This window comes from Apostichopus japonicus, chromosome 7 (genome assembly GCF_037975245.1).
Source record: "Apostichopus japonicus isolate 1M-3 chromosome 7, ASM3797524v1, whole genome shotgun sequence".
NCBI lineage: Eukaryota > Metazoa > Echinodermata > Holothuroidea > Aspidochirotida > Stichopodidae > Apostichopus > Apostichopus japonicus.
Window position 1 is genome coordinate 13,238,213 of NC_092567.1, and position 144,179 is coordinate 13,382,391.

General features: G+C 39.4%; 1 protein-coding gene and 1 long non-coding RNA gene across 19 annotated transcripts; one reads left to right on the top strand and one right to left on the bottom strand.

Moving 5' to 3' along the window:
* Positions 1-9,490: 9,490 nt before the first annotated feature.
* On the top strand, positions 9,491-109,114 carry LOC139969384 (uncharacterized). 18 transcript variants are annotated; one of them, XM_071974280.1, is made up of 18 exons: positions 9,492-10,048; positions 20,020-20,190; positions 27,759-27,863; positions 28,691-28,731; positions 40,573-40,801; positions 68,052-68,302; positions 69,483-69,716; positions 86,417-86,522; positions 95,023-97,862; positions 98,233-98,307; positions 99,622-99,694; positions 100,058-100,697; positions 101,141-101,205; positions 101,359-101,430; positions 101,693-101,776; positions 102,238-102,297; positions 103,050-103,293; positions 103,468-109,114. In XM_071974280.1, exons 15-18 carry the CDS (start codon positions 101,711-101,713, stop codon positions 103,581-103,583), a joined length of 486 nt encoding a protein of 161 aa, XP_071830381.1. In that variant the 5' UTR covers positions 9,492-10,048; positions 20,020-20,190; positions 27,759-27,863; positions 28,691-28,731; positions 40,573-40,801; positions 68,052-68,302; positions 69,483-69,716; positions 86,417-86,522; positions 95,023-97,862; positions 98,233-98,307; positions 99,622-99,694; positions 100,058-100,697; positions 101,141-101,205; positions 101,359-101,430; positions 101,693-101,710; the 3' UTR covers positions 103,584-109,114. The 18 variants fall into 18 exon arrangements, with proteins under 18 accessions (XP_071830396.1, XP_071830381.1, XP_071830384.1 ...); XM_071974283.1 differs by lacking the exon at positions 40,573-40,801 and adding an exon at positions 93,991-94,081; XM_071974286.1 differs by lacking the exon at positions 40,573-40,801 and having other exon boundaries at positions 98,216-98,307.
* A 576-nt stretch (positions 109,115-109,690) lies between these two features.
* LOC139969386 (uncharacterized) lies at positions 109,691-117,775 on the bottom strand. Its single transcript, XR_011793711.1, has 5 exons — positions 117,568-117,775; positions 115,322-115,620; positions 114,556-114,683; positions 112,901-112,951; positions 109,691-112,085 (listed from the first exon to the last, which is right to left on the bottom strand). It is a non-coding gene; the product is annotated as an uncharacterized lncRNA (long non-coding RNA).
* Between the last annotated feature and the right edge of the window lie 26,404 nt (positions 117,776-144,179).

Genomic DNA, 144,179 nt, shown 5'->3' on the forward strand with positions numbered 1-144,179 from the left:
TGACCAAAAAAATACCAGAAAATTGACGCTCTCGCGAGATAACAAATCTCGCCCAATGCATCAATGTTCTGCAAGTTGACGAGTTGCACATTTTGAGGAGATCTCGACAAAATGACCAAAATTCCAGAAATTAACAAGATAACGTATTGCGTTTAATGCATCGATTTTCTGCAAATTGATGAGTTGCACCCTTTGAAGAGATTTCACCATTTCCATGCTGTTTCTACAAATTAACGAGTTGCACTCTTTGACGAAATCTCGACAAGTACATTTAATTTCTGCAAATTGACGAGTTGCACACTTTGGTACCATCTCGAGAAAATGACTTAAATGCTTAGAGAATCGATATTTTCATAAAGAAACGGACATCGTCCAATGCAATAATTTTTGGCAAATTGACGAGTTGCACAATTTGCTGCCATCTCGACAAAATGTTAAAAATGTCAGAATATTGACGTTTTCACGAGATAACAAATCTCGCCCAAATGCATCAATTTCTGCATATTTACGAGTTGCACGCCCTGGCGAGATCTCGTCCAATGCATCTTTTTTCTGCAAATTGACGAGTTGCACACTTTGCTGCCATCTCGAGAAAATGACCAAAATTCCAGAAAATTGACGATTACACCAGATAACGGATCTCGCCCAATGCATCAATTTTCTGCATATTTACGAGTTGCACGCTCTGGCGAAATCTCGCCCAAATGCATCAATTTTCTGCATATTGACGAGTTGCACACTTTGGTACCATCTCGAGAAAATGACTTAAATGCTTAGAGAATCGATATTTTCATAAAGAAACGGACATCGTCCAATGCAATAATTTTTTTCAAATTGACGAGTTGCACAATTTGCTGCCATCTCGACAAAATGTTAAAAATGTCAGAATATTGACGTTTTCACGAGATTACAAATCTCGCCCAAATGCATCAATTTTCTGCATATTTACGAGTTGCACGCCCTGACGAGATCTCGTCCAATGCATCTTTTTTCTGCAAATTGACGAGTTGCACACTTTGCTGCCATCTCGAGAAAATGACCAACATTCCAGAAAATTGACGATTACACCAGATAACGGATCTCGTCCAATGCATCAATTTTCTGCATATTTACGAGTTGCACGCTCTGGCGAAATCTCGCCCAAATGCATCAATTTTCTGCATATTTACGAGTTGCACCCTTTGGCGAGATCTCGGCGAATGCATTTATTTTCTGCAAATTGACGAGTTGCACACTTTGCTGCCATCTCGAGAAAATAACCGAAATACCAGAAAATTGACGTTCTCGCGAGATAACGAATCTCGCCCAATGCATCAATGTTCTGCAAGTTGACGAGTTGCACAATTTGCTGCCATCTCGACAAAATGTTAAAAATTTCAGAAAATTGACGTTTTCACGACATAACAGATCTCGCCCAATGCATCAGTTTTCTGCATATTTACGAGTTGCAACCCTTTGACGAGATCTCGGCGAATGCATTTATTTTCTGCAATTGACGTTCTCGCGAGATAACGGATCTCGCCCAATGCATCAATGTTCTGCAAGTTGACGAGTTGCACAATTTGCTGCCATCTCGACAAAATGTTAAAAATTTCAGAAAATTGACGTTTACACGAGATAAGAGATCTCGCCCAATGCATCAATTTTCTGCATATTTACGAGTTGCAACCCTTTGACGAGATCTCGGCGAATGCATTTATTTTCTGCAAATTGACGAGTTGCACACTTTGCTGCCATCTCGCGGAAATGACCAAAAAAATACCAGAAAATTGACGCTCTCGCGAGATAACAAATCTCGCCCAATGCATCAATGTTCTGCAAGTTGACGAGTTGCACATTTTGAGGAGATCTCGACAAAATGACCAAAATTCCAGAAATTAACAAGATAACGTATTGCGTTTAATGCATCGATTTTCTGCAAATTGATGAGTTGCACCCTTTGAAGAGATTTCACCAATTCCATGCTGTTTCTACAAATTAACGAGTTGCACTCTTTGACGAAATCTCGACAAGTACATTTAATTTCTGCAAATTGACGAGTTGCACACTTTGGTACCATCTCGAGGAAATGACCTAAATGCTTAGAGAATCGATATTTTCATAAAGAAACGGACATCGTCCAATGCAATAATTTTTTGCAAATTGACGAGTTGCACAATTTGCTGCCATCTCGACAAAATGTTAAAAATTTCAGAATATTGACGTTTTCACGAGATAACTCATTAATGTGCATAAATTTGATGCATTGAACGAGATTTGTTATCTCGTGAAGACCTCACGAAATTAGGTCATTTGTAGAGATGGCAGCAAAATGTGCAACTCGCCATGTTGCAGAATATTGATGCATTTGTCGAGATCTCGTCAAAGGGTGCAACTCGTGAATGTGCATAAAATTGATGCATTGGACGAGATTTGTTATCTCGTGAAGACCTCAATTTTCTGGAAATTTGGTCATTTGTAGAGATGGCAGCAAAATGTGCAACTCGCCATGTTGGAGAATATTGATGCATTGGTCGAGATCTCGTCAAAGGGTGCAACTCGTGAATGTGCAGACAGTTGATGCAATCGACGAGATATCGTCAAAGCGTGCAACTCATTAATGTGCATAAAATTGATGCATTGGAGGAGATTTGTTATCTCGCGAAGACCTCAATTTTCTGGAAATTTGGTCATTTGTAGAGATGGCAGCAAAATGTGCAACTCGCCATGTTGCAGAATATTGATGCATTTGTCGAGATCTCGTCAAAGGGTGCAACTTGTGAATGTGCAGACAGTTGATGCACTGGACGAGATATCGTCAGAGCGTGCAACTCATTAATGTGCATAAAATTGATGCATTGAAGGTGATTTGTTATCTCGTGAAAACCTCAATTTTCTGGAAATTTGGTCATTTGTAGAGATGGCAGTAAAATGTGCAACTCGTCAATTTGCAGAATAGTAATGCATTTGTCGAGATCTCGTCAAAGGGTGCAACTCGTGAATGTGCATAAAATTGATGCATTGGACGAGATCTCTTCAGAGCGTGCAACTCATAAATGTTCGAAAATTTGATGCATTGAACGATATCTCGTCAGAGCGTGCAAGTCGATAATGTGCAGAAAATTGATGCATTGGACGAGATTTGTTATCTCGTGAAGACCTCAATTTTCTGGAAATTAGGTCATTTGTAGAGATGGCAGCAAAATGTGCAACTCGCCATGTTGCAGAATATTGATGCATTTGTCGAGATCTCGTCAAAGGGTGCAACTCGTGAATGTGCAGACAGTTGATGCATTGGACGAGATCTCTTCAGAGCGTGCAACTCATTAATGTGCATAAAATTGATGCATTGAAGGAGATTTCTTATCTCGTGAAAACCTCAATTTTCTGGAATTTTGGTCATTTGTAGAGATGGCAGCAAAGTGTGCATCTCGTAAATTTGCAGAATTTTGATGCATTTGTCGAGATCTCGTCAAAGGGTGCAAATCGTGAATTTGCAGAAACTTTATGCATTGGACGAGATATCGTCAGAGCGTGCAACTCATTAATGTGCATAAAATTGATGCATTGAAGGAGATTTGTTATCTCGTAAAAACCTCAATTTTCTGGAAATTTGGTCATTTGTAGAGATGGCAGTAAATGTGCAACTCGTCAATTTGCAGAATATTAATGCATTTGTCGAGATCTCGTCAAAGAGTGCAACTCGTGAATGTGCATAAAATTGATGCATTGGACGAGATTTGTTATCTCGTATAGACCTCAATTTTCTGGAAATTAGGTCATTTGTAGAGATGGCAGCAAAATGTGCAACTCGCCATGTTGCAGAATATTGATGCATTTGTCGAGATCTCGTCAAAGGGTGCAACTCGTGAATGTGCAGACAGTTGATGCATTGGACGAGATCTCTTCAGAGCGTGCAACTCATTAATGTGCATAAAATTGATGCATTAGACGAGATTTCTTATCTCGTGTAAACCTCAATTTTCTGGGAATTTGGTCATTTGTCGATATGGCAGCAAAATGTGCATCTCGTAAATTTGCAGAATATTGATGCATTTGTCGAGATGGCAGCAAAATGTGCGGTTGCACATTTTGCAGAATATTGATGCATTCGCCATGTTGCAGAATATTGATGCATTGATGCAACTCGTGAATGTGCACATAGTTGATGCATTGGACAAGATCTCTTCAGAGCGTGCAACTCATTAATGTGCATAAAATTGATGCATTAGACGAGATTTGTTATCTCGTGAAAACCTCAATTTTCTGGAATTTTTTCATTTGTCGATATGGCGGCAAAATGTGCAACTCGTCAATTTGCAGAATTTTGATGCATTTGTCGAGATCTCGTCAAAGGGTGCAAATCGTGAATTTGCAGAAACTTTATGCATTGGACGAGATTTGTTATCTCGTGAAAACCTCAATTTTCTGGAAATGTTGCAGAATATTGATGCATTCGCCATGTTGCAAAATATTGATGCATTTGTCGAGATCTCGTTAGAGCGTGCAACTCATTAATGTGCATAAATTGATGCATTGAAGGAGATTTGTTATCTCGTGAAAACCTCAATTTTCTGGAAATTTGGTCATTAAACTCGTGAATATGCAGAAAGTTGATGCATTGGACGAGATCTCGTCATAGCGTGCAAGTCGTAAATGTGCGAAGTGTGCAGATAATTGATGCTTTGGACGATATCCGCTACGACGGATTTTGACGGGATAGCAGCAGTGTGCAATTCGTTTATTTGCGGAAAATGAAAACATTGCCCGAGATTCATTATCTCGTACAGACGTCAAATTTCTGCGGTTTATGTGATTTTTTCGAGATAGCAGCAGAGTGTTCAACTCGTCAATTTGCAGAAAATGAATGCATTACACGAAAGTTTGGTCACACTGTCGAGATGGCAGCAAAGTGCAAACTCGTCAAGGTGGAAGAAATTGATGCATTGCACGAGATACACTGTCTCGTACAAACGTCAATTTTCTGGATTTTTTGACATTTTGTCGAGATAGCAGCAAACTGTGCAACTAGTCACTATGCAGAGATTTATGCATTGGGCGAGATCACAACAAAGTGTGCAACTAGCAATTTGCAGAAAATTGATGCATTGGACGATATCCGCTTTCTCGCCAAATTTTTTTTTCTGCGAAGCAAAGTGTGCAAAATCTTCAAAAAAATCGCCAGAAAATTTATGCTTTGGAGTGCCGTTATCTCGTGGAAACGTCAAATTTCTTAGATTTTTTGTCACCTTTTCGAGATGGCAGCAAAGTGTGCAACTCGTCAATTTGTAGAAAATGAAAACGTTGCACGAGATCCATTATCTCGTGAAAACGTCAGTGTTCTGGAGTTCTGTCATTTTGTCGAGTGTTCTGTCATTTTGTCGAGACAAGCGTGCAAGCCGTAAATTTTGCAGAAATTTGATGCATTGGACGAGATCTCGTGAAAACGTAAATTTTCTGGAATTTTGGTCATTCTGACGAGATGGCACCAAAGAGTGCAACTCGTCAATATCATATATATTACCAAGGAAAGAGCATACATACTTACTTCTATCAAGGAAATCGTTGAGCATATTTCCATATGGACAATCCTATAGAAAGAGTCGCCTTCAAAATGTTGATGAAAATGTGTTACCTTCAACATAACTTGCATTTGTTTATGAATCTATCTTTTACGAGTATCAATAAGTCTCATGTTTTGGGCGTATAAAAGATGGAGTGAGCGACCTTCAGGAGGCATACTTCTAGTCTATGTGAGTCCGCCCAAGTTCTCCTTCAGAGAAAGTGACAACGACGTAATGAACATGTTAAAAAGGGTTTCACTCACATTATTACTTGAGATATGATGGTTACGAGATTTTCACAATTTCACCACAAATACACACCAACTATAAAATTAGTCCGACCTTCCCTTCCTGAGATATCGTGGTTACAAGGTTTTCGCAATTTCACCCCTGGTGACCCCAAATGACATTTGACCTCCACCAAAAACAATAGAATTCTTGGACTTGAAAGGATACCGATTCGCACTAATTTTGAAGTTGGACCGATTTTTCCTTCCTGTGATATCGTGGTTACAAGGCTTTCGCAATTTCACCCCTGGTGACCCTATGTGACCTTTGACCTCCTCAAAAAACGATAGGTTTCTAGGACTTCAAAGGATACTCCTGCACACAAATTATAAAGTTGGTCCGACCTTTCCTTCCTGAGATATCGTGGTTACAAGGTTTTTGTAATTTCACCACTGGTGACCCCAAATGAACTTTGACGTCCACCAAAAACAATAGGGTTATTGGATATAAAAGGATACCCATTGCCCACTCATTATGAAATTGGTCCGATTTTTCCTTCCTGAGTTATCGTGGTTATAAGGTTTTCGCAATTTCACTCCTGGTGACCCTATGTGACCTTTGACCTCCTCAAAAAACAATAGGGTTCTTGGACTTGAAAGGATACCCATGCGCAATAATTATGAAGTTGGTCCGATCTTTCCTTCCTGAGATATCGTGGTTACAAGGTTTTCGCAAATTCAACCCTGGTGACCCCAAATGACCTTTGACCTCTACCAAAAACAATAGGGTATTTGGACTTGAAAGGATACCCATGCGCACTAATTATGAAGTTGGTCCGACCTTTCCTTCCTGAGATATCGTGGTTACAAGGTTTTCGCAATTTGACCCCAAATGACCTTTGACCTCCACCAAAACCAATAGGGTTCTTGGACTTCGAAGGATACAAATGCCCACTAAATATGAAGTTGGTCCGATCTTTCCTTCCTGAGATATCGTGGTTACAAGGTTTTCGCAATTTGACCCCAAATGACCTTTGACCTCCACCAAAACCAATAGGGTTCTTGGACTTCAAAGGATACCAATGCCCACTAATTATGAAGTTGGTCCGACCTTTCCTTCCTGAGATATGATGGTTACAAGGTTTTCGCAAGTCAACCCTGGTGACACCAAATGACCTTTGACCTCCACCAAATGTAATAGGGTTCTTGGACTTGAAAGGATACCCATGCGCAATAATTATGAAGTTGGTCCGATCTTTCCTTCCTGAGATATCGTGGTTACAAGGTTTTCGCAAATTTAACCTGGTGACCCCAAATGACCTTTGACCTCTACCAAAAACAATAGTGTATTTGGACTTGAAAGGATACCCATGCGCACTAATTATGAAGTTGGTCCGACCTTTCCTTCCTGAGATATCTTGGTTACAAGGTTTTCGCAATTTGACCCCAAATGACCTTTGACCTCTACCAAAAACAATAGGGTTCTTGGACTTGAAAGGATACCCATGCGCAATAATTATGAAGTTGTTCCGATCTTTCCTTCCTGAGATATCGTGGTTACAAGGTTTTCGCAAATTCAACCCTGGTGACCCCAAATGACCTTTGACCTCTACCAAAAACAATAGGGTTCTTGGACTTCAAAGGATACCCATACCCACTAATTATGAAGTTGGTCCGACCTTTCTTTCCTGAGATATGATGGTTACAAGGTTTTCGCAATTTCAACCCAAATGACCTTTGACCTCCACCAAATGCAATAGGGTTCTTGGAATTGAAAGGATACCCATGCACCCTAATTATGAAGTTTGTCCGACCTTTCCTTCCTGAGATATCGTGGTTACAAGGTTTTCGCAATTTGACCCCAAATGACCTTTGACCTACCCCAAAAACAATAGGGTTCTTGGACTTGAAAGGATACCCATGCGCACTAATTATGAAGTTGGTCCGACCTTTCCTTCCTGAGATATCGTGGTTACAAGGTTTTCGCAATTTCAACCCTGGTGACCCCAAATGACCTTTGACCTCTACCAAAAACAATAGGGTTCTTGGACTTCAAAGGATACTCATGCCCACTAATTATGAAGTTGGTCCGACCTTTCTTTCCTGAGATATGATGGTTACAAGGTTTTCGCAAGTCAACCCTGGTGACACCAAATGACCTTTGACCTCCACCAAATGCAATAGGGTTCTTGGACTTGAAAGGATACCCATGCGCAATGATTATGAAGTTGGTCCGATCTTTCCTTCCTGAGATATCGTGGTTACAAGGTTTTCGCAAATTCAACCCTGGTGACCCCAAATGACCTTTGACCTCTACCAAAAACAATAGGGTATTTGGACTTGAAAGGATACCCATGCGCACTAATTATGAAGTTGGTCCGACCTTTCCTTCCTGAGATATCGTGGTTACAAGGTTTTCGCAATTTCAACCCTGGTGACCCCAAATGACCTTTGACCTCTACCAAAAACAATAGGGTTCTTGGACTTCAAAGGATACCCATGCACCCTAATTATGAAGTTTGTCCGACCTTTCCTTCCTGAGATATCGTGGTTACAAGGTTTTCGCAATTTGACCCCTGGTGACCCCATGTGACCTTTCACCCCCTCATAAAACAATAGGGTTCTTGGACTTATTAAGGTTACCCCTGCACACAAATTATGAAGTTTGTCCGACCTTTCCTTCCTTAGATATCGTGGTTACAAGGTTTTCGCAATTTCACCCCTGGTGACCCCATGTGACCTTTGACCCCCTCATAAAACAATAGGGTTCTTGGACTTAATAAGGTTACCCCTGCACACAAATTATGAAGTTGGTCCGACCTTTCCTTCCTGAGATATCGTGGTTACAAGGTTTTCGCAATTTCACCCCTGCTGACCCCAAGTGACCTCTGACCTCCACCAAAAACAATAGGGTTCTTGGACTTAAAGGGATACCCATGCACCCTAATTATGAAGTTTGTCCGACCTTTCCTTCCTGAGATATCGTGATTACAAGGTTTTCGCAATTTGACCCCAAATGACCTTTGACCTCCACCAAAAACAATAGGGTTCTTGGACTTCAAAGGATACCCATGCCCACTTATTATGAAGTTGGTCCGACCTTTCCTTCCTGAGATATCGTGGTTACAGGGTTTTCGCAATTTCACCCCTGCTGACCCTAAGTGACCTCTGACCTCCACCAAAAACAAGAGGGTTCTTGGACTTAAAGGGATACCCATGCACCCTAAATATGAAGTTTGTCCGACCTTTCCTTCCTGAGATATTGTAGTTACAAGGTTTTTCGCAATTTCAGCCCTAGTGACACCAAATGACCTTTGACCTCCACCGAAAACAATAGGCTTCTTGTACTCAACGGGGTACTCCTTACACACATACGATCATTGGATTTACTCACCCTTGAGCTCAGACATGAAACGTACACACTTCAATATTTAGTATCTAGCGCCACCGTTTGCAAGATATTTTTCACAGTTCCCGCGAACTTTTGTACGGCAATTAGAATGGCGCTATTTACCTTTCCTTTTTTGAGGATATCTGCTAGTATAGCGGCACGCCTACTTTATGTTAATTACCCACAACCATCCTGGGGAAAAAAATCACGCCGACGGGCCGCTATGTGAGTAATCGTCATAGGCCATGGTTCATCCCTTGATTTCGTTTTATTCCGTGCAACACAAAGACGAAGGGAATTGTATGTGAGTGATAAATATGAAAATATTATTCTGAATAGATATTCAGTTGTCCCCACTTCCGATGCTGTTATATATGCTTAAAAATCGGTAGAAATCGGGACCTTTTGCGATATTGTACGAGACTATTTTCTACCAATCAGAAATAGCGTATGAACGACATTCTTGAAGCATACACGAAATTTCGGCAAATCAACCAATCACAGCGTTTGTTAATATAAACAGAGCAATTGTTCCGGAGACCAAAATGGCCGCGTCTAGGAGTGGAGGTGTTTGAAGAAAGTCGCTTCAAGAAAACTGTATTATGCACGTTAAAGATTGCTCTAAATGAAAATTTATTGAACTTGCAAGTAATTCATCAGAGAGATTTAAGAAATTTGCTTGGAGAGGACAAAATTTGATTGCAAGGAGGCAGAAATAGCCAGAAATTCCGCGACGGCGATCGGCCTAACGTTAACAAAAACAGATTCAGAATGTGTTAAGGAAAGTTATACTACATCCAGACATATGGATACCACTATGATTGTTACAAACGGTTTTGCGACATAAGTCAAAATGCGGGCAAAACTCGCTGAAAAACGCGCTGCAGGTATGTACCAGTTAGATTAATCCAAAAGTCTTTTCCAACCAGCCCCTTAATTTTAGTTAGGCCTAGGCCCTACCGCTGTTTAATGCAAATTGCCGAGTCTGGAAAAAATGTATGTTCGGTGTAGAGCTCAGCCAATTTGACTAAACTTGGCTAAACCTGGTGCAAGGCAAAATATCTACTAGGCCTATGTAAACTTTACTCTAATTCAAACCTGGCTTTTCATATTCAATCCAGAAAAAGATATGCTCACAGTATTAGATCTAGTAGTAAACAGTTTGACTGTGTTGTAAACAACACCATTAAACAGCATACTTTTCAAATGTCTCAACTTGTGGGTTGAACCAGGCTGACAAAGCAAATTATAGGTTTGATAAAAAACACTGCATATAGCCTTCTGCATATAGCCTACATGGACCATATTTTATCCGCAAAATTTAATTTTTTTGTAATTTTCTTGTCATCATTCAAACATGAGCAAAATAGCCTGTACACTGATGGTATGCATGTAATACTTCATTATGAGAAGGGGCCCTTAATAGGAAGAAGACGTACTGTATAGATTTTTTAAATGATTTGTTATTATGGTAAACAAAATAAAAACTGTGATGCTAAACAAGGGGATATGCCTTTTGAATTTGGAAATGTAACCATTTCTGTCAACTTGTGTTAAGATTGTGAGGTAACTTATAGTGCAATAAAGGAAATTCAAGGAAATTCAAAGATTTTGCTATATAGGGTCATTCCGTTGCTGCACCCTCTCCAAAGATTTCCAATTTTTTTTTATGATTGGACCACCATGAAATAAGCATATTCTGAAAATTTCAGTTGCATTGCTTTACAATTGGCCGATTTATCACACTTTGAAATTCCACAATTTGTCGCCACCATGGCATTTTGGCATTTTCTTGACTTTTGAGGTCTCATTTCTCAGCAATTTAACATTCTACTACCTTTCTATTACAGATGCTTATAGAGTCTATCCCATAGAATAGGAAATTAAAAATTAGGCTACAAAAATATTGTCTTGTGGAGTAAGGTTAACTTAAAAGTGTCAAAATATTTGATTTTTGAACTTTTCACTAAAAAATGTGCTATTTTTAGTGATGAATTGCTCCTAAACCATTGCTTCAGGGTACTTGATTCTTTTAGAGGTCCTTATGTCTAGTACAAACATTACATAATAATGATTACAATGCTTTCCTATTATATATTTGCAAGTTGTGCAACTCTAAAGTTGCTATATCATGCTGCGATTCAGGGGATTTGATGGCAATTTTTGGTTCCTTGCTGAAAGCAAAGGAACCCATGTATTTAGGTTAGGGTGTGTGCGTGTATGTGTGTGGGTGTTTGCCACTGTTTGGTTGTGTGTGTGTGATGCTTGTATGCACAATAACTCAACAAGGGAATTACCGATCACTACCATACTTGGTGTGTGGGTGGCCCATAGTACTATGACTAGATGAACCCTATTGATTTTGGTGCCGGCAAAGGTCACCAAAGGTCAGTTAGATGCCAAAAACCAATATATTAAAAACAGCAATAACTCCCATTGACAGTGTCCGACATGGTTGATATTTTAGGAGTAGTTGTGAATGGGGTAAGGGATCGTTTCCAATATAACAGTAATGTGATTGAAGGTCAACAAAGGTCAATTAATGATAAAAAACTAGTATTTTTGTGATAACTTGAGAACGAAATGTCCGTTAGGGTTGGGAGTTGCTTCAATGTAATCCAATTGTCAACCCACATCTGGGTGACCCTTGACCTCAATTTGACCTCTGGTGACCTTTACGTGTTTTGGGGGATTTTTACAGTTTTTATGCTATTTTCAGATGTCAAAGGTACCTTCTGATCATAAATGTCAATAGGTTGACCCTGTGTGACCTTTTTGTGCGAAGTTATATGGGGTAAAAAAAATTTGGTCGGAGTTAGAATGGCTGTACAGACTTGTCGTTTTGTTTTTTTTGGAATCAGGAGATAAAACTACATCTGAAACCAAGGTCTAAGGGCACATTAGAAAAAATGTGCCTATTTTGGGAGGAAACAAGCAAAAAAGGAAATATTTGGTTTTGATGCTAGATTTGGATATCAATGGTACCTTCCGATCAAAAATGTCAATAAGTTGACACCCGTGTGACCTTCGTGTGCGAAGTTATACAATCTTGATCAAAGTTAATTTTCAGACATTTAATGCAATAACTCCCAGTTCCAAGGTGTGACACGGTTTATATTTTTGGACTAGTTGCAAATGGTATAGTGGAATATTTTCTAACGTAACGGTCATTTGATCCGAGGTCACCAAAGGTCAATTAATGTTAAAAAACTAGTATTTTGGGGGGAGAAAATGGGCAAAGAAGAAATGTTTGAATTTTTATAGTTTGATGCAATATTCACGTCTCACCAATCAAAAATGTCAATAAGTTGACCCAAGGTGACCTTTGTGTGTTAAGTTATATGAGGTCAAAGTTAATCTTCAGACATTTAGTGCAATAACTCCCAGTGCCAAGGTATGACACGGTTGAATTTTTGGGACAAGTTGCAAATGGTATAGAGGAATATTTTCAAACTTAATGGTCATGTGATCCGAGGTCACCAAAGGTCAATTAATGATAAAAAACTAGTATTTTTGCGATAACTTGAGAACAACTTGTCTGTTAGGGTTGGGAGTTGCTTCAATGTAATCCAATTGTCGACTTGCATCTGGGTGACCCTTGACCTCAATTTGACCTCTGGCGACCTTTACGTGTTTTTGGGGATTTTTACAGTTTCAATGCTATTTTCAGATGTAACAGGTACCTTCTGATCATAAATGTCAATAGGTTGACCCCCGTGTGACCTTCGTGTGCGAAGTTATACCAGGTCAAAGTTAAAAAATATTAATGAGGTCACGGGTCAAAAGTGAAAAACTCCAAATTGCAATAACTTGGCTACTATTTATTGTAATTTTGTCAAACTTGGTATGATGATATTGGTAGAAAGTCTTCACAACTGATGTGTGTTGCAATTGATATCATGCATATTTTTGGAGGGGGGTAGCATAGCAATATTTCGTTATGAAAAGTTTGTATGCACGATAACTCAACATGGGAATGACCAATCATTACCATACTTAGTGGGTGGGTGGGAGTGTTTCCTCTAAGAAATTTCTCATTGAGTTAAAATGGCTAATATCTGAATATTTGACTCAACCTGTCCTGGGGGAGGGGTCTATGGGGAGGGGTAAAGTTCTGGGGAAATTATTTTATTGAACTAAAAATACAATCGGTCAATGCTTTTGTGACTTTTCACGATGTTACATTTTGCCGACAGTATTAGTACCAGGGGCGTAGACAGGGTTTTTAAAGTTGTAGGCACGACTATCTGCGCGGAGTGCCACCATCGGTTGGCGCGGAGCATACAAGAAAATTTTTGGTTTTACAAACCCCACAGATGGCCGGAAACAGACCTTTCTGAGTGTTCATTTTGGTTCCCTGGCCTCTTGGTAACTTGAGACACATCATTCGATATCACTTTAAACCCAAAAAACAAACCAGTTACAAAAGTACTTAATTCAATACTACATAATGTATTTAAAATTAGCAAGGTAATTAGCAAGGTTAGCAAGGTTAGCAAAATTAGCAAGGTAACATGTGCAGAGTAAGTGCTGCAGCTCTATAAAGTCTGTTAATCAACGATAGGCTTATTTTTAGGCATATTTTCTGCGTAAACTACATACTGGCTGCGCCCCTGTGTACTAAACACTAAACACTAAAGTACTTAATTCAATACTACATAATGTATTTAAAATTAGCAAGGTAATTAGCAAGGTTAGCAAGGTTAGCAAAATTAGCAAGGTAACATGTGCAGAGTAAGTGCTGCAGCTCTATAAAGTCTGTTAATCAACGATAGGCTTATTTTTAGGCATATTTTCTGCGTAAACTACATACTGGCTGCGCCCCTGTGTACTAAACATCGGCCAATCTAATGTCTGATTTTAAGTTGAGGCATGAAACCCTGAGCTTTATTTAAAAGATGATTGCTAAATAATAATAAATTAGTTCATTGCATATTACGCTTTATTTTTACAAGCTAAATTTGGCTGAAATATAGTGCACCACTTGCAATGCAGGGTAGAAATTTAGATTTGGCTCTGGGGGACTATTTTGGAAAATGAAAAGTTAAAAACACCCCCCCTTAATGTATTTACGAAGGCTTTTTTAAGGCTTAAGGGGGCGCTTTTCCAAAGTTCAATATGCCATTTACGAAAAAGGTAAGTATTTATCAGGATCAAGTAAGCACAATTACCCACTTCCTATTTAGCTGCAACCATCTAGCAAATTTATTGAAAGTTTAATTGCCAAAATTTGCGATCGTTTAGCAAATAACGTCAATCCACCGAATATGTGACGAAAAACCAATAACCCATCACCTGAAATAGAAAACACATGTTTACTTCTGAAGGTGCCCTTTCCTTTAATCATGTATTTTTCGTGTGTGGTTAAATTAACCCACCACCAAATACGAAACCATTATACCGCTGAAAAGTAATCAAAGTTAAAACCTTCAATCCATCGCCACAGCAAAGGTGTAAGTAAAATACAACATTCCCTCTCTAAGACATAGCACATACCTTCCAAACAACTGCCAAATTCCACCTTTTTTTTGGTTCCTTGCTTTAGCAAAAGGAACCTATGCAGTCAGGTTGGCGTATGTGTGTGTGTGTGTGTGTGTGTGTGCGTCTGTGACACTTGCTTGGGTACGCTCTATCTCAATAAGGGAATGTTGGATTGAGGCCAAACTTGGACTATAGATCCGCCATATGGAGAAGGTGTGCCCTATTGTTTTTGGTGCCCACAAAGGTCACCAAAGGTCAGTAATGGTCCAAAAACCGAAAATATTAAAACTGCAATAACTCCCAGTGCCAATGTGCGACAAGATTGATATTTTGGGACAAGTTGTGAACTGGTTAGGGGAGCATTTTCAAACTTAACGGTCATGTGATCCGAGGTCACCAAAGGTCAATTAATGATAAAAAACTAGTATTTTTGCAATAACTTGAGAACGAATGTCTGTTAGGGTTGGGAGTTGCCTCAATGTAATCCAATTGTCGACCCGCATCTGGGTGACCCTTGACCTCAATTTGACCTCTGGTGACCTTTTCATGTTTTGGGGATTTTTACAGTTTCGATGCTATTTTCAGATGTCAAAGGTACCTTCTGATCATAAATGTCAATAGGTTGACCCCTTGTGACCTTTATGTGCGAAGTTATATGGGGTCAAAGTTTTTTGGTCGGAGTTAGGATGGTTGTACAGACTTTTCGTTTTGTTTTTTGGAATCAGGAGATTAAACTACATCTGAAACCAAGGTCAAAAGGTCAAAGGTCACATTAGAAAAAATGTGCTTATTTTGGGAGGAAACGAGCAAAAAAGTGAATGTTTGGTTTTGATGCTAGATTTGGATATCAAAGGTACCTTCCAATCAAAAATGTCAATTGGTTGACACCCGTGTGACCTTCGTGTGCAAAGTTACACGAGGTCAAAGTTTATTTTCAGACATTTAATGCAACAACTCCCAGTTCCAAGGTGTGACATGGTTGATATTTTTGGACAAGTTGCAAATGGTATAGGGGAATATTTTCAAACTTAACGGTCATGTGATCCGAGGTCACCAAAGGTCAATTAATGTCAAAAAACTAGTATTTTGGGGGTAGAAAATGGGCAAAGAAAAAAATGTTTGAATTTTTATAGTTTGATGCTCTAATTTAGGTCTCATCAATCAAAAATGTCAATAAGTTGACCCAAGGTGACCTTTGTATGTTAAGTTATATGAGGTCAAAGTTAATTTTCAGACATTTAGTGTAATAACTCCCAGTGCCAAGGTGTTACACAGTTGATATTTTGAGACAAGTTGCAAATGGTATAGGGGAATATTTTCAAACTTAACGGTCATGTGATCCGAGGTCACCAAAGGTCAATTAATGATAAAAAACTAGTATTTTTGCGATAACTTGAGAACAAATTGTCCGTTAGGCTTGGGAATTGCTTCAATGTAATCCAATTGTAGACCCGCATCTGGGTGACCCTTGACCTCAATTTGACCTCTGGTGACCTTTTTAGTATTTTGTGGATTTTTACAGTTTCAATGCTATTTTCAGATGTTAAAGGTAACTTCTGATCATAAATGTCAATGGGTTGACCCCCATTTGACCTTCGTGTGCGAAGTTATATGAGGTCAAAGTTAATTTTCAGACATTTAATGCAATAACTCCCAGTTCCAAGGTGTGACAAGGTTGATATTTTGGAGTAGTTGCAAATGGTATAGGGGAATATTTTCAAACTTAACGGTTATGTGATACAAGGTCACCAAAGGTCAATTAATGATAAAAAACTAGTATTTGTGCGATAACTTGAGAACAAGGTGTCCGTTAGAGTTGGGAGTTGCTTCAATGTAATCCAATTGTCGACCCGCATCTGGGTGACCCTTGACCTCAATTTGACCTCTGGTGACCTTTTCGTGTGTTGTGGATTTTTACAGTTTCGATGCTATTTTCAGATGTTAAAGGTACCTTCTGATCATAAATGTCAACGGGTTGACCCCCATTTGACCTTCGTGTGCGAAGTTATTTGAGGTCAAAGTTAATTTTCACACATTTAATGCAATAACTCCCAGTGACAAGGTTGATTTTTTTGGACAAGTTGCAAATGGTATAGGGGAATATTTTCAAACTTAACGGTCATGTGATCCAAGGTCACCAAAGGTCAGCTAATGTTAAAAAAGTAGTATTATGGGGGGAGAAAATGGGCAAAGAAAAAATGTTTGAATTTTTAAAGTCATGCTCTATTTAGGTCTCACCGATCAAAAATGTCAATTGGTTGACCTCCTGGTGACCTTTGTGTGAAGTTACATACAAGTTCAAAGTTAATTTTTTGACATTAAATGCAATTAAATCTCAATGCCAATGTGTGACATGGTTGATATTTTGGGACAAGTTGTGAATGGGGTGGTGGAACATTTTGAAACTTTTAAAGGTCATGTCATCTGAGGTCACCATTGTTATCATATCTGTTGACATGCTTGTAGGTCTCTTATATTTCTTACAATTTCGACGCCATATTTAGATCTCAAAAGTGCCTTTTGATAAAAAATCTGATCACATTTTGTGATCACAAAAGTGTTGGCTATAGTGTTGGTTACTTTATGGCAACATGTAGGACCACAATTACTTGGACTATTTCAGCCCAATCTTGCTTGATAATATTATGTGTATTGTCATATACCCCAAGCAAGGTACCACAGTGCCCTTGGGCTCTTGTTTTTTTTGGCAAACAGATGGTTAGGCTACATTTCCCATTGACTTTAATGTGGTTGTTAGGCTAACATGTGGTCGAAGGTTGCAGTATTTCATGGATATTTTAGTTCTAGCTAACTGCGTCACAATTTCAGGGAATAAAGAGATGCTTAGGCTAGATTTTCCAGTTGACTACGTGTTGTGTTTGACTACCTTGCGCGCAAGGAAAGTATGTAAACAAAGCTACGCAAAGTATTGTTATTATTATTTTTTGCAAACCGATGGTTAGGCTACATTTCCCATTGACTTAGTGTGGTTGTCAGGCTAACATGCTGTCAAAGATTGCAGTTTTTCTTGGATATTTTTATTTTTTATTTGCGACACAACTTGAGCGAATAAACAGATGGCTAGGTTAGAGTTCCATGTTGAACTGTTTGTGCAATTCGCGCTGCTACTGCAAACCCTAGCTAAAGCAAAAAGCTTGTCACATTTAAATTTACACTGACACCTGATATTACGAGGGCGATTTTCTTATATTTCTTTTTTGTCCTCGCAGTTGTGCTTTCGGAGGGCTTTTTTAGCACTTAATTGCTAGGACCAATCGCCCGTCGCCCCCGCTTATTTCTGACCCTGTTCAATGTAATGTAAGGTAGGCTATACAGATATTATATTTAGTACACTGGTAGTGGTATTGCGAACCATCGTAATGTAGGCAATGCATCAGTGCACGTGCACGTTACCTTTTATGATTTAGCTTTACAACAGTCGAGCTAAATAGAAAAACAGCGCTACGGTAAAGTTAACGATCCTTAATTAAACATTTCTGACGATAAATTGGAAACAATTTACAGTAATAATTTCTTCACTTCAAGTTGAAGTTGAAGTTGTGAATATTGATGAGGTCATGGGGTCAAACGTGAAATACTCCAAATTGCAATTACTTGGCTACTATTACTAGTCTGAATTTCGTCAAGCTTGGTATGATGTTAATGGTAGATAGTCTTCACACACTGATGTGTGTTGCACTTGATATCAGGGCTTAGCATTACTTTGGCAACAAAATATTGTCTTGTGGAGTTAGGTCAACATATATATGTGCCAGAAGACTATGTTTAAACCTAACACTCATATACACATTGTACATATACACCCAGTACAGTGTATGCACTGCACACACTGTACATACACGTATGTACTGGTTGAAATTCATTTTATAGTTAAGTCTTCTAATTCAACCAATTGTATATGTACAATGTGTATATTACTGAGGTGTTAGGTTTAAACAGTCTTCTGGCACTCATGGCACTCGAGCTGTACATCCAGTACAGTGTATGTACTGTACACACTGTACATACATACGTATGTACTGGTTGAAATTCATTTTATAAGTCTGCTAATTAAATGAATTCAACCAGGAGCAGACAATTACATTGCAAATAGTATTTGTTTATATGAAATAAAAAACTGCACATTATTGAATTGAATGACCTTGAAGTACAATACACAGGCACAAAACACATGGAACATTAAAACAGGCAAAAACGTTTTTTGTAAAAATCCCAAACTTTGAGGTTTTTCATTTCAAAATAAGGCAAAACGCCCTCCTGAATTTTTTTGACAAACAGGGTGGTACTACATCTCTTCCAGAAAAAATTATCAGATTTTTTCAATATGACGCGTTTTGAGTTATTGGCCGTCAAAGACGACCTCTTTTGTACATCGGAGCAACTTAACAACTTCATAAATTAATACTGAGAACAGCTAGAACCCTGAAATTTATTAAGGTGTAAGAATTTTATACTTATAATTAAAGTATAAACCCCCTGACAGCTCTAACATGGTTACTTTGGTAAAAAATTGCCTTCAAAACCCCTACCTCATGCTGAATTGCAGCATGAAATAGCAACTTTAATGTTGCACAACTTGCAAACATATTGTAGGAAAGCATTGTAAACATTATTTTGTATTGTTTGTACTAGACATATTAACCTCTGAAAGAATCAAGTACCCTGAAGCAATGGTTTAGGAGCAATTCATCACTAAAAATAGCACATTTTTTTAGTGAAAAGTACAAAACTCAAATATTTTGACACTTTTAAGTTGACCTAACTCCACAAGACAATATTTTTGTAGCCTTATTTTTTAATTTCCTATTCTGTGGGATAGACTCTATAAGCGTCTGTAATAGAAGGATAGTAGAATGTTAAATTGCTGAGAAATGAGACCTCAAAAGTCAAGAAAATGCCAAAATGCCATGGTGGCGACAAATTGCGGAATTTCAAAGTGTGATAAATCGGCCAATTGTAAAGCAATGCAACTGAAATTTTCAGAATATGCTTATTTCATGGTGGTCCAATCATACAATAAATTTGGAAATTTTACAAAGATGTCGAACTACAACTCTATACTCCAAAATTTGGTGATTTGATATGGAATGACCCAGCATGTTGCTGAACTTTGGAAATTTATTCTTCGTTCAATTTATTAAACACAAAACTAATATTTTCTTTTTTCATAATTAAATGATCCTAATGATAAGGGAGTGAAAATTTTGGGGTGAAATGATTTGAATCTTAAGTAACAAAAACTGTAGAGGCAAATAAGCAAATTATCATAATAAAACTTGCTAAAAATGTTAAAACTTACCATATTTTGCAAAACATTGTTTAACAGCTACCTTTTCTTTTCTTTTTACTCATATAGAAAAGGATGTAAACAAGCTGAATGATGACACAGATGAAGATGAACCGCCAAGGAAACGCGCCCTCGACAATACAAGTGGTTCAAGAGAGTGGAGGGAACCTCACATGTTTCCGAATGAATGCATCATCTGTCATTCTGTCAAAACAAAGCATGAAACAAAATAGTTCACAGGTAAAAAAGACTGGAAGTGAGCCTTATGAGGTGTGAGATTGTTAATGTTGGCAAACTTTTAAAAGCAGCAAGACAAAAGAAACATGTAAAACTCTTGCAACAGATAGAACGGGAGGATCTGGTGGCCCGTGAACTAAAATATCATTGGGAGTGTTTCGGGACTTCACAAGGTTCATAAGTGTAAAAGTAAGGTTGATTCAACTGCCGTCATTGAGGAATTCAGTGACAAAACAATCCATAAGTGACTTCTTGAGGGACAGGAAATATTGGCTCTTGCAAGGCTCAATCTCATATTTATTCGTACCACTAAGGAAGTTGAAGACGTTGATGCTCCGTACAAGATGTGGAACTTGAAGAAACGTCTTCAAAAAGCATTTCCTAACTAGTTTTCGTTAATCCTTCACATCGCAATATATGAGCACTATTGTGTTCAGTGAGCGTTTGTGTGCGGAAGAGTTAGCTAAAGATTTGGCAGATGATTATTACACATCAACTGATAGCTCAACCAATGTTTAATTTTGCAGGGCAGAAGTTGATTTGCATCTGAAAATTCAAAAAGCTCACGATAAAATTATTGGGGAGTGGTGCACAGCCCCACCGCATCCCACACCTCTGCACACCACGATCTGAAGAAGAGAGTGTATTAGGGAACTAAAATTATGTGACTGCCTCTTGCAAAGTTTTGCATCTTCTTAAATGATTAAACAAACCTTCAAATAACATTAATGAAACATGAGAGTAACCAAATCTTAATAAATTCATGTGTTCATAATTTATTTGTGAAAGCACCAAATAAATTACATTAAAGCATTTTGAAAATTTGTATTTGTGCTCAGTTCAACTATTCTATACAAAGAAAGATGTTGAAGAAGTTTTGAAGACTATTTGAAATTTCCTTCCTTTATTTTCCACCATATATACCCAATCCTTTCAACTGATTAAAATGGCCTTAATTAATTAACTGGCTAATTAATTAATAGGATTTTTTTAATTCATGGTTTTTAGATAATTAACTAGTTAACAATGTTTTTTAACTAATTAAGCTAATTAACCAATTGGTTAATTAGCTAACATATTTTAGCAGTCACAATTCATTTATGATTTCATTCAAGGCCTGAAATAAAAAATTTTGAGTGAACTCCCATGAACCTTGCAGTGTTAGTGTACTGTCTTACTTCAGTAAAACAGTAGAAGTGGAACTGGTATATGTGTTTTAAGTTTGGCAATTTAACTCCCTTTTCCATGAATTTCCTTCTTGGTTAACCACAACCTTCCTGGGGCTAAAGCAATTTGTGATAAGGAACTCCTATTTTGTCATTCTGTGATAAATTTAGCCCCTCCCTCCCTCCCTCCCTCAGTTGCACAGAAATTGAAAACAGCACATAAATGCCCTATGTACCATGGCCTATAAGTTATGTAGTTACTTTCTACTCGTAAGCATGGGCGGCGATCCTGGGGGGGGGAAGGGGGAGGGATATATCCCCCATGAAAATGGGTGGAGGGGATGTAATACACCATATCCCCCCACCAAATGCCAGGGATACATTTATGCATCATCGTGAATGTACGGCTCTTTTTTAGCTTCATTTCTCGCCTACCATAAATGCAGTGCGATCTTTTCAAATAAAGCGTCTTTATAAAGCAATAATAGTTGACTGTAGGCTTCATTGGCCCTATAACAACAAAATGTTTTATTGCGCCCAGGTATTGATATAGTACATATATGCACCCTCATACTGTAGTATTCATATAGGCCCTATAGTAGGCCTACACACGTACATGTTCCCTCGAACAGCTGAAAATCTCATGTTACCAGGGTAATGCTTAATACACGTTTCACCTGGATGCCCTAGCAATCGGTGCCTAGGAATGTAACTATGTGTAATTGTGTATTGCATGTGTATAGGCCTATAACAGCCTGCATGAGGCCATTTTCTTCATCGAATAATATAAAAGAGCTCTCGAACATTCTAACGTAGCGCCTGAAACAAGATTGACAGGGGCAATTTTCCCAAAATAACACCCGAATTTAAAAAAAAAGAAGTATTTTGGATCCTGATTATGAGATATTCGGATGTCCTATGTACCATGGCCGATAAGTTATGTAGTTACTTTCTACTCGTAAGCATGGGCGGCGATCCTGGGGGGAAGGGGGAGGGATATATCCCCCATGAAAATGGGTGGAGGGGATGTAATACACCATATCCCCCCACCAAATGCCAGGGATACATTTATGCATCATCGTGAATGTACGGCTCTTTTTTAGCTTCATTTCTCGCCTACCATAAACGCAGTGCGATCTTTTCAAATAAAGCATCTTTATAAAGCAATAATAGTTGACTGTAGGCTTCTTTGGCCCTATAACAACAAAATGTTTTATTGCGCCCAGGTATTGATATAGTACATATATGCACCCTCATACTGTAGTATTCATATAGGCCCTATAGTAGGCCTACACACGTACATGTTCCCTCGAACAGCTGAAAATCTCATGTTACCAGGGTAATGCTTAATACACGTTTCACCTGGATGCCCTAGCAATCGGTGCCTAGGAATGTAACTATGTGTAATTGTGTATTGCATGTGTATAGGCCTATAAAAGCCTGCATGAGGCCATTTTCTTCATCGAATAATATAAAAGAGCTCTCGAACATTCTAACGTAGCGCCTGAAACAAGATTGACGGGCAATTTTCCCAAAATAACACCCGAACTTAAAAAAAAAAGAAGTATTTTGGATCCTGATTATGAGATATTCGGACATGATATCCCTATTTTAAAGTTGGGTATATGCCGCTTGGAAACCTCGGGAAGTGCCCTTTCCGGCCATCTAGAGGGTTTGTAAATCCCAAATTTTCTTGTACGCTTCGCGCCAACCCATGATGGCGCTATGCTTAGATAGTCATCAAGGTCATATTCCCCCACTCAGAAGTAAGGATCGCTGCTCATGCTCGTAAGTAATAGGAAAACAATGAGAAAAGTTATTTCAAAGGAACTTAAGTTCAAAGTTGGCACATTCAAAAGACATGTTTCGTTGTTGAGGTGCTCAGTCAACTCATACTTTGTGATATGTTATGTGTTAACTGTTATAGGCTAGCCTAGGTGTATTTTACTTAGTAAAATAGTATAGTACGAGTAGTTTAAATGGTTTATACCCTGGCTGTAGTAAATGCATGCCAATGGTAGGTAAGGCTAGGATAAACATTGCCCTAGTTAGCAGTGGTAGCAATAAGTAGCCATCTTGAAGTATTGTGTCTTACTAATACTGCATAGCTTCGTTATTCAGAAGGGAAAGTGCAGGGTAAAATCGGTCAAAGAGGTTAATAACAGTATATTGAAATTGCAACTTTAACCAACAATCTGTCAAATGTAGACATTAGGCGGGTACAAGAAGAGATCTGTCGCAATATGATTGGGAGTAGGAAAATGATGGTGTTGTCTGGTCTCCTTGAAACCCCTCTCCTATCTGTCTTTGATTCTTGTAGAAGGTTAATACATTTTACTAAAACACCTTACTATTTGTTACTTAGTGAAATCTGTACTTGTGTATCACACCAAAAAAATCAAAATGAGGGGAAGGATGAAGGGGAGGGTGGTATTACCCCCAGGTATCACTATCAGGGTTAGTTGATTACATGTACATCAATCAGGCTTCAAATTTCGATGGTGCCCCTCCAACTGGCCTTGGTGCCTTTAGGAAATGTGACGTTTTTACGGCCAAAAATGCTGTGTCCTTTTTTCTCCGATGGCCGTCGTGCCCTTTTTTAGAAACAAACCCCAATATACACCCTTTACAACGAAAAACATAACAAAACACAGTTTTGAATGAACATCTTTCATTATTGCTTTCAAAACACCACAACTTCTTCTGACAAGAACCAAAATTTCTCCCAATCCTACAGATAATTGAATTCGTTTGAAAAGAAGTATATCATAACAATCAATCGCAAGTTACAGGGTTTACAACACTCCATTACAGAGATTTTCATGCTATAAATAGACAATGATGCTTTTCCAAAATTCCCGAGATTTGATTGGCTAATAGTCCCTATCCACTGTCTGGGAAACATTCTTGCATATGTAGTGCTTCAGTTAACACGAAGTTGTATTTACAACGATACTTGCAACGTTACTTGTAGAGATAACAAAGTTTGTTGTATATGCTATCATATGTGTGCACTCAAATATCATAACGTTAGGCCTTGCCGCATACCGTTCTACGTAACTGTTGACAATCACTCCTGGTAGGAAGATGCACTTGAATTGTTCCTGAGACTGTCACGTAATATTTGAATCATTGTTTCGATCAGAAAATGTTTTGAGTTGAACAATCTACGAATTTCGTGGGAAGCTAATATCTCTGATCCTGCAAAGAATATAACATCTCACGGTATGTTTCTTCTCTCTGCATTGATAGTTGCTAATGTAAAATGTGTATTCACACCACGGTAGTTTCTGTTGCAAAGTCCAATTGACCAAGTGCTTTAGTAATTTTTTTTGGTGCAACGTTCATGCGTAAACTACTGTGAATCGTCAAAAGTAGACATTGAGGTTTGATTTTATTTTAATCCACATTGCGTAAAAAGCTATTCACATAGAAACTGTAATTTCGTAGAAATGATTGTTTGCAAAGAGCCTAGCCCAGGATAAATACTGGATCAGGTTTTGAGGATTTGCGCATGAAGTTCGAACAGGCCTATGTACATGTAATGGAACAGTGAACTGTGGAATTTAGCGAGAGATATGGTAAGTACAGGGAATTTTGAAGAGTTGGTTGTTAGAATCATTGCAAGGTCAAAGCATGGAGCTAGTACTACGGAGTTGGCGAGTAGAGAAGTAAAGAACGGACGAAGGGGAGGGAGTGGGGGTAAAAATTGGTTAAACCGGTAGGGTGGGCAAAAGATGGGGTGGGCGAAAGAAGGAGTGGGCCAGGCCGCCCCTGTCAAACAGCGAAACTAAGGCACTGAGCCATCTGCCCTATATATTGTGTATACCACTCACTAAGTTACCTAGGGGTTAAATAATTATTGACAAAAAGGAAAGCAAAGTGAGAGAGACCACCTTCTACTGTTCTGCTTCATTAAAACAGTCGCCAGGACCAGAACAGAAATTGTTTCATGATGTTTATTCTTCATGGCCTTGCTGCCCTTCTTAAGATGCAAGTTGGCCTTACATGGTGCCTTACCTCATGACCTTGGTGCCCTTTATAATTTTGCCCCATTCAAGGCCAAAGTGGCCTTGCCCTAAAAATTGCCCAAAAATATTGGTATTGGCTTCTTCTTGAATGCATGCTGCATATGTTAAGCTACAATACTTACTGAAAAGTTATATGCTAGTTCGTAAATGTGTGCTGCATATATGGAAGGCTACAATACTTACAAATCAGTTCCAAGCATTGGCTGAACAGTTCCTGATACAGACTACTCCAAGGGTGTAGGAACTGGGGGGGCTGGGGGCGCCAGCCCCCCAGTGAAAAATATGGAGGGGCGGAAGTATCATTTGCAAGTCAGAAAACCCCTTTTTCATATCCAAATGAGAAGAAAGTCTCATATGGAGCACCAAATTGCATCTAAGGCCAGGTGGAAATGCAAAAATTATTTACAAAATGGAGTGGGTGTTGAAGTGTGCTAAATTGCACCAAATTGCCTCTGAGTACACCTGGAAATGCAAAAAATTGCCGAAGGGGGAGGGGGAACCCTCCCCCAGGCCGGCCATCAGTCTTCAGCCCCCCACTCAAAAGTACCTTCCTATGCCTCTGGACTACTCCTTGTGTATGTGCTAGATGAATGTTAGGCTGCATTACTTACCAGTTAAAAAGATCCAGGTGTAGGCTCTTCCTTTGAATGTGTAATGCATATGTTAGGCTGCATTTCTTTCTGAACAGTTTCTGATAAAGGCTACTCCATGAGTGTGTGCTGCATATGTTAGGGAACAATACTTACTGTAATAAACAGTTGTGCCAAGTTTAATGTTTGTAAAGCTATGTGTGTTGTGGGCATTTTTAGTAGAAAACATGAAAAGGAATACCAGTTAGAAAGATTTTATAGTACATGTTTTGTGGCCAATAGTTTTGTTGAAAGAACTTATTCCTAAGTAATTAATGATCAGTTGTTTGATTGGCAAGGGGACAGGAAAGTGTCTCTCATACAAATGCAAATTTATTGATAGATGCAAACAAGAAGTAATAAAAACCAAGGCAATCCACACCACAGTTTACGCAGATTTCATCAAGAAGAAAAAAGACCCTTCTGGGTTTAAAGTGAAATATATTTCTGAAGAAGTTGGAAGTGCACATTTTCAAGCCCCTGCCGGGTTTCTGTGCACTTCTTTTCACCTCATGTACAGTATATTATGTTATGTTGTACGTGAAGTGATAAACCAAATAAATGAAACGAAACAAATTGGCAACATATATCTGTAGCCTAGTTCAGATAAGTTTATGCAACTTATTGTCATTTAAAATAGCTGCACAGTTTGTTGCAGTATTACATTGTACAGCGAACTTCAATTATCGTTATGAGTTGGGTTAGTCCATTAAAAACACAAAATGGATCAAGGAAGTGTAATATTGCACTGACTTAACTGTCAGCAACTACATCATATAAGATGCATCATATATATACAACTTGGGTTAATAGTGAGTTGTTGGTGATCATTTCCATTCATTTGTTATTATTAAAGGGTATGGATTATTTGCTACGAAAGAATATAAGAAGAAGAAGAACTCCTCTTAGAATATACTGGTGTGTTTAGACATGCTTACCAAGAAAACAAATGATTGGACTACTTAGTCTAATACACAGAACATTGGGGAGCTCATCACATCTACACAGAACAAATTAAGAAAAGAAAAAGCCTCTTGAGGAATAGGGTATTACATGTTTGTCAAGGATATGCTATTAGAGTGTGTCATCCAAGGATGCTCTGTGTGTTGTGTCTAAGTGTGATTGAAATAACATATTTTGAGTTGTTTAGACCCTATACAACACTAAATTAACATGTTTTTTAGAGAGGGTGTGGGGGAGGGGCATAGTTTGCAGATTGGTGAAGGAGAATTGAAGTTATTCTTCTTATTTCAATTGCTAGCGTTGACATACTAGTTTGTTAGATTGGTAAGGCACAGTATTGCAGAGATATTTATTGTCAATTGCAAAGATCAATATTAGTTTGAGTTTTAATGTAGGATTTTAGCTCTTACACAATATTAACCAGTCTATGTATGCTATTGTTCTCTAAAAAATAGCTAAGCTTTCTTGTGTATTGACAAGGCTTCATTCATGAATTGTTTATGTAGGGTTGTGTTCTCTTTGGAGATATTATCAAACTCTTAGTTCGGTGAAGAGAACCTGGCTGTTTGCATTGAGGGCATTCAAGTAGTGTAAACCATGTCTGAAGTAAGGCTTTCATGTTGATATTACAGTGTGGAATGTACTCACAAGTATAGATGATAACAACTACTGACTTTTACTATGTAACAATGAAATATTTGTGATTTAATTCTGAGAACCTAAAATCACTTCAAATGCTTCACTGTTTTCACTGAAATGTTCCAATTAATTAATTTTTTTAGAAACAAACAAATCAATACAAGCCACCTGAAGTTTTGAGAGAACGAAACACTGATAATGAGCCGGAGAGATCACCTGGGGAATCAGAACGCACAAAGATTGCAAAGGTAAGAAATGTGCCCTGTTATTTATAGATACCTCAATCCTAGATAAATTTCATCTGGTTTATGTTGAGCAAACCAGAAGATAAAATACTGGAGGAATATCTTTAACCAGTAAGTATAACCAAACTATTAGCATTATAGGTTGGATGTCATCATCACCTGTACCACTGTTGCAGTAGTTTGTACAATGATGTCCTCCAAGGAATAGCCAACTCTATTGCATACATGTCTAGACACACCTCAAGAGGTTGAAAACAAAAATTGGCCCAATGGTTAGATTTTTCATCCCTTTGATGGCTATTCAGTGATTTCCATTGAAGTATATGTCCTGACTATGTATCCTGATTTAAACTATATGCTGAAGGTAAAACATAGTGAGGATGTTTTTTGTAAAGTAATTGTTAGAACATGTTTGTCAAGGTTACAGATTAGCCTATGTAATAATGTAAGTGATTTTTATTGTTAAACACTGCCTTACTCATAAATTTGTCATATTTTATAAGTGTTCTCAGTACATGCAAGTACAGGATTTATTTAAAACAATTGTCAGGTGCTCATGTTTTCAGGGAAGTAAAAGAGACTAAATACTAAGTATTAAGAATTTCCTGAGTATCATTCATCTGAATACATAATATATCCATGAAGTCTTTCCAATCTTAGGTAAACAAGTAGTGTTGTATATTGTGATGATTGCTCTTCACCATGGATATCAGTATAGCAGGTTGCAACTGCTTCATCTGTGGTATTATTTACAAGTGAATTATGTACAAGAAATTTGGAATATTTCTTTCTTTTGTCACATTATGTCAAACAACTTCCACATCATGAAGGGGATAGGAAAGATTTGTTCACTTTAGCTAGCAAGAAGCAGGTGAGTTCAAGTTAGGCATGCATCAAATTTTTTATTTTTTTATTTATTATATCCCAGAGAGATAGTGGCTTACTACTTTGAGTATAACATGTTATATTCACCAATTCAAAGCTTTGATGTTACTCCAAATTGGTACACTGTTTTATTTCAAATATATACACCAGATTAAAAAACTTTCACAGGCTACACTCAAATTGAAATCATTGGATGTGTCAGAAGGGGGGGCGAGGGGTAGAGGGGGCAATAAGGTATGTAGGTTAGATATTATATTAGCTAGCAATGAACTAATTGAAAGCATATGATTTATGGGTTCATCCTTTCTGAATGGGATGGAGTGGGGGGGGGGGGGCTTTAGCACCTGCTGCATAAAGTGTAATATGTTCCGAAAAATACAGTTTGTATACTATCACTGAGTTCATTTCCCCATTATGCTTATTATGCTAATATGCAGTGTAAAATTAATTGTTGAAGATTGCATATAGCCACCATTTTAGAGTTTGATGTTATTCCAAACTGTAAAACCTCAAATACAATGAGCATTTAGAAAATTACCCTGTCCACCCTTTACAGGGTCCACCCATTTTAAAACCTTTACATTGGCAGAAGTTGGGTTGTACACTGTTATCTTTTCTCCTATCCTTTGACTAAGATATATTTACCATTCCCGGCAGAAAGTTAGATGTGATTTATTTTAAATGCTAGGTAATTTTTATTTATCTCAACCTCAACGGTTTAATGTGTGCGAATATATTGAACAATCTAATGGAAATTGTTGAATATATTATACATCCTTTGTTTCAAAGATTTGATGTTATTTCTAAATTGGTGAATTGTTAAAACTGAAAAAGGCAATGTGTAGAAAAAGACCTTGACCTTATGCCAGATAAAAGCATTTTTTGTATTACAACTTTGTTAATGAACAGTGCAACATTCCAATGTTGAACATATGATATTTATCCTTTCAAATGTTATTCCAATATGGTTAACTGTTTAAATTGTCTAAAAGAAGAGGCTTCTCTATATTTTAAAACATTGCTGGGAGGGGGGCAGAAGTGGGAGGAAACTGGGGGAGAAGGTATGCACAATAATGCCCTAATATTTTGATATTATGTGTATATATATATATTAATATTTTATATTTTTATGTAATCCCACCGGATATGGGAGAACTATTGAGTTTACATGCTGTTGCATACGCTACATTTATGTAGTTTCATATCAGGGTAGGAATGAAGATTTGGTTTTTTTTTTTGGGGGGGGGGCTATTTTGGAAAAGAAAAGTTAAATACGCCCCCCTAAATGTATTTACGAGGGCTTTTCTAAGGTTTAGGGAGGCTTTTTTTTTCAAAGTTCAATATGCTGTTTAGGGAAATGGTTTTAAACATTCAACAGGATAAAGTAAACACAATTACCCTCTTCCTAGTGCTGCGACCGTATAGCTAATTCATTAAAAGTTTAATGGCAAAAATTTCCAATCGTTTAGCAAATAACATCAAGCCACCAACTATATGACGAAAAACCAATAACCCATCAACTGATATAGAAAACACAGCTTTACTTCCGCTGAAGGTGCCCTTTCCTTAAATCATGTATTTTTCGTGTGGATAAAATCACTCACCACCAAATACTAAACCATTATACCGCTGTAAAGTAATCAAAGTGTTAAAACCCTCAATCCATCGCCACAGCAACGGTGTACGTAAAATACAACATTCCCTCTTTAAGACATAGCACAAACCTTCCAAACAAATGCCGATTTCCAGCAAATTGAAAGTTGTAAACAAAGCTACAGTTTATTTTTTTTGGCAAACCAATGGTTAGGCTACATTTCCCATTGACTAAGTGTGGTTGTTAGGCAAACATGAGGTCATAGGTTGCAGTATTTCTTGGATAGTTTAGTTCTAGCTAACTGCCTCACAATTTCAGCGAATCAAGAGATGCTATAGGCTACCATGATCTTGACGATAGCAGCAAGGAAAGTAAGTAAACAAAGCTATGCAAAGTATTTTTGTTTTTGTTTATGCAAACCGATGGTTAGGCTACATTTCCCATTGACATAGTGTGGTTGCTAGGCTAACATGTGGTCAGAGATTGCAGTTTTGCATGGATATTTTTATATTTGATTTGCGACACAACTTGAGCGAATAAACAGATGGCTAGGTTGGATTTCAATGTTGACTTAGTGTGAAGTTAGGCTACCATGTGGCCGGTGATTTGTGGTGATTTTAGGTTGTCGCTGGTTCTGAAATTGCTTAATGGGGGCCTTAATTTGCCAGTGACTATGCGTTCCTGGTGATTGTGCGCGACCCTCTCGCACTGCTTCAAATTTTATGCTGGATTGCGAGAACTGTTTGTGCCATTCACACGGCTACTGGAAACCCTGGGTTCAGCCCGATATTCATAAGAACCATTAGTCATAAGGGTCATTGTTCATAAGGTTCGTTATTCATAACGTGCATTATTTCGAAAAAAAGGTTCGTTATCCATAATCAATTTTTTTTTTCTTTATTCATAATAAAAGGGGTCATTGTTCATAAGGTCCGTTATTCATAATGGAAAAAAGGTTCGATATTCATGATAGCAAAAAAGGTCCGGTTTTTTATAATCGGAAAAAAGGTGCGATATTCATAATAGCAAAAAAGGTCTGTTACTCATAATCGGAAAAAAGGTTCGATATTCATAATAGCAAAAAGGTCCATCTTTTAATAATTGGAATTAGTGTTCAACCGATCATGCATAACAGAAAATACCGATTACCGATTATTTTTTTCATAATCGTACCGATTCCGATTCCGATTATTTGAAAATGAGAAAATATCCCGTCTATACGAAATCAGCAATAAAGTTTGACAGAAACAATTATTGTTGTGATTTTCCCCCGTTTCCTTTTGCTTCGTTGTTATACAATGCTCTAAGGTATCATTTTGTATGAACCAAATTACCTCTGGAGTTTCTCGGAAAGAAAAAAAAAAGGTTTTTTTGAAAAATTTCCAAAATACGGAAATATGACATCTTACCTAGTCAGCACTGTGCTAAGGTAATGGCCTAACCACCTCGACGGGAATGTCACCTGTTAATGGCTTGAAATGGGTTAAGAATAGTTACTCAAAATATCCATCTCAAAAAGTATCTCAGACAAACCATCCATCTTCAATCTTTACCAAAGTGTAAATTTAATGACATATTGCCTTCATTCCGACATTATTTTGTACTTATTTTCAGTATTATACCGTTTAAGGACAAATAGAAATGTTACGAATTTGAAGTTAAACATACCTATTCGTTACCTATTTAACTCCATTCAGGTTCAATTAGAAAATGTAAGCTTAGGCCAATCAAACTGAAAAGCAAATTTTATCATCGTATCTTGTTTAAAATTACTCTAAAATGTAATACCAGATTGATGTAAAGAAATAATAACAACTAGAAACTACTCCAATATAAAATATAACATTCCCTCTTTAAGACATATCACTTACAGTACCTTCCAAACAAATGCCGATTTCCAGCAAATTGAAAGTTGTAAACTAAGCTACGCATTTTTTTGTTTTTTTTTTGTTTTGCAAACCGATGGTTAGGCTACATTTCCCATTGACTTAGTGTGGTTGTTAGGCTAACATGTGGTCGAAGATTGCAGTTTCCTTGGATATTTTTATTTTTTATTTGCGACACAACTGGAGCGAATAAACAGATGGCAAGGTAAGATTTCCATGCAGTTAACTTAGTGTGAAGTAAGGCTACCATGTGGTCGGAGATTTGTGAGGATTTTAGGTTATTTTCGTTGGTACTGAAATTGCTTCGTGCAGGCCGTAATTTGCCACGGGAAATTCCCGGTGATTGTGCGCGACCCTCTCGCACTGCTTCAAATTTGATGCGGGATGTGAAAACTGTTTGCGCAATTCGCGCTGCAACTGCAATTCCTAGCTAAAGCAAATGCATGTCACAATTAATTTTACACAGACACCTGATAAAAAGAGGGCGATTTTCTTATATTTCTTTTTTCTTTTTCGCACTCGTAATTGTGCTTTAGGAGGTCTTTTTAGCACTTGCGAGGGCGAATCGCCCATCGCCCCCGCTTATTTCCGACCCTGTCCAGCACATTCTTTAATTCGCGAAATTGGTATTGCTGCTATGTTTACTGTGCCAAGAAATATGAAGTCACTAACCACGAGGGAAGCAAAATCGGCGACCCTGGCAGCCTAATTTGATAAAAGTATACACTGTGAAAGACGTATGGATGTCTTACTTTAATATTTCGTAGTAAAAGAACAAACCTAATACATCAGTTGATATTTTCAACTCCCATATGCTTTTGAATAATGATATTTTCACCTTCCATATGTTTTTGAATAATCGGTATCACATAACTGGTATTCCACGTAATTTTTACCGATTCCGATTATGTTCCGATTATGCAATATTCGTACCGATTCCGATTCCGATTAGGTTAATCGGTTGAACACTAATCGGAATGTCCTATTAAGACTATATGCTGTTGTTTATGCCACATTTATGCAGTTTGATATACCTTATAACTGAGATTGTAATACCCTGGTATCTTTTTTTGTTTGACAAAGATTTTTCACCATTCCAAGCAGCATAAGTATGTACTTGTGTGAAGAAATGTCTCATGCCGGTAATCTAACCTAGGATCCAATGAGGTGTAACAGAAGTGTTAGACACCACCATTGATCCCAGAAAATACACACACTACTGTCACTTTAGACACTCAATTAGACACTAGTGTACAGTCAATACATGGTTTTGATAAAAGGTATCACGTTTCATTACTGTCTGCATTTTGTAGCAACAAGAAGAAAACCACTTGCAAGCAATGGAAAGTTAACTTTTTCAGAGCGTGGCATGCGGTTTGGGGCGGGTCTTCGATGCCTGGAGGGGGGGGCCTCCAATCCCTCATAGACTATTTGCTTTGGCAACTGCTACATCAATATATCTCGAATATCACCATTTTTACACTACCTATATGAATTGCAAGGTTATATTAAGATTATATGCTGTCGGGCGCGTAGCCAGGAATTGGCCAAAGGTGGGGCGAACCTGTATGCAAACTATCAGAACCGTATATATGGCTCTGCAAACTATCTAAGTGTAGCGCCACCAGGGGTTGACGCGAAGTTTACAAGAAAATTTTGGCTGAAAATGCCTCCAAGATCGCTGGAAATGGCACTTCCCATGCCTTGTAAGTGTTACAATTTGTACTCACTAATTGCTAAATGAATGCAAACACAGCGATTTCCAGTTTTAGTATCTATTCAAGCTTCTTAATACATATAAGCATGGTGGGTGCACTGAATTAGAAATTCTTCCAGTGTCTTAACTTAGTGTTAACTCAAGGTACATATATAATAAACAGGCACACGTTACAGTAAGTTGCATCTTAGCATTTTCTATTTTGACATTACTAGCGATATCATAAAAACATACAAACATACAAACAAAATATGCTCAAGGTTGTCGGTGGCATGCAGGTTATATGCTTTTATTTCCATCAAGTATTTGAAAGCAAATGATTTTATGAGGATTCATCATTATTGAAGGGAACAGAGGGGCGGGGGGGGGGGTTCAGGTGACTTGACAGCCCTCTTAGACTATTTTCGTAAAGTTTGATACATGTCTTGAAAATCTCATTGTACACTTTTACCTAGTTCATTGCATGGGGCAGGTGGAGTGGACCTTCGGGAATAAGGTATACAGAGCTACACCTTTCATAATGCCCTATTATTGTGATATTATGCCTGTATTATGTTTTGATTCCACTAGTTGAGTGGTAATGAGGGGGAGGGGGTGAGATGATTAGAAAGCCAGATTGCATTTATATGTGTTGCATATGTTACAATTATACAGTTTGAAATATCTTTAAAAAAAAACCTTGTACACTGAACTTTTGCTCCTATCCTTTGACAACAATTTTTGGTTTCGATGATAATCGTAACCTATGCATTCATGCATGCAGAGTGCGTGTGTATTCGTGGGTGTGTGTGTATGACTCTTTGCTTGTAAACACAATATCTCAAGGAGTAAAAGTTTTTGGAATTTCAAACTTAGTGAGTAGATGGTCTCTATCTTATTCATGGAGGTCAAGGGTCATTTAGAGGTCACCAGAGGTCATAGGCAGAAAAAGTTGTAAACACTGTATCTCAAGAAGTACAAGATGCTTCAACTTGAAAATTAGACTGTGGATTGACCTAGGATAGTAGATGATCCCAACTCTTTTTCATGGAGGTCAAAGGTCATTTAGGGTCACCAGAGGTCAAAGGCAGAAAGCCATGTAAACATGATATCTCAAGAAGTAAAAGATGCATGAACTTTAAACTTAGTGTGTAGATAGCCCTTGGTGAGCAAGTGATATCTATTGTTTTTCATGGAGGTCAAAGGTCATTTGGGTCACCAGAGGTCAATAGTTAAAAAAAACTTGTAAACACGATAACTCAAGAAGTAAAAGCTGCTTGAACTTTTAACTTAGTGTGTTGATAGCCCTTTAAGAGCAGGTAATCCTTATGGTTTTTCATGGGAGCCAAAGGTCATTTGAGGTCACCAGAGGTCAAAAGCTGAAAACCATGTAAACACGATATCTCAAATAGTTAAGTTGACTTGAGCTTGAAACATAGTATGTTGGTAACTCCTAGTGCTTAGATGATCCCTGTTATTTTTCATGGAGGTCAAAGGTCATTTGGGGTCACCAGAGGTCAAAGGCTGAAAACAATAACTCTCATTGACAGGGTCCGACATGTTTTTTTTTTTTATAAATATGCTCATTTTAGGAGAAACAGGGCAAAGAAAAAAAATTTGTGTCAATATTTTCATATATGATAGAGCTCTGTGTGCTCTATAGACGAAACTAACTCCCACTTGGATCAGACACCTGGTTCTTAAGTTATGAGGTGCCAATGGTTGGATTTGATACCTTTTTAGCAATAATATTGTGTATGTACTTTGGAGTGCATAACAATTTTAGGATGGAGTGCACATCATCAAGGAGAACATTTTGCTTAAAAACGTAACGCCATCCAAGGTCATTCAAGGTCGCTTATGGGCAAAAATATGTCCACTAACTTAATTTTTGCAACAGCTTCCAGTGACGAAGTCTGACATGGCTGATATATTGGGACATATTGTGAATAAAGTAGGTGCACGTTTTACTAAATAACCGTTATGTAATCCAAGGTCACCAAAGGCCTCTTATGGCTCAAAATGTGTTTCTTGGGGGCAATAACTTGTGACACTCCTACTGATGGGGTCCAACATGGTTTTTCATGTTTTTCATGAAGGTCAAAGGTCATCACAGGTCAAAGTCTGAAAAATGTGTAAACACGATATCTCAAGAAGTAAAAGTTGCTTAAACTTTGTACGTTGGTAGCCTTTGGTGTGCTGATGATCCCTAGTGTTTTTCATGGAGGTTAATGGTTATTTGAGGTCACCAGAGGTCAAAGGCTGTAAACCTTGTAAACACAATAATCCAATATCTCAAGAAGAAATGTTCTTGAATTTTAAACTTGATATGTTGGTAGCCTTTAATGAGCAGATAATCCCTATTGTTTTTCATGGAGGTCAAAGGTCTCAAGGTCAATTGTTGGTTATAGTCAGAATAAGTAGAATTATACAGAAGTGTAGTTTGTTTGACCTTTGACCCTCTTCGCATAGATATGCATTAGTCAATTCTGCAAGACTTGCCATTTCTGGTCAGCACTTCAGATCGTTACAAAATCTTCTACCTAAAGTTCATTATCATATGGGCAAGGAATCACTAAGTCTTTTGACCTTCTGGTTGATAGAAACATCAGTTCATCCAAGGTCATTTAAATTTGCTAATGTGCAAAAAACTGCCAAATTATGCTACGTTTTGCAAAAACTTCTAGTCACCAAGTCTGACATGGCTGATATATTGGGACAAGTTGTGAAATAAAGCAGGGGCACGTTTTCCAAAATAATCGTGATGTGATCCAAGGTCACCAAAGGTCAATTATGGGTAAAAATGTGTTTTTTTTGGCAATAACTTGTGAAACTACAGTACCATTGACAGGGTCCGACATGGTTGATATTTGTGGACTAGTTGTGAATGGGGTAAAGGATCGTTTCCAAATAGGTACGTCATATGATCCAAGGTCAACAAAGGTCAATTAGGGGTAAAAAACTAGTACTTTTGCAATAACTTGAGAACCACGTGTCCATCAAGGTGGGGAGTTACACTAATGTAATCCAATAGTCGACCTGCATTCGGGTGACCTTTGACCTCAGGTTGACCTCCAGTGACCTGTATTAGTTTCTCTCAAGTTGATTATTTGAAGTTTTGTGGCCATATTCCAATCTAAATTGTCCATAAGTTGACGCCTCTGCAACCTTAATGTGTGAAGTTATTAGATATCAATACAAGGTTTGGTTTTGTTTTGTTAAAATTCTTAATAAGTACAGTTAGGATGATTCTGTGAGCTCCGTAAAAAATGCAGACTCTTGCTCATATCAGACACCTGTTCCTCAACAGGTTCTCAAAAGGACCAACGGTTGATTTATGATATTTATGGCAATAATATTGTGTGTGTCCATGGGTCCACATGACAATTTGAAGACAGTGCTGCACCCTTGTAAATATTCCTTACAAGCCCTTGGGCTCTTGTTTGTGGAGGTCAAAGGTCAAACGGTCCCAGTTTGGCAGTGAGTTCACGAGCTTTTGTCTGGATCGGCTGTTGATCTCAATTTGTGTAGTCTCTTCCACCAGTTTCAGCATAGCTAGGCCTTAAAAGTAACATTCGATCGTCATGTTATTGATTATGGGACAACAAACCTGGGAAGGCCTGTGAGCAATTTCATGTTGACTAGGCCAGCAATGGTTCATTAATCCAATAATGTGAAGAATATGAGGCAGAATACCAATACACTTAAGAGGGCAAAACATCTCCTTCATTATTTCTTAAGTCAATTCTCCTACTGGCTATCAGTCATAATTCGCAAAGTATAGAACAATTTAAGGACTTTTGAGACAAGTTTGCTGTTGTTACTGCTAGGATTTTTGGAAGAGAGATGCCCTTTACAACCTCAGATTATCATTGCGTAAAAGATAGCTTTGATTTAGGCAGAGTAATAGCAATATTTTTGGCACATCAATTCGCAGCTAATAGACAGATAATTAATTGGAAAATTGTACGTAGTCGCCGCTCTAATTAAGCAGCGGTTCAAAGTAGCAGTGAGGTACTGTACAGTATATTCTTAGGACTCCCGCACACCTAGTTTCTCTATAGTATATGCCTAGTAAAGTAGAGGAGCCCTAATGTAACAGAAGCCATGCTATCTTTGTAAGTATTTTTACAGATGTTGTAGTTTTAACTGCAGTAGGCCTAGGTGCTTATTTATGATTCTAAGTCATGTTTTACTTTGTTCAACACTTACTTTTGGTGGAAAAAGTTTTAATTTTGTACTGCAAAGAAACATGACTTTATAATGCGCAATTACGTAGCACCATGCATCTGCCTAACTGCCTAACCTTTTGTTCATAGAAAGTATTGATGTTGCAGATCTGTACTTTGGAGACTTGACCAACAATCATAGGCCTAGTGGTGAGTGGAATTTAGCCGGTAGAATTTTAGTCAAGGTCGCCAAATAGCGAGTACTTTCAAAATATTTGTTGAGGTCTGAAAACTTTCACAACATGATTTCTCATGGTAGAAATCATGGATACTTTTCATACATGGTATATGGTTTTGCCATATTGAGTACAAGAATCCTATTGCTTGTGAGGTCAAATCTCCTATAGGTCACCAGAGGTCAAACTCTGAAAAACCTTTTACATGATATGTAACGATGGAAATCGTGGATACCTCTAATACTTGGTGTGTGGATTCATAACATTGAGTACAAGACCCTTATTGTTTTTGATGGAGGTGTGTATAGCCACGTACAGTAGACTGACCTGTGTTATCATGACATAGTGTTATTGTAACAGCTACTTCTGGTTATACTAACAAGCAGAAGTCTAGTGCATTGAAGTCATCGAAACCTCAATGCATTTTGCATTCTGGTTTTAACATTCCCAGCAGCATAGATTAAGGCGATATATTTTTAAATGCTAGGTAAAAGTAATTTTGTGTTCTACTTTTAAGGTCCCCATTATGTGTGTGATAATTAAATGAACAGTCTAATATTAAAAGGCATAGCTCGTGGTTTTTCCACATCCTCTAATCCGTTCAAATTTATGTTACATTGAATATTTACACTTGTACCTTTCCATTGATGTATGGCACTTCCGCACTTTGTATTATTTCCTTTTTGGGACTCTGTGAAAATTTAACAAGCCTAGCACTTCTGGACAAGAAATTTGCTTTTTTCGCAAATGTCACGTGAGTCACGTCACGCGAGTCACGTCACGCGAGTCACGTCTATTCAAAATAGTGTTTCTACCTATTTACTGTGTGAAAATTACAGGGATGTTATAGTTTGATGAATGAATCACTGATTAAAGATATCATATGCATTCCCCTTTTAATAAGGCAACTTGAAATATGGGCACACATAATTAAACTAATTATAATAATTTCATTTGAAATATCAGAATTTAAATTCATGAATATTTATTTGCAATATAATGCCTATTTTATCACCACATTTGGAAAGTTAGCACGTGTCATTGATTTTTTAGTAATATACAAAAACATAATCTATATATATTGGTATCTGGCAATGCATGACTTGATAGCCTTAAGGTTTTAACTGCTCAATCATTCCCAAAATCCTATGAGCGAATGTATCTTCTCAAATATTACACTTTTGGTTTATTCAAATATGACAAATGAGAATGGTAATTTGAATCACATTTTGATAGATGTTTCTTCTATAACTTTCATATGAGTGAACAACTGTACTACCCGCACAGTTTATTACCTTCTGTCTGCAGTAATGGGGATAACTCGGGACATTAATATCATCTGGACATTCCCAAGGAAAGTTCCTTTTGGACACTTTCTAGACCAATGAATGTTATATTTCACTATGCAAGATCTATACCTTCAGTTCACTACTGCATTTAGTTTTCTTGTCAAGAGAGTCACAATACATCTTCATCATTACTTTCATGCGTTACAACATTTTTTCAAAGTTGCATAGCAATTGAGGTAGGTGTTTTTCATGTTCAGTATGATTATAAAAAGTATGATTATAAAAAGTTATTGGAAACATTTTATTATGGAAACATTTTATTAAGACATATGAAATCGAACATTTGTGTGTGCATTCTGATTTTTGCTACTAGTAACTGTCATGCGACTCACGTTTAGTTTTTCACCAATTTCACCCCCAATACTTGAGGTATAAATTATATTTTTGCTCTACTGTTGTAAGCATTAAGACATACCTTCACTGACTACATGAATGCTTTTCTCCCAAGTAATTTCTTTATTTGTTTAATGATATCAAATAGAGAGGAATTTTAGTCAAAATGTCACGCGAGTCACCACAGAATTGACCATATGTGTTGAGTCGGTTGAGGAATAAATTTCGATCAAGCTATTCACTTCAGCACAAACACTTCGCCTATATGACACTTGTCATACTGTTAATATCAAAATACCAACAAATTGTGTAGTAAGAGGTCATCAAACTGATGATAAACCACCCAGGCTTTGGATAAGATAAGTTGCACCCGCAAAGATTTTCTACAGGCAAATATCTGTTCAGTGCACATACTTCACAGAAACATGTATTATTGTCTATGTAGAGGCCCTTCATAAGGTAAAGTCTCCCTAATTTTGATATATGCCTAAACTCATTAGCCACATATTATTCTAATATATGCATACTCAAATTGTTTAACTTCAGCTGTCACTTTCCCCATAGGTGCAGGAAAAAAAGATCATACTACAAAACACTACACTGTACAAAAGGCCCTGTGTGACTTAGTTCTCTTTAGCAGAACCAACGGCACTACACACAGAGCTAACTTACTGATGCACACTAACACCTACAGACGATATTTATGGCAGCCACTAACTGGAAACTAACTGCAAACACGATTAATTGCAACAACAAATCAATAAGTACCCGAGATGTCAACATATTTCACAAGGTAGGCATTTCAATTGCAGCAAGGCGTTGATACTGTATGGTGCGGTATGTATACTGGCCTAAAATAGTAGCGAATCTTATGAAATATATGACCAGAAGTTTAGGCAGTTTTTTCAACCATAATTTACTTTTAATTGAAGAATCGTTTTTTCAACCATAATTTACTTTTAATTGAAAAATTGCTACCCAAAATGAGTTAACAAATGTGTGAACAATTCTAACAACCATTTCTTTCTGTAGTAGCTTTTATATTGGAAGGTCGGTGAAGTTATAAATGGTTCACTTTCTTAGGTGAAGTAGGTGGAAAGTCCATTGTTGTGGATTCACGTTCGCGGTACACTCTGCTATGGGTACTATGTGGTAGGCCTAGGATTAACATGAGCTCTAAATTTTTAAGTTTTTGCAACATTTTATTCGTATGTTTGTGAAATTTAGTAATTTTTACCAGAAATTATTCAAGTAAAGTCTCAATCGAGAGAACAGGTTACTGCTTGGCCCCTCAAGACTGAGGTTTACACTAAGATAAAAATTAGCTAAATAAATAGCCTACTGTATTCTGAATACTTTAGCGTAGGCCTTCAGACAGTTGCAATAATATTTTGGTCCATAAGTCGTGCAATGAGCCATGAATTTGATCATATCTCATGATTATTTGCCTAATGCTTCTGAATAACATAATATATTTCTCAGGCTAATGACTTGTCACAATTTTGCTGATTTATTTTCACTACAGTATGTCCACACAAAAATTATTTTAGTCATCACATCGTTATTGATGCAAATGGCACCTTTTTTTTGTATGTAGCAGCATTTCATACTTCAACAATCCAAACAAATGTAGAAATGAAAAATTTTTGGGAAAAAAATGTGTAAAAATTATGGAAAAAGTAGTATTCATGATGCTATCCTCATTGCTTTTCTTGCATTCTGTGTTAAATTTGTATTGCACACATCATACAATGATACCAATGCATGCTTCATGGTGGCTTTGAACAAGAGGATTAAGTGGTTAAATGAAAAGAAAGTGCACAAAACAAGAATGTGATTTTGCAATTACTGTTGTCAAGTCTTCATTGTTAACATAAAACTTGAACATGAAATTATCAAAATGGACAAAAGAAGAAATTAAAGGAAAAAATAAACATGATATGGAATGAGATAAACATATCTGCTAGTTATCACTGTCCCTTGGTTTGTTAACCGGGGATCCTGCCTCCCCCCTTTCCCTTTCATCAGACCTTGATATTAAAATCCACCTACTCAAAATTTTAAAGAGGGGTAAACCTTTCGAAATTGAGTGTTAAATTATCAGTAGTGTAAGTTTCAGCATGACAAATGATCTGTCACAAGTGGAATACAACTTGATGTAAAATGTTAAACCTTTTGCCCCCCCCCCCTCCCCAATCATGCTTTAGGACTATGCAATTCAATTAAAACAATGGTTGTTCTACTTGCCCAAACTTTTTCTAAGTCCTTTGTCAGATTTTTTTAAGATTTTGTCTTTTGGTTGCTTATTAAATAGTGTTTGCACAGGGTATCCGGGTACCCACCTGACGCAATACTACCCGGTTCCTAATTTATTACCTGAATCCTACGCAAAGTGTGATTTTTGTTTTTGTAAACCGATGGTTAGGCAGATTTCCCAATGACTTGTGTGGTGTTAGGATTACCATGTGGTCGAACATAACAGCAATTACGAAGGTACCCGCGATTTTTGGACCTGTGTGAACACTATTATTAATCTTTACATATACTTTCATAAAAGATTCGCATCTCACTTTGAGGAAACATTTCAGGACCTCAGAACGAAGTTTAAAGCTAGCTTCTTGAGGAAGAACTTCGCAATCAGTATTCCACATAGACACCAATTGCTGATTACCTTCCATTGTTTCATAAATAAATGTTGCAGGTTTACATCTTGTAAGCACTCAATATTTTTAGTTTTAACGGTTGTCCTTACAATTTCTTCCATGAGTTGAAAACATCAAAGGTCTGGTGAATGTGGGTTTGAAGGTCTAGACTACAGTTTCTTTGATAGATCATTCCAAATTTGTATTGCTCTATTACGAAGACCGAATTTCCCTGATGTCATTCCACTTGTTGAGTGGAAATGGGGAAATAAAGGTGACTTGACCACCCTAGTAAGTAAAATGTTGTACCTGAAATGCATCAGTTTAGATAATGACCTTGTCCAACTTTCCTAGCCTTCCCTCTTATTTGAAACCTTTACATGATGAAGACAGTAAGGGGTGAGGGGGAGTGGGCTGGGGCAGCTATGGAAGTAGTAGTGTTCTAACATTTATATGGCACAAATATTTGAAAGCGTAGGTTTTTATGTGGGTTCATCTTTGTGATATAGCATGGGTGAGGGGGGGGGGGGGGGGGAAGTGATGATATATCATGATAAAGACCATTTGATATAGCACTGCAACATTTCTGCAGTTTAATATGTCTTTGGAATTACAGTTGGTACACTTATTTGGAAGTTCATTGAATGGGGCAGGTGGAACAGGTGTTGGGAACTCAGGTACTTTATACAGGGTTTGACATTTCATAATGGCCTTATATTTTGATATTATGCCTATATATTGCTTTGATATCTTTCCACTTGTTGAGTGGAAATGGGGTATATCAAAGCTGACTTGACCATCCTATTAAGCTACATACTGTTGCACTTGCTAGATCTAATACAGTTTGATATCTTAAAGAACAAGTAGGTTCAACACATTAACATTTCTCTTTAGATGCTAGGTAAATGGGTTCTTTTTTCTCAACTTTTACTTTGATATAGAGTTGTTATCATTCAAAGCGGTTTAGATAAGACTATTTTATTCATGCTGAGTAATGTAATATTTTTTCCCAACTTTTAAGGGTCCCCATTATGTGTGTGACTACACACTGACTAGTTTTATATTAATTGATGAACATCTTACAGGTATATCAGTGGCAGGCGCGTATCCAGGATTTTCAAACCCGGGGGTGGGGGGGGGGGCAAATTACTATCCAAGCGGAGCGCCACCATTGGTTGGCGCGCAATGTACAGAACATTTCTGATTTTGATACCCCCCTGATCACCGGAAATTGCACTTCTCAGGCTTAAAAATGACCAACCAGATGTACACTTTTGCCTGTAACCCAAGTGTTTCCCAATAGTTTTTTCATCCATAACCTTTTTGAAGATTGTCACCAGTCACACATCATGTTCGACCTCATCGCATCTCCTGTGGATCATTGCTTTAGTAGGCGGCCCACAATACCTGTCAGCCCCACTTTTCAAGGTTTTAAGCCCATTATTTGTTCAGAATTTGAATAATAATTCACTTCAAAACATACCCATAATGTTGTACAAATTCATCTAGGGAGAACCAATATAGGAAAACCCCCTTCAACCCCTCACAGACCAGTCAAAATTGCACGAGTTGAGAGAGGTATGATGAAGAATGTTGGTCATGGAATTTTCGAAAAATTCAGACAGTTAATTTATATGTGTACAAATATTAAAACCTCTTATAACGGCTACTATAAAACTTCAGTATCATCAAAAAATATGCTCGAGGGGGGAGGGGGCGGTCTCCACCCTTCGCCTCCCCCTTGGCTACGTGCCTGTTGGTAGAAATCTTTTAGGAAACAGGCCAAATGGAAACCCAGTGAACCCATATCGATGTGGATCATACATATATCATTGTACGTACTTACACTCATACACAAGGAATGTAAAGACATGTTATAATCATGAGTGACAACATGCTATGCGGTCACAGGTCACAGAAACGACCATGAAGAGTCATTTACCTCATGCAGCATGTGTTGGATGAAGTTTAAGCCACCGCCAAATACGATTTGGATAAATAATCTCACACATTATTTCCTATTTATAGCCACAAAAAAAAATTATGCCACCAATTATTGTGGGAGGGGGTATTAGATACTACCATATATCCCCAGCTAAAATATTGGGAGGACATGTCCCCCACCCGGCCCCCCATGTATATATGTATATATATATATATATATATATATATGTATATATGTATATATATATATATATATATATATATATATATATATATATATATATATATATATATATATATCAATATTTATAATATATGGTTGCTACAGCTCTTTTTTCCTTTTTATTGGCAAACCAAATTTCTTTACAGATGCAGTCCATCTAAGCTATTCATTTCTAAAGAAAAAGTAAAAATTACTTTCAGTTTTCAATTACTTTTCAATTTGCCAAGTGAGGGGCAAAGCTTTAAGGCAAACTATGTAAGCGTAGCGCCACAATTAGTTAGCGCGAAGCGCAAAAGAAACTTTTGGCCGAAAATGCCTCCCAGATGGCTGGAAATGGCACTTCCCAGTCCTTGTAAGTTGCATCTAAGCATTTTCTATTTTGAAATTACTAGCGATAACATTAAAAAAAAAAAAAAAAGCTAAAAAAAAACTATGCCACCAAATATTGGGGGGATATTAGATACTATATCTCCCACCTAAAGTATTGGGGGGGACATGTTCCCCTTCCTCTATGATCGCCGCCCATGCCCATAATGATAGCCGCAAGTTCAATGTCCCATAAACCACCTAAATGCTTGTATGCGTGCATGTGTATTTGTGTGTTGCCATTTGGTATTGTCAATTTGAGGACGTCATCATTGTCACTTCATGAAACTGTATGCATTGTCTTTTAATTAGCTGTTGTATTTATCCTTATTATATTATCAAAGCATCAGTACTTTCAAACTAGTAGCCTACATGTATTCTTACATTTCACATGCATCTTGATTATTATTTTCAAGAACAATTGCATGGACTTCTGTTTCATTTTCTGTATTGGAAGAAAAGTGATATGCCTACTGCAAAACAAGTTCAAACCAGTTACCATGTTTTTCTCCCTACAACCAACTAACGGCGAACAAACAAATGATTTGATCAATATATATTCGAACAGTCTTTCACGATATGGCGTTTGTTTTCAGGCTGCAGTTCAAAGTCATTGGTTTCTGATTGAGATTACAAGAATTCCTTTTATCGTAATTATTTGTCAAATATGAGTGAATATTCTTATATTGTTTTTGGTACTGTAATTGGTCTCTGTGAGACAAACCATTATTATTTTTGCAATACAGTATTAGCTGCAGATAAGTACTAGACAATTAACCAAGGGTAGTGTGCTTCATTAATATTCAATAACGGGAACTTTCCCTTTCTTTTACCTTTTGCCCCATTAAAATCATATGGGCCATCTGATTAGCTGGGCCACTTGAATCTTAGTCTGGGTAGTGCAAACGTTGGAAATGTTCATTTCCTTTCAACTTTCTACCGATTAATTGTTATCGTCCATAGAGAAATTCAACATGACTAGTGATATTTGTTTCAACCAAATTTGGCAAATTATTAAGCCATATCTCCAGATCAAGATATAATTATTGTAGTTGTTTGGCTAAAAAGATCTACAGATAATATATGCGTTTGAGGAGGGGAGGGGTCAAAGGGTAAACATGCAAATGGGACTGCACACATGATTTAAAAAAAGAAACGTCTAATGCCGGTAATCTGACCTAGTTTCGAATGAGGTGTAACAGAAGTGTTACACACCACCATTGATGCCAGAAAATACACACACTACTGTCGGTAATTAGACACAAGTGTACCACCCATGGGCGGCTATCATGGGGGGGACGGGGGGATGTTTAATGTCCCCCCCCATGTCCCCCCCCAATGTCCCCCCCATGTCCCCCCCAATATTTTAGGTGGGGGGATATAGTATCTAATATCCCCCCAATATTTGGTGGCATAGTTTTTTTTTAGCATATTTTTTATGATATCGCTATTTATGATATCGCTAGTAATTTCAAAATAGAAAATGCTTAGATGCAACTTACAAGGCCTGGGAAGTGCCATTTCCAGCGATCTGGGAGGCATTTTCGGCCAAAATTTTCTTTTGCGCTTCGCGCCAACCTATGGTGGCGCTACGCTTAGATAGTTTGCCTACAAGCTTCGCCCCTCCCTGGCAAATCCCTCGCATGGCGCCTGTCTAACCGTGTCACAATTTGTTACTATATATAACCGAAAGTATAGTTTTTACTTTTTTTTCGAAATGAATACCTAGACGAACCGCATCTGTAATGAAATTTGGTTTGCCGATGAAAAAGGAAAATAGGGCTTTATATATATATATATATTTTAGGTGGGGGATATACGGTATATCTAATAGTAACTAGTGTCCCCCCCCCCCAATATTTGGTGGCATGATTTCTTTGTGTGGCTATAAATAATGCGTGAGAATATTTATCCAAATCATATTTTGCGGTGGCTAAAACTTCATCCAACACATACTGCATGAGGTAAATGACTCTTCGTGGTCGTTTCTGTGACCACTGACCGTATAGCATGTTGTCACTCATGATTATTATCATAATGTCTGTACATCTCTTGTGTATGAGTGTAAGTACGTACAATCATATATATGATCCACATCGATATGGGTTCACTGGGTTTCCATTTGGCCTGTTTCCTACAAGATTTCTAACCGCAGGCGCGTAGCCAGGGGTGGGGTTATAATTTTATAGTAGCTGTTATAAGAGGTTTTATGTACACCAAGAAATTAACTGTGTCTGAATTTTTGAAAATTCCTTGACCAACATTCTACATCATACTTCCCTCTACTCGTGCAATTTTGACCGGTCTGTTAGGGGTTGAAGGTGGTTTTTCAATATTGGTTGTCCATAGATGAAATTGTGTGCAACATTATGGGTATGTTTTGAAGTGAATTTATTATTCAAATTCTGAACAAATAATGGGCTTAAAACCTTGAAAAGTGGGGCTGACGGGTATTGTGGGGCGTTTGAATAACCTACAAAAGCAATGATCCACAGGAGATGCGATGAGGTCGAACATGAAGTGTGACTGGTGACAATCTTGAGAAAGGTTATGAATAAAAAAAAACTATTGGGAAAAACTTGGTTCTCAGGCAAAAGTGTACATCTGGTTGGTCATTTTCAAGCCCGAGAAGTGCCATTTCCGGTGATCAGGGGGCTATCAAAACCAGAAATGTTCTTGTACGCTGCGCGCCAACCAATGGTGGCGCTCCGCTTGGATAGTAATTCGCCTGCACCCAAGCAAATGTTCCCCCCAATATTTGAAACAAATCGCCGCCCCTGGTACCACCATTACATACAGCTGCGGTCAATACCCACAGCACAGTGTACAAACAATATAGCGATGGAAATCTCAGGTCCAGCTTAAGATAACAAGGTATCACGTTTCATCACTGTCTGCATTTTGTAGCAACACGAACAAAACGTCACTTGCAAGCAACAGAAAGTTAACTTTTTCAGATGGCCGCACACGGTTTGGGGCAAGTCTTCAATGCCTTTTAAAGGGTTCGTAATCAAGCATGTGATATTTCCCAAAACCATGGGAATCCTCATATAAGTCCTTAAATTGTGAAGCAATTTCAACTAGCTTTGTGACCATGTCTTGGTGTAAAATGGCTGGTGTAAAAGAAATGGCAAATTGGGGAACCTATTTCGTCATTCAAAGAAGATGGCACGTGTTAAGTAGAACTATAGTTGTTAATGTTATAAAACTGTTATAAAAATGTAATTTTTATAAAACTAAATGGCTTATTCGGAGAAACTGATAAGTACAATAATCCAAGGAACCATCACAAGCACCAAAACGCCGAATTAATTGTGTCAAACCACAGTATTGCAACAACTCCTGAAGTGAGACAACTCCAGACAATACGGATCCACAGTACCAAGTGCCAGCATTTCAATGCTTTCTCACACAAAGCAGAGAATGAAATAAACCCTGACACTATTCAAGAGGTGTGTGTGCTAACTGGCACTAAAGTTTGTCTTGTCAAGTTTTAAAAGCAACCCATGGCAGGATTGGATTGATGAATCACACTTTTTATAAACTGTGTGAATTTTACAACATATTTTTTCTGAGATTAAATTAATGTGGTAGAGAATTGAGGGGTGGGGTAATGAATAAAGAACATTTTGATTTTCTCTAATAGTCTAGACTATTTCCCGCCAATATTTATGTTACAATATTTGCCACAGTTTCAACATGATAAAGAAATCGATAGGTTTACTGTTGTGCTTAAATCCTTTCCATCAAGTACAAGGTGCAATGAGGTGATTTAATTGTGAGAAGTAGGCCTATATGTGGTTAAAGCAGCAAAATCTTGTTACATAAATTTTCTTAAACTGTATTAAAAAAGTGGCCAGGTATATGATAGTCACAAAAGGGAACATCTTTCACAATAAGTGCAAAAAAATGCTTATCATGAAGGATGCTTTTGAACTTTGAAAAGATGGGGGGGGGGGTGGAATTTGTTACCCCACAAAATTATCCACATTTTAGGCGGGGTAAAAATGTAATATAATGAACATACTTCCAAAGTTTCACTGGCAGAAAAATGTTTCTTTGCAGATCTTTTGCAGTTCATTTTGGTCGAGTATTTCTTGAACAGCATCTTAGGATACACAGCACACAGGCCTTGATTAGTGCCCGGTAATGAACATTTATATGCATCATATAGAAAGTATAAAAGGGGAAATTTCGAATTGCCAGGTTTTGACATCGTTACTTTGATGTTCTGCTGTTAGGCAGTCACCGTATTAGCTTATGAGGTTATAATAAACTAGAGATGTGTTGTTACGCTATGAACTATTAGGCCTTGACTCGGAATTTGAATAGTATCCAAACATTACTGTGCACTCTATCTGGATAGTGCTGGCTTGTGTTTTTTTCATCATGTGCTCCCAGACCTCCTGTCAATGCCACTGGCTCATTCAAGGGGGGGGGGGAGGGGTGGAGTAATCTAGGAGTCTAACTAGAAGGCTGTAAGGTTGCAACTGGCGGCAGCATATAAAAGCGCAATCAGACACATTTAAGTTGAACGTGTCATTGTTGAAACGAGAGTATTTCTCAAAGGCAAGGGTTGACATTAATAAACCACTTGACTCTTTGCATAGCTGTTACACACCTACTTGTCCCAAATGAAACCAATACTGGATTTCCTAAATAGATCAATGTACAAATTGCACTATGCATGGTAAACACAGGTCAGTCTACTGTACGTGGCAATACACACCTCCACCAAAGACAATAGGGTCTTGTACTTAATGTGATGCATCTACACACCAAGCATGAGAAGTATCCACGATTCTCATCGTTAGGAATCATGTAAAAGGCATTTCTGAAATTGACCGCTGGTGACCTCAAATTAGATTCAACAAAAGGTTGCGGCACTTAGGCAGATACATGGTGCTACGTTATTGCTCATTGGAAACCATGTTTCTGTAAGGTATGGAATATAATTTTTTTAGTTTTTCACCAAAAGTAAGTGATAAACAAAGTAAAACATATCACAGAATTATAAATAAGCAGCTTGGCCTACTGTAGTATATCAAAAAATAAAAATAAAACATCTGCTAAAATACCTATGGAGATAGCTTGGCTTCTGTGACATTAGGGCTCCAATATTATACACTCGGCATGTACTATACAGTAGCCATAGGTATGCGCTAGTCCTAAGCCTATACACAGTACCTCACTGCTTCTTTGAATCGCTGCTCGATTAGCACAATTCGTACACTTTCCCAATTGTTTATCTTGTCTTCTGGCTGCAGATTGGTGTGCAAAAATTATCACCATCACTCCATTACACTGCCTTAATCAAAGTGAGTTTTACACAACGAAAATCATAGGTTGAAAGAGCATCTATCTTCCACTCACAACCAGTGTTAATTAAAATCTTTGCAAAAAATTATAGCGGCAATAACAGCAAACTTGTCACAAAACTTATTAAATTTGTTGAATATTTTGCTAATTATGACTGATAGCATGTTGGTAAATCCTTAAGAAATAATTTAGGTATTCTGACAGGATTGAAGCATATATACTCTACTGTGCAGGGTTTGCCTGGGCATAACCGAGTTGTTGTGATATTGACGTTTAATATTATTTGAATTGGTTGACAAATTAATATATGAACACAACATATTTATGAATGCCTTTAAAACATGTAATTGACTTCGTAAGCTCAAACCGTTCCCTCTAATAAAAAGTTATTTTAGATTTTCCGCTGTTTCTTTGTAAATGCTCCATGAAGGTTGTGAACAATTTCCACACATGAAAACTTCCCGTACATAATGCATGTGCAGAGAGCGTAGACGACAGTAAGTTTTCGTGAACAGCGCCTAGCCATTTGCCCAACATAACTATACATTCAAATCTGAAGTTTTTATTTGTCATCGAATTGCGAGAAACGACTGAAATCAACAACAAAAGTAATTATATAATACTTATGATTCAGTGATATCGTTCGTTCCAACAGCAACACTATGTATAATGGTACACCTTTTGCACACATTTTGACCATGCACTAGTGACCCCAAATGACCTTTGACCTCCACAAAGAACAAAAGACTTCTAAAACTTAACATGTCACAACTACATACAAAATATGATTTTGTTCACAGCTTCCCTTCTTGAGATCTTGTGTTGACAAAGTCTTCACAATTTGGCCTCTGGTGACTCCACATGACCTTTGACCTCCACATTAAACAAATCGCTCTTTGAACTTTAAGTGTCACAACTACCTATTTAGATATGAGAATGTTCCAAGCTTTCCTTCTTGAGCCATCATGTTTACAAGGTTTTCGCAATTTCTACCCTGGTGACCCCAAATGACCTTTGACCTCCACCAAAAACAATAGGCTTCTTTTATTCAATGTGGTACTTCTACACACTAACTTTTAAGTTGGTCTGACCTCCCTCCTTGAGATATCGTGTTAACAAAGTGTTCACAAATTGACCACTAGTGACCTCAAATGACCATTGACATCCACAAAAAACAATAGGTTTATTCCACTCAATGCTATAATCATACACACCAAATATGAGATTGCTCCAAGCTTAAAGGGTGTGAAGGCTCGTGCACAAGGAAACATCTCATGCCGGTAAACTGACCTAGTTTCGATTGAGGTGTAACAGAAGTGTTAGACACCACCACCTGGAAAATCCTGGAAAATACACAAACAGCTTGCTACCGTCGATAATTAGACACTAGCGTACAGTCAATACATACAGCTATGGTCTATACCCACAACACTGTACAGAACATAGCAGCGATGGACATCTCAGTTCTAGATAAAAGATAACAAGGTATCACGTTTCATTACTGTCTGCATTTTGTAGCGACAAGAAGAAAACTTGCAAGCAACGGAAAGTTAATTTTTCAGAGTGCGGCACGCTGTTTGGGGCGAGTTTTGATGCCTTTAAAGCCTTCATTGAAATGACTTGTTTAACAAGTTCTCAATTTGACCCCTGGTGACCCCAAATGACCTTTGATGTCACCAGAAAACAATATACTTCTTCTGAATGTGTTTCTCCTACCCACCAAATTTGAGCATGGTTCTAGCTTCCCTTTTTTAGATATCGTGTTTACAAGCAAGGCGTCACACACAAGCACCCACATACACTCTCTTCCACCTGCATGACTACAAAGGTTATGATTTCATCGAAACCAATAAGTCCTCTATCTTTAGTTCTCCTCTCATGTCAATGCTGTTGTAAATGTCAATACTATCATAACTCCCCTAGTAGCTCCAAAAATTGATTACCGAAACTTTGACCTGCCAATTGCCATGAATTTTCCCAGCTCTTATCACCAAACCTGCTACTCTAAGATCTGCCATGAGCATCCACTTCGCCACGCTGTTCCTATCAGTGCATATTCATCACGTTACGTAACTCTACCTATGATTAACCCATAGAAATTGATCAAGGTAGAACGCTGACACAGTGTGTAACCGTGTGTGAAGCCTTGAAAGTGAGGAAACTTTGCATTGTATGGCAAAAAGCCAGATCATTTGTACGTCTTCAAACATACATTGTGCATATGACTTTGAAATTTGATTCAACCCGTTTTTTCCAAAGAGTAGGTGTTCTCTTCACAAGAGATATGTTATGGCGACCAGCGTGGTAAGTACTATACTCCTGACTTAAGAACCAATTTTGAAAACATTTTCCCTGCCTCTTATGACTTGAGCAAGTAAAGTGTTCAATGCAACTTCTAATGTGTTCTTCTGTGTTCCTGGTATCTGACAGGCACATGGCAAACATTTATCCTGCTTGTATTATTTTAGTGCTCCACTCAGATAGTGTCATAGTTGTCCCTGTAAAATGCTTGAAAAAGAAAGCCTTCCCCCGCCCTACCCCCCCCTTTTCTGAAACCCACCTTGTGTAATACTTCCATATTCTTCTGTGCATGCAATTCTCAGTTAAATAGTAATGTTGCAAAGTGGGTAGTAGTTTATGCAGGGTAACAGATCCCATCTTATGAAGTGAGAAGGCAAACATTTTGAAGAATGTCTACATTAAGTCAGTTATCAAAGGATAAGTGTTAGCACGAATACTGTAGGGCCTGCGTGCCAGTGTCGTTTAGCCTGCAAAGCTTTGTCCGAACATGGTTAGTGAATGTCATTAGACTTAAAATCATAGTTAAGTAAATCTAGGAAAATAGCCTATAAAGTTGTTGTCCAGAACATACCTGGCTATAGGCTGAGTAGGCTTACCTCAAAGCTCAGATTACTGGCTAGGCCGATGTTTTGCTTATGCCCTTTTGCCACCTTTAAAGTGTTGGGAATATGTTGCAAATGGAGGATGTGTTAACAGATTGAAATATTCTAGGTTATGACCAATAGGCTAACCTAAGTTATACCAAAGGTTACGTACAAAGGCCTAAGTGAGGCTTAGCCCATTTTTCTGGTATTCAATTGTTAGAGATAAGCCAAGGACAACATAACCATCTCATATTATTCGGTTATGTGGATATCGTTAGGGACTACACTTAAAGGGTGTGAAGACTCGCGCACAAAGAAACGTCTCATGCCGGTAATCTGACCTAGTTTAAAATGAGGTGTAAGTTCTAGTGTTTACACAGGTCCAAAAATCGGGAACCGGGTACCCGAGAGCCGTTATCCGTCGGGTATACGGGTACCCGGAAAATTTTTTTACCCTCGTGTATCACGATTTTCAAGAAATAACATAGGATGCTATAATAAATGAATTATATTCTTTACTGACAATGTTTTCATGTTCAAATACGTAAGATAAATTCTAAAACCTGCCTCAATAATTCCTATTGCTTTTGTTTCTTTCATTAACTTGCTAATAACTTTTTATTATTAACATCACTACTAACATCGCACTCCCGCAGCTGATATATATGCTAGCTCTCCACGTCTATTGGATAACACCATAAAAATATCAAAGTTAGCTCCTAAACAGTTGTTACCACCACTATCTGTTATGCAGGCCCATGGTTCGCAATAACGCGAGATTCGCGCAATTTGATCGCATTTGGAATAAACGATTAAGTAAAAAGCCACTTGCGATTATTATTTTTTAGTTATCCCGTTTATTATCCATAAAGATCTCGTAAAATTCTTTGTCAGCTTTTCCTCCTATGAAATAAACGAAGGAATAAATAATTTCTTCCACATGGTAGCCTAACACCACACCAAGTCAATGAGAAATCTAGCTAAGCCTAACAATCGGTCTATTTGCGGAAATTGTGACGCAGTTATAAGATATCCAAGGAATACTTTCATTATCGCTGTTATGTTCGACCACCTGGTTGCCTAACATCACACTAAGTCAATGGGGGTAATCTAGCCTAGCCATCTGTTTATTAGCTGAAATTGTGACGCAGTTATAAGATATCCTTGGAATAATTTCGTTATTGCTGTTATTTCGACCACATGGTAGCCTAACACCACCTAAGTCAATAGGAAATGTGCCTAACCGTCGGTTTGCCCCCCCCCCCAAATAAAACACTGCGTAGGATTCGGGTAATAAATTAGGAACCGGGAAGTACCGTATTGCGTCGGGCGGGTGCGCGGATACCCCGTGCAAGCACTTCGCGTAACAGAAGTGTTAGACACCACCATTGATCCCAGAAAATACAGCTTGCTACCATCGGTAATTAGACATTAGTGTACAGTCAATACATACAGCTACGGTCAATACCCACGACAGTGTATATTGCAGCAATGGATATCTCAGGTCTAGATAAAAGATAAAAAGGTATCACGTTTCATTACTGTCTGCATTTTGTAGCGACAAGAAGAAAACTTCACTTGCAGGCAACGGAAAGTTAACTTTTTTTTCAAAGCGCGGTTTGGGGAGAGTCTTCAATAAGGTTGTGAATGTACCAATACAGCAACTGAGCAGACGACACTAGTAAAGTAATAAGATTCCTAATGTAATATGGCTTCTTAAGAATTACCTTTGAAACTTCAGTCCACTTCCACATTTATTACGATTTTGGCATCCAAATGTGTCACACGATACCACCATGTCGAGTGATTTATGTCAACTTTATCACTTAAGTTATGTAAAAGACGTAGTGTTTGTATTACTCGCCGGTACTTTCTTGTCGTTCCTTTATACTATAAATAAACTGTACAAGCAAAGCGCCACCAGTTGGTTGATTGGCTTCAGTATGTGTTGCAGGACGGCATTTTCCTACTTCAATTGATTTTTACAAGGCCCAGCCCGCTTAGGTTCCAAAAGGCAGGAAACCCAAAGACACGCTTCGAGCAAAGGAAAATTACAATAGCAACAAAATTTAATAGACTTTACTTACTTAAGAAAAAGGCACATCCTCACGCCCAGGCAGATAGGACAGCTCTGATTAACAGCTACTAGTTCAGTCCTGACAACAAAGGAGTAAACAATGGAGCAGCAGCCTGGTGGAATGTCGATGGTGAAGGTGAATTGTTAGTAAAATGAGGTAAGGCATTGCATAAGGTTACTGGCATGCCTTAGAATGAAAGGCTGGAATGAGATGAAATGGCTCAAGGAACGTCTGAATGGGTTAATAACAGGATTAACCCCATCAGCCGTGACCTCATACTTGGACTGACCGGGTGTACCCAAGATAAAAAACTGCTGCAACAAGTGGCGTACACAATATTGCAAAGATGGGGAAGGGGAAGGGTGGGAGAAACCCCGACTGATTCGATGCAAAAACTACTACACGAAACAAGCAAGTAGCATTTCGTGACAATCGTGTTAATCCTTCGAGGATATTTGATCCCACCGATAATACAAAATGTAATTATATGAAAAGAATAATGTCTCTTAAAATCGTTTATGATGGTCATTTTATGGCACAACATTTCCTCGGGGTTAAATTAAGAATGAGTGGGAGTTTTCCTGTAGTATTTTTGCATTGAGTTTATGAGGGCGCTGCCGCGGCACCCCAGCCAGAGCCTTATATAGAGAGGCTCTGACCCCTATGGCGCGAGAAAGCGGAATATATTATGTACAACAATATATATGCTTTACTTGCAAAATACGTACATGGTTTACTTCAAAAATACATTTTAGGCATATTTATATATATTCTGCAAAAATATATTCTCTGACACAAAAGCATTTATAATATAAAAATATATTCTCTAAGAGAAAAATATATATTTTCTTTCAATATATATATTTATATATATATATATATATATATATATATATATATATATCTTGTTAAAAAACATATATATTTTTCTCTGACAGAAAAATATTTTTCTCTAACAAAATATATGAATTCTGAGACAGAAAAAAATATATATTTTACAGGAAAAATTATATTCTGTGCAAAAATATATTTTTATTGTGTGTACGAAAAATATATATATTCTCTAACAACAAAATTCTATTCTGTGCGAAAAAAATATATTCTGGTCGAAAAATATATATATGCTGTACAAAGTACCAAAACATATATATTCTCTGACAGAAAAGTATTTTTCTCTAACAAAATATATAAATTCTCAGACAGAAAAAATATATATTCTACAGGAAAAATTATATTCTGTGCAAAAATATATTTTTATTGTGTGTACAGAAAATGTATATATTCTCTAACATTCAAGACCTATTCTGTGCGAAAAATATATTCTGTACGAAAAATATATTCTGTGCGAAAAAATATATATGCTGTACAAAGTACGGAGCTCTGTAAGTGCTGACCAAGATGTTTGTTAAGTTGTTCAGTAACTTCAGCAGTGACCAGCCTGTTCATTACACTGGCCATTCATTAAAACGCACATGTTTGCTCAGAATCTTAATGCAGTTCATAGTTAGTGGGTTTGCGATATCACATTGCACATGATAGTACCAGGGATTATTCCATAACAACTCCCTGATTGTACGACGGTACGTTCGACAGCGAAGCCTTCTGTACCGTAACTAGCCGGCTTAACAGTAACTGCTCACTTCTTCACATTTCAAGGTTATTAGTTTGGAACGTTAGCCGGTGTGTTACGTAAGCAGTTTGCCAAACCTTGCAAAGGAAACGAACGTGGGAAAGTCATTTGCACAGCTCAAATTTCCTGCGATCTACCGCAAGTGCCTATTGAAATCTGTAAGGCAGGTAAACTGTTACGTCAGTGGTGCAGGGCGCATTTCACTCAATTGTATATTTTTTGTAGAGAATATATATATTTTTTCTTTTAGAGAATATATATATTTTTTCTCTTAGAGAATATATATATTTTTTCTTTTAGAGAATATATATATTTTTTCTCTTAGAGAATATATATATTTTTCTCTTAGAGAATATATATATTTTTCTCTTAGAGAATATATATATTTTTTCTCTTAGAGAATATATATATTTTTCTCTTAGAATATATATATTTTTTCTCTTAGAGAATATATATATTTTTTCTCTTAGAGAATATATATATTTTTTCTCTTAGATAATATATATATATTTTTCTCTTAGAGAATATATATTTATTTTTTCTCTTAGAGAATATATATATATCTTTGGCATAGAAACATATAATTTTTGTGTAAGTATATATATCTTTACAGAATACTTATTGTTAGATAATATATGATTATAAACATATATACAAATATGTCTAAAATGTATTTTTGAAGTTAACCATGTATATATTTCGCAAGTACAGCATATATATATTTGTACGTAATATATTCCGCTTTCTCGCGCCATAGACCCCAGCCAGAGCCGTATATAGAGAGAGTTTGGCCAACCATGTAACCGATTTGGATTGGTCGAGAGGGACAACGCCCACACAGGGTGGTAAAATAGGTCCACTTGAAAACTTGATAGCAGGCGACAGGCATACTCACAATGTATAGACGTTCGTTTGTGTACACGAAAAAGTACGAAATTATGAAAGAAATGGTGCTGGGGATGCTGCAATCGGTAAGGACATGGATTTTGTTGTTTGCTTTTCCGACTGACCATGAAAGAAGAAGAATTTTGGGAAGTAGAAAGAACAAGATGGAGATCTAATGAAAAAAAATCTGTGTAGCCTAGGCCGCCATAGCCCTAGTAGTAATAGTACTATAATACGAGTAATGTACAAGCAATGCGAGAATTTTACGTTCAGACTGGTTTTTAAATTTGTAATAACATTATGGCTATTCTCTCTCGTTTTACGATCCACAAATTCTATTTTATTATGCCAGCTCTCCTAATCATACTGTGTGCATGGCAGTTTCAGTCGCACATATAGCTATCCTAATTACTAGTTATTGTATGCCTGGGTTATGCCTAGCCTAAAATGTATAACTTTTAGTTTAATGTAAAAGGGTGGGCCAGGATTAACGTAAAGCCCAAATCCTAAGTTAAGCCCGAAGCATAAGTTAGGTCTGGGCTTAGTTAGGCCTGGACTATTCTTGCTATTACTACAACTGTTATAGCACATTACATAATATGGCACAGTATAAGGCCCAATTAAACTAGGCCTAAGGAAAACAAAGTAGCCTAGGCCTAACCTAGTAAGGCTAGGTCTATATTCATTGGCTACTTTGTTAATATTGGTTAAATGGTCTTGGTTTGAAATGTTCATCGTCAGCATTGGCCTAGCCTATTTAGGCTAACATGAATTCAGCCTAATTTTTTCTTCTTCAAAAGTATAGCCTAGGCCTTGGTTTAATTTGGATGCAGTCAACTATCATTTATAAAAGTAGCATGGGCCTAGGCTACATTTCAAAGATCACTAGGCCAAGGCTAATTATGGTACTGGTAGCCTAGCCTTAGTTATGCCAAGTTAGCAGACCGTGTTAAAGACGAACCTAGTGAGTGACTATTAGACTGAAATCCAGTTCCTGCAACCACAGCAAAAAAGTCTTTGTTTTAATCAATGTACTTGTGTGTTTGAAACTTCCAAATGGACACTCAGTGGCAGTTGGTTAAGATATAAGGTTTTACCTTCATCATGGAGAGTTGAAAGGAATCTGCCTCATCATCTGAATAATGGACTCAAGGATAGCATCAAATCATGATTGGATAATAATTTTGAGCAAGTAAATATCTGGCAATTTGAATGTTTGTACTATTTTTTACATATTATTTAGGCTGTTTTGCTCACACAAAAGCAAATGATCAAGTGACAACAACTGACGCAGTATATTTAAAGGCATTGAAGACTCGCCCCAAACCGCGTGCCGCGCTCTGAAAAAGTTTACTTTCCGTTGCAAGTGAAGTTTTCTTCTTGTCGCTACAAAATGCAGACAGTAATGAAACCTGATACCTTATTAATTGTTATCTTTTATCTAGAACTGAGATGTCCACACTGCTATGTGCACTGTGTTGTGGGTATTTACCGGCGGTAGCAAGCTGTGTGTGTATTTTCTGGGATCAATGGTGGTGTCTAACACTTCTGTTACACCTCATTCGAACTAGGTCAGATTACCGGCATTGGACGTTTCTTTGTGCGGGAGTCTTCACACCCTTTAAGGAGAAGTATTTATATCCCATTAATAGAGAAAGAATTATGTTTCAATTGGTAACATGCAACTATAAATTTGCAAACATTAGATACAATCAAACAAATGACAAGGTTCATTTACAAGGTAATCTACTGCCCTATATTTCACATTAATCTGTCACATCAGAAGGTCACAGCTTTCAATAATTTTACAAACAAACTCCCTTGATGGGTGCTTGGTTAGATTCCTGCAATTTTCAAGTTTTCAATGTAATAAGTTCTGAATGTGGCAATGTGGAGAAGCTTTGGGATAATCTGTGGATAAGACTGACAGACTATCAACAAGATTCCACATCCATGCAACTCCAACCGCTTCCTGCACCTCCTTGCAGATGTACCACATGTCCAAAAAAAATTCAGCATTGGTTAATGCAATTAAAATATGGCTTCCTTCTGAGCTGGCAAACCACTGAAAGATCTTCTCAGCTTTCAAGAAAACAGACTTGAAGCTATCTCCCAAATTGACAGAGGCCACACGTACACCATCCCGCTCTCATAAGATGAAGGTATCACACACTTCATTTTGCTTCTGCCATGTGGTGCCTGGTAGACTGTGAGGGGTCACCCAATGGATGTTTTAACAACTGCCTGGTTTATAGAGCTCTGCAACAGATGGTTCAACCTGATGCTGAGTCATCATCCTGTCATGGCCTTGAGCAAAGTGAACCCATTTCAACACAAAGCAGCTTTTAAAGTGCTTGTCAGACAAACTTTGTCTAGGTACTGTCAAATCCACATCACCATCATTGCTGGTTCTAGATAAGCCGACCATAATAAAAGACTACAATGAGGGTTGTTTAATTCACCCAACAGAGCTGCTATCCAGTACCTTTAGGCAGCTGAAAAGATATTCAGAAATTGTTATATGGGTGTGTTTGTGTGCATGCATATGTGTGATTTTCTTGCTTTACAGAACAGCTACTTTTTGATAAGCTATGTAACATGGAAACCTGCCAATCATATGTTTGAAAGAGGACAGGCTGAAACGGTTCTTAAATGAAAAGCTTAAAGACTTCTTGCATTTTAATACATCACTGTTCAGGTTAGGCCAGTAATGGCAGTATGAAGAATAAGTAACAATTTAATAATTATCATTATGGCCATTGCTGTCTGCATAATAACAAACTGAATGATTTCATCAGCCTTGTGCTCAGTTGACAGAACTGACAAGCAGGCATAATATGTCAGTGTGATCCATGTAACCTTATTAAGGACATGACCGTATGGTATATGTTTTTGGAAAATACATAAGCTACAACATTCACCAGTGTCCAGTTGTTGCGGGGTATTTTTCTCGACAGACCCATTTAATCTATTACACATACCATAGCCTAGTACTACATTCCTGAGAAATTAACACCACAATATCAGTCTTAGGTTTTCCCACAGACTCTCAACTATTGCTCACTCTTACACTCAAGTATACAGTTTAGTTAAGTAGAAGAAAGTATCAGAAGGGACACTCAAGTCCCCATCAAGAACCCTATATGAGAGAAATAAAACCGAAGACACAAAAAGGCATACCCGATTATATTGCATAATGTACTCATCCAAAGCATTCTTAAACCCATTCACACTAATTCCAACTCACATTAATTGTCATTTTAAGTAAATGCCTACACTATTTAATTGAAGGATCTATTACTGTAGGCCTGAAGCATAGTCGTGCGTCTGTGATGTAGCCTAGCCGGGACTGTGTGATGTGTGCTTTTCGTTTGTACTATGACTATGAGGCGTAAAATCAACAAGTGTAATGACAGGTTTTCAGCTAGTTTTCTATGCATTTCAGGTGTAAAGATAAACGTAAATGTCATTTACTAACGCATACTCTAATTCATTACCTGATATCCATTTTGTTCCTCGTATGCCTGTCAAAATCTGACATTCTGAGTCGCTTCGTTTGTTCGCAACGAGCACAGTGTGCAAAGCTGGTATACTATTTGTGTGTGGTGTTTTTCGTGTTTCGCGCAACTGGTAACGACAACTGGACCTATTTTGAGTTGTGTGTGACGTCACAAATCGCCAGTTGGCCAAACTCTCTCTATATACGGCTCTGACCCCAGCCTGAGCCGTATACGGCTCTGAGCCCTGCCAGAGCCATATATAATATATACGGCTCTGAGCTCCTTTGTATAGCGTGTTGCGGCATGAGCGTTCCGAAAATTTCAGCTCACGTGATCACAGCAATTTTGTTTCCGAATGCGTAGCCTCCATTCAGTATTGCGAAGTTCGGAACACTGCGAAGTTCGGACACCCCTAAGAAATATACGATTTCACCATGACAACCTATAGCAACAGCCAAGTTCACGAAAAGCTACAAAGCTACAGTTATTTTCTCTCCAAAATGACCCGTTTGCAAGTAAGTACTTAAATATTTGTCAATAAAATGACAGAGATCTATGAAGTCTGTTATAATTACTGAAAGAGCAACTGCGCCACCAATTTTATCATCAGCGCCACATTGTGGGTTGCGTGTCCGAACTTCGCAATACTCTTAATCTAGCAAAGAAATACCAGTTCCACAATCACGAAGAATCTCCTTGGAATACAGCATGTAAACAGTTTGCAAGAAAGAAAGTTTGGCCGTGTATCGTTATATAACACAATTCTCCCACCAAATCAAGTATATTTTCCGGTGATTTAGACCAGGAGATATAGTTTTGGGGTGTTTTAAGGCTTAGGTGTCCGAACTTCGATTGCCAGTTGCACACTTAATAAATCTTTACCGGTTAGAAATGACAGGATTTTGCGCCTTTGAGTGCTCTAAAAAGTCGGAGAAGGGATTTAGAATTTACAGATTCCCTGCCAATGTCCAACGAAAGAAAATCTGGGAGGATAAAGTCAATTGCGTCAGATGGAAACCAACGTCCTCGTATTTTTGTCACGTACGTATAGCCTAGTGTATATCCTATACACTAGGCCATAGCGCACAGTTGATTCCAGTGTTAGACTAGGCATATGCTCGTGTATTTAGCCTAGGTTAGGCCCAGTCCTTCAGACTGAAATGGAAGCATAGGTAAACATTTCAGAAGTGCTCAAACGATTAACTGAATCGGAATCAGCCCGTTTATTGCATAATTGGGACATAATCGGAATCGGTAAAAATTAAGTGGAATACCAGTCCTTCTTCTTTCAGTATAGTGCTAACTTCAACTTTGAAGATTCATGCACTTGATTGACAGGTTGGCTATGTGGAAATTAGTCTAACTGGATTAGGTTTTTAAAAGCTTCAGCAGATTGTGCCCTAATCAGTGGCGTAGGAAGGTACTTTTGAGTGGGGGGAAGACTGATGGCCGGCCTGGGGGAGGGGTCTCTGGAATTTTTTTGGCATTTCCAGGTGGCCTCAGATGCAATTTGGTTCAATATAGCACACTTCAACCCACCCACTCCATTTTGTATATAATTTTGCATTTTCACCTGGCCTTAGATGCAATTTGGTGCTCCAAATGAGATTTTTTTCTCATTTGGAAATGAAAAAGGGGTTTTCTGACTTGCGAAGCGGGGGGGGAGGGGAGTGGGGGGGCGGAATGATACTTCCGCCCCTTCATATTTTTCACTGGGGGGCTGGTGCCCCCCAGCCCCCCAGTTCCTACCCCCTTGGCCCTAATAGACTCCTCAGATAGATAGTTCCAATCACGTACAGTCAGGTTACTCAACCTGGGGTCCGCGGACCCCTAGGGGGTCCGTGAAATTTATTTGGGGTTCCGTGAGGGCAAAGGGGTCAGCAGGGGGTCCGTGAAAAAATAATGGTGGATGTTCCTGATGCGGAGGAACTCATCAAAATTCAATCCTCGATCAATAAAAGAAGATATTTTGAAAGGCATGGCAATGCTAAATTCTGGATTGCTGAAGGAGCATTGATTGCCCCAATTTTAACAAAGATCGCTTTGGAGGAAGCAATGAATCCCTTTCGCAACTACATACTTGGCAGAATCTACTTTCAGTGCCGTTGTGCACATGAAAACTAAGTTCCGGAACAAACACAATTCATAATGACTTACAGATGGCCGTAACAATGGTGAAGCCAAACGTACAAAAGCTGGTCTCTGATGTACAGGCTCAAGGGAGCCACTGACTCTTGAGCAGAATAAGGACTGGAATCCAAGAGCTAGGTTTCTTTCATTTGTTGGCTATATTATTTTTTCCAATGTTTTCTTAGAGTTCCGTTTGCTATATTCATGATGCGTTTTAAGTCTCAAGAATAAAGACTTTGCTTACAGAATCATGAGGAAGCTATTGAGTAATGCACTGAACGAGGACAGGAGTTCAATAGTAGCCCACTTTGGTAATTTCCAAGACTATATATACACTTAGAATTTTTCATTTCGATGTAACAAAGATGAAAGGCAGTAGCACAGATCAAATCAGATTTTTGCCTATGCCCACCTAGTCCCGCAGGACTACATGGGCAGGTTGGTTCCAGGGGGAAGACTAGTATGGTAAAAAAGACTGGTGGTACATAATTGATGACTGAGTTGAAATTTGGTGGAGGAAAAGTTATAACTAACTTGGATTTGACACAAAAAAAACGGTGCCACTTGCAGGTCTCTGACAAAGCAAACCCATAATTCTCCTGACCTCATGCAGAATCAACCAGTTTGTATCTGACAACTCGTCGCTTCCAAATTAAAATTTAATTGGGAAATATATAATTTGAAAGTAAGAATTTCCAAGTAGGCCTATGCCTAGCAATACTTGCAGGTCTAGGAAAACTGCATTCCAGGCCCAGCAAAAATGCATTTCTAAACATAAATTCTTGAACATAAATTTACTTCAAAAGTCACAAAATAATGCACCATTTTGCATCTTACCCTCAAATATTGAAAAAAAATTCAAAAGGGGAGGTGGACACCCCCTCCCCTTATACCCCTCCCCCAGGCCGGCGGTAACTGTCCGGGGGTCCTCCAAACATTTCAGTTTATCTCAAGGGGTCCATGGATAGAAAAAGGTTGAGAACCTAGGACGTATAGTATGGGGGAAAAATGACATCCTATAATAGTCTCTAGAACAATGTGGATTATGATAGGCTTGGGTGTTTTCACATCTAGTTGGAACTTGGTGGTTCTTTGAGGTATGATTTTGTGCTGGATCAATGGCAAACAACTGGTTCTGCATTTTGTAGAACATTGTCAACCTTGATATTCCACGTCTTTTGGCAAGAGGTTTCCAACCTAGATCTTCAAGCATCACCCCAACACTTGATGTGGGGTGGTTACGATGGAGGGGCAAACTTGCAAGCACGTCTTTGAACCATTTCATTTTATTTATCAGTTTATATGCAGGGGCGTATCCTGGATTTTCTAACCCGGGGGGCGCGAATCACTATCTAAGCGGAGCGCCACAATCGGTTGGTGCGCAGCGTACAAGAAAATTTCTGGTTTTGACACCCCAGATCACCGGAAATGGCACATCTCGGGCTTGAAAATGACCAACTAGATGTTCACTATTGCCTGAGTAACCAAGTTGTTTCCCAATTTTTTTTCTCTCCATCCGTAACCTTTTTGAAGATTGTCACCAGTCACACATCATGCTCGACCTCATCGCATCTCCTGTGGATCATTGCTTTTGTAGGTGATTCTACGCCGCAGCCCACAATATGCACCAGCCCCACTTGGCACTTTTCAAGGTTTTAAGCCCATTATTCGTTCAGAATTTGAAAATTCACACTTCTCGTGAAATCAATTCACTTAAAAAGATACCCATAATGTTGCACAAAATTTCATCTATGGAGAGCCAATGCAGAAAAACCTCCATGTTTAGGAATGTTTGTCATAGAATTTTGAAAATTCAGATACGGTTAACATATTGGTACATGGGTGCAGATCAGTCTTGGATAATGGTGGGGACGCGTGTCTGTTCTCTGATACTAACTTAGCGGAGAGCGCCCATGGGTTCGCGCATAGGGTACAAGAAGTTTTTGGCAAATACTCCTCCCAGATCGCCGGAAACAACATTTCCCAGACCCAATGATGCCCCCATACCTCCTTAAGTTTTAGATCTCGTGGCTTAGAAATTTAGTTTGGGGAAATGCATGGGCGTCTGCAGAAAAAATCCAAGTAGACTTTTGTATACGATGGGTCTGGTTTTGTAACTCATCGGGAAGCGATTAGAGGGGTAGGAGTAGGGTTGTGGGAAGCGCGTTTTCATGCAGATGGGAACAATCTCAAGAAGTGATGGGTGCGTCCGCCTCCCCCCCCTCCCGCCGGCAATGATATGCCTTTGGATCCACTACATGATATTCACAGGAAATGTGCTCAATTCTCAAATAGCATGCGGAATTTATTTTTAGATTCATTGTATGAGTTACGGTACTAGGGGTAGGTAACAATTAGCATTCAGTTCGCGTTGTATAACATTTTAACTCTGCATGACAGTGTTGCATCGAAAGACATGTCTAGTGCAGTTCGCATATAGATCCTGGGCTAATACCGAAGGCATGTTCCCCGACGACTCGGTCGAGTTCAAGACCAGCCACAGTTGGTTTCATAGCACAATTTTACAATTGTTTAAGGCGTCCATACACACACTCGCGTCATGATATACTATATATAGTATGTATATTTATATATACATTAGTGAGAGAGGAAAAATGGAAACGTCAAAAATGGAGTTGTCAGTGTATGGGGTAAGCTGAGGCGCACGCCCCTTCCGAAATCCTTGATCTGTCACTGGCTACCCTGTGTATATAATAGGGATCAGAGCTGTAATTATGACTGTTCCTCTTTCTCTTCCCGGTGTCTTGGCGTTTAACTTCTACCCCCTCCTTTTCTCCCTTTTCTCTCCTTTTTCTTTTGCCTTCCTTCCTCTCCTTCCTCCTCTTTTTTCCCCCTCTTTTTTCCCTTTTTTCTTCTCTCTCTTTTTGTCTCCTCTTTTTCTTACACGGGTGGGGGGGCAGGCGCGCCCCCAACACCCCCCCTGGATACGCGTCTGATATGGTATAAGAGTCCCAAACAGTGTTGCTGTACTCCAGAATTGGCCTCACTGGTGCCTTGTAAGCTTGTTGTTTGACACTGGTATTTCTGATGTTAATATTGCGACCAAGGAAATTGAGAACGTTTGTTGCTTTAGAGATAAGATAATCTACAGTACCTGCTTATCCCAACGTAAATTGTGAGTGATGTGAACTCCCAGATATTTGGTATACCAGACATGCTTAAGTTCCAAGCCATGGAGGGTGTAGGCGAAAATCTTTGGTTTGCGTTTGCGAGTGATACTAATAACTTCACATTTTTCGGGGTGGAATTCCATCATCCATTGATTTTCCCAGTTTTGTAGGGTATCTAGGTCTTTCTGCATAAGCTTGGCATCCATTTCATTCTTCATTGCCATATAGATCATAGCCACATCAGCAAATAATCGAGTGGTGGAGTGTAGATTTTGGGCGATACCATTTATATAAAACAGGAAGAGGCAGGGTCCAAGGACTGAGCCCTGCAGTACACCCGATGTGACATGAATGCTTGATGATGCAACGCCATCTAAAACTACAGAATGAGTTCTATTAGTCAGGAGGCTTTTGATCCAGTCGTTGGTGCTTCCATACCACTTCAACTTTTCAATCAGTCTTATATGATCAACTTTGTCAAATGCTTTTGAAAAGTCAAGCACGCAGACATCTGTTTGATGTCCATTTTGCATGTTATGTGAGACGTCTTCGATAAATTCAAGGAGTTGGCTTTCACAAGACCTTTTGTTCCGAAAACTGTGTTGTAGAGCGTAGAATATATCATTATGAGATGCAAAGGACATAATACTACTACAGATGATATGTTCCATTTATTTTGATGCAATACACGTTAAGCTAATATGTCAGTAATTTGCTAGATCATACTTTTGTCCCTTCTTGTAAATAGGTGTGACATTTGCTTTTCTCCAGTCTGCCAGTGATATCCTGAATATTATTCTCAATGGTTCGGCAATCTCGTCAGCTAGTTCTTTGAGGATTCTTGGGCCTATGTTGTCACGGCCAGCAGCTTTTCCAGGCTTAAGATTTTTTAGGAGCTTTAGCACACAGGGGACAGTTACATTTAGGTGAGGGAGCCCGAGAAAGTGATGAGCAGGTGCTGTTAAGTTAAGAGTAGTCTCAATGGTGAAAACAGACTGGAACTGGCGATTTAGAGCCTCACCTTTTAGTTTAGGGTCAGATATCAGCTTTTCATTCACTCTCAGAGGGGCAACACCATTAGAATCAGTTCTCTTATGCTTTATGAATGTCCAGAATCTTTTCATACTGTCAAAGGGGTTTGGATCAGTAGTATTAGGAGCAACGATGTCAGAGATATTATCCCAGTATGCCCTTCGCAGGTCTCTTTGTACCTCTTTCTTTAAATTTAAGAAGCGCTCTTCATCACAAAGTCTCCCAGACTTTCTTGAGGTTTTAAAGGCTTTATTTCGTCTTCTAATTTTCCTTTTTAGGTCAAGGCTGCCTGTGTGGAATGTATTTCTTAATACCATTGGTCATACCGTTTTTGAACAGGTTCCACAGAGACTTTGTATTTAATGTTAATTGAGCTTTGTTGAGTTCATCTGCAAGCTTCTCAGCACGTTGGCGGAAGCCAGACCAATCAGCCTTTTATACAGAGGTACTACTTGTTAGGGTAGCTGTTTCCTACAAGCGAGTTTTATGTCAAACTCAGTATAAATAACTTCATGATCGCTGATACCAGGTAAGATTTGTGTCCTAGTTATGTCATACCGATTATTCAAAAACATATGGAAGGAGAAAATATCATTCAAAACATGGACGTTGAAAATATCAACTGATGTATTCAGTTTGTTCCTTTACTACTATGAAACATTAAACCTGTGTTTTCTATTTCAGTTGATAGGTTACTGGTTTTTCGTTATATTCGGTGACTTTATTTGCTAAGCTATCGCAAATATTGCAATTTAACTTTTAATGAATTTGCTATACGATCGCAGCACAAGGAAGAGGGTAATTGTGCTTACTTTATCCTGTTGAATGCTTACAACCATTTCGGTAAACAGCATATTGGAAAGAGCCCCCTAAACCTAAAGAAATCCCTCGTAAATACATTAAGTTGGGCGTTTTTAACTTTTCATTTTCCAGAATAACCCCCCAAATCTTAATTCCTACCCTGGTGCTGGATATTTACAGGGCCTATGTTGACTAGCTTATATAGGTTATGTTTAGGCATCAAATACTCTGTAATGCAGTATTCGATTCACTTATTTGCAGTTCGATGTTTTTTTTTCTCACAATTTCCAAAGGGTCATACTTCCCTGCCCATCACCTACTTTTTCTCGTCGACCCTCTTAACTCCATTTTTTTTAATCTTTCGATGTTTGCCGCAATGCCCTCAAAAATAATTTAATTTCGCCAGAAATGCTGATATGCCTCTAATCCATAGCCGTTGCATCAAGCCTAACACACACTTGTTACATTGTAAACAGGTCTCGGAATATGGTCTAAAATTTTGCCCAAATCCATGATCAAGTAAATGCAAATGTTTCATGTGGCAAAACAATATTTGAGTAGTTTATAGTTGTTAATATTTCTTTACATCAATCTGGTAACATTCTACAGTAATTTTAAACAAGTTACGACGTCCAGGGTAGTCAATGCCGGCTTGATGTGAAGCAGATAGAATAAACTAGTATTGGTACAAATAAATTGGGGGTTCTTTCAGTAGCGGCAGTACTTTTTGAAGGGTCAAGATATTCTATAACAGTGGAACCAAATTTTGCGTTGCACAGTTCTTAATAGTATAGTGCTTTAAGTAAATTATGATCCATATTATAATCCAAACTATGATGAATGTATGTAAATAAGCTTAACTCAGTTCATTAAATTATTTGAACTTTAACCCTGTTTTGTATTTACAGACATATTTTGCTAATCATCAATTTGAAAGTGGACGTGCTGCAGAAAAATGCAAGTGAAATGTTCTGCTATACCTACAATCTTTTGTCACCACAAAGTGACAAAACCAAGGATGTCACCTCAAAAGAGGTATTCATCGTCTACAGACCCAAGCACACTCACAAAGGTTGCAAAGTCAGACCACTCCTATAGTCGGGATTGGGCTGAATCACCACAAGGAAACACTTCAAGTGCCGGTAAGTTTTATGTGCCTATTTGTACAACTGTATGAAATCTTTAAAATAGTGTCATCTGAAGGTAAGATTTAAGTTTTCAGAAACCCCTTACTGTATGACAAACAAAATAGGTGAATGTAAAAAATTGCTTATATGATGGTTGCAAAAATACCTAAAAGCACAGTCCAGGATACAACAATCTGATGGCTTCTAGGTGGTTTACAGCATCCTCATGGACCCCACTTGCCATTATCCAACCCCCCCCCTTGCAAGAATTACTCTGGAAAAATTGATATTAATTCACATCTATGAAAATGATAAAAGTTATGAAGATCACAAAGAATAACACTGTCTTCTTTACTAGCTTCCTCACAAGTTGTCAATGATTTTGATTAATGATTTTGTCAACTTAGTACAGGGTTTTTCATGCATTTTCAATTTATTATTTGTGGATGAAATGTCTAGCCCACAGATGCTTACATTAAAGGTCAGGGTGATGTCACATATAACATTGCCCTATCCTAAATTTCAATTTCCAGCCTTTGATACAGTACTCTCTTTGGGGATACAGTACTGAGCTCCAACTTATTTTTTTATCACAAATAATTAAACCATGATAAAATAAATTGAAATATGAATTATAACCTAAATATAACTGTTTACTCAGGGTTGTTCACTTGACTTGGAAAATATTGATAATTTTGTATAACGTCATATATATATATATATATATATATATGGAATATTCATCATAGGATTGGAATCGGTTATCGCATAATCGGAACATAATCGGAATTGGTAAAAGTTACGTGGAATACCAGTTATGTCATACCGATTATTCAAAAACATATGGAAGGTGAAAATATCATTATTCAAAAACATGGAAGTTGAAAATATCAACTGATGTATTAGGTTGTTCTTCTACTACGAAATATTAAAATAATGACACCCTCTATATGTCTTTCACAATGTAATTTCATCAAATTAGGCTGCCAGGGTCGCCGATTTTGCTTCCCTCGTGGTTAGTGACTTCATATTTCTCGGCATAGTAAGCATGGTAACAATACCAATTTCGTGAATTAACGAATGTGCTGGACAGGGTCGGAAATAAGCGGGGGCGACGGCGATTCGCCCTTGCAAGTGCTAAAAATGCCCTCCTAAAGCACAATTACGAATGCGAAAAAGAATAGAGATTTATAAGAAATCGCCCTCGTTACTGTATATCTGGTGATCTGCTGATTTTAAGTAATATAAGTGAAAAAATGGGCCCCAACCTTTAGCTCCTTTTTTTCTGAACTCTCTTGTGTTCTTCTCATTGTCATTAGACTGTGAGTCCTGTTCGGTCCCCTCTGGTTGTCCCCGAAACCAGAAGTGAAATAACTTTTTTTTCTTTTTTCTCTGGCCTCTTGTTATTTCGGGGTTTCTGTTTGTTACTACCTTCAGCCATTTTAGACGACGAATGTGGCAGTAGACAGACTAGGCCTACAGTAATGATTTAGCCAGCGTTAACATTATATTTTTGGTGTTTTCAATCAATGTGTAATTCCCATTCCTTGTTACAAACTGTGACCTGCTCCTGTTTACTGGCCTATATATATTGTTACTATTGCCTCATTCCAATAAGTTTAAACATACCTCAAATACTAATAACTCTGCTGGGGATCCTAAACACTGTCACTCTTTACTTTCTACAAAGTACTAATCCATCACTTTTACAAGTTTATACACGGTCACGGTCTATGTGACTACTGATACTGTTTATGAATCTACCGTGTAGCGGTATTGCAAGTCCCTCACGCGAGCTTGTACTAATGCTGTTCGATATACAATCCAGTTTTGGCAGTTAACATCATACAGTATACCCGCGATAAGCTTAGGGGGATGATGTTATTTTTTTTTTTAATTAGCTTAGCAAAACCTCCTGTATCATGTTAAACGATTGATAAGAAAAATTAATTGTCTCGACTAAATATAAAAACCAAATCAATATACTTTTGAACCAAACTGGCCGTTTCACCGTACATAGGTGAAAACTGGAAAGTAGATTATCACGAAATGTAATTAAAATAATATCAACAATATGTAGCTCAACCTGGGATGTTTTGTTTTGCAATCTTCTAACAAACAATGAAGAATATATATAAAAGTGGTACAAACTGATTTGAGTTTACTCTTAAATTAAAAATTATACAGACTAAATACTGATTCTCTTGTTTACACTGACTATATCGACGTCATAAAAGTGAACAGCGCCGCCGGCACCATAGGTTACAACATAATATATGAAACAACAGCATCAAAGTAGACAACAATTGTTGAAGGAGACAAAACATCAAATGAGACAACAACAATAAAGGAGACAACAACACTGAATGAGACAACAAAATTAAAGGAGACAACAGCATGATAACAGACAGCATAGAAGTAAACAACATCATACTTTACCATATCATATAGCCTAGGAACTTTCGAGGTAAATGGTGTTTTAGTATTCAGCATTCTGTTTGCAAGCTTAAAAACTGCCTAGTTACACTACGTTTAATTAAAAGTATTGTAGATATCAAGGACTTCTAAATTGCACTATTGTATCCTACTGTTAGTAACACGCAAATATTCTAGATAGAACATTTGATGCACACAAAACAGGTGAGGGAGCAGCTCGTGGAGAGGAATTTTCGTAAGCTGTAGGGTGAGGAATACTATTTACAGCTCTATGGATAGGCGTAGGAGCCTCATTTGATTGGGGGGGGGGTGTAACTTACCTGAAAAATATAACCAAAATTTTTCGCCCGCTCTGCGCGCACTCCACATGTGAATGTGCATTTATATAGGTATTCTTCCATTATTACATCACATGCCAATAACGTACAATCATTAGTGTTATTACCCTTCCATATTGGTTATAAATATTGGGTAAGTCGTTACAACAATAACGATAATAATAAAATAAGTTTAACCATTGAAATATACATTGCAAATTCTTCTTCTTTCAGTAGGTGCCAGTGGCGGAGCTAGGGGTATTGGTCTGTCTGGGTCTGGGGGAGAATGGTCTGTAGGGGCGCTTTCGACACTAAGTGGAGCGCCACCACATTTTGTAATAAGTTTAACCATTGAAATATACATTGCAAATTCTTCTTCTTTCAGTAGGTGCCAGTGGCGGAGCTAGGGGTATTGGTCTGTCTGGGTCTGGGGGAGAATGGTCTGTAGGGGCGCTTTCGACACTATCTAAGTGGAGCGCCACCACATTTTGGCGCGGAGCGTACAGAAGTTTTTGAGTAAAGATACTCCCTAGATCGCCGGAAATGTCCCTTTCCAGGCCTTGCTAATTTGCAGATAAACGAAGAATAAATAGGTGCCATCGCAATTTGTCAGAAAATTGCACCAACAAAATGTGACAAATGTCAATAGGTATTGAGAGCGCAATAAAAAAAGTCAGTAATCGCGAATAAGTAAAAAAGTGGTAAAAGTTGAGAAGGGCGCCAGCAGTCCATTTGAGTCCGTCAGGGGGCATCCGCCCCCTCTGACTGTATGGATGCATCGCCACTGGTAGGTGCCCGAAAAATTCTCAGCATATTGCCCAAATTTTCACCAAAAAACTTGAAAAACACACTGCAAATTATTATTCTTTTAGTAGGTGCCCGAAAAAATTCTCAGCATTTTTCCCGAATTTCCACCATAAAACTTGAAAACTCACTGCAAATTATTATTCTTTCAGTAGATGCTGAAAAAATTCTCAGCATATTGCAGAAGTTTCACCAAAAAATATGTTTGTAGGGCTGCAGCCCCCCCAGCCCCCCCGCCTCCTATGCCTATGGCTCTATGTAGAGTAACTTAGTTATATTGTATGCTATGCTTGCCTTTGTATAGATGTTAAAAGCAATATTATTACATGTAGGCTAATTGCAATTGCACTGCAGTGGAGAAACAGTAGAGCACAGACTATCAAACTATGTACTTACTGTATCTTGCTTACCCCTATCTCTCACTTCCGTATCATTGACGTAGTTGGCAGGGTGTGAACCTATGCGGTATAATCCCCTAAGATTCCCATTCTAGACATGGCTAGGCCTTCCTAATTCTAGTACTTCTTCTAAGTTCTAGTCTACTTTCCTATTCCAATCCAAGGGCATAGACTAGTGTTAACTGTTAGGTGTTAAATAGGCCTAGGCCCATTTGAAAGTACTTAAAGTTTAACCTAGGTCTTTGTACACATTATTGATCAGAGTGTTGTTATGCAAGTTGTTGAGACAGGAATAGCTTCATAAGGAGAATAACGTGATGGTGACTGGTGAAGTTTCAGTGGCATTTCAGTGACATTTTAAAATGATTTTCAAATTGCTTGGGAGTGAATTCCAGAGGATGACACCACGATTACAAATCTGCAATTGGTTGAGTTTTGTCCTTGAATAAACTACATGCATAGAGATCCAAAAACCAACTCTTCAAAAATCCCAGTACCTACATTGTGCATACCTCTCGCTAAATTCCAGTTCACTGTACTACTGCATGTACATGTCTGTTCGAGCTTCATTTTCAACTACACATGTGCAAATCCTTAAAAATCTGATCCAACATTTATCCTGAGCTCTTTGCAAGCAATCAACTATACGAAAATTACAGTACTGTAGGTCTTCGTGAATAGCTTTTTACACAATGAGATTTAAAAAATCAGTTCAAAGTTCTCAAGTACAGTAGTTTATACACTAATGTTGCGCCAAAATAACATTTACTAAAGCATGTGGTTAATTTGACCGAAAACAATTTTTGCAACAGAAACTACAGTACTGATGGTAAGAATGCACATATTACATGAGCAACTCTTAATGCAGAGAGAAGAAACGTATACTGTGAGCTGAAATATCCTGTTCAGGATCAGAGATGTTAGCTTCCCACAAAATTCATAGATTGTCTCCACTCATTAACATTTTCTGATCAAAACAATGATTCAAATATTACGTGATAGTCTCAGAAACAATCAAGTGCATCTTCATGTTGATTTTGGTGCTCATCTCATAAACAATAACAAGGTCCCAGGGGCAAACGTAAAAAGCCAATAGCTCCGCAACCAAAAGTCAAAATTTATTTATACTGATATGTTGGTAGAAAGCGGGTACATGGTGATATATATGTTCAAGTTGATATTATGCATATTTATTATGGGGGCGGGGCTTAAGTTTATTTTTACTAAAATAGCTTGTAAACACAGTAACTGAACAACCAACAAGTTGTACTGTATTGAAGTCATACTTGGTACATGTATGGGCCATAGTGAGTAGAAGAACCCCCATTGATTTCGTGCTCAGGTCACAGGGTCAAATATAAACATTTTCAGAATTGAATCATATTTGTGTGAAGGTGTCGGTAGATAGCGGGTTCATGATACTCTATGTTCAATGTGATATTATGCACATTTATTAGGGGGCAGGGCTTGAGTTGATTTTTGCTAAAAATAGTTTGTAAACATGGTAAGTTAACTACAGTCAGGGACGTAGCTAAGGCCTGATGATTGGGGGGGGTGTAGTGGCTGAAATTCCAACTGGATGGATTTTGGAGCTAGAAAATTCCAACTGCTGCCTTGTACCCCCCCTCCTCACCCCCCCTCCGCACTAATCGTCAACGATACGGTCAGTGTCAGTCAGACACTTCATCTTTCGCGACTGCACTTTTGTACCTTATGGGGCAAAGTTTTTGCTTATGTTGATATGGCACTTTCAAACTTCCGTAGATTAGCATTGAGTGTTTTAATTGTATACCATAGAGACAATGTATCCCAACGGCGTAGCCAGGAATTTGAAAGGGGGAGCACTTTTTTGCGATTGATATGGGGGAGGGGTCTAAGGGGAGGGGGTGTCCCCCTCCCCTTTGAGATATTTTTGAACAATTGAAGGTCCTTAGATGCGATCTGGTGCAATTTGTTGCCAGTTTCATCATTATCATATGATATCATATTATCAGCAGATTTTGTTTCCTGTTTGAATTCTTTTACATGTTCTTTAACATAATATATCAGAAGGACAAACATAGTGCTCTTTTACAATATTTTCAGAAGGATGATTCTTGTTTATTGTCCAATGTCTGGACTTTAATACATTTGACAAACTTAACTGATGGACAATATAAACTTTCATATTATGTAAGACAGCCAGATTTGCAGTGGCCTATAAAAAATCGTTATCGCCGTGTATTAGCAGTGTAATAATTATTTATAGGAAGTGCGTATCACGTACGATTGCTAGCTTAGCTTCATAACATGCTGTTCGTGCAACAAAGTAGGAAGAATCATAGAAAGGATGAGAACGCACGTTGTCGTCGTCGTTGTACATACAGTTCGTGACATTCCATCGAGTGAGGTTAGGTAGATATGTATTTTATTACGCAGTTGCCAATTGTAGGTTTGAAATAGGCTATAGGCTTAATTAAGCTAATTGCATCTGCCAAACCAAGTAATTAGTTGAATCAGTAGGCCTGAATGTTATTACGACTATAATCGAGTTAACGGAGCTAACGAGTATTCAAGATCAAAAGAGCACTGACAAAATACCATGCTAAAAAACAACAGTTTTTAAACATTTCTTCGACACTCAAAGGGGGGGGAGCAGTCGCTCCCCTGCTCCCCCTGGCTACGTCCCTGGTATGTCTTGAAATTACTTGAAGCTAGCGAACAGGTTCGACCCACCCAATAGCAAAATTAATACATAAATTATCCGAATTGAAGCTGGCGAACGTTGTATTTTTTTTTTAGAGTATTCAAAGTCATACGAATTTTTTTATGGTGGAGTATAAGGAACGCGAGATACAATTTCTCAATGTGACGAGGAAAACGTGGTAAATTTGACTGATTATAGGTCAATTTTGATCGGAAATTTTATGTCACTCACAAATTACAAGAACATGAAAATTAGAGTGCGACAGTCAGAAAACTTAGAGTGCGACAGCCGGAAATTCCGAATTGAAGCTGGCGACAGTCGGAAATTCCGACAGTCGGAAATTCTGACTGTCGCACTCAAATTTTCCAACTATCGTCATTTTATCCAAGATTGGGGGGGTGAGACACCCCCCCACACCCCCCTCTAGCGACGTCCCTGACTACAGTACAGTAGGCCTAGCTGCTTATTTATGATTCTGCGTCATGTTTTACTTTGTTCATCACTTACTTTTTGGTGGAAAAAGGTTAAATTTCATATTGCACAGAAACATAATTTTCCAATGTGCAATTACGTAGCACCATGCATCTGCCTAAGTGCCTAATATTTTTTTTCACAGAAAGTATAATGTTGTAGATCTGTACTATGGAGACTTGAACAGCACTCATAGGTCTAGTGGCGAGTGAAATTTGGCGAGTAGATTGTTAGTCACTGTCACCAAATAGCGAGTACTTTTAAAAATATTTGTCGGGGCCTGAAAACCTTGGAAACATGATTTCTCATGGTAGAAATCATGGATACTGATGGATTTGCCATATTGAGTACAAGAATCCCTTTGATGTGAGGTCAAATCTCCATTGAGGTCACCAGAAGTCAAATTCTGAAAACCTTTTTCATGAAATCTGATGATGGAAGTCGTGGATACCTCTAATACTTGGTGTGTGGATTCACACCCTGTGTACAGTCTTCGATTGTTTTAATGCGTGTGATGCTGTGTTTCACGTTGCCCGTCACTTTATTTTAAGAAAGGTAACTTGGTTAGCCAAGTTTATAATTTCAGTTGGTTATTTGTGTGGGCCTAACATTTATTTGTTTTATTTATTTATTGATTTAAACTTTATTTTAAGAGAGGTTTACTTGGTAATCCAAGTTCATAATTTTAGTTGGTCATTTGTGTGGGCCTAACATATGTTTTATTGATTTATTCATTTAAACTTGGCTGTATGGTAAAGCTTATAGGCCTACAGTAAGTAACAGTGCTACACCACACCCAAAACTATGTACAGAAATTGCTATTGGAATAACTCACACGGTATTATGGATCCAAAGGGGTTCCCACACAGAATTTCATCAAAATGTAGAGCAAAAAGTTGAAAACATGGAGAAAAACACCAAGTGTCTCTTATGAGTATTGTGTAGGGGGTGTTCAATGCATTTGATATCAGTGGTTGAACTACCTGAAACTAGGGATATTTAAAATTTTGTAAATCCACCCAAAGACTGGTGAACGTAAAAAAGTGGACAAGTCCTAGGAAATGGGACATTCCATGATAAATTTCCACCACGGACGGGACATTCTCTCACAAAATTTTACTAGATCATTTTTCATTGACTATTGGAACAACTCTGTTAATAAAATGAAGTATGTACCTCTACTTAACACCTAGGATATTGTGATGTTTAATTATTTTTCTCTCTTACAGTAATTAGCAATTTGTCTATGAGCATCATGGATGGGACAGCAAATGGACATGGAAAATTTTCCTGTTTACATTTCTTCACAACTCTGTGAATTTAGAAAAGATAGACAAAGTTTGATACACCAGTATCCATTATGGACTAGAAGACTCTGCATAACAACAATTTAATCAACCACAAAACATACAGAACTACTGTAGTAATGACTATATCACATCACATACAGGACATAATGTCACAGATGGAACAAGTTATTGATTTTAGTTTTCAATAATATAAGTTTTGAAACCTCTTTCTACTAGTACACAATTGTTCAAGAAGTGAACTTCTCAGCAATAATCCAAATTGATGGAGCATGAAAATTATCCATATAGAGCACATGGACAGTATAAAATGTTACCACATTGTTAAATGATTTAAAACGGTATAATGCAGTGTGCTGTCTGTTTTTTTCACATGTCCCCTCTTGAAACAGGAGGTTTAATTGACAAAAATATGTACAGTCGGATACTACAGTATGACCTCAATTGCTGCATTAGTCAGAGAGAACGTAGGCTCTTATTCTATGCATGCACGTTTGTAAAACTTCAAAACATGGCTGGAACACAGTTACAAGTTCTTTAAACGAGGCAGTGACAGATTCAGTCATTTAGTGAAGGAGAAAGTTCAGTATCCATGTAAATTGGCAGGCATAAATCCAATGGAAACAAATATGATATTTGAGGCTTACGTCATGTAGCCTGGCCTGTAAAAAAATTGTTTACCAATAATGATGTTTGTTTTGGAACATTGTTGTTGTGTAATTCTAATTGCACAACAGTCTCTATTTGCAAGCTGGTTATGAATTCAGAGGGTGTAATTGGTCAATTAGGATAAACACAAGACATTTAAATCTTGCTTCAGTTTGTAGAAAATATGAATGAACCCTTAATTGACACTAAGATATTGCATATACAGTAGACATCTGTGGGCTTATTATGCCCAAAGTGGGTACTCTAGGCCTGCAAAAACGAGACAAGTAACTGACAGAATAGAGACACTTACTTCACAGTAATACAATAGTTACAGCCTACTGTACATCAGGTACAGTTGAATACTCATTGTCTAGATAGTGGAAGATGGTATCAAATACACTGATGGAAACAGGTCAGTTGCTTCCTCGCTTACCTGTCTCCCCACAACATTACTTCTACCGTGAGTAGAATGAACTGGTAACCTTTTAACACTGTGTGCCCTCAATGCCCTGTAAGGCATTGTTTTTTAAGGCCAAAACACTTCGGTATGGAAACCCTAGCTCTGATTATACCCTTACACAGAAGGCCCATTTGGGCTGCTAGCCTAGACCTAAAGGATGCCTACCTTTAGATAGCTTTACATGAGGACCACCAACCCTGACTAACCTTCCACTAAGACGGACGTTCGTTCTGTAGATGTCACATCGACTATTTACATTAGTAGAGGGAGCTTAGCAGTAATCTCCTTCCTCGGGAAGAGAGGGGTGACGCTCTATGTGTACCTCGACAATTGGCTTGTAGTGGGAGAGTCAAAGACAGATGCAAGAAACTATGTTACAAAATAGCATAGAAACAAGATTGGAACTGGGTTGGATAGTCAATGAGGAGATATCGCATCTGACCCCAATGCAGACAGTTCAGTTTTTGGGGGCTGTGCTAGACTTCCATAAGTGGATAGCCTATCCCACAGTGAGTGAAGGATCATGGCGATCAAGACAGTTGAAGCTCAAATACTGTTGCAACAAGAGTCTTTGACCTTGACGTGGCTCTGAGCTGTGGGACTAATGGCCAGCATGGTCGACGTGGTCCAGTTGTGCATGCAGGCTACACATGCGCCCGCTACAACAAGCTCAAGCAACTCCAGTGGTCGGTCGACACAGAGAACTGGAGCTAAGGGGTTCCCTTTATTGTATAGCTCCTGTTGACGTTGATCACAACAGACGCTTTGCTGACGGGATGGGGGGGCCCGGCCCACTGGCAGAACCGCTTGGCATGGGGGATGTGGTCCCTGAGAGAAAAAGACATGGCATGTAAACTAGAGATTTTGGCTGTCAGGCAGGCCCTGGAGGTGTTCCACACACAAGTGCTGAGCAAATGAATGACAGTCTTCACTGACAGCACAGCATTGGTGGTGTTCATAATTCGACAGGGGCACTTACTCCGAGGAACTGTGTTGGTTGGCCTGGGAGGTGCTGATGGCTGCCTAGGAGGCCAACATAACATTACGAGCGTCCCACTTTGCGGCAAAAGAAAAAGTGATGGCGGATGCTCTGTCCAGAAGGCACGAGGTCCCCAACGAGGGACTCTGTCACAGGGGACGAGAGTAGCCCCCCCTAAAGGGTTGGAGAGAACTATCCCTCCCGTGAGGGATGTTAGAGATTCCATATTTTGTGGTCTACGAGGGTAGTCCCCCTGGTTTGCAGGTGAGGACTATCCTGTGGTTCCAGTGTATGAATCTTTGGAAGGGGAAGTGGTCTCAAGAGAAGGGAGGGCATTGACTGGAGGGGCCAGCCGTAGAGGGCACACAGTGTTGAAAGGTTGCCAGTTCATTCTAAGCACGTCAGAACGATAGCACTATGGTTGTGGGGAGACAGGTAAGAAGAGGAGCTAAGCAAATACATAAAGTCAGTTGCAAAAGTATAATTAGTGATTTTATGTAAATTTTTGATGAATGAAATATATTCTAAAAAATGTTTTGACATTTTGGTTATACTTATTTTCTCTCCCAATGACCTTTTCTAGGCCTGGATGTCAACCTTATTTTAGTTTTAAAATAACTGTGCCCAACCAATGACCATGAATAATTATACCAGCTTAAATGCAGTGTAAATATCAAAGAAATCTTTCAATACACTTAAAATATGCTGACACACATGTAGGTAGGGTTACTATCAGGGAGTAATCTTTTGTGCAAAGTGCACTGTTAACATACAGCTCTAGAAGCAAATGCAATAATGATAAATTTTGTACTTAATTATCTAAGTAATTAACAGACAGGACATTTTGTCGTGGACCGGACATTAAAGGCCAACTATGGAGACTTTTCGATACACAGAAAATCCCACCATTTTGTATGTATGTAATCCTTAACTCACTCCCAATTACATTGCTGTAATTAACTTTACCAATTTCGGACATTAAATATGTGAAAAATGGGGAGAAAAGTCATTCCAAAGACATTCCAAAGACCATGTGACGTCATCTTTGGTATACCGCAATCACAACAATAATTTTAGTGTGTAATGTTGTATACTTGAGCTACCAATAACATCAATGATATTACTCCTTTTTCCCTGAAATACCACAATTCTGTGTTTTTGGAGGTTGCAGTTATACCTCATCCAACAAAAGCATCAGCTTTTTTAGCTTTCCGAGTAGAAGAAGCGACGTAGCAAGCTGTAGTCTTTGGAGATCCACACGGAAAGGTTTTTTTAGCACCCGGAATATCTCGTGCCCATGAGTCCACATGCATGACCCTGCCTCAGTGTCTCATTCTGGGGGCGTAGCTAATGTGAAATTGACCCTTTCAAGTTTCCCCATAAACACGCCCTGGACGTCCTTACATGTAACATTATATCACGCAATTTTTTTAATTTTTATTTTTTTATAAAAGCTAGAGTGAACAATAGCCCATGAAGATTGACATAAGTCAAGAGCTAATATAGGTTTTGAGGCACTATAAAATAAATCAACATGGGCCAATCAGTGGTTCACAGCAGCTTACAGTAGGAACTACTGACGAGGATTGGGTGATCAGTGCCTATAAAATACACCATCCACTCCCCTTACATAATTGACAGTATAAACTATTGACTGGTTGAGATGACCGTGTATATAATGTGCCTATAAGGTAGCATTGTTAGTACATGTAGTGAGTTACAACTCCCGCCAGGGTTGGCTCACAGCATGTGTAAATAGTCATGGATTTCAGATTTTAATGCATTTATCCATTTCATTTGTAGTATTCCAGTATTGTGAGTTTGTGATACATTGTGTTATATTGTCCGTTATGTTTATTCAGGCATCTGCATGGTCCAAGAAGTTGGATAAAAACGGTTCTATATAGGGATCGGGCGTTTTATTTCATTAGTGACTATCTTGTGATTGTGGGATGTTACTGGTCAAGGCCTGTTTCAACTAGACTTAACTCTATGGAATTACATAGAGTCACGGTAGTATTTTGCCCAGGATTGAACGAGAAACGTGGATTTGGATATTCACTGCTAAATTTGGTTTATTGACAGGATTCTTCTTCTGTGTTTGTACTTTTGGATATAAAACGAGTAAGTACTATGTTCAGCTGAAGCTTAGTCATGTATATGTGCTACCCTGGTCGATTCGGGGCAGCGTCTTCTCGTAGTTGTTCGATTATGTTTAGTGTTTTTTTGTAATTCGTTGACAGTAATGTAAACCATTTTCCTGTGACATATCACGCATGAGGCATCTTTTAGGTCTATTCATCTGTTCAGTTGGCGGCATCTTGCGAGACTTGCGATCAAATTGTATTATGGAATCGGCAAGCTACTTGCATGTTCTACAGTTAATTGTACCGTATGCTATGTAAACGATGCCTCCATTTGAGTGGAAATTTTGCAAATGAAATAACCCATTTTACTAAATTTTCTGCTTAAAATTGTCTTAAAACTAGTTGTTAACCTTCATGTGTTCTTGTTTTAAGCTAACAGCTTTTCAAACGCTCCAAATTGGAAGTCAAATAAAGTACAATTGTTCGCTATCTGTGTATTCACAGTACCTATTTCAGCATATGATTTTCGCGGTATACCAAAGATGACGTCACACTGTTACCAGAGGCTCCTTTGGGTCAATCTCTGTTTTCAGACATTCCAGAGGTACATGTCACATGACTACCCAAAATGTCCATTTTCATGGTCGATTTTGATGGGGGTTATAGTAGGTTTTCGAAGATGTTTTTGTACACATGTTGGTTATGGGTATGTAAACTCCCAAATTAATGGATTTCCCCCCCCCCCCCAAAAAAATTTTTCTCCATAGTTGGGCTTTGAAAACATTGTAAATCTCCTCTGTGTTACATTACCTACAACCATGTACAAAATGATTGTTAAGCTTACAGTTTGCAGTATAAACAAGAACATTTACGCCCACTACACTTATAAAGCAGTGGCTTAATTAAATAAACAGTATGTCATAAGTTAGTGTGAAACAAAGTTGCTTTTAACCAGTTTGTCAGAACTAATTGTCTGTTCCCAGACTGCACTATAAAGGTAAATGCTACTGGGTCTGCATTATGATATATTTATTCAAGTCCTATATAATCCCTCATTTGCATGCAAATTCTAAATCTCCTTCACAGAAGAACAATTTAATTTGTTGATGAAGAGGTTCAGTTGAAATTTAATCACTGTTGGACAAATACTATAAACAAGGTTCTGATCTCAGAAAGCTCTATAAGATTCGGAATTGACTTCCTTCTAATTTAGTACAAAATCTTTGAAGAAGTTCATGGACTTATTTTTCAACATTCGCATAATATTTGAATGGTGAGGAACCTTGAGAGGCAAAGGGACCTAAATCCTTCAGCCCCCCCCCCCCACTGGTCCATTACAAATGGTAGAGGCTAAAAAGCAGAAAGGGGATGCAAATGTTAACTTGGAGAAGTAAATCCCCAGGACAGATACCAAATTTAATGAGGGATGTGATTTAAAACCTCACTTTGAAAGCTTCAACAAATTGTGATTCCCACACAGATGTTGCTGAACTTGATCTTACTAGACTTAGACTATGTACAAAATTGTTCAATCACTCAAACTAGTTTCCTGATGCATGATTTGCAGTTAATGCAGGACAATGATATCATTTCTAATAGTCAATTTTCAGGTTGTAAATGTGGTTGAAAAATCCACTTTCGTAATGTCAGGGTTATAGTCTATCTGCCAATGGATGCTTTGATTAAATGATTCCAGTTCCATGTTTTCTGTTTATATACACATGCATATTAAATTAACCCCCCCCCCCCTCCCTTGACCCTGATGACCACATCCCAAAACTTACTGGTTTGGATATTAACGAGTGACAAGATTACCTGTCTCCCCACAACCGTAGTGCTCTTGTTCTATTGAGCTTAGAATGAACTGGTAACCTTTTAACACTGCACCCTCTATGACCAGCCTTCTCATGTTACCACCCAAAGTGTTAACATCATTCGTTTCTTGTGTGGATTTATATTCTACTTAATTCAATTGGAAAGGTTTCCTAGGATCCTGGCACAAATTCATACTATTAATATGTTTAGGCAATGAAACCAATATTTCCTTTCTCTGGAAAATGAAACTGGCATGAAAAAACTAAAGTGTTCATCAGGACCAAATGTCATATATTTTGTTTTAGAGGGATACCTCAAGTTTTCTGTTTCATATTTTTTTCATTAAAATTACAACCATAATATACTAATTTGCATAAATTTGCATTATTGTAAGTTTTAGCCAAAATTTGTAGTTTTTTAACTGTAAATTTGTTTCTTCTACAAGAGTATCTAGAAATAATATTCAGTTACCAATTATCACATGGAGGCAGTTGTAGATGGATTAATTTATTTTATTCCTAAAGCAGAAGTTCCTGATCTTCAATTCTTCATAGTAATGGGTGCTAATTAGCATTATTTTGATGTCACACCAAAATAACGCAAATGTTTTCATAAAAAGTAACTGATGTGCCCTATGATGTCCTACGATTAATTAATAGCCTCTAATTAGTCGTCACACATGTGACCGATGGTCAAGTGTGTGGCATTTATGGTCACCTGTGTGACAATGAAGCCCCAAGTTGAGTATTCAACAAAACTAAATGGACTTAATATTGTTAGCAGACTGGTTTGTTATATGTGTGTGGCCTGACAACAGTGTAATTTGCAAATGAGAAAAGCTCCATCCAATGAACTTGCAGCAGCACTGTGGACTTGGACTGTTGTTATGTCATGAGTATGTGGCATAACAACAGAGTCATAAGCTAATGAGAAAAGCTTCATCCAATGAAATTGCAGCAGCACTGTGGACTTGGACTGTTGTTATGTCATGAGTATGTGGCATTACAACAGAGTCATAAGCTAATGAGAAAAGCTTGATTCAATGAAATTGCAGCTGCACTGTGGACTTGGACTGTTGTTATGTCATGAGTATGTGGCATAACAACAGAGTCATAAGCTAATGAGAAAAGCTTCATCCAATGAAATTGCAGCAGCACTGTGGACTTGGACTGTTGTTATGTCATGAGTATGTGGCATAACAACAGAGTCATAAGCTAATGAGAAAAGCTTCATTCATTGAAATTGCAGCAGCACTGTGGACTTGGACTGTTGTTATGTCATGAGTATGTGGCATTACAACAGAGTCATAAGCTAATGAGAAAAGCTTCATCCAATGAAATTGCAGCAGCACTGTGGACTTGGACTGTTGTTATGTCATGAGTGTGTGGCATGACAACAGTGTTATATGCAAATGAGGAAAGCTTCATCCAATGAAATGCAGCATCCATGAAAATGCAGAATGTCACACACGTGATCCAACAATGTCACACATGTGACCCTCCAAATAGAAAATCATGGCAGTTAAACCGTTTTAAAGTAATTCCTATGGAATATCAATATCAGTGCTGTTCTGTGGTCATTACTTTAGAGTCAACATGAAAATGCAGAATATCACACACGTGACACAACATTGTCACACACGTGACCGGATTCTTTTAGCTTATGTAGTATTATGCTAATCTTTAAAAGGGAAATATTGGGTGACATGTCTTGTTGGAATGGAACTACATTAAGCTAGTAACATGAGAAATTAGGGTTATCCAGCCCTGTTAGAAACTGAAGAATTTGCCAATGTTTTTTTGTGCAAAAAAAGCCAGTTTCATTTCACGTCACACACATGACCAACCTTTATATGACCTCTGCCAGCACATGAATGTTCTTAATTGGCTAAGCTATATGGTTTTGTAAAAGAGTCCCCTAGTGCATACTTAAGTACTACAATCAACCCAACTTTCTTTACCTAAAAGTAGTTACTTAGTTGTAAAGTGCAGATCTCCCCATTTTTCCGTCACACACGTGACCGAGAATGGCCCCAAACATTTTAATTTTTTGGTTTGTAAAAGGTAAATTGTTTGTTTTTGTCACTTTTTTGTGTTCTTCATAATTGATAATATTGGAATTAGGTTTTGATGAATGGGAAATGTTGAGTTATAGTTAATGCCTTGGTGGTTAAAAGAAACAGTTGTTCCAGTGTAGCTCATTTGGTGGCTTTAGTAGTATCACTGCATGCAGTTGATTTTTGGTTGAGTAGTACCAGTCCACTCTATTAACCTTTCTATTTCTTTTTGATCATTTAATGGTCAGATTGCAGCTCAAAAAGCTGCAGTTTACGATGAAATTGTATTTGCAACTGAACCACCAACTGTACAAACTTTATGGCCAGCCCAATGTTTGCAAAACTCAAAAGGGGGTAAGATTTATTATTATTATTAATTAGGTTTACAGTCTTGTACAGGGCCAAGGCCCTTTCACAGGACTTTTACAACTTAACCCTGGTCATTGATAACTTGTCACACCTACACACCAAAGTGTGCACAATTCAGACAATCTCTCCTGGGGCACCACAGTGCACCACAACCACATGTTCCCCGGGGGACTTCCCATAGGGTGCAGCCACAAACCGGCGCACGCAACTATATTTACAAGTTACCTCGCAAGTCCCCATTTATACACCTGGGTGAAGAGAGGCAATGGAGATAAAGCGCCTTGCCCAAGGACACAACACAATGATCTGGCCAGGGTTCGAACCTGTAATCCTTAGATCACAAGTCCACTGCCTTAACTACTTAACCACAACGCCCTCTATTTATCCAAATTTAAAGGTTTGTCTGGTTTTCTTCATGATAATCCTTTTTGCAAATCATGTTGATTCTTGCGAAAACGTAGAAACAAAACACAAGAGATTTGCTAAAAGAAATCAGAAGTAGATAGTTCTTCTCAAATCAAATGTCTTAGTAGATGGATGGTATATTTGTAGATGGATGGTATATTTTTGTCAGATCATGTCGACATGAATAATTTCAGTAAAGCAACAAATACTTAGACACAGCAAGAATAACTGCAGTCTCAGAAGCTGAAATTTGATTTTCCTGGTTCCAGCTAATTTCCTTTTTTTATCTCTCAAGAATGAGAAATTAGTGTTCTGTCAATTCTGGAAAGACTGCACGCTAAGTCACATTTACTTAGTATAAAGATACCATGTTTACTAAAATTTAAGTGGCTAGTGTGACAAATTTTTTTTTCATTCTTTGATTCCTTGCCATGGGCAGATGGAATCTATGCAATGGTGATGGCATGTTTGTGTGTGTATGTGACCCTTGCTACAACCTACATTCATAAGGATAACTATGGTACATTTCATATTTGGTATGTTGGTTCCCCCTTGGGTAGAGCTATTTTGGGATTGTTGCTGGTATTGGTCAAAGGCCATTTGAGGTCAGCACGGGTCTGAAAACATTGTTCACACAATATCTTAAGAAGTGGAAGTTTCAGGAAGTTCAAACTTGGTGTGTACAGTAGCTTGCTGGTGAGTGGATAATCTGTAGTATGTTTTATGAATTTCAAAGGTCACCAGAGGTCAAACTGTGGAAACTTTGTAAAAACAATAACTCCATATTACAAAGTTGGTTGGCCTTCAAACTTGGCATGTATGTGCAACATAGTGATTTATTGGATCAAAGGTCATACTAGGTTACCACAGGTAACATTGTGGAAACATTGTAAACAGGATATCCCCAGAAGAGAAGCTGTGATGAATCTCATGCTTGACAAGTTTGTGTCCCATATTAAGTAGAGAAACCCTATTGAAATTGGTGGAGGTCAAAGGTCATTTGCGTTCAACATTTAAACCAAAGTCTGAAACTGTTGTCAACTTGATGACTCAAAAAGTACATCTTTCTTGAATTTCATACTTACTATGTAAATCCAGCTTGGTGAGTGCAAGAACCCTGTGGAAATTTTATAGGTCAAAGGTCGAATGAGGTCGACAGGTGTCAAAGTGTGAAACCTTTAAGACATTACTCCAAAATTAAAGCTACAATTAACCTGTGAATTCTCCAGTGCTATGAATTTCTTTTGGTGAACACAATTTGGTCAAATTCAGTTCAGTTTAGTTTTCTGATGGGCCTCTATAAGTCTTCAACTAAAAAATGCAGTCATCCAGGAAATGAAATCTGCTTCAATCTGTTGATAAATTTAAAAAAAGTTACTTTAAGACACTCAGCAGGTCCTGATCAGTTTTCACCCTCTGAGCTTCAAGAGGTCAATAGGTTATCTCAAATGGTGCAAAAATAAAATGAATGAGTCAACAGGTTACCTCAAATGGTCTCAAACCAATGTAACCAATGTCATGTAAAGCTCTCATTCATTAATGCCAAAGATAAAAGGGATGGTCATAAGGTGGCAGAGCTGATTGTATTATAAATAGGAAAGACTATACTTTCTGGATAATGAAATGTTTGGAATAAAATTTCTCTATTGTAAATCCTTACCAGTGACTGATATTTTGATGTGCCCAATACTGTTATTTAACTCCCACCACTGCACTGAAATAGGTACACATGCCCATTACTCAATTGTTTGAAAAGTTGTCAAAATATGACAACATTTCTAATTCTAAGTGTAAATCAAGCCCATGCCACAATGTCCATGACAAGTAATTGTTGGTAAAAGCATCTCCCTTACCAGAATCTGTTAACATTGATAAGTCCCCTTACAGCTTCAGGTATGTATGGTATAACGTACATGGGATATATAGCTGGCCATTCTGATATAACGACCATTTAGACCATATTTCTTGCTGATCTCACAACCTTTGTTGGAAAATGAAATACTGTAAACATGGGAAATCGCCCAGTGTTTTTCTCAAAAGTCAGTCACAAAACATTAATAGCCCCAACCCCTTCACAGCTATAGAACTAGCCGCAAAGGTAGGCTACTAACAATAAACATGTCAGTATCCCCATCTGATATTAAAATATGAGAGCATTAATTACTGTACTAAGTAAAACTTTTACAAGTTGTAACCACTTTATTCCGAGATATTAAAGTTCATAAGTTAATGACCCCGACCCCTTTTGAATTGATATGCAGAAAATTAAAACCACAGTACACGATTATCTGTCATTTTGGTGAAACATTTTCAACAATAAAACATGGGGCCGAGTTGGTTAGGCTTCACTGTGTCATACACTAACAACGGTAGGATAATATTAGGTGTGTTAACACAAAAACATGAAGAAAAAATTGCTTCGTGTCAGAATACCAATGCACTTAAGAATAAAGATGGCCAAACACATCCTTAAGTATTTCTTGTGGCATGTTCATAATTCCAAAATTTAGAACAATTAAAGAGTTTTGAGACAAGGTTGCCGTTATCGCTACATTGAATTGCTGCAAACAGTTTTCTAACTTTCACCCAACTGGTATAGATGCTTTAAAGCATTGTCAACCTTAGATAGATAGATAAACAGACAGACAGATAGACTGACAGATAGACAGACAGACAGACAGTTATTGGAGAGGCTTGTAGAAGGATTTCCAATGAAGGTTTCAAGACTACCAGAGAAGAACTACATCAACAAGAGTGCCTCATAACCTCCAGTGAACAGATATCAATGTAGTATTAAATTAAGGAGATAACAGTAATCAAGGTATCAGTATCATATAAAGGATATCCTAGAAGTACTGTACATTACATTTACATCTATCAAGCCTAATGTTATCAACTTGCTCGTTACACAATATCCTTTACAATAAAATTGTTATGTCAAAGAGGAGAGGATGCTGCTACTGTACCTCATGGTACTTGAGCTGTAAATAGAGCTTCCCTGCTCACCAAGAAGAATAGGAGGGGAGGGGTAGTTGGAATTAACCTCCAATGAATGAGTAGTCATAACAATGATCTCAGGTATATATAGTTATGTTTGTTAAGTCTGCATTGTATCTCCATCTTAATGTCTCTGTTTTGGAGGTGTTAACTGCAAATTGACCGGGGAAAAGTAATTTTGCAAAGTTTTGTGCTGTTTACTAAATGGGACTGTTTTCTCTGTGTAGTTAACAGTTTGCATGGAAAAAAAAAGAAGGATTTGTAGTATTAGAGTTTACCCAACAGACAATTACATTGAGCACTTAATTTAAGCACAAAGTTAGTAACTACCCAACTCAAGAAGGATCAGCATGTGTATTGTCTGCTTGCTTAAAGTTAAAAGCATGCAATGGAACTACCCTTTTGATTACTACTTGCAAAATGTATCAAAATATGAATCATTGTTATGGTAATGGCTTGTGTACATGTAATTGATGCCTTGACTTCTAAGCATGATCACTCAAAAAGTACAAGGTAGCTGAATGCCATACCTGGTAAGCAGATCTACCTTGATGAGAATAAGACAAGTCAAAGTCTTAAAAGCTGTCAGAAATATCCAAGCCAAGGCTTGGTTGATATTCATATGTAGTACTTTGAGTCTTTGCAAACAAACATATGCATTAAGTTGACATTGGTTTCAAGTGGTACCTTGTTCGTTTGATCAAATGCATTTTAGGGGCCCTTTTGGGGCGTCTGGCGGGCCCTTTGTAGCAGAAAATTTGTCTGGCATGATGATTTCCATAGTCTGTAAGATTAACCCGAACATTCCAAACCGGTTTTAAGTGGTACCTTGCATATTTAATCTGGGTCAATGCTACGATAATGGGCATTTGGGCCATATTTGGGGGCGTCTGGCGGGCCCTTTGTAGCAGAAAATTTGTCTGGCATGATGATTTCCATAGTCTGTAAGATTAACCCGAACATTCCAAACCGGTTTTAAGTGGTACCTTGCATATTTAATCTGGGTCAATGCTACGATAATGGGCATTTGGGCCATATTTGGGGGCGTCTGGCGGGCCCTTAGCAGCAGAAAATTTGTCTGGCATGGGCCATTCAGTACTTTGTGGCATTCATGCATTAAGTTGACATTGGTTTCAAGTGGTACCTCGTTCGTTTGATCAGATGCATTTTTTTAGGGGCCCTTTTTGGGCGTCTGGCGGGCCCTTTGCAGCAGAAAATTTGTCTGGCATGGGCCATTCAGTACTATGTGGCATTCATGCATTAAGTTGACATTGGTTTCAAGTGGTACCTCGTTCGTTTGATCAGATGCATTTTTGGGCCCCCTTTAACCGGCCCCAGGGGCCACATGCAGCAGAGGGACCATGGCAGACATCCACTTTTGGATATACTGGGTTTTTCCACAAATGTTCCAATACTCAGATATTGGTACCTCGTTCGTTTGATCAAAGTGCACTGGGCTGCCGGGCTACTATGGCCTGCATCTCTCAGGGTAACATGGCCTATTTTGACAGTTTCAAAGGTGATGGTAGTTGTTAAATAATTGATCTAACTGTAGAATTGTTGCCCTGCAGAGGTTGAACGTACTATTTCAACGTTTAGAAACCTACAGTAATGGTCTTAATATAACTAAACAGATAATGATAACAAATTGTGAGGTACTGAGTTGCTATAGGGTGATCTTCACCATGGACTTGTTGTGATGTTCTCATTTGATTGTTTGATTATTTGCTTGCATGTCTACACACAAGTATATGTCATTTGGGTACCCTGGTTTCTGCATAGCCACTAAGGAAGGTACCCATGGTGTGAAATGGTGTGTTATCTTCTATACTGTTGTTATCAGCAATGGTCCTTTAGTTACTAAGAAGTGCCTTGGATTACATACATATAACACACAGATGCACTGATTCTGCAACAACTTTTGCTTCAGAAACAAACTTTCACATGAGCGTGCACCATTGAGGTAAGCATCAGCCTCACATCTACAGTTTTGTTGGTAATGTTGGCACTTGCTTACATCATTGCTCTGTCCTCTGGTTGGCTTCCAGTTTTGAGGAAGCAGAATGACACTGTTAAGCAATTTAAAGTAGAACGATAGTGACAGAAAAAAAATCTCTCATTTTCATATATAATGTAGTTTATATGTTACCAAGCAACATATTTTTTTAATTTTCCAAATAGCACACCGGAAAGTTATAAAAAAGGGAATTAAAACATCGTTTTTTCGCCTCCGTAATTTAGGAATTTGCAAACACTGCAACGACCTTGAACAGCCCTCAGGTCAGTGAATGACGTCACTGTGATGATCTTTTCTGTTGTGCACTGTTCAGTACGGAGCTGTGCGTGCATTTCGTGTCAGCATAACTGTTATTTTCCGGCGTAATGTTCAAGACATAAATAGATAATGAATATCATAGTGTTTCTTGATTTCTTCACCACGTGTTTACAAGTTTTTTTTACGAAATTTGCGGCGATTTCGCAACGATTTCCCAATATCTGAAGAGGTAACTCGCAAGCTGACCCAAAGTAACGTAAATCTCAAGATCACGTTTTTGGCGGGTTTTATACAGAGTGATGTATGAATGTGCTCACTTACCAGTCAAACTGGCACAATAACAATAGTGATGATAGTCTCAAACGTAGATTAGTATAACATCCGAAAGAAAATCCAAAGTTCTAAACAAAGTAGATTCGCTTGTATGCACTAGGCCTACTGTAAAACATAAACGTTCCTTGTTCCGTGCGTCATTAAATCCAACAGAAAGGTTTCATTGAGCTTGAAATACAACCGCATTTGAACTCAATCGAGTTGTTAGTCTAGCTCGAACAATTTTCTCACTACATGCAATGCCTATTGCGTTTATTCACATGCATGCCTCGTGGTTTGGGCTTCAGGAGGAATCGTATTCTAGCCCAACTTCACGTAGGTCCGCAAACGGTACTTTCACACTGTGCAAACATAACTGACAGTGTGCGCTACCGTAAGTAATACTTACACGATGTTTTGTTTCGCTCGAGCATACACACATTTCCTATTCGTATTACATTTAAAGTGGTTTGGAGGGTATGAACACATCTCTGCCCCAAAAAACTCTGCCTAAGCGACGTCCATGCCCCAATTGAAATTTGCACGTGGATTCTCTCCTCACATAGTCATTAGGTTGTTCACGTCTGACATGTCTTCCAGTTCCAACACTTACTGTTGCATTTATCGGGATATATATAAATACTGCGGCATAAAATCATCAATCTTTCAAACTTTTATTACTTTAGTGACCTTGCCACACGCAAATTTCAATTGGGCCCAAGAATCATCTTCTGTGAAGTGGGCAGAACAAACTTTCACATTCTTGCCATGAGAAACTCCTGGTGCGATGAAGTCTTTCCTGGTTCTCCTCACAAATCTTATCCAGAGTTTCCGATATCTCTCACTACTTTTTCCGCTTGGAAAATTGAAAAAAACTTATTGTCGAGTCCACATTCGTTCTGTTGCATCCCCCTACAACGCAATTTCTTGGATTTTGCTAGTTGTTTACGTTGTTTGTCGAGTCCAATATAGAGTAGGTTGCAACTAAACTTACACACTAAGTGCACACTGCTGAAGTACACTACGCCGAGCTCACGTTGTTATCATCATAATGACGTCACATGTCACTGTAGATCACGTGATCATCATATCGCCTTTCGCGAAAAGCCCAATTTTTGTTTAAAAAATCAACGAGTTTAGGAATTTTTTTTAAGCCTTTCCCAACATCGGATTGACTTGAATTTTCACATGTGTAAAATGGAAACCAACTAGAAATACTCTTGAATAAAATCGTATTTTTTCGTCCATGGTGAAAAATCACTATCGTTCATCTTTAATCTGTTGCACATATTGCAGCATTGCGCTGGATATCTTTGTATGTGTAGTCCTGTGCTAATTGTCATTTTGAACAGTGCTAGTCAGATTCTGAGTTCCTAAGACCTCACTTAGTTGACTTTCCTTAAGAAGCAAAGCTTTTCTTCCTAACTCATTAGAATGACATCGTTCAATTATCTGTTTCCTTAGTTTACGATGAAGTTGATGCAAATCACAAGTCAATGTCAGCAATCATTAACAAGAATGAAGAGGATTTACTGTCTCTTGTAGCTTCCACTTGGTATGCCAATGGTTTCATAAATTCATGATGGTTGTGTTAAGAGAAATAATAAGTGGGTACTTTTCACAATCTTCACAAACATCTGTTACTGTCTCAAAGAGATCCTGTTATAAATGGTACAAGGCTCACACTGGCATTCTTTCTCCTTTATGTCCAAACCAATCATCGCTTCCTCAAAAGCGTTTCAATCATTTATTCAGCATACTGGATGTGAATATGGATGTATGTAAATCTGTGGTAGGACTAAGCTTGGAGGTCGTATCACGTATGCTACAGTAGTCCAGGAAATGTTAATGAGATAGAGTATGGTAGATTGTTAGAAAAGTTACATAGGAATAACACTGTAGGGTACTATAATGTTGCCTTGTATCATTAAACTCCAGTGCATTCACCTCCTGGAATCGATCACTTAGTGATGGGAGAATAATGGTCCTATTGTTCTTCTCAATGGAAAATACAAACATAGGATGCTAATGATAAACAGTCACATGTACAACACCTAATTTTAGACTTCCGTCTTAGATTCGTTGAAAATTGATGAGTGTGAAGTGTGAAGGAGATTCACTGCAAGTTCATGTGTTGAGTCCATCCTTGTGGCTATATTAAATCGAAAAAATAAGTGATAATTGACATAACTGACTGTTTTATTGATGTTTTCTCTTCCCTGTCTCCATGCTAGCAGCATACATCTTACTTCTAACTTCACTTACTATTCCACCCATTCATATAGTCACTGCACAACAGTTGGAACTGTTTTATGTTACACAGTGTCTAAGAATCCATTGTAACTTTCAGCTGTTAATGAACATTCTATAAACTATTTAGTGAGTAATATGGGTCATAATGACAACTTATTTAATACCATTTATTTTGTACAATGTAGTTTTGTTCCCAAATAATGTAAACAAAATAATTTAATTGATTAAACTTTTAACCATCAGCTGAATCTCTATTTGGACCGTGATGTGAGGCATCCAGACTTGGCATTCAGAGGTATTTCATCATCGTTTTAGTCAAGGTATGTAAGGTGGCTTATGGCAGTGTATCTGTCTTACTACAAAGTAATTTTAGGGTCACCATTACTGGACTCCTCCACTGGAAAGCTATGAACAATAACTACCTTGTAGTCTTTTCTCAAATTAACTACTCATATACATGTATAGTTCCTTTCAAGACCATTATTAATTTATCATCCTAACCTTTGCATTCATGAAGTGTGGGTGTGCGTATGTGACTCCCAGCTTGTAAACACGATATCTCAAGACAATAAGGTCAGACCAATTTCATATTTGTGGTTTATGAATACCACATTGCCTACAAAAAGCCTATTGTTTTTAGGTGGAGGCCTAAGGTAATTTAGGTTCACCTGGGGTCAAATTGTGAAAACCTTGTAATCACTATATCTCAAGAAATGGAAGGTGGAACTAAAGTCATATTTGGTGTAGAAATATCACATTGAGTACAAGAAGCCCATTGGTGTGGTGGAGTTCAAAGGTCATATGGGGTCACCAATATTCAAATTGTGAAAACCTTGTAAACACGATATCTCAAGAAGGGAAAGTTGGACAAATTTCATATTTCGGGTGTAGAAGAACCACATTGAGTATACAAGGCCTATTGTTTTTGTGGAGGTGAAAGGTCATTTTGGGTCACCATGGGTCAAATTGTTAAACCGTGTAAACACAGTATCTCAAGAACGTAAGCTTGGGCAGATCTCATATTTAACATTTATATGCACCATGTTGGTACAAAAAGCCAGTAGTTTTTGGTGGGTGTCAAAGGTCATTTAGGGTCACCAGGGGTCATATTTTGAAACCCTTTAAACACAATATTTCAAGAAGGGAACCTTGGGCAGACCTCATATTTGGTGTGTAGAAGTATTTAACACTGGAGAAAGAGATTCCAAGGCTAGTAGGCCTGGTACTAATAAAGCTGACATTAGACCAGTGAAATGTTTGGTCTATTGGATTGATGACCAACAAGTTAGCATTGTTGCAAAGTCTGCGGTGCAACTGGAAAAAGAAGAAGATTTGTTTGAAGGTACGACTTTAGAAGTCCGATTCCAGGACCGTAAATTTTACAGGGCGAAAATCTTGAAGATAAGTGGTAAGTGTAATTTAAGCTTTAGGCCCCCAGATTTAGTTGGGCTATCGATCATCTAGGCTCTGCCTATAGTATAGCCTATGAACGGATCCAAGATAAGCCTAGGCCTACACAAAAAAGTGTAGGAATAGGCCTATGTTGGGCCTAGGCCTACATCACATTAGCAAAGAATAAGCCAAAAACACTTGTTGGGTGTAGGCTAAACAGTAATGAATCAAATTTCAGAAAGTTGTAGGCTAGTCCTTTGGACAACTGGCCATGTAAAAAAGCCTTAAAATTGCACAATGGGCATAGGTTACTCTTTATTTTAGTGGAATATGTTTCCTCATATATTTCATTATTAATGACCTGTACATTATGATTTAATCCAGTTACAACCTGGATTGTTGATTTTCATGCAGTGCCAAGTCATGCCCCATTGTACATTGACAATAATGTGATTGACGTTGTATGAGATTTTAAATATCTTGAATTAACCTTCAGCAGCTGGCTTACTTGGAATACCCATGTGAATAATATGGCATCCAAAGCTAAACAGAGATTATATTGTATTCGTAGGCTCGCCGGCTTTGGCTTAGATTTTGATAAGCAGCTTTGGCTTTTTCAGACAATGATGTTGTCCTTCCTTGTGTATTGTGGCCCAGTTTGGTTATCATCCTGTTCTAAAGGACAATTAGACTACTTGAATAAATCCATCAAGTTCTATTCTACCATCACTTGATGATTTTATTGATCGTATCATATGTTAGTGTGCTTGATCCATAGTCGAGGATTCCGATCACCCTCTCTTTGATTTTTACATGAAACCACGTAGATTTTACACAATCCCATGTATGCGGACAGAACGGTTTAGGCGATCATTTTCCTAGAAGTATTAAAACTTTGAATTGTATGATATACACAGATAACTTTTTAAACCTATTTTTGAGATGCTATAGTCCATTTTATTATATTGTCATTTTATGATGAATATCAATAAATTTTACTTTACTTTACTTTTACAAAGAAATAGCCAAAAACACTTGTTGGGTATAAACAGTAATGAATCAAATTTCAGAAAATTGTAGGCTAGTCCTTTGGACAACTGGCCATGTATAAAAGCCTTAAAATTGCACAATGGGCATAGGTTACTCTTTATTTTAGTGGAATATGTTTCCTCATATATTTCTTTATTAATGACCTGTGCATTATGATTTAATTCAGTCACATCCTAATAATTTTATTCTTAATTCCATGAAGCCCTTGTCCCACAATAATCAATGTGTAATGTCTGCTGTAGATTTGCGCTGTCTGTGTTGTTAAGATGGGAGCGTGGCCTATCGCTAGAGTGTCCGGAGGAGGTGTCCCCTGACAAATCTTGTAAACAACTTGCAAGATTTTGCCCCAGTGATACATTGCTGTAGTATGCATCTACTGTAGGCTTTCAGTTTCTCTGATCAAAATCCATCATTGTTCAGTAAATTTTTGTGTCATTATTTCACTTTTAACTGCAATTGTCAATTAATGTTAAAAGTTTTTAGTAGTAAACGGTATACTGTATTACTGTATATATATAAATATATTACTTTTACTATAGATGATTTCAAATCAGTTAAATGCAGCCGTGATGAAGTGGCCCTAAACCTTGCAGTAGTAAGTGAAGAAATAGAACAAGGACAAGAAGAATATTCTGAAGAAGGTACTGTATGGCTATTTTTTTTATAACTACCACCACATTTCTGTACATTGTCAGTGCTACCGAAACTTGTGGGTTGACCAGAATGTATTTTGCATAAATCAAGACAAAATAAGCCTCATCTCATTTGCTATGGAATGGACTCTTTTTGTAATAGAATTTGTGTCCCAATTTTGTACATTGTTCTTTTCACATGTGCTGGATTTTTGATTGCTTAATTATTGAAGGTTTGATGCAAGAACAGATCACCCCTGAATATAAGTAGGGAGACTTACACATTTTCTTTTCCTTAATTTTGTTGAAAAATGTTCCATCATTCCCTATTTGTAAATATATTTAATTACTATCTGATACAGTATATCATATGTTGCAGCCACAGGTAAAGAGCCTCAAACCAACCATGAGCATTGTGATCCCAAAGTTGTATGCAGGAAAAAGAATAACACAGGTAATATTGCTCACTCAGATAATGTTGCAAAATTCTTGTTAATGCTTGGCAGTTTTCAATATTGGTTTACAAATTCTATGATGTTCCCAGGAAAAAGAACAATGAGAGACATGTATAATGTGTGACTATCGCTCAAAATAAATGTAGGATCAGGTAAATGAAATATATTAAGTGTACATATCTGTACTGTACACCTAATACACATACATATATCATAAATTATTTGAATGCGGATTGCAGTGTAGATCCTTTAATAATTTCATATTGGCTCATTTTTAACCTTTGGTTTTAATATGTAATGCAATAGGCTTAACAGGTTTTTAACGGTTTCATCATTATATAAGCAATCATGATACTGATATTGTTCAATAAGGTGAATTTTGTACCTTCTGGGTGCCTCAATTCTTTAAAATAAATGACATGCACGCTTCACTCCAGCTACACTGTTCATGCCTTTTCCTATTCTTAGAATAAGTGCTGTCTAGTTCACAAAGTTGCGAAAATATCCTTTTGGTTATTCTCCCGCCTCTAACCACTATTATTGCCTAAACATTAAATTTTCAGCTCCCAAAAAGAGAATTGGTGGTGAAACCCTAACGGAACCGGCCATGAAATGTTGATTTTCTAAAAAAAATAGTCGTGGAGCCCTTGGTTTTCAGCATCCTAAGCAAAATTGGGGCAGCATATGACTTTTTTTAAATTTCCTGCTAGTTATCAGTATATTGCAGTGTTTGCAATTTTTTTCTTTAAAAAAATGGTGATTTAAATCAAATAAGAGAGAATCTTTGGATTATATCATAACCTGCTTAAAGATAAAGTTAATACGGCTGCTAGGAAGGAATTTGAGAGGTTACTAAATAACATCCATAGAAATGAAGGACACCCACTCCATTGTGCAATAAACTCTGTGCAATAAGACAAACTACAATTTGAGGAATGCTGCAACAACTCCCAGATTCAGGATTGAACTTTATAGGAATTCTTTTGTTTATAGGGCGTCCATGTTCATACAGCATGGTGCTTTTAGAACCATTGTTGTGATGTGTTATGTCTAGTATTTACTATTTTATATCTTTATCATAATTTTATTTATTATTTATTTTCCTATTTATAAATTTTTAATGATTTATACTGGAAATAAAGAATTGAATTGAATAGAATTGAATAAATTAATTGAAATCATGATTTTTTATTATAATTAATATCATCATTTAAATCGAATTAATTTAAATTAGCCAACCCTGATGTATTGTTTGTCTTGTGCATATTTAATAGAAAATTATAACATAAAATTTTGTATTTTTTGTTTTTCAGAGCAGATAATGGCAAGGGCTGCTGCCCAAAGGGCAGTGTTTCGCAAAATGATGATGGACAAATGATGATGACGGTGAGTTAAGCTTCCAGTCAACTGATGATTATTTTGATACTGAATTTTGTTTTTTCATTCATTATTTGAAAAAATACACAATGATATTGCTATACAAAATAAAATTTGTATACAGTTTTGCTTTGCAGTTTGCTGATACTAAAATGATCCTGGGTTGTTGGTGAAGGATTGTTATTTTTGGGAACGTCAAGGGCCCTTTTTGGCCCTTATGTCAAATAAGGCCTACCTCTGTCAAAAAAAAAAATACTAGCAATGCTATGTTTGTTGTTGCAAACTTCTACAACATGAGAATGTTTAGTGCTATCACCCCTATGTTTTTGAATTTGCACTCTACATAGTTCAATACTTTATTTATATTCAAAGGTCACAACTTCCAAAAGGGTGCACATCTGCAACCAACATCAATAGCCAAGGAACCAGTTCTGCAACAACAACCAGCTCCTAGACCTTCCCCAAAACAACCAGCCATTCTACCTTACTCCCAAGAACCAGTTGCTCCACTTGCCGCACAAAAGTCAGTTCCTCAACCTTCCACACCAGAACCAGCTACTCCACTTGCCTCACAACATTCAGTTCCACAACCTATCTCACAGCAACCAGCTCCTGGACCTTCCACACCAGAACCAGCTACTCCACTTGCCTCACAACATTCAGTTCCTCAACCTATCTCACAGCAACCAGCTCCTGGACCTTCCACACAAGAACGAGCTGCTCCATATGCCTCACAACCATCTTTTTATCAACTTCAACAACCTCTGCAGCAGCCAATTGAGCAATACAGACCACTGGCAGAAGAAGTTTCAATGGCAATGAATTTAGACAGTATTGAACAGTATTATGACTCTGGCTGGGGTGATACAGGCATGCAGAATGATGGCCTTGCACAAGAGAATGTCATGCTAAAACAGAGACTACACGAACAGGAGAAACATATTAAGTTCTTGGAAAGCAAGGTTAATTCACTTGAGACTGTTATAAGAGAGTCAACCTGTTAAGTGTTGTGGTAAGTTGACCCATTTACTACATCATTACTACAGCATATAATACATGTCATGTATTACGCGTAGAACGTTCTTGCCATATCAACCTAGTGTTATTAGTGCTTCAGTTTCCTTCGCTTGATATCATTCTCAATGTCCTTGTTCTGTGGATGAGCCTAATTAAAGTGACCATTAATACTGCAAAATTTTGTAAGCTGGACAAAAGTAGGGGCCAAGTTTGGCGGGGGGGGGGGGGCCGACAGTTAAATGCTCAAATGAACCCGCGTCCTTTTTTTTTACCCAGTGCAAACACTATTTACCAAAAAATACCAAAATAAGCTCATGCATGTGTCACTTAGTTTGCAGATATGGCCTACCTACCAAATGTCAATTCAACTACAACAGTATGGTGATAACTTAATTTTGCATGGTCTTGAATAAACTTTATTATCTTTTTTATCTGTAGATGTCTCTATACAAGATGTTGGACTTTTAAAGCGACTTGCTGGTGTCTTGGAAGCGAATGTCAAGGTGAATATATTTGTAAACTAGATTCAGAGTTACAGTGGCTTGCTGTGTGCCCCAGTCACAAGGAAATTACATGGCTAGCCAGTGCTCACATATAAATTCCTGCTAAGTTGAGCACAGTTAAAAAAAATACCGTTACTTATCTCATATTTACAGAAGTCAAGCCAGGAACAACAATCCACACGTTACCATGACAGCACCAATGATGTATTGCAGCTGGAATATTGTGTAAGTTTTCTTCAGCCTTGTATATCATCATCGTGGTCTCCCTAGACATTGGCAGAAGTTCCATTGATACTGAGAGGCCAATCAAGCCTGCCTGACACATGATTCTTGGAGGAATTTCAACTTTTCTTGGGAGGGGAATTTCAGGTTTTCTTGAGAGTGGGGATATTTTTCTTGTTGAAAATAATATTACAATGTTAGGTTCTGATCAAGTACTCTCAATACCCTATGTGACCTAAAGATGATATTTTATATCTTTATATAGGATCCTGGACACTCTTCTATGGATATTGAAAGGAATACATCTTGTTCAACTGTCTCCTCCTTTGATGAGGGAATGTTATTTGAAGTGAGTAAAATTTTATATACATAATAATAAAGCGAAATTTTATATCAGGAATACCAATAACATGCTTAGAGTACTAAACAAAAACATTCTCTAAACAACATGCAAATAAGTCCAGACTGCCTGGTCTGATCAAGTTGAAACTTGGTTTGTGTGTGTTCCTCACAATGTGTACAGGGACCCTGTTGTTTAAGGAGGGGTCACATGCAGGTCAACAGAGGTCAAATATTGAAGACCTGGTAAACACTCCACATCACGCCTGGTACTATCCAGCTGAAACTTGGTGTATATGTTTCTCCCATTAAGTACAGGAACCCTAGTGATTTTGGTGGAGTGGACCACCACCTGCACATTCCTGTGCCCTTCATACCATTGTTCGCTCCACATTCCCTTCCTCATGTATTTGAATCAAGGATGATTCCTTTTGGCTTTCTGGTTTACATATTACTTTATTAAATCTTTAGGATCCTGGATCCAATACATCCTGTTCCACTGTCTCCGATGATGAAGAAATGTCACCTGAAGTGAGTCAAATTTTCTTTTTAAAGCTTCTGGCATATCCCAGGCCCCCTCAGAAGCCACTGTAAGCGCTTCTGATTGTAGTAATTGCATTATTTTTTTAATTTTCCAATGATATTTGGATGGATGGGGGTAATTGAAAGTTGCAAAAAAATTAATACAGATTCAATTAGGCTGTGTTTGTTGTTCATTTACTATGATCGTCAGTTGAGAGCCATGTTTGTTTAGCAACACATGGTTCCTGCAGTCCAGAACAGTCATAGAATTTTGTGAAAACTGAACTTATTCAGGCCTGTAACATCTGTTTTTTAGCAGAAATCAATTTTTGTCTCATACAAGCTGATGTATCAGTATTTTTTCTCCAGTTTTGATTTAGGGCATGTTTACTTCAATCGCAAAGCTTTGTGGTAGCATACTTTCACGTTGATCACTGGGAAAAATATCAGCCTGGTGTATTTTGTCACAATGTTGTTGTACGAGCACCAGTTCTTACACCCCACTATAGCCTTCATTATTGGAAAGTATGAATACTCATGTGATAAAACATGGGATATTATTAAATACAATTACCATACTGTATTAGCTTTACTTACTGATTACTCTCATTTTTAGCTGAAACTAGTATGAGCTTATTTTATACCAGGACACAAAACTTTGGAAAAGTCATGGAATAGGTACAGGAACCCTGCAACATTGTAATGCCCTCCCTTAAAAAATATCCACATTTATTGCAAATTTTCTTTCTCTTTCCCTGCAGCTGACAACGATAGAGCTGGTGAAGGGTTCCAGTTGCCGGATTACAAGAGAGCAACTAGACCAGGTCATCATGACAACTGTTGGGAGGAAACCGGAAGTTATGGTGAGAAGACTTCTTGAGACGGTTTTCTCAAGAAAGGAGCTTCTTGAAGGATGTGCCTTTGGTAGGCAGCAAAAGAATGCTAAAACCAAATCTGGGTTAAAGAGCATCCCCTTGAATAAAGAGAAGTTGGCTGCTATCAGAAGTATTTAATACTTTCCTTTCGACTTTCATAGTGATGTAAAATATTGGAGCTGCATACTATGTATTTATTTTTTGGGAATGCTTGGTACAGAATAACAATTGTTGAAAATGATATCAATTAACTTTAATTGTGCTAATTCTTACTGTGTATTTTGCATTTTTGTTTTACTTGCAGAATTTGTCTTGCGCAGGATCCGCAAGAGCGGTAAAGAGTCCATCAGCCAATCACAGTTCCGTCGGGTGGTTAACTGCAAGTGTGCAGAATTGAGAGCAAAACATACCACCAAATGAATCTTTCTATACGTCCATAAACCTAAAACATTACTACGTCCATTTTATCTAAATAAAGAAATAAAGATGCCTGTTATTTAATGATACTCTTTTTTTCTTTCTTGTGCAGTGTTAACAATTCCATACGGTTTGTGCTAGCTGGGTATAATGTGTGTAGTGTGTTTGTGCAGTGTTAACAATTCCATACGGTTTGTGCTAGCTGGGTATAATGTGTGTAGTGTGTTTGTGCAGTGTGAACAATTCCATGCGGTTTGTGCTAGCTGGGTATAATGTGTGGAGTGTGTTTGTGCAGTGTTAACAATTCCATGCGGTTTGTGCTAGCTGGGTATAATGTGTGTAGTGTGTTTGTGCAGTGTTAACAATTCCATACGGTTTGTGCTAGCTGGGTATAATGTGTGTAGTGTGTTTGTGCAGTGTGAACAATTCCATGCGGTTTGTGCTAGCTGGGTATAATGTGTGTAGTGTGTTTGTGCAGTGTTAACAATTCCATGCGGTTTGTGCTAGCTGGGTATAATGTGTGGAGTGTGTTTGTGCAGTGTTAACAATTCCATACGGTTTGTGCTAGCTGGGTATAATGTGTGGAGTGTGTTTGTGCAGTGTTAACAATTCCATGCGGTTTGTGCTAGCTGGGTATAATGTGTGTAGTGTGTTTGTGCAGTGTTAACAATTCCATGCGGTTTGTGCTAGCTGGGTATAATGTGTGGAGTGTGTTTGTGCAGTGTTAACAATTCCATACGGTTTGTGCTAGCTGGGTATAATGTGTGGAGTGTGTTTGTGCAGTGTTAACAATTCCATACGGTTTGTGCTAGCTGGGTATAATGTGTGTAGTGTGTTTGTGCAGTGTTAACAATTCCATGCGGTTTGTGCTAGCTGGGCATTATGTGTGGAGTGTGTTTGTGCAGTGTTAACAATTCCATACGGTTTGTGCTAGCTGGGTATGTGTGGAGTAAAGTCTATCAGCAGTTGTCTGATGTTCATCTGGAAAAAACAGACCAGGATGGTGTGGTAGTCTGAAAAGATTCCAAAACAATTAGGCCTGACTTTATAGGATGATGTAGTGGTCTGAAATATAGATCTGGAAAAAACAGACGGATGATATACGTAGTAGTCTGAAATTCATCTGAAAAGGTTCCAAAACAGGCCTAACCATACTTTGGTCTGACTATAGATCTGGAAAAACAGACAAGGTTGATGTAGTAGTCTGAAATTCATCTGAAAAGGTTCCAAAACAGGCTTAACTATTATTTAGTCTGTTTTGATGTCTGAAATTTTCCAGACTAATTGCAGATCTTTGTAGTCTGAAACTAGTCTGAAAAGGTTCCAATACCGGCCTAACTTGATTTGAAACTGTAGTTTTCAGATTAATTTGATCTGGAATTCATCTGAATTAAGTCTGTATTATAGCAGCGTACAAGGTTTCAGACAATTTACAGCTGATAGTTTCAGACCAAAATTTCCAGTAGGGAAGAAATGATGGAAAACGAAACACTCAGTGTGCTGTACCAAGTGTTTGAATCAATGTGTCTTGGTAAGTGAAACCAAAGATAATCTCTTTTTATCTTTGGTGAAACACTCAGCATTTGCTCATTATAAGGTATACAGGAGGTAAGCCTATAGGAGGCCAGGCCCTAAGTAAAGATGGTACACGAAACACTCAGTGTGCTGTACCAAGTGTTTGAATCACTGTGTCTATGATGTGGTAAGTGAAACACCCTGGATGGAATTCCAAGTGTTTTAATCAGTGTCTTGGTAAGTGAAACCAAAGATAATCTCTTTTTATCTTTGGTGAAACACTCAGCATTTGCTCATTATAAGGTATACAGGAGGTTGGCCTATAGGAGGCCAGGCCCTAGGTAAAGATGGTACACGAAACACTCAGTGTGCTGTACCAAGTGTTTGAATCACTGTGTCTGTGATGTGGTAAGTGAAACACCCTGCATGGAATTCCAAGTGTTTGAATCACTGTGTCCTTGTAAGTGAAACCAAAGATAATCTCTTTTTATCTTTGGTGAAACACTCAGCATTTGCTCATTATAAGGTATACAGGAGGTTGGCCTATAGGTGGCCAGGCCCTAGGTAAAGATGGTACACGAAACACTCAGTGTGCTGTACCAAGTGTTTGAATCACTGTGTCTGTGATGTGGTAAGTGAAACACCCTGCATGGAATTCCAAGTGTTTTAATCACTGTGTCTTGGTAAGTGAAACCAAAGATAATCTCTTTTTATCTTTGGTGAAACACTCAGCATTTGCTCATTATAAGGTATACAGGAGGTTGGCCTATAGGTGGCCAGGCCCTAGGTAAAGATGGTACACGAAACACTCAGTGTGCTGTACCAAGTGTTTGAATCACTGTGTCTGTGATGTGGTAAGTGAAACACCCTGCATGGAATTCCAAGTGTTTGAATCACTGTGTCCTTGTAAGTGAAAACCTCAAAAGGCAATACCAAGTTTTGTTGTCGAAACACTTTTAATCTAGCCTCAACTAGCTGTGTTGTCAAAACACCTTGAAACTAACCTCAGTGAAACCCTCAGAATGCAATACCAAGTTTTGTTGTCGAAACACCTTGAATCTAGCCTCAACTAGCTGTGTTGTTGAAACACCTTGAAACTAACCTCAGTGAAACCCTCAGAATGCAATACCAAGTTTTGTTGTCGAAACACCTTGAATCTAGCCTCAACTAGCTGTGTTGTCGAAACACCTTGAAACTAACCTCAGTGAAACCCTCAGAATGCAATACCAAGTCATCATTCATTCGCCTCCCATGCTCCATTCATCTCCCATTCTTATTTCCTCAAAGTGCCCCATTAATCTACCATACCCACTTCATCTAACACACCATTCACATACCTCCATTCTTTCACCCACTAACCCCACCCACCTTTTGCCATCGGCTGGTCTTCCAAATATACTTCTAACCATTTAGTCAGTCCAACCTTAATAACAATTTTTACTCACTCTATTGCACTTCAACACACCCAGCCTTTACTTTAGTTTGACATAAGTTTCTAAAAGAAACATGCTAAACTTTTTTCCCCCATAGACACCAAATAGGGCTTACCTATTAACCAAATCAAATGTTATTAAAGTCTATTATATTTCCACTCTATTCTATTGACACTATTGTTTTTCTTTACTTCTTTTCCAGACGCTTTGTGGAGGTTGATCTGACAGATTTACATACAGAAGGACGGCTAACGTGTGAACATAGAGAGAGACAAATGGACCAACAGACAAATAAACAGATAAACAGTAACAATGTTATGTCCCCTCTTCACCAACTTTGTCGGCAAATAGATAATAAGTGCTTTGCATAAGGACATAATACAGATGCATTGACCAGGAATCAAACTAGGAACTTTTGCTGTGTGGCTTTGCTAAAAACTTTTAAAAAGAAGATTACTAATAACTTTGTGTAGGGTTGAGTTAACTTACTTTCCTTGCTCCAATGCAACCATGCCTGTTCCCTGTGAAAGGCACATAAAAACTTCTGTGTACCAGGAAACACTGCATACAGTGCTTTTTATTCTTGTTCGGAATAGTCAAGCATGAAGAACTTGGGGTTCCATTCAAGGTTCCATGTTTTGATGATGTCAAGGGCCTCTGTTATCGCAACAGTTGTTTCATCCTCTGTGATGAATTCAGCCACAGGACTATAACCAACATTGGTCCTCACAACTACCAAGAGAAGGGCCATAACATATTTTGTGGTCTTGTTGCTGGCTGGTCTGATGGATGAACAGGAAGGTAGTGCTTTCTCCGGTGTCGTAGCTGTCATCATCCCTATCATCTGTTTCTTGGACAAAGCCTTATGTTTTGGGCTTTCTATGGATCTGCACATCTGAGATAGCTGTTTTGGCTTGTCTGAGTCCGGTGAAGAAAAAACAATCTCGGTTGTCTCCACTTTGCCAACTTTCACTTTAGTTGGTCAAATTGTGCAAACCTTGTAACACGATATCTCAATATTGGAAGCTTGGACAGATCTCATACTCGGTTGAAGGTGTATAACATTGAGTAAAAGAAGCCTATTGATATGGTGGAGGTCAAATGTCATTTGGGGGAAGCAGGTAAAATTGTGAAAGTCTTGTAAACATGATATTGCAAGGAGGAAACCTTGGACAGATTTCATATTTGGTTTGGTCAAAGGTCATTTGAAGTCAACAAACACCAAACATTTACTTCACTCCCCTCTTACCTGTCTGTATACTAACCTACCTTCCTTAACATAATATTGCAAGAAAAGCTTGGACATATCGCATATTTGGTATGTAATTTAACACATTGAGTACAAAAAGCCTATGGTTGTGGGCGGAGGTCAATGGTCGTTTGAGTTCACCAGGGGTCAAATTGTCAAATTTTACAGAAGATTTCAACAAGGACAGGTGTCATATTTAGTATGTTATGTGTCTAACATTTAGTACAAGAAGTCTGTTGTTGAGGTCAATGGTCATTTCAGGACAGCCTGTGTTATTGTGAATTTATTGTTTGTCACATCACACTGCTTTCCACTGTATTACTAATATCAAGTATGTTGTACACCCCCACAATACATTGTGTCAGATTCATAAAGAAAACTGCTCATGTTACATCATCAAAACCATGATGCATTTTTGCATTCTGGTTTTCATGTAGGAGCCATGGCTACTATTTTTCCCTTCTGTACAGCACTGGTTATTAATGTTGTTTACTGGGTGGGATGAACCGGATTGAACCTTATTGTGTAGTTCTTTGGGTCGGACAATTTTTCGATCCAAATCTCCTGGAAAACAAGAACCATGGGTTGTATATAATGTATTTCATTCTACAAAAATAATGTAAGAAAATATGCCAAGTGAACAGAGAATAACTAATATTTCATATGACCAAGTGCATTTTGATCTCTGTTAGCATGTACAATTTTTATTTTACAAATGTCACAATGTGATTTGATCCTTTACAACACTTCTACCAGCCTAGATCAGTTTTTTGAATATGTGGCCTGATGCTTGTTCATCTGGGCAATATAAACAGAGCCTCGTCTTCCTTCACGATTAGATATTATGCAGCTCTACAAGAGAAAGCATGACATGTTTGTCCATGGATGTTGGGTCTGAAGTGGGTACCAGTGAGAAGGAAAGAAGGGAGGTGCCTCTGGCCATTAGAGACAATTGTGGTTTTTTTTAAGACCCTATGGTGAAGCTTAAGTAAACTTATCATTCATAAGCCCCTATGGTGAAGCTTTAGTAAGCTTATTTCCAAGGTATGGTTTTGAGGCAATCCTGGGAGAGGGAACACAGGGTTACCTCCCCCCACCATCCCCTTTGGGAAATTTGTATTTCTAGTTGTGTATTTGAAAATGTTCTCAAGGTCTGGGAAACAGTGGGAGAAGACCTTATAGAGAGCACCTGTCCCCACCCCCAGATTCCCGTCAGTGGGTTTATTTGTACTTCTTGTGTGCCAGAAAAAAAAACTTCACATGGTAATGTATATTATGATTCTTGCATTGTATGTGTAACAAAGAAATATAAAATAAAGAAGATCTGTATGTTAGAAGTTCCTACACTCTTTGTCCTTCCTGAAGCGGGCAATGTTTTTGATCCTTGGTTTTCCAAGTTTTCTGGACTGAGCTGCTGCCATTTTCTTTAGACCTAACGTACACACTCTGCCAAGGTTTTCTTGCCAATCAAAAGCACCTGGTAATGAGCTTTAACAACATCTACTCACAGTTTTCTTGTTTAAAAAGGAGGGCACTGTCTTATGTGTTGTTGAAAAATACCAAATGTTGACCAATTGTACATAAATGTTGTTACATTCTTGTATCAAGTTAATTGTAAATTAAGAAACCTTTCGTACTGGAATTGCACTTCCAAGTGTATGGTGACCATAGATGAACAAAAAAAGTTATAATCACACATTCACCGACAAAACTCTTGTAATAAATATCAGGATATTCCTTGATTGCTTTGCCAAATTGCCAATCAAAATTTCTATCATGGGAATTATAGCAATTATAGCAACTGTCACATCATTACATGCACAAATAGTCAAATTCTTCTTGGAGTGGCTTAATGTTATCTGTTGGTGGACTTGAACCACCTGCTGAATAAATTCTGCATCACCTGAACAGACTTTTATTATGGCCAAACAAATTACAAGAAGAAATAAGTTTCTTGGATGACAGTTCACTGGTACCTTGAATACTGAAATTAGCTTCTACCAGACCTCTAATCTTTTGGTCTCTAAGCCTAACGTAGTGCCTATCTGAACGTATTTATTGTTATTATTAGTTTAGTTTAGTAAGAAAAAGAAGAGCCTAAGGGCACAATGGTTCCTTGCTTGTAAGGAATATTTACAAGGGAGCAGCACCGTCCTTAAATCGTTATGTGGTCCATGTACACACACACACAATATTATTTCCAAAAATATCACAAATCAACCGTTGGTTTTTTGAGAACCTGTTGAGGACCAGGTGACTGATATGAGCAAGAGTTGGCTTTTTTTTACAGAACTCACAGAATCATCCTAACTGTACTTATTAAGAATTTTAACAAAAGCAAACAAACCTTGATCTCTAATAACTTCACACATTAACGTTGCAGAGGAGTCAACTTATGGACAATTTAGACAATTTAGATTGGAATATGGTCACGAAAAATTCAATTAATCAACTTGAAAGAAACCAAAACAGGTCACTGGAGGTCACCCAAATGCAGGTCGACTATTGGATTACAATAGCATAACTCCCAACCTTGATGGACATTTTGTTCTCAAGTTATTGCAAAAATACTAGTTTGTGACCCCTAATTGACCTTTTTTGACCTTGGATAACATAACGGTTATTTTGGAAAATGTGCCCCGACTACATTCACAACTTGTCCCAATATAGCAACCATGTCAGACCTTGTGACTGGAAGTTGTTGCAAATATAAGCATAAGTTGGCAGTTTTTTGCACATAAGCATCCTTGAATGACCTTGGATGACCTGTTGGTTTTTATCAAAAATGATCCCCTTGATGATGTGAAATCTGTCCTTAATTTTGTATGTGCTCCAATGTGCACACATCATGTTATTGCTAATTAGAAATCAGAACCAACCTTTGGCCCCTAATAACTTGAGGCCGGAGTTGGTTTCCTCTATAGAGCACAAAGAGCTCTATCAAATATTGACCAACTTTTTTTGTTTTGCCCCGTATCTCCAAAAATGAACATATTTTTCAAGATTTGACTTTTGACCTCAAGGTCAGATGTAGTTTGACACGCTGATTCGAAGAAGCAACAAGACAAGTATCCACCATCCTATCTGTACTTATTTAAAACACACTTGACCTCTGATAACTTTGCACACGAAGGTCACACAGGGGTCAACCATGGACCATATTGATCGGAAGGTACCTTTGAGATCCGATTATGGCCACAAAAATTCAAATAACCCAAAGAAACTGATAAAGGTCACTGGAGGTCAAAGGTCACCTAGATGCGGGTCGACTCCTGGATTACAATAATGTAACTCCCAACCTTGACGGACATTTTGTTCTCAAGTTACTGCAAAATACTAGTTTTTGACCCCTGATTGACCTTTTTTGACCTTAGATCACATGAACGTTATGTTTTGAAATGATCCCTTACCCCATTCACAACTACTCCCAAAATATCAACCATGTCGGACCCTGTCAATGGGAGTTATTGCTTGTTTAAATATTTTGGTTTTTGGCCTCTAACCTTTGGTGACCTTCACAGGCCCCAAAAATATAGGGCACATCTACTCAATGTGGTACTCATATACACCAAATATTAGATTGGTGCAAGCTTCCCTACTTGAGGTACCGTGTTTACAAGCCAGGCGTCACACACACACCACACACATACGCCATCATGAATGCAAAGGTTACGATTAACATCGAAATAAAAAATTGACAACTTATGTGGATCACTTTGTTGAACCCTTAAATTGATTAGCTTTACTGAATATGGCTGAGTCACAGAAAAGACAGTGGTCAAGGTGGCTTAACATATTTGTCTTCTTATATAAACATAGATAGTTCTTCACACCATGACACTAATAGTAGAAAATCTGCCTAACAACATGCTGGCCATGCCTACACACATCAGGACTAAAATGTTCATTTTTATTTTGCAAAGCCTTGTAATGTTTTAACAGCATTTAAACGTGTTATATACACATATACATACACACATATATACCAAAATATGGTATGCATGAATCACAGATGAAAGAAAATTGTTATATCTAATCTTAACCTGGATGGAGCATATTTAAAAAGGTTGTTTCTCCAGGTTCAACCATATGGAAAGATATTTACAAATCAATGTTACTGGGAACCTGACATGAGTTTCTGTGTTGTGTTGCAGGATGAAAACCTGGGTCAGTCATATTTTAAGAACAAAAAAAGACTACCTTGCATGGGTTCCTTCTTGCCTGGGATCATCTTGTTCATACTCATTCAAGCTTTCTTGTAATGCCTGTTCCAGTGCCGAATCAGGATCATCCAGGAATTCAACAGGCCTGTATTTTGATCAAATTATTTGTTATAATATCATCATTCTTAAACATCTGAACTTATAGGGAAGTACAAAAGCCTATAATCTTCAGATACAAAATATGTGTGACAGAGTACATGCAAAGCAATACTAATCAATTAAAAGTGATACACTCCAAAGGCAAAACCGTGATATAAAATTACAATTTGTATTGATCACTTAGGGTATACTTGTATCATAGCATCAATTGCTTAAGTTGCCTATACAAGGTTTTAATCATAAAGTAACCGAAAAGATTAATAACTAATAAAATAAAACAAGTAAAATAAAATAAATGAAATGAAACAGAACTTAAAGAAGTAAAATAAAATAACATCAAATAAATTAACTGACGGTTCAGCGTTCCCTAAGTCAGTTCTACATTAGAGAGAAAGTATTGGCATAATATGTTTCAACACTTGAGGTCAATGTTTGCAAACAAAGTGTCCAGACAAAGAATGTGCCCTGCATATTTTCTTTTATTATGAACTGGGAACTATTAAGTGGTGACCAATTCATAAAGTATTGACACTGGTGTCAATGACAACAGTTTACTTCCAAACAAAATATGAGGGAAAATAAATCCACTCATTCCATGACTAAAACTGCATGCTTACAAAATTTACATACATGGCCACCAGGGTAATATTTTTCAAACTTCAATGTCAATGAAAACTTGCAACATGTTTGAAGTGGCTCTGAACATAATTAGTCAAGGCAGTAGCCTTTTTTTGTTCTGGGAGAGAATTAATGACAAGTCTCATCATAATTCTTTGCAAATTAAAGTACCAATCCACTTACACAAAGTCAGTTGCAATAAATGGGAGCTGATGCACCTGATCCATGCTTTCACTAAAGAGAAGAGAGGAAAACAGAGAAAAGCACATTTTAATGTCACCCACTGAATGATGAAAGGTAGTTAAATTGCACTTATTGGCCAAATCAGGCACACTTCAATTGTTGTATCATGAGCAGCTATGTTTTAAAGTTAAATAGCACATAATTCCAAGGAGCTTTGTGACATGATTTGCTATCTTGCACATCTTATCACAAACAATGATAACTCGAAACTCAAAAAGCCCAGTCATGATTGAAATTACAACCTTTCACCTCTACCAAAAACATTAGAGCTCCTACACTGATTGTGATATACCACCTAGATACTAAGCATGAGATTATTCCAAGCACCTTCATGAGATACTGTGCAAACAAAGGTTGACCTCCATTGACCACTGGCGAGCTCCACCAAATACAATGGGATTTTTGCTCTCCGTAAGGTACATCCACACATTAAGAATGAGATCTATGCATGTTTCCTTCTTGTGGTATTTTGATTACAAGCTGGTGTCACACACATATGGCTGCTTCATTTGCTTCTGGTGCAGAATCAAAACTAATCCACTAGCTGGTATGGTTTAATTCCTAAATTCATAATTGACCTGTCCATGTGTATTTTTATTGCCATGACATGTCTACAATGGTCAAAAACTGATTTACCCCCCCCCCCCTCCCCCTCTCATTTCTTAGGAAACAATTACTTCCTCTATTCCTCAATCCAGTCTACTTGATATTTCTATTAAAATGTGCCATATCTCCCCTTGACATACTTTAACAACAAACTGGAATATTCAACCATGCAATCTCCATGGTATGCTTAGTTCAATTCACCTACATAACAAACAAAAACTAACAAACAAAATTAACACAATGAAATGGCAGAAGTCTCATTCTTTAGTTCCTTTAATCCCCCATTCTTAATGCTCAATGCATCTCCACCATTGACATGTATGTATCTGCCCCCTCCCCCACCACCCATTTAGATCCACCTGGACCATGGTGAAGAAGTTCTTGCAAACACAAAGGTACCTGGAAGCACATTTATTTAAATAAACAATTTAAAGTATGTAGTGTGGTAGTGAGTAATCACATACATTTTCATTGTTTTGCTGATTAGCAGCTGAAGCATGATTGACCAACATGTTTTCTGTAGGTTACAAAAAAGCGGTTTTGAAGTTGACTTGTTAAGACACATTGATTGTTTCATGAGCAATGTCTGTCTTACTTACAACAGTTGGAAGGTCTTCATTGTCCAAACTAAAATCATGAGGTGGGCTGTTTAATTCAAGTGTTGTTCAAACACAAACAGAAACAAAATTCTTATTATATAGGGAGTCACAACACACACAATCACATGCAACTACACATTGCATGAAGCAAACGTTATAACAATTACCATGATATAAGTATATAATAACATTCGATTAGAGTAGCCATATCCCAAAACTTATCAAATATGATCAGAAACAAAATAAATGGTGCCCAGTAAAATGATAAAGCCAAACAATTACCTGTTTAGCATGAATTAAATGATGAGAAAACAAAGAGGAAATTACACAACCATGCTTGATCAATGCACTGAATTGAAAGATGAAATCTTAAATTGACCACTAACAAACCTTTGTCTTATGGAATCTGAGGCTGATTGACCACAAAGAGCTACATGGGACCTAAGCTGTGTCTGTGGAATGTTTCTCTCACACGATTTGCACTGCTCCTTTAGCTCTACTGAAACATTTTTCACATACTGAAAGTGAGAAGACAAAAAAATATATATGAAGAAAGATAGTGTCTTTACAGAGAAATCAGAAATGATGAGGGGTATTTAACAAGTGGCCAATGAAATTTTCTGGTTCCGTAACAAAGATTAAATGTCTTAAACTATCATATGCAAAGCTTAAAATAATGACATAGATAACTGAGTCGATATAATTTAGACACGGTTGATTTAATTTCTGTTTTCCCCCTCCCATATGGCCTCACAAGTGGATGAGAAAGACTTAACCACCCCCCCCCCCCATGCTTCCCCAACTATGTGTTGTTCATGCCTAATTTTAACAAGGCTGTGTGATTCATTTTCTATGTAAGAGAGTTCACGGCAAAAGGTGGAATGCATACACAATGTTTTCAGTTTTAGACGTATTAGACTCAAAGACTAAGTCCATTCATGTTGGGCAGCTGTTTGATCCATCTGGCAAGAATAGTATGGGAGAAAAAGGGCACATAGGAACATCAGAATTATTATGATTTTGGTGACATTCCTATGTAAGAGTTGCCCACACACACAAGAAAGTACCTATCAGCTATTGGACAGAAATTATCTAATTTTCCGAACCATTATCCTAAGTTATGTGTATTTATCAACCCTTTGTAAACGTAACAAACCTTCAATCGGATCAGGCTGAGTTTAGACTGGATTGGGCGCACGTATATCCTTGCAGATCGGGCTGCTTCTCGTAAGGAAGCTATCCCGTATCAGTCTGATGGCAACGTGATGATGTGAGGGCCATGTTGCTCCCAGAACACTTCAAGTTGCCGAAACACCCGCTTTAAGAAGTTTGAGATCATGCTGAACAAGTGTTTCTTTTACCTCTTCTGGGGATGAATATGCATCCATCGTAATTTTGTTTCCACCAAGTCCTGCATCTTGTAGGACCTTTCTTTGTATGGAATGGTGATGGGGACTGCAAGAAAGACAAAAATGTGTTTTGTTATGTTTTCCGTTGACCTAGTTGTGAGAGTGTACTTGAGGTTTGTTTCTCAAGAAAAACAAGTTTGCATCTGCTGGACCAAGCAATTTGAAGATTTCCACAAATAATTCAGTTGTCTGCCGGACAACCTCAAATGCGATTTCGGTTGTCCGAAAGAAGTTTTAGTCGTCTCGGGCGATATGACGACCATGAAATTTCTGCCCTGCCTAAGCCTATCACATGTTAGGTCTTTGTGTAGGCAAAATCTGTATACAATTTTCTTGTGGAATATCAAGGGATGCAAACTACTAGGCATGAAATTTGATGCCCTGTGGCTTTCCAGTGTAACAATTTCATTTAAGCCTACTAAGATGGTTTAAGTATTTTCGTGAACACAGAGATGAGCAATTTAAAAAGTCAGACATGCTCATCAGCAAGAGATTGAATGGAATTTATTAATGATGGCAGCAGGAAACAATCAAGAGCCTACCTTCAAATTATGTTGCCTGTAGGCCTATAATCAGTGTGATGACGAGTGAGGCTATACTAAGAGTCTTTGGTCTTGTCTAGACTCTTAGCCTAGTTTTGTTGGTTGCCAATATAACGGTAGCCCTAATTTAGTTGTAAGTTAATCGTAACTAGCCTATAGGGCCTAGGCGTTACTAGGCTAGGTCAAGTTGTCAACTAACCTTTGAACAGGGCTAGGCTACATAGTATTAGTAGCATGATGGGCTCAAAATTGACACACTTAAGGATTTGATTAACAATGTCTATTCAAAGAAAAATTCAAATCACCAAACTGTATGCATTTTTCATATCCCTCAGAAATGTAATGATCTCAAAGTATTTGTTGTTCTGTGCATACGCAACATACAATTGAGTGGAATTTGACGACAAAATGTCTGCTGTGTCAAGTTCTTTCATACCCTTAAATTGACACATTTGTCGATAAGCTAACTGTAGTGAAGACCTAGGTATACATCCATTGACTTTGGATGCTGTTTGCTATGCTTTGCGCCTCTAAGCTCAGGTCCCAGAGAGTAGTGGTACTATCATATTGAGGCAATTTTGGTTATTTTTACGGAGTAACATTTCCAAATGCAAAAGAATGAACGTGTAAAACTGGGAGGAGGTTGTTATCAAAGCTTAAAATTACACACAATTCGATCAGCATATACCTGCAATGGATTCAAACTCGTGAAATATGTGACTCTGCTTGAGTGCAAAAATTTTAGGTTGTTTAGGTGTACTATATCATTGCTGGTAGTAGTAGTACTAGTAGTAGTAATAGTACTAATACTAGTTGAAGGTGCGTCAATGATAACGCCTTTAGCTTTACTATTATTACAAGACTATGGTTTCAGTCTCCGTTTCACATCATATTAGTAAAAACAAAGTGGCTATTCTTACGACTAGTCGTAACAATAATTCCCTTTTGCGCATGCGCAACGTTGCTATTTTTACGACTAGGCGTACTATTTTTACGACCAGGAGTAACAATAATTTCTGGTTAGGGTTAGGGTTGGATTGAGGGTTAGAGTTAGGGTTACCCCTACAACATGCGCAGTTGCTTTATTTACTTTGAATTCGCATGAATTCGCCGATGTAGTAAGAATTGTTTTTAAATAGTTGTTTCGACTAGTCGTAAGAATAGCCACGGCCTAGTAAAAAATGGACATATCATATTTAAAATATAATAGTGATACAGATTATAGTGGTACACAGCCCTGTTCAAGGGCAATTATACTCGGCCTAGGCTTTAGGCCTTCGGCAACCATTAGCCTAGGCCTAAGTTACGCAGTAGGCGTATTTCTGTTAGGTATCTGCCTATGATGAAGTACTGTAACGTAACTTCTCTTGGCTTCATACAATGGTACATCGACTATCCTTTCACGAGAAGTTTAAACATTTACACAGATTATCTCCAAACTGAATGCATACCGGTTCCAATCAAATCTTTGAATTCCTTGAACACCTCAACTTTCCTTCTTTTATTTCGAAATAACCAAAATCTTAGGATGTTGCCGCCTCATCTGCTTTGCGCGACTCTGTGTCCGCTTCGTGGACGATATTATTAATGATAATGACTGCCACTATACTATTGACCAATTAGGAGTTCCGGTTTGTATGACAAATGCGTATTTGCTCGGTAAGGAGAGAAACTTGAAAAAGGATTGGCTGAAACTTCTACCTGAACGAGGTCGACATGTCAGATTGTATTCCCTTCGTTGTTATATTCAACAAAGAAATCAACAATGACAAGTTAAATACAAAAATTTGCAGTACATGTTCGGACATTAAATGGTGTGAAGACTCGCGCACAAAGAAACGTCTCATGCCGGTATTCTGACCTAGTTTCGAATGAGGTGTAACAGAAGTGTTAGACACCACCATCGGTCCCAGAAAATACACACACAGCTTGCTACCGTCGGTAATTAGACACTAGTGTACAGTCAATTCATACAGCTTCGGTCAATACCTACAACACAGTGAACATAGCAGCGACAAGAAAAACACTTCACTTGCAAGCAACGGAAAGTTAAATTTTTCAGAGCGCGGCACGCGGTTTGGGGCGAGTCTTCAATGCTTTTAAAATGCAAAGTTGTTCGCCTTAACTTTTCGTTTGGGAATTAAGGACTTGTGAGTATTGACGGTATTGGCGGTCTTTATGTGGCAGTGTTAATAATAATAATAAAATAATAAATGAACTTATATAGCGCTAAAATCTACGAAGTATTCAATAGCGCTGTACAACCCTAATAGAACGCAAACTTGAAAAAATGAGTCTTCAAACAAGACTGTGCTGTAACGTTAAATCGAATGGGCGTTACCGATCAATCGAATTTCGATTGATAGGTACCGAACGTTCGATTGATCGGTAACGAACATTCGATTGATCGGTACCGCACATTCGATTGATCGATACCGCACATTCGATTGATCGGTACCGAACATTCGTTTGATCGGTAGCGCACATTCGAACGATCGATTGGTACCGCACATTCGATTGATCTGTACCGCACATTCGATTGATCGGTACCGCACACTCGATCGATCGATACTGCACATTCGATCGATCGGTACCGAACATTCGATTGATCGATACCGAACATTCGATTGATCGGTACCGAACATTCGATTGATCGATACCGCACATTCGATTGATCGGTACCGAACATTCGATTCATTGGTACCGCACATTCGATTGATCGATACAGAACATTCGATCGATAGATACCGCACATTCGATATATCGGTACCGCACATTCGATCGATCGGTACCGCACATTCGATTGATCGGTACCGCACATTCGATCGATACTGCACATTCGATCGATCGATACCGAACATTCGATTAATCGGTACCGAACATTCGATTGATCGGTACCGCACATTCGATTGATCGATACCGCACATTCGATTGATCGATACCGGACATTCGATTGATCGATACCGCACATTCGATTGATCGGTACCGAACATTCGTTTGATCGGTAGCGCACATTCGATCGATCGATTGGTACCGCACATTCGATTGATCGGTACCGCACATTCGATTGATCGGTGCCGCACATTCGATCGATCGATACTGAACATTCGATTGATCGGTACCGAACATTCGATTGATCGATACCGAACATTCGATTGATCGGTACCGAACATTCGATTGATCGATACCGCACATTCGATTGATCGGTACCGAACCTTCGATTCATTGGTACCGCACATTCGATTGATCGATACAGAACATTCGATCGATCGATACCCCACATTCGATATATCGGTACCGCACATTCGATCGATCGGTACCGCACATTCGATTGATCGGTACCGAACATTCGATTGATCAGGACCGAACATTCGATTGATCGGTTTCGCACATTTGGTTGATCGGTTTCGCACATTCGATCGATCGATACCGAACATTCGATTGATCGGTACCGCACATTCGATTGATCGGTACCGCACATTCGATTGATCGATACCGCACATTCGATTGATCGGTACCGAACATTATATTGATCGGTACCGAACATTCGATCGATCGGTACCGCACATTCGATTGATCGGTACCGCACATTCGATTTATCGATACCGCACATTCCATTGATCGGTACCACACATTCGATTGATCGATACCGCATATTCGATTGATCGGAACCGAACATTCGATTGATCGGTACCGAACATTCGATTGATCGGTACCGCACATTCGATTGATCGGTACCGAACATTCGATTGATCGATATCGCATATTCGATTGATCGGTACCGAACATTCGATTGATCGGTACCGAACATTCGATTGATCGGTACCGCACATTCGATTGATCGGGACCAAACATTCGATTGATCGGTACCACACATTCGATTGATCGATACCGCATATTCGATTGATCGGTACCGAACATTCGATTCATTGGTACCGCACATTCGATTGATCGATACAGAACATTCGATCGATCGATACCCCACATTCGATATATCGGTACCGCACATTCGATCGATCGGTACCGCACATTCGATTGATCGGTACCGAACATTCGATTGATCAGGACCGAACATTCGATTGATCGGTTTCGCACATTTGGTTGATCGGTTTCGCACATTCGATCGATCGATACCGAACATTCGATTGATCGGTACCGCACATTCGATTGATCGGTACCGCACATTCGATTGATCGATACCGCACATTCGATTGATCGGTACCGAACATTATATTGATCGGTACCGAACATTCGATCGATCGGTACCGCACATTCGATTGATCGGTACCGCACATTCGATTTATCGATACCGCACATTCCATTGATCGGTACCACACATTCGATTGATCGATACCGCATATTCGATTGATCGGAACCGAACATTCGATTGATCGGTACCGAACATTCGATTGATCGGTACCGCACATTCGATTGATCGGTACCGAACATTCGATTGATCGATATCGCATATTCGATTGATCGGTACCGAACATTCGATTGATCGGTACCGAACATTCGATTGATCGGTACCACACATTCGATTGATCGATACCGCATATTCGATTGATCGGTACCGAACATTCGATTGATCGGTACCGAACATTCGATTGATCGGTACCGCACATTCGATTGATCGGTACCGAACATTCGATTGATCGATATCGCATATTCAATTGATCGGTACCGAACATTCGATTAATCGGTACCGAACATTCGATTGATCGGTTTCGCACATTCGATCGATCGATACCGAACATTCGATTGATCAGGACCGAACATTCGATTGATCAGTTTCGCACATTAGGTTATTCGGTTTCGCACATTCGATCGATCGATACTGTACATTCGATTGATCGGTACCGCACATTCGATTGATCGGTACCGAACATTCGATTGATCAGGACCGAACATTCGATTCATCGGTTTCGCACATTTGGTTGATCGGTTTCGCACATTCGATCGATCGATACCGAACATTCGATTGATCGATACCGCACATTCGATTGATCGGTACCGAACCTTCGATCCATTGGTACCGCACATTCGATTGATCGATACAGAACATTCGATCGATCGGTAGCGCACATTCGATCGATCGATTGGTACCGCACATTCGATTGATCGGTACCGCACATTCGATTGATCGGTACCGCACATTCGATCGATCGATACTGCACATTCGATCGATCGGTACCGAACATTCGATTGATCGATACCGAACATTCGATTGATCGGTACCGAACATTCGATTGATCGATACCGCACATTCGATTGATCGGTACCGAACCTTCGATTCATTGGTACCGCACATTCGATTGATCGATACAGAACAATCGATCGATCGATACCCCACATTCGATATATCGGTACCGCACATTCGATCGATCGGTACCGCACATTCGATTGATCGGTACCGAACATTCGATTGATCAGGACCGAACATTCGATTGATCGGTTTCGCACATTTGGTTGATCGGTTTCGCACATTCGATCGATCGATACCGATCATTCGATTGATCGGTACCGCACATTCGATTGATCGGTACCGCACATTCGATTGATCGATACCGCACATTCGATTGATCGGTACCGAACATTATATTGATCGGTACCGAACATTCGATCGATCGGTACCGCACATTCGATTGATCGGTACCGCACATTCGATTTATCGATACCGAACATTCCATTGATCGGTACCACACATTCGATTGATCGATACCGAACATTCGATTGGTACCGAACATTCGATTGATCAGGACCGAACATTCGATTGATCGGTTTCGCACATTTGGTTGATCGGTTTCGCACATTCGATCGATCGATACCGAACATTCCATTGATCGGTACCGCATATTCGATTGATCGGTACCGCACATTCGATTGATCGATACCGCACATTCGATTGATCGATACCGGACATTCGATTGATCGATACCGCACATTCGATTGATCGGTACCGAACATTCGTTTGATCGGTAGCGCACATTCGATCGATCGATTGGTACCGCACATTCAATTGATCGGTACCGCCTATTTGGTTGATCGGTTTCGCACATTCGATCGATCGATACCGAACATTCGATTGATCGGTACCGCACATTCGATTGATCGGTACCAAACATTCGATCGATCGATACCGCACATTCGATTGATCGGTACCGAACATTATATTGATCGGTACCGAACATTCGATTGATCGGTACCGAACATTCGATTGATCGATACCGCACATTCGATTGATCGGTACCGAACCTTCGATTCATTGGTACCGCACATTCGATATATCGGTACCGCACATTCGATCGATCGGTACCGCACATTCGATTGATCGGTACCGAACATTCGATTGATCGGTTTCGCACATTTGGTTGATCGGTTTCGCACATTCGATCGATCGATACCGAACATTCGATTCATTGGTACCGCACATTCGATTGATCGATACAGAACATTCGATCGATCGATACCGCACATTCGATATATCGGTACCGCACATTCGATCGATCGGTACCGCACATTCGATCGATCGGTACCGCACATTCGGTTGATCGGTACCGAACATTCGATCGATCGATACCGAACATTCGATTGATCGGTACCGCACATTCGATTTATCGATACCGCACATTCGATTGATCGGTACCGCACATTCGATTGATCGATACCGCATATTCGATTGATCGGTACCGAACATTCGATTGATCGGTACCGAACGGTTTCGCACATTAGGTTGATCGGTACCGCACATTCGATCGATCGATGCCGAACATTCGATTGATCGGTATCGCACATTCGATTGATCGATACCGGACATTCGATTGATCGATACCGAACATTCGATTAATCGGTACCGCACATTCGATTAATCGGTACCGCACATTCGATCGATCGATACTGCACATTCGATATATCGGTACCGCACATTCGATCGATCGGTACCGCACATTCGATTGATCGGTACCGAACATTCGATTCATCGGTTTCGTACATTCGATTGATCGGGACCAAACATTCGATTGATCGATACCGCACATTCGATTGATCGGTACCGCACATTCGATTGATCGGTACCGCACATTCGATCGATCGATACCGCACATTCGATTGATCGGTACCGAACATTCGATTGATCGGTACCGAACCTTCGATCGATACTGCACATTTGATCGATCGATATTGCACATTCCATTGATCGGTATCGCACATTCGATTGATCGTTACCGAACATTCGATTGATCGGTACCGCACATTCGATTGATCGGTACCGAACATTCGATCGATTGATATTGCACATTCGATTGATCGGTACCGCACATTCGATTGATCAGGACCGAACATTCGATTGATCAGGACCGCACATTCGATTGATCGGTACCGCACATTCGATCGATCGATACCGCACATTCGATTGATCGGTACCGAACATTCGATTGATCGGTTTCGCACATTTGGTTGATCGGTTTCGCACATTCGATCGATCGATACCGAACATTCGATTCATTGGTACCGCACATTCGATTGATCGGTACCGCACATTCGATTGATCGTTACCGAACATTCGATTGATCGATACCGCATATTGGATTGATCGGTACCGAACATTCGATTAATCGGTACCGAACATTCGATTGATCGGTACCGCACATTCGATTGATCGGGACCAAACATTCGATTGATCGGTACCGCACATTCGATTGATCGGTACCGCACATTCGATTGATCGGTACCGCACATTCGATCGATACTGCACATTCGATCGATCGATACCGCACATTCGATTGATCGGTACCGCACATTCGATCGATCGATACCGCACATTCGATTGATCGGTACCGAACATTCGATTGATCGGTACCGAACATTCGATTGGAACCGAACATTCGATTGATCGGTACCGAACATTCGATCGATACTGCACATTTGATCGATCGATACCGCACATTCGATTGATCGGTATCGCACATTCGATTGATCGGTACCGAACATTCGATCGATCGATATTACACATTCGATTGATCGGTACCGCACATTCGATTGATCGGTCCCGAACATTCGATTGATCAGGACCGAACATTCGATTGATCGGTTTCGCACATTAGGTTGATCGGTTTCGCACATTCCATGGATCGATACTGTACATTCGATTGATCGGTACCGCACATTCGATTGATCGGTACCGAACATTCGATTGATCGGGACCGAACATTCGATTCATTGGTTTCGCACATTTGGTTGATCGGTTTCGCACATTCGATCGATCGATACCGAACATTCGATTGATCGGTACCGCACATTCGATTGATCGGTACCGCACATTCGATTGATCGGTACCGAACATTCGATTGATCAGGACCGAACATTCGATTGATCGGTTTCGCACATTTGGTTGATCGGTTTCGCACATTCGATCGATCGATACCGAACATTCGATTGATCGGTACCGCACATTCGATCGATCGGTACCGCACATTCGATTGATCGATACCGCACATTCGATCGATCGATACCGGACATTCGATTGATCGATATCGCACATTCGATATATCGGTACCGCACATTCGATTGATCGATACCGCATATTCGATTGATCGGTACCGAACATTCGATTATTCGGTACCGAACATTCGATTGATCGGTACCGCACAATCGATTGATCGGGACCAAACAATCGATTGATCGATACCGCACATTCGATCGATCGGTACCGCACATTCGATTGATCGGTACCGCACATTCGATCGATCGATACCGCACATTCGATTGATCGGTACCGAACATTCGATCGATACTGCACATTCGATCGATCGATACCGCACATTCGATTGATCGGTACCGCTCATTCGATCGATCGATACCGCACATTCGATCGATCGGTACCGAACATTCGATTGATCGGTACCGAACATTCGATTGGAACCGAACATTCGATCGATCGGTACCGCACATTCGATTGATCGGTACCGAACATTCGATTGATCAGGACCGAACATTCGATTCATCGGTTTGGCACATTCGATTTATCGGTACCGCACATTCGATTGATCGATACCGCACATTCGATTGATCGGTACCGCACATTCGAATGATCGGTACCGAACATGCGATTGATCGATACCGCATATTCGATTGATCGGTACCGAACATTCGATTAATCGGTACCGAACATTCGATTGATCGGGACCGAACATTCGATTGATCGATACCGCACATTCGATCGATCGGTACCGAACATGCGATTGATCGATACCGCATATTCGATTGATCGGTACCGAACATTCGATTAATCGGTACCGCACAATCGATTGATCGGGACCGAACATTCGATTGATCGATACCGCACATTCGATCGATCGGTACCGCACATTCGATTGATCGGTACCGCACATTCGATCGATCGATACCGCACATTCGATTGATCGGTACCGAACATTCGATCGATACTGCACATTCGATCGATCGATACCGCACATTCGATTGATCGGTACCGCTCATTCGATCGATCGATACCGCACATTTGATCGATCGATACCGCACATTCGATTGATCGGTATCGCACATTCGATTGATCGGTACCGAACATTTGATTGATCGGTACCGCACATTCGATTGATCGGTAGTGAACATTCGATCGATCGATATTGCACATTCGATCGATCGGTACCGCACATTCGATTGATCGGGACCAAACATTCGATTGATCGGTAACGAACATTCGATTGATCGATACCGCACATTCGATTGATCGGTACCGAACCTTCGATTCATTGGTGTCGCACAATCGATTGATCGATACAGAATATTCAATCGATCGATACCGCACATTCGATTGATCGATACCGCACATTCGATTGATCGGTACCGAACATTCGATTGATCGGTACCGAACATTCGATTGATCGATACCGCATATTCGATTGATCGGTACCGAACATTCGATTAATCGGTACCGAACATTCGATTGATCGGTACCGCACATTCGATTGATCGCGACCAAACATTCGATTGATCGATACCGAACATTCGATTGCTACCGAACATTCGATTGATCAGGACCGAACATTCGATTGATCGGTTTCGCACATTTGGTTGATCGGTTTCGCACATTCGATCGATCGATACCGAACATTCCATTGATCGGTTCCGCATATTCGATTGATCGGTACCGCACATTCGATTGATCGATACCGCACATTCGATTGATCGATACCGGACATTCGATTGATCGATACCGCACATTCGATTGATCGGTACCGAACATTCGTTTGATCGGTAGCGCACATTCGATCGATCGATTGGTACCGCACATTCGATTGATCGGTACCGCCTATTTGGTTGATCGGTTTCGCACATTCGATCGATCGATACCGAACATTCGATTGATCGGTACCGCACATTCGATTGATCGGTACCAAACATTCGATTGATCGATACCGCACATTCGATTGATCGGTACCGAACATTATATTGATCGGTACCGAACATTCGATTGATCGGTACCGAACATTCGATTGATCGATACCGCACATTCGATTGATCGGTACCGAACCTTCGATTCATTGGTACCGCACATTCGATATATCGGTACCGCACATTCGATCGATCGGTACCGCACATTCGATTGATCGGTACCGAACATTCGATTGATCGGTTTCGCACATTTGGTTGATCGGTTTCGCACATTCGATCGATCGATACCGAACATTCGATTCATTGGTACCGCACATTCGATTGATCGATACAGAACATTCGATCGATCGATACCGCACATTCGATATATCGGTACCGCACATTCGATCGATCGGTACCGCACATTCGGTTGATCGGTACCGAACATTCGATTGATCAGGACCGAACATTCGATTGATCGATTTCGCACATTTGGTTGATCGGTTTCGCACGTTCGATCGATCGATACCGAACATTCGATTGATCGGTACCGCACATTCGATTGATCGGTACCGAACATTCGATTGATCGATACCGCACATTCGATTGATCGGTACCGAACATTATATTGATCGGTACCGAACATTCGATCGATCGATACCGAACATTCGATTGATCGGTACCGCACATTCGATTTATCGATACCGCACATTCGATTGATCGGTACCGCACATTCGATTGATCGATACCGCATATTCGATTGATCGGTACCGAACATTCGATTGATCGGTACCGAACGGTTTCGCACATTAGGTTGATCGGTACCGCACATTCGATCGATCGATGCCGAACATTCGATTGATCGGTATCGCACATTCGATTGATCGGTACCGCACATTCGATTGATCGATACCGCACATTCGATTGATCGATACCGGACATTCGATTGATCGATACCGCACATTCGATTGAAAGGTACCGAACATTCGTTTGATCGGTACCGCACATTCGATTAATCGGTACCGCACATTCGATCGATCGATACTGCACATTCGATATATCGGTACCGCACATTCGATCGATCGGTACCGCACATTCGATTGATCGGTACCGAACATTCGATTCATCGGTTTCGTACATTCGATTTATCGGTACCGGACATTCGATTGATCGATACCGCACATTCGATTGATCGGTACCGAACATTCGTTTGATCGGTAGCGCACATTCGATTGATCGGTACCGCACATTCGATTGATCGGTACCGCACATTCGATCGATCGGTACCGCACATTCGATTGATCGGTACCGCACATTCGATTGATCGATACCGCACATTCGATTGATCGGTACCGAACATTCGATTGATCGATACCGCACATTCGATTGATCGGTACCGCATATTCGATTGATCGGTACCGAACATTCGTTTATTCGGTACCGAACATTCGATTGATCGATACCGCACATTCGATTGATCGGGACCAAAAATTCGATTGATCGATACCGCACATTCGATCGATCGGTACCGCACATTCGATTGATCGGTACCGCACATTCGATCGATCGATACCGCACATTCGATTGATCGGTACCGAACATTCGATCGATACTGCACATTCGATCGATCGATACCGCACATTCGATTGATCGGTACCGAACATTCGATCGATCGATACCGCACATTCGATCGATCGGTACCGAACATTCGATTGATCGGTACCGAACATTCGATTGGAACCGAACATTCGATCGATCGGTACCGCACATTCGATTGATCGGTACCGAACATTCGATTGATCAGGACCGAACATTCGATTCATCGGTTTCGCACATTCGATTTATCGGTACCGCACATTCGATTGATCGATACCGCACATTCGATTGATCGGTACCGAACATTCGTTTGATCGGTACCGCACATTCGATTGATCGGTACCGCACATTCGATTGATCGGTACCGCACATTCGATTGATCGGTACCGAACATTCGATTGATCGATACCGCATATTCGATTGATCGGTACCGAACATTCGATTAATCGGTACCGAACATTCGATTGATCGGTACCGCACAATCGATTGATCGGGAACAAACATTCGATTGATCGATACCGCACATTCGATTGATCGGTACCGCACATTCGATTGATCGGTACCGCACATTCGATCGATCGATACTGCACATTCGATTGATCGGTACCGAACATTTCATCGATCGATACCGCACATTCGATTGATTGGTACCGTACATTCGATTGATCGATACCGCTAATTCGATCGATTGGTACCGCACATTGGATTGATCGGTACCGCACATTCGTTTGATTGGTACCGCACATTCGATTTATCGATACCGGACATTCGATTGATCGATACCGCACATTCGACTGATCGATAACGCACATTCGATTGATCGGTACCGAACATTCGTTTGATCGGTACCGCACATTCGATCGATCGATTGGTACCGCACATTCGATTGATCGGTACCGCACATTCGATTGATCGGTACCGCACATTCGATCGATCGATACTGCACATTCGATCGATCGGTACCGAACATTCGATTGATCGATACCGAACATTCGATTGATCGGTACCGAACATTCGATCGATCGATACCGCACATTCGATTGATCGGTACCGAACCTTCGATTCATTGGTACCGCACATTCGATTGATCGATACAGAACATTCGATCGATCGATATCGCACATTCGATATATCGGTACCGCACATTCGATCGATCGGTACCGCACATTCGATTGATCGGTACCGAACATTCGATTGATCAGGACCGAACATTCGATTGATCGGTTTCGCACATTTGGTTGATCGGTTTCGCACATTGGATTGATCGATACCGCACATTCGATTGATCGATACCGAACATAAAATTGATCGGTACCGAACATTCGATTGGTCAGGACCGAACATTCGATTCATCGGTTTCGCACATTCGATTTATCGGTACCGCACATTCGATTGATCGATACCGCACATTCGATTGATCGGTACCGAACATTCGTTTGATCGGTACCGCACATTCGATTGATCGGTACCGCACATTCGATTGATCGGTACCGCACATTCGATTGATCGGTACCGAACATTCGATTGATCGGTACCGCACATTCGATCGATCGGTACCGCACATTCGATTGATCGGTACCGAACATTCGATTGATCGATACCGCATATTCGATTGATCGGTACCGAACATTCGATTATTCGGTACCGAACATTCGATTGATCGGTACCGCACAATCGATTGATCGGGACCAAACATTCGATTGATCGATACCGCACATTCGATCGATCGGTACCGCACATTCGATTGATCGGTACCGCACATTCGATCGATCGATACCGCACATTCGATTGATCGGTACCGAACATTCGATCGATACTGCACATTCGATCGATCGATACCGCACATTCGATTGATCGGTACCGCTCATTCGATCGATCGATACCGCACATTCGATCGATCGGTACCGAACATTCGATTGATCGGTACCGAACATTCGATTGGAACCGAACATTCGATCGATCGGTACCGCACATTCGATTGATCGGTACCGAACATTCGATTGATCAGGACCGAACATTCGATTCATCGGTTTCGCACATTCGATTTATCGGTACCGCACATTCGATTGATCGATACCGCACATTCGATTGATCGGTACCGAACATTCGTTTGATCGGTACCGCACATTCGATTGATCGGTACCGCACATTCGATTGATCGGTACCGCACATTTGATCGATCGATACCGCACATTCGATTGATCGGTATCGCACATTCGATTGATCGGGACCGAACATGATATTGATCGGTACCGAACATTCGATTGATCGGTACCGAACATTCGACTGATCGGTACCGAACATTCGATCGATACTGCACATTCGATCGATCGATACCGCACATTCGATTGAACGGTACCGAACATTCGATCGATCGATACCGCACATTCGATTGATCGGTACAGAACATTCGATTGATCGGTACCGAACATTCGATTGGTACCGAACATTCGATTGATCGGTACCGAACATTCGATCGATACTGCACATTTGATCGATCGATACCGCACATTCGATAGATCGGTATCGCACATTCGATTGATCGTTACCGAACATTCGACTGGTACCGAACATTCGATTGATCGGTACCGAACATTCGATCGATACTGCACATTTGATCGATCGATACCGCACATTCGATTGATCGGTACCGCACATTCGATTGATCGGTACCGAACATTCGTTTGATCGATACCGCACATTCGATTGATCGGTACCGGACATTCGATTGATCGGTACCGCACATTCGAATGATCGGTACCGCACATTCGATCGATCGATACCGCACATTCGATTGATCGGTACCGAACATTCGATCGATACTGCACATTCGATCGATCGATACCGAACATTCGATAGATCGGTACCGAACATTCGATTGATCGGTACCGCACATTCGATTGATCGGTATCGAACATTCGATTGATCGATACCGCATATTCGATTGATCGGTACCGAACATTCGATTAATCGGTACCGAACATTCGATTGATCGGTACCGCACATTCGATGGATCGGGACCGCACATTCGATTGATCGATACCGCACATTCGATTGATCGGTACCGCACATTCGATCGATCGGTACCGCACATTCGATCGATCGATACCGCACATTCGATTGATCGGTACCGAACATTCGATTGATCGGTACCGAACATTCGATCGATACTGCACATTTGATCGATCGATACCGCACATTCCATTGATCGGTATCGCACATTCGATTGATCGTTACCGAACATTCGATTGATCGGTACCGCACATTCGATTAATCGGTACCGAACATTCGATCGATTGATATTGCACATTCGATTGATCGGTACCGTACATTCGATTGATCAGGACCGAACATTCGATTGATCAGGACCGAACATTCGATTGATCGATTTCGCACATTAGGTTGATCGGTTTCGCACATTCGATGGATCGATACTGTACATTCGATTGATCGGTACCGCACATTCGATTGATCAGTACCGAACATTCGATTGATCAGGACCGAACATTCGATTCATTGGTTTCGCACATTTGGTTGATCGGTTTCGCACATTCGATGGATCGATACTGTACATTCGATTGATCGGTACCGCACATTCGATTGATCGGTACCGCACATTCGATTGATCGGTACCGCACATTCGATTGATCGGTCCCGAACATTCGATTGAACAGGACCGAACATTCGATTGATCGGTTTCGCACATTAGGTTGATCGGTTTCGCACATTCGATCGCTCGATGCCGAACATTCGATTGATCGGTACCGCACATTCGATTGATCGGTACCGCACATTCGATCGATCGATACCGACCATTCGATTGATCGGTATCGAACATTCGATTGATCGGTACCGCACATTCGATTGATCGGTATCGAACATTCGATTAATCGGTACCGAACATTCGATTGATCGGTACCGCACATTCGATGGATCGGGACCGCACATTCGATTGATCGATACCGCACATTCGATTGATCGGTACCGCACATTCGATCGATCGGTACCGCACATTCGATCGATCGATACCGCACATTCGATTGATCGGTACCGAACATTCGATTGATCGGTACCGAACATTCGATCGATACTGCACATTTGATCGATCGATACCGCACATTCCATTGATCGGTATCGCACATTCGATTGATCGTTACCGAACATTCGATTGATCGGTACCGCACATTCGATTAATCGGTACCGAACATTCGATCGATTGATATTGCACATTCGATTGATCGGTACCGTACATTCGATTGATCAGGACCGAACATTCGATTGATCAGGACCGAACATTCGATTGATCGATTTCGCACATTAGGTTGATCGGTTTCGCACATTCGATGGATCGATACTGTACATTCGATTGATCGGTACCGCACATTCGATTGATCAGTACCGAACATTCGATTGATCAGGACCGAACATTCGATTCATTGGTTTCGCACATTTGGTTGATCGGTTTCGCACATTCGATGGATCGATACTGTACATTCGATTGATCGGTACCGCACATTCGATTGATCGGTACCGCACATTCGATTGATCGGTACCGCACATTCGATTGATCGGTCCCGAACATTCGATTGAACAGGACCGAACATTCGATTGATCGGTTTCGCACATTAGGTTGATCGGTTTCGCACATTCGATCGCTCGATGCCGAACATTCGATTGATCGGTACCGCACATTCGATTGATCGGTACCGCACATTCGATCGATCGATACCGACCATTCGATTGATCGGTACCGAACATTCGATTGATCGGTACCGCACATTCGATTGATCGGTATCGAACATTCGATTGATCGATACCGCATATTCGATTGATCGGTACCGAACATTCGATTAATCGGTACCGAACATTCGATTGATCGGTACCGCACATTCGATTGATCGGGACCGCACATTCGATTGATCGATACCGCACATTCGATTGATCGGTACCGCACATTCGATCGATCGGTACCGCACATTCGATCGATCGATACCGCACATTCGATTGATCGGTACCGAACATTCGATTGATCGGTACCGAACATTCGATCGATACTGCACATTTGATCGATCGATACCGCACATTCCATTGATCGGTACCGCACATTCGATTGATCGGTACCGAACATTCGATTGATCAAGACCGAACATTCGATTGATCGGTTTCGCACATTTGGTTGATCGGTTTCGCACATTGGATTGATCGATACCGCACATTCGATTGATCGATACCGAACATAATATTGATCGGTACCGAACATTCGATTGATCAGGACCGAACATTCGATTCATCGGTTTCGCACATTCGATTTATCGTTACCGCACATTCGATTGATCGATACCGCACATTCGATTGATCGGTACCGAACATTCGTTTGATCGGTACCGCACATTCGATTGATCGGTACCGCACATTCGATTGATCGGTACCGCACATTCGATTGATCGGTACCGAACATTCGATTGATCGATACCGCACATTCGATTGATCGGTACCGCACATTCGATTGATCGGTACCGAACATTCGATTGATCGATACCGCATATTCGATTGATCGGTACCGAACATTCGATTATTCGGTACCGAACATTCGATTGATCGGTACCGAACCTTCGATTTACTGGTACCGCACATTCGATTGATCGATACAGAACATTCGATCGATCGATATCGCACATTCGATATATCGGTACCGCACATTCGATCGATCGGTACCGCACATTCGATTGATCGGTACCGAACATTCGATTGATCAAGACCGAACATTCGATTGATCGGTTTCGCACATTTGGTTGATCGGTTTCGCACATTGGATTGATCGATACCGCACATTCGATTGATCGATACCGAACATAATATTGATCGGTACCGAACATTCGATTGATCAGGACCGAACATTCGATTCATCGGTTTCGCACATTCGATTTATCGGTACCGCACATTCGATTGATCGATACCGCACATTCGATTGATCGGTACCGAACATTCGTTTGATCGGTACCGCACATTCGATTGATCGGTACCGAACATTCGATTGATCAGGACCGAACATTCGATTCATCGGTTTCGCACATTCGATTTATCGGTACCGCACATTCGATTGATCGATACCGCACATTCGATTGATCGGTACCGAACATTCGTTTGATCGGTACCGCACATTCGATTGATCGGTACCGCACATTCGATTGATCGGTACCGCACATTTGATCGATCGATACCGCACATTCGATTGATCGGTATCGCACATTCGATTGATCGGGACCGAACATTATATTGATCGGTACCGAACATTCGATTGATCGGTACCGAACATTCGACTGATCGGTACCGAACATTCGATCGATACTGCACATTCGATCGATCGATACCGCACATTCGATTGAACGGTACCGAACATTCGATCGATCGATACCGCACATTCGATTGATCGGTACAGAACATTCGATTGATCGGTACCGAACATTCGATTGGTACCGAACATTCGATTGATCGGTACCGAACATTCGATCGATACTGCACATTTGATCGATCGATACCGCACATTCGATTGATCGGTATCGCACATTCGATTGATCGTTACCGAACATTCGACTGGTACCGAACATTCGATTGATCGGTACCGAACATTCGATCGATACTGCACATTTGATCGATCGATACCGCACATTCGATTGATCGGTACCGCACATTCGATTGATCGGTACCGAACATTCGTTTGATCGATACCGCACATTCGATTGATCGGTACCGGACATTCGATTGATCGGTACCGCACATTCGAATGATCGGTACCGCACATTCGATCGATCGATACCGCACATTCGATTGATCGGTACCGAACATTCGATCGATACTGCACATTCGATCGATCGATACCGAACATTCGATTGATCGGTACCGAACATTCGATTGATCGGTACCGCACATTCGATTGATCGGTATCGAACATTCGATTGATCGATACCGCATATTCGATTGATCGGTACCGAACATTCGATTAATCGGTACCGAACATTCGATTGATCGGTACCGCACATTCGATGGATCGGGACCGCACATTCGATTGATCGATACCGCACATTCGATTGATCGGTACCGCACATTCGATCGATCGGTACCGCACATTCGATCGATCGATACCGCACATTCGATTGATCGGTACCGAACATTCGATTGATCGGTACCGAACATTCGATCGATACTGCACATTTGATCGATCGATACCGCACATTCCATTGATCGGTATCGCACATTCGATTGATCGTTACCGAACATTCGATTGATCGGTACCGCACATTCGATTAATCGGTACCGAACATTCGATCGATTGATATTGCACATTCGATTGATCGGTACCGTACATTCGATTGATCAGGACCGAACATTCGATTGATCAGGACCGAACATTCGATTGATCGATTTCGCACATTAGGTTGATCGGTTTCGCACATTCGATGGATCGATACTGTACATTCGATTGATCGGTACCGCACATTCGATTGATCAGTACCGAACATTCGATTGATCAGGACCGAACATTCGATTCATTGGTTTCGCACATTTGGTTGATCGGTTTCGCACATTCGATGGATCAATACTGTACATTCGATTGATCGGTACCGCACATTCGATTGATCGGTACCGCACATTCGATTGATCGGTACCGCACATTCGATTGATCGGTCCCGAACATTCGATTGAACAGGACCGAACATTCGATTGATCGGTTTCGCACATTAGGTTGATCGGTTTCGCACATTCGATCGCTCGATGCCGAACATTCGATTGATCGGTACCGCACATTCGATTGATCGGTACCGCACATTCGATCGATCGATACCGACCATTCGATTAATCGGTACCGAACATTCGATTGATCGGTACCGCACATTCGATGGATCGGGACCGCACATTCGATTGATCGATACCGCACATTCGATTGATCGGTACCGCACATTCGATCGATCGGTACCGCACATTCGATCGATCGATACCGCACATTCGATTGATCGGTACCGAACATTCGATTGATCGGTACCGAACATTCGATCGATACTGCACATTTGATCGATCGATACCGCACATTCCATTGATCGGTATCGCACATTCGATTGATCGTTACCGAACATTCGATTGATCGGTACCGCACATTCGATTAATCGGTACCGAACATTCGATCGATTGATATTGCACATTCGATTGATCGGTACCGTACATTCGATTGATCAGGACCGAACATTCGATTGATCAGGACCGAACATTCGATTGATCGATTTCGCACATTAGGTTGATCGGTTTCGCACATTCGATGGATCGATACTGTACATTCGATTGATCGGTACCGCACATTCGATTGATCAGTACCGAACATTCGATTGATCAGGACCGAACATTCGATTCATTGGTTTCGCACATTTGGTTGATCGGTTTCGCACATTCGATGGATCAATACTGTACATTCGATTGATCGGTACCGCACATTCGATTGATCGGTACCGCACATTCGATTGATCGGTACCGCACATTCGATTGATCGGTCCCGAACATTCGATTGAACAGGACCGAACATTCGATTGATCGGTTTCGCACATTAGGTTGATCGGTTTCGCACATTCGATCGCTCGATGCCGAACATTCGATTGATCGGTACCGCACATTCGATTGATCGGTACCGCACATTCGATCGATCGATACCGACCATTCGATTAATCGGTACCGAACATTCGATTGATCGGTACCGCACATTCGATGGATCGGGACCGCACATTCGATTGATCGATACCGCACATTCGATTGATCGGTACCGCACATTCGATCGATCGGTACCGCACATTCGATCGATCGATACCGCACATTCGATTGATCGGTACCGAACATTCGATTGATCGGTACCGAACATTCGATCGATACTGCACATTTGATCGATCGATACCGCACATTCCATTGATCGGTATCGCACATTCGATTGATCGTTACCGAACATTCGATTGATCGGTACCGCACATTCGATTAATCGGTACCGAACATTCGATCGATTGATATTGCACATTCGATTGATCGGTACCGTACATTCGATTGATCAGGACCGAACATTCGATTGATCAGGACCGAACATTCGATTGATCGATTTCGCACATTAGGTTGATCGGTTTCGCACATTCGATGGATCGATACTGTACATTCGATTGATCGGTACCGCACATTCGATTGATCAGTACCGAACATTCGATTGATCAGGACCGAACATTCGATTCATTGGTTTCGCACATTTGGTTGATCGGTTTCGCACATTCGATGGATCAATACTGTACATTCGATTGATCGGTACCGCACATTCGATTGATCGGTACCGCACATTCGATTGATCGGTACCGCACATTCGATTGATCGGTCCCGAACATTCGATTGAACAGGACCGAACATTCGATTGATCGGTTTCGCACATTAGGTTGATCGGTTTCGCACATTCGATCGCTCGATGCCGAACATTCGATTGATCGGTACCGCACATTCGATTGATCGGTACCGCACATTCGATCGATCGATACCGACCATTCGATTAATCGGTACCGAACATTCGATTGATCGGTACCGCACATTCGATGGATCGGGACCGCACATTCGATTGATCGATACCGCACATTCGATTGATCGGTACCGCACATTCGATCGATCGGTACCGCACATTCGATCGATCGATACCGCACATTCGATTGATCGGTACCGAACATTCGATTGATCGGTACCGAACATTCGATCGATACTGCACATTTGATCGATCGATACCGCACATTCCATTGATCGGTATCGCACATTCGATTGATCGTTACCGAACATTCGATTGATCGGTACCGCACATTCGATTAATCGGTACCGAACATTCGATCGATTGATATTGCACATTCGATTGATCGGTACCGTACATTCGATTGATCAGGACCGAACATTCGATTGATCAGGACCGAACATTCGATTGATCGATTTCGCACATTAGGTTGATCGGTTTCGCACATTCGATGGATCGATACTGTACATTCGATTGATCGGTACCGCACATTCGATTGATCAGTACCGAACATTCGATTGATCAGGACCGAACATTCGATTCATTGGTTTCGCACATTTGGTTGATCGGTTTCGCACATTCGATGGATCAATACTGTACATTCGATTGATCGGTACCGCACATTCGATTGATCGGTACCGCACATTCGATTGATCGGTACCGCACATTCGATTGATCGGTCCCGAACATTCGATTGAACAGGACCGAACATTCGATTGATCGGTTTCGCACATTAGGTTGATCGGTTTCGCACATTCGATCGCTCGATGCCGAACATTCGATTGATCGGTACCGCACATTCGATTGATCGGTACCGCACATTCGATCGATCGATACCGACCATTCGATTAATCGGTACCGAACATTCGATTGATCGGTACCGCACATTCGATGGATCGGGACCGCACATTCGATTGATCGATACCGCACATTCGATTGATCGGTACCGCACATTCGATCGATCGGTACCGCACATTCGATCGATCGATACCGCACATTCGATTGATCGGTACCGAACATTCGATTGATCGGTACCGAACATTCGATCGATACTGCACATTTGATCGATCGATACCGCACATTCCATTGATCGGTATCGCACATTCGATTGATCGTTACCGAACATTCGATTGATCGGTACCGCACATTCGATTAATCGGTACCGAACATTCGATCGATTGATATTGCACATTCGATTGATCGGTACCGTACATTCGATTGATCAGGACCGAACATTCGATTGATCAGGACCGAACATTCGATTGATCGATTTCGCACATTAGGTTGATCGGTTTCGCACATTCGATGGATCGATACTGTACATTCGATTGATCGGTACCGCACATTCGATTGATCAGTACCGAACATTCGATTGATCAGGACCGAACATTCGATTCATTGGTTTCGCACATTTGGTTGATCGGTTTCGCACATTCGATGGATCGATACTGTACATTCGATTGATCGGTACCGCACATTCGATTGATCGGTACCGCACATTCGATTGATCGGTACCGCACATTCGATTGATCGGTCCCGAACATTCGATTGAACAGGACCGAACATTCGATTGATCGGTTTCGCACATCAGGTTGATCGGTTTCGCACATTCGATCGCTCGATGCCGAACATTCGATTGATCGGTACCGCACATTCGATTGATCGGTACCGCACATTCGATCGATCGATACCGACCATTCGATTGATCGGTACCGAACATTCGATTGATCGGTACCGCACATTCGATTGATCGGTATCGAACATTCGATTGATCGATACCGCATATTCGATTGATCGGTACCGAACATTCGATTAATCGGTACCGAACATTCGATTGATCGGTACCGCACATTCGATTGATCGGGACCGCACATTCGATTGATCGATACCGCATATTCGATTGATCGGTACCGCACATTCGATCGATCGGTACCGCACATTCGATTGATCGGTACCGAACCTTCGATTCATTGGTACCGCACATTCGATTGATCGATACAGAACATTCGATCGATCGATATCGCACATTCGATATATCGGTACCGCACATTCGATCGATCGGTACCGCACATTCGATTGATCGGTACCGAACATTCGATTGATCAAGACCGAACATTCGATTGATCGGTTTCGCACATTTGGTTGATCGGTTTGGCACATTGGATTGATCGATACCGCACATTCGATTGATCGATACCGAACATAATATTGATCGGTACCGAACATTCGATTGATCAGGACCGAACATTCGATTCATCGGTTTCGCACATTCGATTTATCGGTACCGCACATTCGATTGATCGATACCGCACATTCGATTGATCGGTACCGAACATTCGTTTGATCGGTACCGCACATTCGATTGATCGGTACCGCACATTCGATTGATCGGTACCGCACAATCGATTGATCGGGACCGAACATTCGATTGATCGATACCGCACATTCGATCGATCGGTACCGCACATTCGATTGATCGGTACCGCACATTCGATCGATCGATACCGCACATTCGATTGATCGGTACCGAACATTCGATCGATACTGCACATTCGATCGATCGATACCGCACATTCGATTGATCGGAACCGCTCATTCGATCGATCGATACCGCACATTTGATCGATCGATACCGCACATTCGATTGATCGGTATCGCACATTCGATTGATCGGTACCGAACATTTGATTGATCGGTAACGCACATTCGATCGATACCGCACATTCGATCGATCGATCGATATTGCACATTCGATCGATCGGTACCGAACATTCGATTGATCGATACCGAACATTCGATTGATCGGTAACGAACATTCGATTGATCGATACCGCACATTCGATTGATCGGTACCGAACCTTCGATTCATTGGTGTCGCACATTCGATTGATCGATACAGAATATTCAATCGATCGATACCGCACATTCGATTGATCGATACCGCACATTCGATTGATCGGTACCGAACATTCGATTGATCGGTACCGAACATTCGATTGATCGATACCGCACATTCGATTGATCGGTACCGAACATTCGATTAATCGGTATCGCACATTCGATTGATCGTTACCGAACATTCGATTGATCGGTACCGCACATTCGATTGATCGGTACCGAACATTCGATCGATTGATATTGCACATTCGATTGATCGGTACCGCACATTCGATTGATCAGGACCGAACATTCGATTGATCAGGACCGCACATTCGATTGATCGGTACCGCACATTCGATCGATCGATACCGCACATTCGATTGATCGGTACCGAACATTCGATTGATCGGTACCGAACATTCGATCGATACTGCACATTTGATCGATCGATACCGCACATTCCATTGATCGGTATCGCACATTCGATTGATCGGTACCGAACATTCGATCGATACTGCACATTCGATCGATCGATACCGAACATTCGATTGATCGATACCGCATATTCGATTGATCGGTACCGAACATTCGATTAATCGGTACCGAACATTCGATTGATCGGTACCGCACATTCGATTGATCGGGACCAAACATTCGATTGATCGGTACCGCACATTCGATTGATCGGTACCGCACATTCGATCGATACTGCACATTCGATCGATCGATACCGCACATTCGATTGATCGGTACCGCACATTCGATCGATCGATACCGCACATTCGATTGATCGGTACCGAACATTCGATTGATCGGTACCGAACATTCGATTGGTACCGAACATTCGATTGATCGGTACCGAACATTCGATCGATACTGCACATTTGATCGATCGATACCGCACATTCGATTGATCGGTATCGCACATTCGATTGATCGGTACCGAACATTCGATTGATCGGTACCGCACATTCGATTGATCGGTACCGAACATTCGATCGATCGATATTACACATTCGATTGATCGGTACCGCACATTCGATTGATCGGTCCCGAACATTCGATTGATCAGGACCGAACATTCGATTGATCGGTTTCGCACATTAGGTTGATCGGTTTCGCACATTCGATGGATCGATACTGTACATTCGATTGATCGATTTCGCACATTCGATCGATCGATACCGAACATTCGATTGATCGGTACCGCACATTCGATTGATCGGTACCGCACATTCGATTGATCGGTACCGAACATTCGATTGATCAGGACCGAACATTCGATTGATCGGTTTCGCACATTTGGTTGATCGGTTTCGCACATTCGATCGATCGATACCGAACATTCGATTGATCGGTACCGCACATTCGATCGATCGAAACCGCACATTCGATTGATCGATACCGTACATTCGATCGATCGATACCGGACATTCGATTGATCGATACCGCACATTCGATTGATCGGTACCGAACATTCGTTTGATCGGTACCGCACATTCGATCGATCGATTGGTACCGCACATTCGATTGATCGGTACCGCACATTCGATTGATCGGTACCGCACATTTGATCGATCGATACTGCACATTCGATCGATCGGTACCGAACATTAGATTGATCGATACCGAACATTCGATTGATCGGTACCGAACATTCGATCGATCGATACCGCACATTCGATTGATCGGTACCGAACCTTCGATTCATTGGTACCGCACATTCGATTGATCGATACAGAACATTCGATCGATCGATATCGCACATTCGATATATCGGTACCGCACATTCGATCGATCGGTACCGCACATTCGATTGATCGGTACCGAACATTCGATTGATCGGTTTCGCACATTTGGTTGATCGGTTTCGCACATTGGATTGATCGATACCGCACATTCGATTGATCGATACCGAACATAATATTGATCGGTACCGAACATTCGATTGATCAGGACCGAACATTCGATTCATCGGTTTCGCACATTCGATTTATCGTTACCGCACATTCGATTGATCGATACCGTACATTCGATTGATCGGTACCGAACATTCGTTTGATCGGTACCGCACATTCGATTGATCGGTACCGCACATTCGATTGATCGGTACCGCACATTCGATTGATCGGTACCGAACATTCGATTGATCGATACCGCACATTCGATTGATCGGTACCGCACATTCGATTAATCGGTACCGAACATTCGATTGATCGATACCGCATATTCGATTGATCGGTACCGAACATTCGATTATTCGGTACCGAACATTCGATTGATCGGTACCGAACCTTCGATTCATTGGTACCGCACATTCGATTGATCGATACAGAACATTCGATCGATCGATATCGCACATTCGATATATCGGTACCGCACATTCGATCGATCGGTACCGCACATTCGATTGATCGGTACCGAACATTCGATTGATCAAGACCGAACATTCGATTGATCGGTTTCGCACATTTGGTTGATCGGTTTCGCACATTGGATTGATCGATACCGCACATTCGATTGATCGATACCGAACATAATATTGATCGGTACCGAACATTCGATTGATCAGGACCGAACATTCGATTCATCGGTTTCGCACATTCGATTTATCGGTTCCGCACATTCGATTGATCGATACCGCACATTCGAATGATCGGTACCGAACATTCGTTTGATCGGTACCGCACATTCGATTGATCGGTACCGCACATTCGATTGATCGGTACCGCACATTCGATTGATCGGTACCGAACATTCGATTGATCGATACCGCACATTCGATTGATCGGTACCGCACATTCGATTGATCGGTACCGAACATTCGATTGATCGATACCGCATATTCGATTGATCGGTACCGAACATTCGATTATTCGGTACCGAACATTCGATTGATCGGGACCAAACATTCGATTGACCGATACCGCACATTCGATCGATCGATACCGCACATTCGATTGATCGGTACCGAACATTCGATCGATACTGCACATTCGATCGATCGATACCGCACATTCGATTGATCGGTACCGCTCATTCGATCGATCGATACCGCACATTCGATCGATCGGTACCGAACATTCGATTGATCGGTACCGAACATTCGATTGGAACCGAACATTCGATCGATCGGTACCGCACATTCGATTGATCGGTACCGAACATTCGATTGATCAGGAAGCGAACATTCGATTCATCGGTTTCGCACATTCGATTTATCGGTACCGCACATTCGATTGATCGATACCGCACATTCGATTGATCGGTACCGAACATTCGTTTGATCGGTACCGCACATTCGATTGATCGGTACCGCACATTCGATTGATCGGTACCGCACATTCGATTGATCGGTACCGAACATTCGATTGATCGATACCGCATATTCGATTGATCGGTACCGAACATTCGATTAATCGGTACCGAACATTCGATTGATCGGTACCGCAGAATCGATTGATCGGGACCGAACATTCGATTGATCGATACCGCACATTCGATCGATCGATACCGCACATTCGATTGATCGGTACCGCACATTCGATCGATCGATACCGCACATTCGATTGATCGGTACCGAACATTCGATCGATACTGCACATTCGATCGATCGATACCGCACATTCG

Coding starts and splice junctions, on each gene's coding strand:
- LOC139969384 (XM_071974295.1), top strand. CDS start 101,711: ATGGATATTGAAAGGAATACATCTTGTTCAACTGTCTCCTCCTTTGAT. Junction 102,298..103,049: donor ATGAAGAAATGTCACCTGAA/GTGAGTCAAATT, acceptor CTTTCCCTGCAG/CTGACAACGATAGAGCTGGT. Junction 103,294..103,467: donor GAAGTTGGCTGCTATCAGAA/GTATTTAATACT, acceptor TTTTACTTGCAG/AATTTGTCTTGCGCAGGATC.